The following is a 144,179-nucleotide window of genomic DNA, read 5'->3' on the forward strand; positions in this document are numbered from 1 at the left end:
TCTTTCTCTACCTTTGTTAAATACACACATATATACAACCTGACTCCCAAGTTACCTTTGAGTCTGACCTTTATCCATTAAAAGGTTTTTGGTTCAGTTTCTAAGGGAAGCCACCTTCTGTGCCAGGGTTGTGTGATTTGTGATTAGTGGGTGGATCTTAGAGCGGCGGGGCCCCAGGGCCCTCACTCTTATAATTACACTCCATCCCTGGGGAGGGACCCTAGAGTGACGGCAATGTAGCTCCCATTTTTACCAGGTCAGACTCGGCGATTGAGCTCATCCTGTACCCTGCCAATGGCCCTTTCCTTTTAAAGAGCGATTCCCTAGGACCTTGGGACACAGGGACTAGCTCCACATTACCAGCAGGCACCTGTTCTCCAACCTACTTTAAGGCTATGAGGCCATCACTATCAGGCTGCTATCCCTGCTTTTAAATAACATCAAATGTGCGAGAATCTGGAGACATTTTTGAAGCATTGTTTTTCCAATCCTAAGAATAAGACATTATCAATTCTTTCTTTACCGTTTAACAATGCAGGCAATATGTTTTGTGTTTTACAAGCCAAATGTTTGCTGTTCTGGTGATATGTATAAACCTGAAACATTCTGTGGAAGCAGGAAGAAGAAAATGTTGAGCTCAATAAATCTTGCAGTTAGGAAGGAATGTTAAACAGATGTGTTAAGATTATTTCAGCACTTGAGGTTTTGGTAATCCAAAAACTACTGTCTCACTTTGGAGGATGTGTAAACACTGATTACAACAGGGGATATTATTATTTAAATGATAAGATAATACTAAAGCAACTAAAATAAAAAAAGATCCTTCAGAACAGCAATAAATGTTTTGTATTAATAATTCCAGCAATGCAAACTTGATCCTGAGGTTAAGTTACACTTCATCTTCTTCAAGATCTACTTCCTTTTTTCTTCATATTGTTATTCATTTAAATCATACACACATACTGTAATGTATATATGCCATTTCATTAAGAGCATTACTAATAAAAGAGTACTGTAGCTCCCAGAGTGTATAAAACCTACAAATTACGTAAGTCTCCCTTGGCTTCTATTTACATTGAAAGGATTGGTTTTAATTGCAATTGATGTTATATTACACAGCATGTCAGCAGGGGTTTAAACTGCATTTTCATTGAAAAATCATTACATTTGGCCCATCTAAGGGGGCGCGCGGTAATTGCAGAAACTGTTCTCAAGTGGAGGTCCTTGGGAGAGGGGCTCTCTTTGTAAACTGCATGTTTTTCATGTCAGTTTAATTAATCACACACATATTCAGTTCGTAATTCCTTTCATGTAACAACATGGGGAAAGATACGGTATATACGAGTCTGATTGGAAGGATTCTAGCAATTGTTTGGTGAATTAGGTTAATCAAGACCCAGTTTTATAGGAAATGGACGCTCAGAGTTTAAAGATGAATTTTGGAAAATGCACTCACTTTAGATTTAACTGGTCAAACTAAATCTAATTTGAGAAATTGTCAATTTACCTGAAGGAAAGCACCCACCGCTAGCCTTGCTTAGCACAGATGCTGGAGGTAACCGGCTCCAACTAGCCTACTGCTCCCAATAAGTGACAAAATAACGCCAACATTTTCCTATTTACATGTTGTGATTTGTATAGTCACAGTGTGTACAAATAACAAGGTCGCATGAGACACAGCCATCTTCTAACCATATACATACTGGGAACTATATTCTCAGAAGGCGAAGCACTGCTACTTCTGCTACTTGGGCGGAGTGATTTGCTCGCAGCACCTGAGCGAACTCCAGGCGACTCTCTGCTCCTCACCTCAGGTGTTGCGAGCAAATCACTCCGCCCAAGTAGAAGTGGGGGCGTCAGACAGAGTTACGACGCACACGGAGATGAGAAGCGTATGTATGGACTTATCTAACTCTGGGGGATACGGTGAATAAGACAAAGTCCCAATAAGTCGGCGTGTTCCTTTAATCTTCATAATATGTCTCTCACATTTCCCCGTAAGCTTATTAAAAGTTAGATAAAAACCTTTTTCCCCACATTGTTTGACAGTGTAACAGACATTCTTTATCTGCATTTTACAGTAATAATTTAAAGCAATATCATGGGTATGAGTGAAATATTCAGGTCATATTGTATGACCGCACCATTACATCAGATGGAAAATTATAGATGTTTTATGCATAATTTAATTTCCTGTGATTCCGCATGAAACATTTCTTTTATGTTTGGAAACTTAATGATGTGAGCTAGAAGTTAAAATTAAGTTATGTGGGCCTGAAGAAAACTTGGCAATGCTACTCAACAAGTCTTTGTAGTAATCACCCGAAACAGTTGTATTAGTACTTCAACTGTGCAATGACAATACACTAAATCTGAATGAGACAAATATGGCCACCCAGAGGTATATTTTTAGGCATATAATAGCCAAGAAAAATGCAAAAAAGTGGGTTCTTTATTTATCCCATATTTTATTGTGTAATATTGTATCTGACATATTTGCCATTGGATAAATCACTAAGATTTAATCAATATTTCTTAAAAATCACCAAGAGAATTTGCATTTTCACACAGATGCTGGCAAAGTTAAGAAACCCTTTGAAAGACTAAGAACCATTTTTAATCAGCTTTTCAAAGGACAACTTTTCTCCTTCTGTCCAACACTGACAGCCACTGTGTACACAAGTTTGAATTGCTGGCACTTGTATCTCACAAGAAAACTTGAGTGCGATCAAAGGAACATGAATTGAATTTCAAGTCTTGTTAGTTGGATGTTTGGAACAAGGGCAAGATCAAGATGTCCTTAACCACTGCATCACACTGCTCTTTTCCTCAATTAAAATATCTTCTCCCTTTTCCTTTTTATTCCTTATCAAGATCACATGTGAGAATTAAAAGTAGAAAAATGTGTAATTCATACAGATTGCCTTTTCTTTCATTTTTAAAACTGTCTGTGGTACATCTGACACTCTTTTTCTTTAAACATTAAACACAAGCTTAAGGCTCCCCTATACTCCGCTAGTCACAGAAGAGGCTTTACAAAGTTTGACTGTGTCTGCTGGCTGGAAGACAATGTGTGGCTTCTTTGGCGTCATTTGTCTCCTGGATGCCCAAGCATGTCGACAACATAGACTTAACCTCAGGAGCTGGTGTCAAGCTGATGCTATTCATTTGTGTCCAAGAGGAAGCTTCTTTGTCACTGATAGCAGCAGCTATCCATCTTCCGTTGATACTCAGAGACAGGAGCTGCTGATTTGGTCAAAGCAGTTCCGGACAACACTTCTTTTATATAGATTGTCCATGCTACAGATTGTTTAATGGCATTATACAGACTCCACATGAATAAAAATAAGTTTGTCTGCATGTTTTTTATATTTGTAAAGGAAATGGACCCTTAGAAAATATGTCCCACATGTAATATAAGTTTAAAACACCCCGACTCAAAATTGCCTTGTAGTGTATAGAAAAATAATACATTTACATCCTAGTTTTAGGAAATGTTTTAAATTACAGCCACAGACATCTCAATTTTCAGACATATTTTTACATGGGTTTTTAATGTTGTTGCAGGATGTTTAGCCAACTTTAATTCAACATGAATATGTTAGCTGGGAAGAAAGCAGAACAGAAGGATCCACATATTCAGTTGATGCAGTTAGTATGCTAAGATGTAAGATGCTTTAAATATTCAAAGGCAGATGCTTGCATTTTAGCCCTTAAGAGCAGATTGACTCACAAATCTCCCTGCCTCTCCCTTGGCAGATGTTTAGAGCGCTTGATGTTTCGTGGCTCTACTGTGCAGCAATTGACTGCAGCACATAACCTTATTTTATCCTTACTATTTACAGGCCATTTGAAAGGTAACAAAGTAAAGCAGAAATTGAGTTGGGGTATAAATCACTGCATGGGTGCACACACTTTGAAAATACACATTTCAACAACAGAGAAAGCATATTCTATAAAGTCTTTTAGCGTATTGGCCACCCATAAAATCTTATACACATTTGTATTATTTTTATAATACTTATTAATATTAATATAATAATTATTTTACTTTTAATCATTTCTTTCGTTTTTGGGTGCGATGTCTCCATTTGTTTCAGTCTATTCTTCACCAAAACCACAAATCAAAATTCATATATTAAGATAAAACATGCTGATTTACATTCATCCAGTTTGGAATGGGCACCATGGGATATGGATGCCTTGCTCAAGAGCACCCTGAGCAACTATATTCTCAGAGTGGGAGGATTCATTCATGTCTGTCAACCAGATGTCACATTATAATATGCACTGGCAATCCTTTTGTCACAGGCCTACTTCTCCAACTTTTAGAACGTCTCCTCCATTGCTGAATTTGTCTGCAGTCTCCACTTTAAAACAGCGCACTAGGCCCAAAATAGTCTTTTTCTCACCAGAGGATTCAAATCTCATCATTAAACTTACATTTATCCTTCACTAAGCTTCTATATACCATAGTCTTTCATATTATATGAGTTCCCATAGGGTACTAGCAACATCTGTTATCTCTCTTTACCACTGTGTCCCACCAGACACTCACTGAAGTAGAAGTACCCACCACCTAGAACACATCTCAAAAACACTTCTCCTTACACGCAGTGAGCCGTTAATCTTGGTGCCCATATACTATCACAAATTTAAACTCACTTTCTAGCTATAGCGACTGCAGTATGAGCGCCTGAAAGAAATCCAGCATCTCTGCCCCATCTGTACTGTCTCTCATACGCTAAATTGCAGACTCCCGCTGCATGTCGACATGTCTTCCTGGCAGAGAATGTGCCTTATTTTTCTCTAACTAGAGAAAAAAAAAAGAAAAAAAAACCTGGGAGTGAAGGAGAGCAGAAACACACAGTAGTAGGTCAGAGGTTGTCTAGGAGTGATGAATGAGCAAATAAATATGTGTCCAGGATCTGCGCCTCATAGAACAGCATTCCGTTCCACATTCCACCATTGGAGATCATGCTCGCGACAGGGTTCCTAGGAACATCGCACAAGACTTTGGCAAAGGTTTTCGCCCCCGAACTTGGAGCATTTCCATAAAATATAGGTGGAGAAAAAACATGACATACTCTGCTGTAATTTCACGCTATGTGTCTCACACTGTCAAAAAAGCTGTTTCTCTGCACTGTGAGTGAGTTCACTCTTGTCCTACACAAACCAGAACTAGCTCAGCGCCTCTTTGTGCTCATCTCATGTGTCTCACAGGATTCAGGTTTGACATCTTGAACGCAGTCTGAGTTTCAGTGTACACTTACAGTAGCTACTGGTTATTTGTGGCCTGTTTCAGCATGGACACAGTTTACAGCAGCTCATCTGTCATGATATGTTTCTGCTCTGTTCAACCTCTCAAATTCCACCTGTTGTCGGATCAAATCTGCGCTCCGGAAACCTTTGAGAGAGGGCGCCCTCTGTTGAAAACACTATCAAAAATGTTTACTCCATATTCTTGCCACATATTTTACAGTGTAGGTCAACAATACCAATGCTATAATTTCCTTATAAATTATCCCAAGTAATAACTTTTTTATTTCATAAAATGTTCATGGTACAATATACAACAAGCAGGACAACGAGACGGAGTAACCACTGTACTTTAAGAAAAAGTAAAAGTTGTTGCTTGCTGCTGATGTGCAGGGAAAATGTCCAACTGAAACAACAACAGCAATATGTTAAAGATTAGAGGTTGTTGCTATTGTCAACTTGGTCAACACTTTATAATAACGGAGCATGCGGGGAAGGGGTAACTGCTGCATTTTTGTTTACTTCACTAAAATCCACTATACCTCCATCTTCTATCACTGCAAATCTCTCACACACACACACACACACACACACACACACATACACGCCTCACATGAGTTATAGCAGGATGGTATACCAAGTAGGAGACCGTCTTTAAACATAAGGCCCGGATTGAAGCTGTCATGATGACAAACACCTACTGAGGTGGCCTTCAACACATTACTGAGTCCCTATAAGCTCCAAGGAGGCTGTTCAGTGGTTAGCCTTGACCTCGGACCTCCCTGCAGAGGGGGTCATCCAGTAAGGTAACTTCACTATAGATCAATATGATACTGCAGATAACAGTAAGACATAGAAGTCTATTTCCATATCTTGTTGCATCACTTATGACATTGGTTTCAAATGTAGCATCTTTGCCAAGACAGAGAGCTGGCAAATCCTGTAAATTACCAGCATGGAGTCTCCGTACCATTAACCATGCCTGGATGGACTAAGCTCTTACTCTTGTGCCAGATAACACATACAGACTTTAAGACCTTTGATGGCTTTATCACCATACTGCATTAAATAAGGGGAGGGGGTATAAGTTCTTCAAGTGGCCACAGCCAGCTTGTTTGCTAATTTTATGTTAAGTTTTTTCATTTATCACTTGTTGAAAAAAATAAAAATAAAAAATAAGCTAAAGGAAGATTTCCTCCTGCCTGCTAAGTGTCCAGTCAATCCTAACCTGGCACTTGTGGGTGTTTAGTAAAAGCCTGCCAGAGTACCCATGAGTGCTAATGTAGGTGAGGAGGTGCCTAAGGAGGACTGGGCATAAGAACCTGCCAAGAGATTATCAGTTCATCTGAAGCGCTTTGCAGATTCATAGAGAGGTGAGAAAAGTGGGTGGCATCTATCCATGTGGAGAGAAATGGAGATTGTAGAACCTGCCTGTACAGGCTGTTGCAGCGGTCTGGCTACCTCTGAATAAAAAAACTCAGACATCAATAAAGTCTTATATAAGAATATATATTAGCATGCTGTGTCTCAAGTTCTGACAATTGGACAATTTTGCAAGAACCTTCCTAAGATGTCATTTCCTTTGTATTTTGGGCCAAAAATAAGGAGGCACTGGCTACAACCCATGTCAAGTAGCCACTTTCTTGAAGCTGCCGAAAATGTGATCTCGACACAAAAATGAAAAACTTGAATAAATAAACGAGTAAAAGCTCTGAGCAGTTAACTTACTGGAAGAGAACGCAAGAAATTGAGGAGGATATCCATAACATAGGTCCCTTGGTTGAAATAAGAACCTATATTTTATTAAAACATACTGTATTTCTTTTACATATTCAGCTACGATTACCCCACCAGGAGAAATGTACATTTAAATGTTCTTAAAAAGTGCAGCCCATAATGTCTTACTCTCTGAAGGAAAAGTTTTTCTTAATTATATAAAGTGCTACCTAAGATTTAATTTCCATTTTATAAAATCACTGCTTTCATCATTCAAAGTTTCAGTGTCCGTACAGTATGCTTAGCCAAGGGTGTTTATTACAAACAGTCCTTTAAAACATGACCCTAAGTTCTTCTTTTTGGGGGCTTTCATTCATTCATCCATTCATTTCAACACTCCCCTAAAATTTTTGCTCTGAAATGTTAATGTCCATGGCACAGTCATGGTCATGGTACATTTGTAAGTAACGCTCAACAAATGTTCATGATAAATTATTCAGAATCACTTACCAGGAATTTCTTTGTCAGTGTACGTCATATATTTCCCTCAGTGCATATCTCATCTCTGACTAAAACTGTCTTCAAAAGAAATTGTACAGCACTTTGCAAACTTCTGCAATGTCAAATGCAGCTCAAATTGAACTTTACAGATGAAGATTATTGATAGATATCATTATTTAAACATGGTGCATAACAAAAGTGCAGAGTCAAACATTTCCACATCAGCAGATTACTCTGATAATGTCAGAGAAAGTTTTCCTATGTTGAGAAAGCAGAGCATCCTGAACGAGGAGAAAAGCAAACTGGAAGGACATGAAAGAAACCCATTGACTTTCAAATAACTGAGATATATCAAATATGTAGTATTTATATGTAGTTTTTATTTAAGACAGTGCCAGCGCAATGCTAAATAGTCCCCTTGCTATCCAGTAAAGCCCTGGCCAGAAATATGATTTGCTCAAACCCCTTTTCTTTACCCATTCTCTTCAAAAAATGTATTCCTGAATACTTAAATATGCTATCAATTTGTTGCGGGTTAGTTCCACAGTGTGTTTTTGGCAAGGGTTTTTGTGGGCGGCAGATGGACAAGTTAGAGAAAAAAGAGAGAAAAAACGAGTATTTTGGTCTTGGACAGCAGAGCAGTAGTTAGGAAGCAGCTACAAGAAGCCGACTCTCCCTCAAGTAATGAACTGGGACTTTTTTTTCTTTTGCTGGGGAGCTTTTGTTGCCAATTTGGTGGTGCCCGTGGGAGGCAGTTTTTTCCCTCTTCTATTTTTCTTCTCTCCATCTCAAAGTAAAATCACCTGGGATGTAATTAATTAATTAGAATCAGTGTGCCGAGCTGGGGGGTGGGGGTGCTGGGCACATGTGTTTTCGTGGAGCGCTGTGGTCGATGTGTTCCGGGTGATTGGGATTAATAACAGGGGGCCAATTTGAACTGGGAATCAGTGTGCTTAATAGACATCAGGGGGATGTATGTGGGAAGTGGAGGAGGAAGGAGGGGGGTTCAGGGGTGCACAGACCCCCCAGCCGCTGGAACAAAGGGACCTTTGTAAAGGGGGGCATATTACAGTATGCATTTTACTTTAGGACATGAGATCCCAACCGTGGCTGCAGTAATCATACAACTTAATCTATGGCAGCAGTTTTTATTTTGAATAAGTAAATATGTTATCACTAGTACTCAGATGGTGCACTGTATGGGGAGTCCACTATTTCCATCGTGGAAATATGGGATGTTTCCATTTATTTGACTGTAAAAAGCCACCTGAGACTACTGAATACTCCATCATCCCCCTTGTGTGTTAAGTCACCCTGCAAAACCAAAGTGAGAAGAGGTGGAGACTGCTCTGGGCTACAGCACGTTATCAAAATGCTAATACACTTTATCACAGCCCTATTGTAACATGACCTACAAGTTTGGATTTTCAAATATTTTCATAAGGGAAGCTTCCCTTCAGGAAGTGAGGTGACACACAAACATCTGGTTTAAGACCACTCAATCAATTGCTCTGAAATCCTGAAATTGCTACTCTTGGCTATGCAATCAGAGCTGTGGTCAATGTTGGTTGATGGTACGACGATGTCATAAGCTTTAGCTAAGATCGGGCTTGACGAAGTTACTTGTGTGGATACAAAGAGAGGGAGAAAAGGTGTTTTCACACTTGGGCCAAGAGCTTTTTCTGGATCTAAGGACACCATTCCTTAGAGTTTGGAATATGATTATGAAAGCTGTTACCAAACTTCGGTGTGGTCCAGAAAAGAGTTTGGTACATATAGTACAAATACTGTGTTTGTGGTGTGAATGTACAGTACACTAAATGCACAGGCAGCACTTGAAAGCCTGGATATGATTTTTTGTTTAATAAGAAATGCAAAATACATCTGGGGTTCTCTCTGTTTACTGTCTCTTACTGTTAACAGTATTTCGCAGATGTCATGTAGAGTACAGAGCTTTGGTTAACAAAAAAGATTCTCCTGTGCACAAACTAAGCCATGGTGATGAGTATTTCTCCCAAACAACTGAGGAAATGAACCCGCCTCTTAACTCAAGTATTTGGGCCAGAGAGACAAATTAATTTACCTTTGTAACACTATAAAAGATGGACTTTTTCATTGGAAAGACACAGCAAAGCATAGCATACTTTGCTCTGTTCATTCTCATTCAATCTTCAGGTGCCCTTCCAAATTAACTTGTGTTACCCTTATCTCTCTAAATATGTGAAAACAGCCAGTCTTGCTGAATGGTTGAGACAGGAAGTGGCAAATTTTTTCTATGCTAGAAAAAGAAAACAGTCCAAAGGAAAAAAGGAAAAAGAATAACACAGTAACAAGAATGAAAGTGTTCACCACTTTATGATGGCATAGCCCAAATCAGGCACAGTGACAACCTATATATAAACTTAATGGAAATGAAAACACTAAACCAAAGGAAACGTACTTGTAAATTCCTTCCACCTGGCATTCCATAACAAATGCAACACAGCCCTTGTCCTGATCCAGAGCCTCTACATAAAATATAGGAGCTTTAAGCTTTGCTGTGGTAAAACTTAACCCAGTTAAAATGAATGAGAGGGGATCTACACAACAGTGACTGCGTCCAATAATGACTACATATCCTGATTCAGATAAAATGTTGGGATTACTTTTCCATAAATTTAAAAAAACAAAACCCAAGATTCAGGCTCTTAGTGCTGATTGAATCTTCCCAAGCACGCTGTTCCACATTTTAACTGCAATACAAATGTAGCAGGACTACAACATAAATGTATAGCTCTAAGTAGACTACAACATCATCATGATTAGAGATAATTTCAAAAATAGAAACAGGAAATGGTCCAGCCTTTATCATCCTTTAATTGTGTAAAAAAAAAATTTTTTCAAGACAGAACACGAGAAAAGGGAGCCAATCGGTGCCCATTTCAGAAATAGTGAGCAGCTTTTAGACCATACTGTTACCAGTGCCATGCTGCTTAGAACCAACAAGTATTTACAGAGTAGTCGCTGTAACATGTAAAAGTGAAAAGTGCAATACTGCTTCAGCCTCCTCCTGCTCGCATTCAGCTCCCACACATCAACCTTGCTGCCTTAGTAGGAAAGTGAATTTGAAGGGCTCTTTATCTTTACTCTGTGTTGGTATATGCATATATGAGAGTCCTGCATGATTCACTGTGGATGGCACTTCCTCCCTCTGCTGACATTACTAAGATTTTAATGTGGTGTGTGTGAGATTGCTTTAAGGTTGTAAAAGAGATCAAAGCCCAGAGGAGGATGTGAACCTGTAGTGCTGTGCATTGTTACCGGTCGAGTGTGGGAAGCATAGAGACCAGGATAATAGATCCCCTCCAGACATGCAATGTGATGAATGCACTATAAAAAAAAGTCCACGCAACCTCCAATAGCTTTTAAAAGTTCAAACTATTAGCAATTTAGAGCAAATTCCTATTTTTGTTCCTCGACATAATGTTGTTGACACTGCTGTACATTTCATCGGAGTGAAAATGCAGTTTACTGTCTTGGGACATTTGCATTGCACCCTAATACAGTCACAACAGTAATAATAAAATGAGTGCAAACTCTGAAACATGGATTTTGTAGAATGATGCGAAAATGAATATGAATCTGTTCCTTTACCACAATGGGACAATGTAACAGGTAGATTTAATTTCCACTTTGACTTTATTTAAAGCTTTGTTAAAAAAAGTTTTGTTAGGGTCAAGGGGTCTTGTTCTAGTGTTGTAGTCCAATACAATCAAAACTTCATCATTCATCAGAGTTGAAGAAATATATATATATATATATAAATAAAATAAACTATATAATATACTATATTCATGATAGCATTAACTTCCACTTCACTATTTCAACATCAAACCCAAGCTTGTTTGCATCTATATGGCATGCAGTTGTTTCTCCTTCATGCAATCCTTTGTGGGTGGTGAAATTCCTCACATTTGATAGGATATTTTTTGTATTTTAAGACAACTTGCTCTTAATGAAATTGCATGGCATGAGGCTAACACCCAATAGGGTGTGGCACATGTCATGCAATTACATACTACTGTAAAATTAGTGGTACTAATACTTGATTATAACATAAATATGAAAATAGCTTTGCTATAAATACTATAGTCACATACATTTATATGATGTCAAGTCATCCTGATGTTGGTTCACATAGTTCTAGGTGCAGTATATTTCCAAGCATAATAACTGCACCTCTGCAGTGGAACAGTTATTGTTTCCTTGCAAACAGAATCTCAAAGGAGATGCTTTGTTTGTAGAAGCTGTACCACTTGACAGACACAACTGTGAAGAGAAGCAGATTAACCTTCCCAGACCCCCCCCAATGCAACACTCTCTGTCTGTCTCTTCTTCAACTCACTTCCCTTTCCTGTATCCTTCTTCCGTGCTTTGAAGTCCACCGTTTAATTTCCTCCTCTCATTTTGTTTTTCATTTCTACTCCTGTTCTCATCCCAACGTACATACTTCTCACTCATCGTGTGCATGATCTCGTCGACTCCTCGGGTCTCACTCTGTCATACCTCACCACAAATGAACAGTCTGGATGTGCACACAGCCAACGAATCAGGAACCCACATGGGAATCCCTTCACACTGCACCACAACACAGTCCTAATTAGCCTAGAAACTTCCAGCTTCAGTTGAGCGACTGCACAGCTCACCTACTCAATCCCCTGCCCAACACGGTTTGTCTGGATGAGTATAGGTTAATTACATTCAGTCCACCCATTGTTCTCTTACCTCCCCTTGGTTTTTCCAACATTTTCCAAAAGTTTTGTTTTTGTCTGCTTTTCTCATACTATTTGTGTGTTTCTGCTGCAAAGTGTCTCTCCTGTGCATTCACATTCTGATGGGCACAAACCCTGTGTCACATACGCTTCATGTCTCACATAGGAAGACAAACTGAAATTTGAAGTCATATTTTTATGATCCAGCACTGCTTTGCATGTGATATTAAAATTATTTAGTAGTGACTCAGTAGTTAGAAGGCATACTTTTCAATTAAATTTTATTTATAGTATCAAATCATGAGTTATCTCAAGACACTACAGATAGAGTAGGTCTAGACCACACTCTATAATTTACAAAGACCCAACAATTCCAATAATTCTCCCAAGAGCAAGCATTTACTGTAGTGCGACAGTGGCGAGGAAAACTCCCTTTTAGGCAGAAACCTTGAGTGGTAAGGAAACTTTCTTTTAGGGAGAAACCTCGGACAGACCCAGGCTCTTGGTGGGCGGGTGTCTGACGGTGCCGGTTGGGGTTTGATGAACAGTGGCAATTACAGTCACAATAAAGATAATGGAATTATGACTAGAAATAGTAGTTTTAGCATTTCATGGCGTAGCAGGGCACTGTAGGATGTAGCAGGGGGTAGCAGGGCATAGCAGGTCATAGCAGGGCACTGCAGGGCATAGCAGGACGTAGCAGGGCGTAGCATGGCACTGCAGGGTGTAGCAGGGTGTATAAATCATGAAAGCTAAAGCCAGAGAAATTAAAGTACTATTGGAGCAAGCGGTGGAAGCAGGATCTTGAATGCACTAGCTTTGTGGTTGGACACACTTTCAAGAATAAAATCTCAGGATAGAACAATACCAAGGGTGTGTCCCTTAAAGGTGCACTATGAGTTCCTGCATGACGTCACTTCTGTTGACATTCCAAGTAAATACCAAACAAAACAAAGCAAGATACAACTCACGCTACTCAATCAACTCTGCTCAGTCAAATGTCAGTCAACTGCTGCAATCAGTGTTGCCAACTCTAGCACTAGCTCCAAAAGCCGCTAAAAGTTGCTAGATCAAGTCATACACTCAGTTGCATATTGGTGACGTCATTACGTATCAATTGCATAAAGCTTAGTGGTTGTGTTGGCTAACTGCCTGCTGCACAGCACAAGAGGAGAGGGAGAGAGAGACACTGTGCTGCTGGCAGGAGAGCCATGGACTGTGATAATTCTGAGCAGCATGCATGGAAATCAATTACAATATAATATATATCTCGCTTTTCCCCTAATGGTCTAAAGTCGCTAAATTTGTCGCTACTCGCCTTTTAGAAATAAAGTTGCTAAGAGGGTCTTAAAAGTTGCTAAACCTAGCAAGAAAGTTAACAAGTTGGCAACACTGGGAAACTGCAATGGGAAACACCAACCCAGAGGCCTGAAGCTGAGATGCTGTTTCCACAAATAAGCCCATAAACAGTTTAATTCTCTTTTGAAAATATGCACAATAACAGCACTATCAATATACAAAGTTTTGTATGTCCTTACACAGAAGGTGAGGCAAATTTAAGTATCAGATCTACTTTAAACGCTTTATTTACCCTGCATTGTCAAGCCTGTATATGTTCTTTGCAAGAGAAGGCGTAGAGCCTATGAAGTCCAGCATACAAAGGCTATTCTCCCTTCCTTTCAGGAGGTGCCTATTTGTGCATTTCTTTACAGCAGTTTCTTTTCTTATCGTATTTGACACGATATGGTAACAATACACTAAAGCAGCACGTCTGCATTTCATGGAAGATGGGCAAATTTGACATTTAAGAGAAAAACAGTATTCTTTCTCTCAATTTGATGAAGCTTTAAACTATTAACTATTCCTCTGTTCTTTTTCAATGGTTAGCAAACATTGAATGAATGATACAACATTTTCATTCCTAATTCAAACTACTATGGCGGAGTGTCTGTTAATTATCTATGTATGCAGTCAGGCCACATGGGAGGACCGCTATTGAGTTGAAAGCTTTTTAAATGAGGCATTTAGGATATGCCATAAAGAAGCTATTAACTGATTTGTTCTCTATAATAAGGTTTTATATCCGTCCCAGGAAAACATACATACTTACAGCATGGAAGGTACAGCATATTATTAGCCACAAAGGTTGGCCTCTCCCTAGTTTGAATGGAAGTGGCTTTGACAGATATACTTTTTGGTCAACCTTTTCAAAATTCATTTTAAATATCATGTGCAATTAAGGGAATCTTTAGTGCACATATTGGAAAAGTACTTGACAAGTGGTTTCATCAAGGGGGTGAGAGATGGTAGCTTTGATAGAATTCTCAAGTCTGTGGGCACATAGACAGAAACACACAAAAGTCCATCATCTTGTCTAACGTGAAATACTAATACTATTACATTTTAATTTAATAGTATTTTTCAACACAGCAAAGCTTAACATTTACATTACTAATACAATTGCATGCCTCATTAATGCAAAACTAGCATACACGTCTTAGTGTGTGCACACGAATGCACATAAAGACAAATTATTTTAAATCTAACAAGATTAGGTGACAAATATTTAAAGTGCTTAATGGAGGGATGTCGCCCAATAAAGCAGGGGGATGCATGTAGAAAACACAGACAGTGCTAATTTGTCTCACAGAATCCCACTTTCAGATGGAGCTTCTGCCATAACACATTTGGTGAGAGTTATGAAGGTCAGCACATTCAAGGTCACTTTTCATTCACCAGTCTGTGGCTTTCATCGTGTTTGATTCAGCAGGGAATTTTGAAATTGTGAAACTCAATATTTTGCAATGTTACAAGAGAAGACCTCTTGACATGCTTGAAATTTACCAGAAAATGTTATTAAAATTAAATGTGGAGAGTTATGGGTCCCCCACCAACATGGCTCAACAAGGCATCTTTTTAGTTTCCGAGTAGCCAGTCCCTCCATTAACAAGTTATGAGGGTATGGAATTAAGAAGGGGGGGAGGAGTGGGCTAACACTCTGGCAGTGTTGGCTATGAGAAAGGCCAGATCACCTGCCTGATCATGCATGCATGTTTATGTGTACGCATGTTCACAGACATGCATGAAAGAAAGAAAAATCTTTTTGTCCATGTGAGCCTGCACCTCACCTGCTTTGTGTGTGTGTATTTTAAAACATAAGTTATAGATATCATTAAACTGTGAAAGGCTGAACGGTTTTATGGAACAACAGGCCTTCAGCTGTCATTGCTGCCTGACCACCGACACAGCTGTTTAAATGTTGGGAACACCGAACAAACGACACACTGAAGCCCTCTGTGCTATGTGTGGACAAAATATGTTTGTGAGTCAAATTAATAGTCTGTGTACTTATGTACATGCAAGTGTGTATGTGAGAAGTCCTGATATATCATTTTGGGTGGGAGTGTTAGCAGCCCTGGTGGTAAGGTTGACGAGGGTTAAACCTAGCTCGTTTAAAAGAGGATTAACCCCCCAGCTCTCATGTGGACTCTGTGTGTGAGGGCGGCTTACATTTTGGCCTTCCCCTCACGTTCGCACCACAGAGCTGCTGAGGGCTGCCGGTGGACAGCTGAAACCTGAGAGAGTTTCCTTGCTCCTCCAAATATGCTTGGCCAGAGCCGGTCTTTGCTTTTATTCTGTGAAACATCCATCCAGACATGAGCTGATTTCAGTTTCTAATGCGTCAAGCTTTTCAGCCGCTTCGCCCTCTGGTGTGTAAAAAGTCTGCAGGATCGTGTGTTGGAAGCCGCCACTGCTTTCCCGCCAGGACAAAACCCAAGGCCTCATCCGGTCTGTGAATGGTATCAAGCTAACAAGGAGCCACACCAGATTTTCAGACTTCTCCATGAGGACGTTTTGCTGCCAAGCAAGCTGATGGACGAGGCCTGTGTGACGTCTGCAAGGTGTGTTAGGGCAACGTTACGGTATACTTTTGCAAGTTCTTTTGGGTCACAGTGTGCATGTGGGATATTTCCATTCATTGCTGCAGAGGGCGTCTAGTCTAGCAGGTGTTGTTTGAGACGACCAGGGAGTAATCCAGGCTATGACAGGCTCTGAATTATAGAGATTGGCAGCAGGCTGTGCTGAGAGAAATGAGATACGGTGCTCTTGAATACAAAGATTGAGTATAGTAGCACTTTGACTTGAGCACTGACTAGTCCATTAGCTTTCTAATAGTTCCTAAATTATCACATTTGGTAAAATGGTTAGACGCATTCAACATTCAAATTCACAATTCATGGGCAAACTTGGGGATGATGGTAAAATGGTGTTTGGTGTTTTAAGCCCCCATTGTCGTCTTCCAGGCAGCACTGCCTGGAAGGCACTATTAGGCAATGGTTAGGGTTAGGTGCCTTGAGGTCGACGGTCGCAGCGTTGCCTTGAAGTCGACGTTGGGGGCTTAAAACACCATTGAGCTGGTAAAATTGTTAATAGTACTTTATCACGTACATTTTAAATAGCATCAGTTATCTAGTAACTTGTCACAAAAAAGTACAGTAAGACTTTCAAAAATGGATACGTTTATTACAATTGCTTTTTAGGCATAACTGTGTTATCCGAAGGATGTCATATTCCAGCTTAGTATACTTCAGTGGATTGAAATATACAGTAAGCTAAGACTGATTTGCAATGCTGCAGGTTTGCCGAATAGCAGGCAGAAAGCCTGTACAGCATCCCGAAACTGCAGTTTTTCTTTGCATGACACATAAACATGCTAATCTCTGTTTGTTCCCTTGTCTTTTCTCATTTCCTCTTGGGTTTGCCTGATACTATAATTTTCCATGTGGTGTTGACACAGAGAAATCCTGCTTTGACCACATCCAAACAATAGTGTATTATTTTCTAAAAAAGGACTGTTAACAACTTTTCATGCTTTCTACTGTTTTTGTTTATGTTATTGTTTTTCCTTCATTCTGATCATAATTGCTGTCCGTTTCATTGGTTTCTCTCTCCCTCTCTCTTGCTCTCTCGCTCTCTCGCTCTCTCCAATTTTGTTCCCTCCCTGCTTCTGCTTGATGTGGCTGAAAAAGGGGGTTCAAATGGAGTAGAAAAAAACAAATAAAGCAAGAAAAAGAGTAATAATTGAGAGCAAAGTGACCCCAAAAGGAAATAATGTGTTTACGTCCGTGCACAGGCCCATGTATGTTGATGTGCCTACCTGTGATGTGTTTCTCTGTCTGCAATGAAAAATTAAGATGTAAATGTCCTCAAAAGCCTACATATGTTTGACAGTGCTAATGGGAGAGAGATGTCAATGAGATGTTGACTGTGGATTCCGGATGCTGTCTGAGTAAACGTCCTCTCGATGCCTCCTGTCAAGTGAGCCTGGAAAAGGAACAAAGCAAACAGACAGGCGCTTTGCCTCTTCTTTCGTCTGGATTCTTTACACATCTTACACATGAGTATATAATTCTGCCTTCTTGGTATACAAATGAATAGATTTTGTGAGTTCATTTACACCTCCCCTTAGCGTTCTGTGTATGAGCGTTCTGACCCATCGGTCAGGCCAGCCTATTAAACATACAGTATATCTTTCACAGTTAGTAACATTTATGTAATGGAAAACACTGTTTTTGATTTTCTTAAAATATTCATACATTTTCTTCACACATTACATATTCACCTAACAGAAATGCCTGACATTGACACTGACTACGACCATCGAAGCAACATTCCCTTCACGGGCTGTAAAATCACTCAGCCCCTGAATCATCTCCACCATGTTGCTCTAGCTGGACTTGTCATCATATTGTAGCAACTCTGATTGATATTCTTGTGGAAAAGCTGCCAGACAGCTCGGCTGCATTCGACAGAAGCTTAGTGGTATAATGTGCATAATTCACCGTGCTCACTGTAAGCCATCCACTGCACTTCAAAATGATTAGCCATGAAAATGTGGTGCGCGCATTCTCCAGAGTATTGGACGTTATGCATCCCGCAGATTTTCTTGTCGGTTTTCATGAATTTTCCAGGGCATTTCCTAGGGCTTCAATATGATTTTGGTGTCCTCCACTCAAGGGGAGACAAATAGACACAGCTGGAATGTGAAAGATGCTGTATGTGAGGAGAGTAAAATGAGCCTCGAAACATTATTGACCTGCTCCTGGGAACATATAATGTCACGGTACTGTAACACAGTCAAGATAATCAAACAACGCGATGAAGCCTGTTGTGATAAGACTCAAAACGTGAGAGTAACACTGACCTAGAGCTGTCAGGACTAAAATAATCAAAGGGAAAATCATTACATTTGTTACTGGTAACAAATGTACTTGGATTGTTTACATGAAAGGCAGCAAGAACAAGATCTCCCACACCTGCTGCATATTGCTATCATACAGCTCTTATAAACACTCACTGGATATGATTAAGGCCTTACAGTCTGAAAGCTGTAGCTGAAAGGAGAAGAAGCCAAAGGGATAAAGTACAAGGATTTGTACTATATTATCTGTCAACTTCTGCCACATTATTGGCAATGTTACACAGCAAGCATGCCAACACTAAGTTGTACTGCCAGGGAGCCTTTATTAGCTTCACTGAATTGACTTGAATCAATATTACAAGGTCCAAAGGCCAAATAATGGGCTTGGCTAAAACAGACAAAAGACAGCATCTCACCCAACAATTCAAGCTAGCACTCAGATATCAGGTATGCTCTATGTTTTATTAAAACCAGAGGAAGCTGCTTAGTGCGGTCAGTCACAGGTGCAAGGAAATGGCAGCATGGTGCTGGGCCGTGACAACTGTCAAAAGGCGAAATGAAGGTTCAGGCAGCATGAGCTGTCGAGTCAGGCAGGAAATGTACCTTTTTTTCTCTCCTCTTTCAGATGAAGGATGCACAATGGTGATGGCAACAGGGGCAGCGCCTAGTCAACCTCACATCTCCAGCCAGTCACACTTGGTGGACCGTGGCTCTCTCACCCAATCCCTCAGAGTCCCAGAGGAGCCAGTTGACAGCTTCTCCACCAGGCCTTGTTGCTATAGAGAGTCAGTAACAGGTGCCACAGGCTTTCTTTGAGTGTGGTTGTTATGCATCACACAAGGAACTTCAGCCCGGCTTGTTTCTTTATCCTCTTGAAGAAACATAAATGTTTGGAAGGAGTCGAAAAGAGGAGATGTGAAATGGTTGCTGACAAGAAACTATGTCCGGGACATGGTTGTGTTTGGATCCTTGAGATGCCACAGAGCACATTAACAGTGACAGAATGACCTGAGACAATAAATACATGTTCATATAAGTGCATTTTACTATAAATGGTTATTTTTGTTTATTTAGTTTGTCTAATCTGGTTCAGGGCTGAACATAAAAAACAACCAACATTGCTTTGTGGCAATTCAATAAACCTGCACTTTGATGTCGGAGTGGTTCCCTTGTTATCATTCCTGCATGTGGATGCGTGTCCTGTCTGATCTGGCTGATCCTCCATGAGTAACACCACACATAAAGATGAAAAAGGCAAAGTTACTACCACCACATGTTTCTTGACAACCCCACTTCTAAAAAAAAATCTTTTCTGTCTCAGATAACCCCTAAAATGCATGATGGATCTGGACTAAGTCAGTGCAAGCGGCTATATAAAGTCCATTTTAGAAGGTCCGAGTTGGATTTCAGATGACGCTGGGAAGATTGTTTAACTTTTTTTTCTCTGTTACTTTTGTAGTTAATGATTTTATTTTAAATTTTTAAAATAAAGTAAAATCTTTTGTAAACCACGTTATTATGCAGTGTCGCATATATATATATTTGAATTACACTTACCCTTTTGGTAATTAACAATGTTTTTTTGTATTTCTGAAACCATTTTGTTTGTAGTTTTGTTATTTTCTAGACCTGACGCAGGACCATCAAAAGGTCCTGTATGGTGGAATTAAAGGAATGAACCACCCATTTGAAAATTTTAAGTGCTAATAATATTGTTTGTCGGATTAAAGTTAAAAGTAACATCCTGGAGGAAACCTAACATCTGCGTCAAGAATTTGTACCATAACAAAAACTGGATTTACAGTAACACCAATGCAAGGTGGGAACAGTCTAGGCTCTTCTTTTCTATTCTACAGCAGTAATGTAGAAGTAGTACAATGGAAGAGGTGGAAAGGGAGCATTGTAACTGGGTATACAGTAGAGAAACTTACTTTCACCAACTGGAAGCCAAATGATGAATAAGACAAATGCAGATCACATGCCAGTGTTGCTCGGAAACTTGATGTAGCTTTTCGAAAAAACCAACAGCTTCTTGATTGAGCTACCAGTCATGTAGCTATCAACATGTGCTCTGCTGTTACTGTGGGAAGGTGCCTTGGTGGCTGCAGACCCTGGCTATTGTGTGTGTGTGTGTGTGTGTGTGTGTGTGTGTGTGTGTGTGTGTGTGTGTGTGTGTGTGTGTGTGTGTGTGTGTGTGTGTGTGTGTGTGTGTGTGTGTATAGCTAAGCTGTGGCCATGGCCCACACACGCTGCTGACTTTGTAAACGCCTGTGTCAGGATCAAAAGCCTGGCTATTCACAGACATACTTGATTAGTGAAGGGCAGCTCACAATAGCTCCTCCATCGAAGACTGCCGGACAGATGGACTTCTTTTTCTGTCTTAATGCTGTAAATACTGAGGGGGCTCAATGTGTTTTACTTGGCATTGTGTCAGCAGTCATGTGAAAGGAGCTAAAGAACCGGTTTTGGTAATGAGCAGGTTTTTCTTTTCTAAGTCCGTGATTTCTTTTATCAGCAGTATCAGTATAGTGTAGCGTATTTGATTATTAGAGTTTTCATTTTCATTACAAAGTATCTTTCCAATGTGGCAATTTTCTTTCAATCGTGTCTTTTTTAATCACTTCTCCACCCCTGCACCCTTCAGCACTCAGAGTGACTGGACACACTTTCTTTTGTTATCGTAAGTCCTTGGTTTTGTTTCTTAATGCTTCATTTGAAAACCAATTAGCTTCTCTCTTGGATTCAATTACCAAAGTGAAAGGCAAGTGCTATCTTGCCTCCGCAATAATAACAAAATAATTGTATTCACACACAGTCCCACCCCGAGCCCGCCTTTGGCACACTGTTCTTTCAACCAGTGCCTGATCCCCTATTTTGGCCTTTCACTGCATGCTATGCGAGTTGATTCAAAGTTGGATTGGTGGTATCACTCACCGACAAAACACAACTTTTGGCTTGGTTCGTCTTTCAAAATCAATGAGGTCGGGAACATTTGAAGTGGATTTCTCCACGAGGACACGGTGAGCACCTTGAAAATGTGCTCCATATTTCCACTTCCGTTGGCACAGTTTGACATGGGTGTTTGGGAGTGTGCCTGTGTGGGCTGGAGAATGTGTGTAAAAAATTAATGTACACGTGTGACAGAAAAAGGGTCTGAGTTTGTGGTTGTGTGATTATGTGCGAGTGTCTGCGTGCGTTAGCAGTCAGTCATAATCTGGAAAGCATCACTACTCACCACCACCATTGACGACGTGTGCATACAGCACCGGCTCTGCCCTGAAATCGTCTTAGACAGCAGTGAATATGCTAGTAATGAGGTCGAAACTGTGGGAAAATTATATTTTCAGACATAACTGCGTGCGCCTTGATTGCTTCACCACATTAACTCCATCATATATTCAACTTGGCCAACATTTGCTACAATATTATTTTTCTAGGAAAGGTGAGAGCTTATTTTTTTAAATAGAGTATAATCAGTATAATGTCACTCCGTCATTTGTTACATTGAAATTATTAAATACATATTAAAACATTTCATTTCTTCTCTCACAGTACAATTTAGGAAGTAGAGTCACGTTTCTCAGACACTAGGATGGCAATTCAGAAGGTTTGAGTCTGCATATGTTTTAAAACCGCCTTCTTTTAAAATATCCCACATATATTCCTTCATAGGTGATGAAAAAGCACAGTATTTCATGTGCTCACTTGCAAGGCCGAGGACCACCAGCTAAGCTCTGTGAAGTGTATCAGTGCTCACACCGTCGTTAACTGCTGCTATTGTGAGTGTTGTGATTACATTTAATTGGCCCTCCCTCAGAAACATTCACACACACACACACACACACGCACACACACACACACACACACACACACACACACACACACACACACACCAGCCACTCACATGGATTTCATAAGGTAAGTCTAGTAGGTGCCTCGTGGCTTGCTGACCTCGAAACAGTATTCACTTCCTGTATGTGTTGAAGTTGTCTTGACCAGCGTAAATCACCCTTTCTCTGCACTTCGATTACACACTCTGCTTCTGTCACCAGCCCCTACCCCCCCCAAACAATTTCAAAGCTAATTGCTTCCGACATAAACATGCAGTTAACGTATGATATGTGGTTTGGGGAGTTAAATTATGCACAAGCATCACTTAAAGCTGCAGTTGAACCTGAGAAGAGGAGCTTTAACCGGTGGGACTGAGAAGGGGAAATACCTTAAATGCTTTTGAATGTGTGGAAGAACACAGAACATTAGCCCACATCTGCTTCAGCATAATTATTATGTTATCTGTGATCCATAAGAATTAGGTCAACACCGCGGTGGAAATTTAGCAGCTCTGGTTTTATGAATATGCAGATTTTCATTTTACATTTGCATAACTGAACAGCAGTCAGAAAAGTACATGCAAGCAACATCTGTTTACCATTGTGCAAGACACACCTCGAGTTTATTTGGAATTTATAACGTCAACTTTAACCTTAGGGAAATTGGTGGCTACATTCAGTAGATACTGATTACATTTTAGATACAAAATGAATGAGAATTGCAAATGGAGCCAATGGTGAATAATGCATATTGTCTGGAGTAAAATCCCTGTAGACCACTACAATGTGGAGAAGGGACTGAAAATACAGAAGCTACTGTAAGATTACTACTGTAAATGAATGGAACCTCTCTCTTATGTATCCAGCTATCATGACCGTGAAATAATAGTCCAACTCAGTCCTAGCAGCACACACTTTGCATGCCACATCAGCAAGGGTGATGATTGAGTTATGTAAACAGTTTGGAGTGGGTCAGTGATTCCACTTTGTTGTGTTGCAAGTGTTCGTCTCAAAGATGTGCTGAAATATACGCTGCATGTATTCCCAAGGGACGGGCAAAAATCAGCAACAAAAAAACCATCAGCGTTATAAAGCATTCATCTTTATTAAAACCCCTGAGGATCTCAATCCTCCTCGGTTTGTATACTGGTACTGAAAATAAACAGCTGTTGGAAAGGAATAAAAAGAAAGTCTTAAATTAGGGGGAACTTAGAAGGGAACTTCCATATCTCTTTCACACACAGGGCATGCAATAAATGCATGGAATAATCTATGTTTACAGAAACACATAATGTATGTTGAGAAAAGGTTTTCCTTTGTTAAATACAGTTTAACAGCTAAATATTATGACAAATGTATTGTGTACATCTTGAAGCGCTGAATATATTACCATTTATTATTGGCAGTCTTGCTTTATGATGGAAGTCAGTTAGTGTAGCCACCATTTTATTTGGAACTTCAGCACATGGTGCACTTAAACTCAGAAAAATGACAACAACACACACACACTCATGCCACACACCACACACATGTGCAGGCACTCTATAAGTGTTTGATCCTTTGATAAAGAGAGTGAAAAAGATCCTGAAGCCTGTCGTCATTAAATCTGTGTTGGTTTATTTGTGTAAGACACTGGGGCTCGTGAGGAGAGCTGAGGAGTATAGGGGTGGTCCACAGTCCATTTGTTCACTGTTCGCTAGCGGCTGATCTCTGGAATTCACTCTCTGCACAGCGTCGGAACGGTTGGCAGTTGCATAAAGGGGATACAGAAAGTCTATGAGTCTATGAGTATACTTTGTGAGGATAGTGTTGAGATTGTGGTGTGTTTGTGTGCCAAAAAGGTGCGGTGTGTCAAGGAGTCTGCTGATGCTATGTTTTAGCAGAAATCAGCTTCTCTAAACTATATAAACTAGTGGGGCAACTAGTTTCTGCATGTGTGTGTGTGTGTGTGTGTGTGTGTGTGTGTGTGTGTGTGTGTGTGTGTGTGTGTGTGTGTGGGGGGGGGGCAGGGCTTGTCGGGGGAACATGGGGCATTGTCTCCAGGGCTTACTGTGGGGGAACATTTAGAAGCAGCTGTTTTTTTTGGCTGCACTAAATGGAGACGTTGTCCTGTGCCGCGCTGCACTGTGGATTCTTAACCCCCCTTTCCTTCCCCAGCCCTTACCAATACTTTCCCAAATCCGCATCGCTTTCCCTCCCCATGCACGGCAAAGAAGAGGATGGGGGGGTAGCCGTCTCAACTGAAGCCATCATCAGCCACTCTCCCTCGCCCCCACATACCGACCTCCCCGCTCCCCTTTCCTGCCTGATGTGGCCCTAGACAGGATCTCATCTCACACAACTGGCCTGGCCTCCCTCTAAAGTGTCAAAGCGGGTCTTAATTTAAAAGCCCCTGGGCCCATTGCAAACTATTCAGCTATGCTTACCACTCAATTATCTTCCTGTCCCTTTTTTCCGCCACTAAAGCCCCCTCTGAAAACATTTAAGATCGCTTTGTGGTGGGTCAGCCACGGCTTCAGTTTCCCAGTGCCCTTGTCCTTCAAAACCAAATTCAAACATGCCAAACTCTTGTGACAAAAGACTTATTTTACAGAGGCAATTGTCTTTGCAACTGCAATGCTCCTGCTTCCTGGGATGCTAAAGTGATGTCAGTGCTCTTTGACTTTGTGTTTCTCACAGTATTTGACAGCCCCTCTGGTAGCTATTAGTTTGGTTAAGGATCGCCCCTTTTCTCTTTTAGTGGTCAGTCAGAAACAAATAATGTGCTTGCCCTCCAGTGTTTGCCGAAAAAGCCCCGCGAGACCTTGAGGCTTGGAAACGTTTACGAACACTCCGAACCACAGGAAACATCCAGAGGAAAACGTTCCCTCTCTCTCCAACCCTACCCCCACCCGCCCCTCCCCAGCTCCTCACCGGCAATGGATTTTGGACCAGAGAGCTTGAGAAAGGTCAAAGGTGAGTGAGAGAAAAGCACAGATGACTCAGATGGATTAGCACTAAGTGATCCAGACTCTCCCACACAATCACAACACCTAAGAGGTCATTTTCACGAGGCATCTAATATCAGTCTGTTTCAGCAATTTCAACCACCAGCTAGAAAGAGGGTACAGGGGACTTTTATCTTAGTCTGAACCAATATACTGTATGAGAAAGAAAAGCTCTGATATTTTGTACCGCCAGCGAAGTTGTGTTATTTCGGAAGTCACTCTATAAATAAAGTTCTCATTATTATTACTATTATAAGAAGAAGCAGGGATAGCACAGCAAGTTGGACTATGAATGTTGGATTGCATGCAGTTGATTATTCAAACTGCCCTGGAAAACATTATCAGTAAATTAGTGTAGCATAAACTCTTTGACAAATTATGAATGCTCACACAGAGGTGGGCAAGCTTTCATTAATCCTGATGTCCTCTTAAACTTAAATTAACTGCGATCCATCATCTCCAGTATATCTCACTCGTCCAGGAAAAAGGACATGATAAGAGAGAGAGACTGCTTATCAAAAACCAAACACTGTACTCATTTGTATCTTTCAAAATATGACCAAGCAAAGGCTAAACTTCCAGATGCACTCTCACGGTGGATAAAACTCCCTCGCTGTGGCCTGCTGTAATAGATGAGACTGATATCTACTATCTACCAGCATGAGGAATTATTACTGTGGATACTTTGTGATATTAGAAGATTGCTTGTAGGAGCCTTAAAAAGCCAGACCCTTTTTCAAATTGAAGTAGAGCCTGGTGAACAAGGCTCTTAGACTCATTTTACTGTTCCTACCATCTACTGTACATTCTTAGTACATCATCATCATCATCATACAGCCAAGACACAGTCTCCGTTCACACCACACAGGTCTTAAAATTCAGTTCTGAATTGTTGATAATGTATTACCTTTGTTTATATCTAATTCAAGCTATAAAACATTACAGTATAGGACGAAGTGATGATTATCAATTGTACATGCATGTAGAGTAAGAATACGTAATAGATGTCACATCTGTATGACCCCATTGCCACCTGGTATGAAAAAGTCTAAGCGCATGTGTTCACACCTGGCAGTAGTCTCCAAATGCCTCTTGAGTAAAAAGAAATGGTATGTAATGTTAGGACCGATTAGTGCTTACATCTCACTAATAAAATTGAATGAGTTTTATGGAGACACTGGAGCACTTTACAGTTACATGGAACTTTGAAAGAAAAACAAGTTATCACCAGTCTAAGGGAAGGTCTGTAGTGAAGAAAAGCTAATTGAAACCACTCATCTCAGCTACATTTCACAACCTTTATACAGTGCACACAACCCTTCAGTCACTGCTCTTGCTATGCTCAGTCTTAATACCTGGAGACTTTCCAAGCACCCAAAGCGCATTTTTGTTTCAGTCGTTCACAACCTGTGCATTCAAGATGTAATTGACACAGTTAAATGGCCTTTTACAGAATTATAATCTGTACTAATTGGCGGTAGTAAGTTGTGCGTTCTTCTCAGAGAGGTAGTTATAAACGGCTCTGCATGGAAAACAGGATGCATTCTCTAAATTCTGTAACCAACAAATTCAAGCCAAATATGTCACTGAGTTTTAATTATTGACTATTACTGATACAGTATCCCTACATGATGATGCACTCATTTTCTCTGTCAAGAGCTGCATCTAACATTTATTTTCATTGCCCATTAAAGTGCTGATTTTTTTCTTGATTGTTTAGTCTATGAATAAGAATAATTGTCAAAATGCTCACAATTTCTTATACCCAAGATGACTCCTTCAATTGCATGTTAACCAAAGATATTCAATTTGTGATCATATTTGATGAAGAAAAGCCGCAAATTCAAGCATTTGAGAATATGGTACCAGTAAATGTGTTAGCTTGAAAAGAAAAACAAAAAAAAGGGTTATCACCCTCTGTACATGGGGCGTATAGAACATGTACGTCTGTTGAGCTGTACAGTATCAAATGTTGATTTTTTTTTTTTGTTGGTATTCGCTTTTCTTTGCCAGGCTTTACCTTAGCTATAGTGGACTTCCTGCAGCTTATTCTCCATTGCTGTATGAGTAGTGACTCGTGACTCATTGCTGTGTGTGCATAAAGACTGAAGTGTCCCACAGCTTTCTAATTCTAATCTTTGTGCATTGGGCTGGTTTTTCTCCCTCACAACTATAAAAGAAAACATCAGATTGGTTTTCTTTCAGACGTAAAAGAAGAGAGATCAGAACTAGGACACTTTGAGCTGCAGTGTGAATATTGCCTCAGCTATAGTCCTCCAGCTCCCCCTCTCTCCTGTCAAGCACTTTCCCTATTTTCAACACTCATTCCTCTCAGACTTCCCCTGTTACACACCCACTTTTCTCCCTCTTGCCGCCCATACTTTTCTTCCTCCTCTTCCAAATCTTCCCCTGTATCGCACTCCACCCGCTCCTCTAATGAGACACACTCATACACCAGTATCTCTCTAAAACCAATCTCCCTTTATCTCTTTATCAGGTACTCTTCCCTTTCCTCATTGTTCTCCATCCTGTGTTTTTCTCCCAGTATATCCTCTCTTAACGTCTTCCAAAGCTCTCACATGTGGATTTCATCATTGAAGCTAACACAGCACATACAGCTTAAGGCTGGAGGGTAGGGTGTGGGGGCATGTTTGATATAAATCCTTTGAGCTCTCATTTCTATCTCATTTTGCATTTCTTAACATTTGGTAAACAAGACCAACTCTGCTTCCATCTCCGTTTTCCTCATACAAGACTCGTTCGTAATTTTTGTCTTCATTAAGGATATAATATAATAAATTAGTTGAATTAGTTTGGTCAGAATTGGGCTTAAACGAAACATCCGGAGGTTGAGTTCATCAGTGTGTGCTTTCGTTTTTAACTTTGCCATCTAACAGTGAAATGAACACCTGCCAAGAAAGTGTGAGACAAACTATTAAAATATTCAATTAACTTGTTTTTGGATTTCAGCGCATGAATAAATGACATAACATTAGGGACGTTTATGTGAATGCAAGTTAGGTCAAGTCAGGCTAAAAAAACGTGATGTAACGTGATTTGTTTCCTACAGCAGTCCAGATGTGGAAGAAGTACTCGGATCCTTTACTTACTAAGTAGCAATAGCATAATGTGAAAATACTCCATTACAAGTAAAAGTCCTGTATTCAAAAAATTACTTAAGAAAAGGTACAGAAGTATTACCAGTAAAATGCACTTAAAGTATCAAAGTAAAAGAACTCAATATGCAGAATGGCCCCTTTCAGAGCATTTCAATAACATACAATGTATTACCTATGCATTAACATTTAAGAAGTATTTTACTGTTAATGCTGGTCAAGTGTACCTGGTTTTTATATGATATACGTAATTATTACAACTTTATTAAGTGCTAAAAGTCTTCTTTTCTTACAATAGTTGAAAAAAATTCACTTGTCTAGTTCAGTTTCGGACAGAAATCAGCTTGTTTTGACTTTTTAGAAATGAGTGTGAGAATCTTGAAAGACAGAATAAGAGATTGCTGCTCTAGAATTTAATAAAATAAATAAATTAAAGATTTTTTTTAAAATGTACCTCAAAATTGTAATTAGTTACAGCACTTGAGTTCAACTACCACAGTTGTCTCCTCTGGAGGGCTGCGAACATAGATGTCTTATTAACATTTTCATTTACTTAACTTGTATGTATACTTTGCCTTTGTAAGACAATAATACAGTGACTTGTTTTATTTGAAACATCCACTGTGTCCAGAGATGTCAAAATATGAATGCATAGAGAAAAGGAAAACTTGTTATTTTATTATTTTCTGATGTATTTATTTTTTATTATAAAACTCAAGCTCAGCTTGCATGCATCCACAGACGTGATTATGCAGCATATAGCTATGAGGCTACAAAACTGTATTGGTCTTTAAATAAGTAAACCATTTGGGGAGGGGGGGGGCGATAATAATTATGAGACAATAATTTGCTCTGGTAACCGCAAGAGAAGGATCCTTGTGGTATATCTAAAGGGAGAAGGATGCGCAACCAAGTGTGTTTTAAGAACACTCAAGACTTAGTTCAATTAAAGTTAGAAGTGATATAATGTCTACTATACTGTAATTACACCAAATTATTTATACAGCACACATCATCTCATGAACCAATTAAAACATGCTTTCAGCTATTTTAACAGGCAGAGGAATTCTGAAATATCTTTCACAGACAGCAGTTTTCGCAGGTTGGAATGAAAATGAAATGACATTTCAGAGTTGATCAGAGGTGAAGCATTTGCTGCAGCAGATAAATGAGAGGAAGCAAATTGAGTGTGCACCATAGGAGCGCTTCTCTTTTCTCCCTTACTTTGCTTTTGTTCTTCAGTGGAATTTTTCTAAAGAGGAGAAAAGCTAATCATTCAGCTTAGGTCATGAGCAGAATTGTTTGCAAGGAGTTTTCCTACACCACAAAATACTCCAAGATGTTTTACATTGTCATCACCTTAGGGCGGCACTTCCAAACCCCCAATGACTGAATTTCCCTTCCATGTGATATTAATTAACACTGGTACTTGTGCTAATCTCACTTCAAGTAACTGGGATGAGTTAAGCTGAAGATGTTGCCCGCTTTGACCAAATTCCCCAGAAGTCATGCCAGGAAAGACTGGCTCATATCTAAAAGCTATGTCACACTGTCAACCATATCTGTCAAACCCCAGCTGAGTGAACTCGCTCATGTAAAAGGTGTTTCTCTTTTCTTCTCTCCATTTCTGCCAACTTAGCAAAGAAAGTTATTTTCATAACGTAAACATTTCAATTTGCCTTAAGACATTCTTTTCTTCACTGAAAGGCCCGTTTAAGACACGGGATTGATGGGGAACCTTTGGGTGTTCTCAGCAGGATGTGGTTTGCTGTTAGCTGGCTCAGGTAAGCCATTTATTCCCATTAGTGCTGATGGTGGAATAGTGCTTTATTCTCCTTTTACCTGTCATGGCTGCCAGATGTAGGACTGCAGCACTATGCAACTACAACTCTGACAGAGTCAAAGGCATAGCTCTGAGTCTGGTAAACAGACGCTAATTGGCTGAGCTATACTAGCATGTTTTCCAAGTTCGTTTCTCACGTCTTTAGGAAGGCAGAAGCGACTCGTCTTGCGAAAAGCATGAATTTGTCAGCCTTTGTGTATTTCAAATGCTGACAGGGGGGATTTTCTGGATGAGGATAACAATCCCTAGAGCTTTTGCTTATGCAGTGCAGAGCCTTACATCACCAGTGATGTAAGGCTGAACATAGTGAACATACTCGGGTTTCAATTTGTGAATCGTGAAAACAACATAGATACAAATGTACATACAAATCACATAAAGATTTATCAGGGAATGAGTTCTCAGAGGCAGTTTGGTGTTGTTGTTTGTTTCTCTAGAAACTTGTGAAGTGACAGAGAAGTTTTAAGACCAGATACTTAAGCTCTCAGATTTTAATAAATTTTGGGTTTATCTGGGTGTTTACGCCCACGTTGTGATTGCAGCCACGCTGAATCTTGTGGATGCATTCATGTAGGTGGCTGGGGCTGTTTTCCAGTCTTGTCTGGCTCCAAAAAATTATCTCAACATGTGCCTCACACATTTCACTTTTTAAATCCAAATGCTGTTGTCCTGCACACTATAACTGTACCAATAGCAATTAGCTCATCTCCATGAGGGAAATAGCAGAACTGGCAAGACTTTAAAGCGCTCTGGTGATATGTGAAGCCCTAAAATGTATCACGTGTATCAAATGTATCAAAAAAGGAGAAAATAATCACCTAAAGATGTGTGACGAACCAGCGAAACTTTAAAGACTGTCTTCTATTACTGCATTGAGTTAAGATTAAGATGAAAAGAAGGAATATAATGGCTCTGCTCTATGATTGCACAGTCCTCTAGTTTAGCGTGTGTGCCTGGACGGCATTGGGGGCCGGACATTCAGAGATAGCAGATCCAACCGTCAAGTGGGGGACAGAGAGGGGATGAGTGGGATTGATTACACCATAACATCAGATATAACAAACCACTAATCTGATGGTCCATCTGCAGTCGTACATCTTCATCTATCATCCACCGTCCTGTCCGTCACCACCGGGGCTCAGGGGCAGCCCAGGAGCCAGACAGGGTAAACTCCTTTCTGCACGTGCATGTCTTAGTGCCTGTGCATCAATCAACCTGTCTATCTCTGTTCACTGCCATACAAACTAACTTTCTGCTCTCTGAAGAAGTAAGTTCTGCTGATGAACACTGGATGTCTGGGATGATGCATTTTCTTTCACCTTCAAAACAGGAGATAAAGCAGAAGGAAGTGTTTCAAGCTGGATCAAATCCCAGTCCCTGCAAACATGTGTTCCCTTCTTTGTGGAGATGTTTTGGCTTTCTGCTACTCTGCCAGCTTATGCTTTGTATCAGAATGTATGTGACCCAATTCATAAACCTGTATTTTGTCCCATTATCTGGTTTGCTAATTACCTAATTATTGTCACTTAAATGGAATTATGGACATCACGTTATGTTTTCGATGGAAGTACATTTGGTACTGCACAGAAGGCTGGAAGGAATCCTTGGGCTTGGCAAAGCTTCCATCGGTGGAAAACAAAAACAGGCACTAAAAATGGATTGCATAGTTTCTTATGTTTTTGATCACAACAAGAAGGACATGTATTTAGACATCTGTATTAAGCAGAAATATGCACATGACAGGCCACATACAGTAACTATGCACCATAAGTGCTGCTAAAAGGTGCATGATGGAAAGCCTGAAGTTATTCCCCCAAGTGGAAATGAAAACCAGAGTTTTGTGGGGCTGAGTAACGGAGACTATATTTCCTTAGCAGATGGCTACTTCCTTTACCACCAACGTTAACATGTTCTTGAAAAGGGTTTTGTGGTGGTCAGGGAGGAGGACTTCTAGCTGTTATCACAAGCTGCAGTGAGACATCATCTGCTTTAGAGACACTGGTCCATCAAACTCTGAGGCAATTACGCTGAAGCGCAAAGGTCAGAGAGTAGGGGAGGCAGGAATGAGCCTGCCGGATCAGCTTATCGGATGGCTAGAAACCCAGGAACAGCTGAGGAAACTGGTGGCACTTTTCTCAGAAGTCAAGAGAGTTCAGTGCGTAGAGGGAGAGCAAAGGTTACGAATTGGAGTTTTATTTCACAGATCTCTTCATCAGGGATCTTTTAAATTTTGTATCCCAACCCAGAGAACTCAGGAGGGTGTCAGTGGATGGGAATAATTTTAAGACAAAGTGATGTACTGCGAAATCATGCTCTACCTGCTGCATTGAGCATTATTATTAATCAGCAGAAGCTTTTCCAAGGACGCCTTTTGTAATATGTATGATTTTATTTAATCTATACTTTGATAGATAATCTAGTACTTTGGAAAACATTACAAAAGAGCATGTTTGGTGGCATTGCACTACTGTTGAAATGTGGGTAAGCAAACACTGAGACAGAATATCAAGTCACAGCTTGCTGACAAATGTCTTCACCCAGTTCAATAATACATGAGTAATGGCTTATAGCAAGAGCAACCCCTCTAAAAATGCAGTACAATAAAGTAAATATTTTATGAATGTCAAAGCTCAACTCTGCTTTTGTAGTTATTCACATGCATGCAGACCTCATATTCTGAATAATGCATATTAAAAATAACTCGAAGCTTAGAACATACACTCCTGGTCACGGGAAGCTTTGATCCCCAGGTTTATCATTGTTGCCACATGGTCTGTGCTCGAGATCAGCAAATTTGGGTTCATTGTCAACTGCAGATTTTAGCTGGAGCAGGCATGGGGCTACAAGAAAGGTTCAGGAGTTTAACGAGAACGGTCGACAGATTGCCCTGGCTAATAAACCACCAGCTGGTCACCTTACGATGGCTGACACAGACAAAGTCCAAATGGCCTAACGGGGTCCTGGTTTTCATTGGGACAGTGTACGGCACGGTGGAAATGCAACTAGTGAAACGCTCAAAACCGTCACACCACCTGAGCAGCAAGACCCATGAAATGTTTCTCTAAAGCATGCTTCATATCTCCTTCATTCATCTCCTGTCAATTTTTTTTATGTCTATTTTTACAGCGCTAGATTCTTTTGCTCTTCTTACGTGAAAGATGATTTAAAACATGCCATTCTCGTAAAAGTGCACTGCACCAAACCAAACTTTATTTCTGTCCCTTTGAAGATATGAGCCTCTCCATCTGTAACCAAGTCATTCTGAAAGTCTGTCTTTTACCCATTCACTTTGTCTGCAGTTGATAATGCCAGAAGAGAGCTTAAGACTCAGAGTCTAAACAAGCTTTGTACATATCTTTCCAGCAAGTAATGCATGACATGATCTCGATCTACTAAATGTGCACATTTATCCTGCTAAAATGCCCAAAAATGCAGCGGCCTGTACTCATTAACAGCAATGTGTGCAAATGCTAAAGGGAAGGAGACTGTGTTTATTTTGACTCAAGCAAAACAATCTCCATCTCCATTCCATTCTCCCGCCAGATTAATTGGGGTAATTGACTCATGTTTGCAAAACGAGGTAGAGGGCAGACTCCTTGACACCGCCAACCTGGCAGCCAGGAGCAATTGGAGCGCCACATAGCAGTTGCTGTGACGAGACAACGAGGCGAGCACTCTGCGTAATTTAATACAGCTTAGAAGGTCCACGTGTCTGATGAAATCAGTCATAGCAGGGTAAGATTTTAAATTGTTGTACATAACTGAGAATCACCAGAGATTGCAACAAGAACGTCTTACATAGTTGCCTTCGTTGCTCAGCTGCGGACGCTTTCGTTGAGAAGATATGTCAGCTATGTGGCAGGGTCTCCGTCAACGACTCAGCACTTCCTTTAAAACAATTTCTCTGCAAGAGTGGCGATCTATCAGCAACGTGTTGGGTTTACAGGACCCCTGATGACATATATGGGACACCCAAGAGATCCTCTAGCCATTTCTGACTTATGACCTCATCCCTCCGAGTCCTGTCATTGGCTCACGCAGGCCCTGACCCCAGCTGCCCCGACACACTGGCATACACTCCCGAGGAAGTGGAAATTACCGCTTTATACTGTCAATGCTTCAACACTTTCACAAAGCGCTGTGATGAAAAACACCCTCACCTCCATTACTCTGCATATTAAGAAGACAAAGAAGTTATGATGGAGGTTGAGAAGGTTTTACCTCACCCAATGGGGCACTTTAGAACTGAAATTATGCAATGTATTAAAATATTAGCATGTTCACTCACTGATGGATACGTTATTATTCAAAGCACATTATTGCTCCGATTTTAAGACTACAAGCTTGCGTGTGCCATATTCCGTTATTTCTTTCAATAAATCATATGCTCATATGAAGTAGCTGATGGCACTCTTTACTGCTTCTAAACTCTCACTTTAGAATATGTTGTAAAGGAATAGAGCATTTGTGGTATTAAGTACATCACAGCTTCAGTGCAATTAAGAGAAAACGCTTAGAGGTAATCAAGTTCCCTCACTATATTTTCCCTCAGCCATCTGGTAGCTATTGAATGCTGTTTTTGATACTTTGAAAAAGAGTCTCTCTCTCTCTCTCTCTCTCTCACTCTCACTCTCTCTCTCAGACACATTACTTAACGAGGTAATTGGTCTAATGTCTCTGGGGTACAATGAAAAATGCCATACTACTGCATGCTATTGTGGTTAGGTTTCAACCCAAAGTCACATTATGCTACAAGGCATTGTTGATTGTTGAATTTAGGGTTTGTCATATACACTGTTCTTTAAGCTTCCTGGCTTTTTGTACTTTTCTCCAAATTAAAAAACTAAAACGTAGAAATGTCTTGCAAAGGTGACCTTATGGCACAGTGAATGTGGAGGGTGGCATTTGCTAGTGGGAGCCACTGAACACTGACAGGACTAAAACGTGCTGCCGTCTAAAGAAAACACTCGGTCCAGTGAGGGGGATCCTGATTTCTGGTATGCGACCTTGTGGTTGACATGGAACCACAAAAGTAGTGATCCCTTTCTATCCCTCTACAATTTTCCATCCAGCTCCTTTTGTTTTTCATTTGGAGAAACAAAACTGTTCACCCTTTTCCTCCTGTAAAAACATGGCATCCCATAAGGCTTTGAGGAAGTATCAATCACTGGAATGGTTGTATTGTGATTACCTCAACACGCCGTATCAGACCTGCTCTCGAAAAAGAAAACACCGGACACCAGAGTTATGGCACCAGAGATAACACGCAATGTTGCGATGCTCAAACTAAAAACCTTATCAGTGACAGGATAGAGCATACATAAGTGTATGTACAGTATATCTGACATAGCAATGTACACGGTTGTGGATAGACGAGCGAGGGTAATGCAGAGGACCATATCGGCAGATACAGTACCTCTGAATGAAACATAAGCCTTTTTGTCTGAGGAAACACAGTGGAAACATTGTCAGTATAGGAGGGTGGGAGAATGAAATCATTGGTTTGGAGAAAGGAATATTATTGTTCTAGTATGTCGCTACACTTAATGACCTATTTCTTTCTTTTTTCACATAAGCAAAGAGAAGAAAAACCATTTAAGGTTAGGAGAGACTGCAAAAACGATCATGAGAAATGTTGCTAATACTTAAGCTATTCCCTTAAAGCTATTTTAATGTTGTAAGATGTAAGAATTTGGATTGACAAAAAGGCCTTTTTGCAAATCATACCATTAATTTCATGTTACAATTTCAGTCTGCTTAAGTGCTCAATGAGAACGTTTTGATGACAGATGTTGAATAATTGAATTTCTTCCTGATTATGGCGACTCTGGTAACTCCATCGGACTGCTTCTATTAAACTGATGACAGAAAATGAACTCTCCCTACTCTCACAGACTGGTCTGCCAATGGCATGTATGTACAATGAATTAAAATAAATTTCAGAAAAGTATGTAATCATTCCAGCCATCATGGGATGCTGTGAACTCTCCATTACCGGCGGACTAAGTTGACAACATATTACTTTCTTTGGTTTCAATCGTTTAAGCAGTAGATTTATTAAGACTAAACCGAGAGGTCTTTTTCAGGTCAACCTGATTAGATTTCACGGAGAGAGGAATAAAAACACAGGTCTTTGAAAGTAATAGTGTAAAAAAAAGTTGTTATTGTGTCCACAACCCAAGTCTGACCTCTGACCCTCAGATCAAAGGATGGCAAAGTAGATGACAATCAGTTATTCTTGGGTATATTGTTGTAGTTCAATTGAAAACTATAAAATAAAATGGATTCTTGTATTCCTTGTATCTAACTAAATACCAGAATTCATGAACAAATATACACCATATAATTGTGAAGAAAATGTAGGCTTAGAAAATTACATATCCCACTGAGCAAATGCAGTAACTCACCAGTCAAGGCGCCAGTGGGAAGTAGTTAGATATGACAAATTAACTGTTCATCAAGGATTATTTTCCTCCTGTATGTTCCAATGAAGTAGAATTTCTCAAGGGCCTGCTTAACTCAATTTATTCTACAAAGTTATAATTGAAGGTGTCTCAAACCATTGTTCATTTTCTCTTTAAATGACTAGCTGACACGATGTGTTTGATAAAGCTGGAATTCCCTCAATGAAAAGCAGCAGTTTCACGTACAAAGACAATAATACAACTGCCAACTATAAAGCTATTACGCAGTTTAAATATTATCTCTCCATCTGTCTAAAACTGTCATGGAGCTAACCACAATAGCAGTCAGATAGGTGTACAAAATGCTGTTTTCTGTACAGACAGTGTAGGTTTTTATGAGAAATCTTTCCATTCAAGCCAGCTCAGACCTGGGTCAAGAAGAAATGTAATGTTTGTTTTAATTTGCTTGGAGTTTACTACCTCAGGGCTGTTTGTTGTGCTACTTGAGGCAAACATCTGGTACACTAAACTACCTGAATACAATACAAATGATTGCATGCAAGTGCTGTTTGGCTGTTTTTTAAATTTCATTTTCTTTTAGGATCAACAGGTAAACAATCATAGTGTGTGCATTGTGCATGTGTCAATAATGCACATGCATTATTAGCAGTATTACGTAACAATTTGTGCATCTCTATCCATGTGATTGTTTTTTTATTCAATTATAAGAAGAAGAAAAAAAAAAAAAAAAATATATATATATATATATATATATATAGTGCTGCGCAAAGCCCCAAAGAGTGTTCTACTACATTCAAGTAGAAGTGAATAGTTAAGAAAGAGTTGAAAAACACAAGCATAGAGATGTGCATTTATGTGTCACCAATATATAATATATAATATTCGTGTCTCTGCTGCAGCACTGTCATGCATTCCTTCCAACCCTTACACCACTTCGCTATCACCAACTTCCTTATTCTGTCAGAAGTTGTCAAGAGAGGGGAGAAAATTAACTTCAATGGTGAGAATTTCCTGTTGATGTCTCCAATATTTCCCTTTGTTTTCCCATTTGTGACATGTCTCATCCATTACTATAATAGCAGCGGACTGCCACAACAAACCAAAATGACCTGTTTCAATGTCTTATAGGGTGGAACAAGGATAAAAAGGTTAGGTTTATTTAAACTTGATGAAAATCGTGTTGCTTTACTTGCAGAGGGCAGTTCACAATCATGTCACATTGTATAACAACAAGTTAACTGCTGACTGGGTTCATTTTTCCTTCTAGGTGGAGAGCATTGTTATAGTCTTACAAGTCTCTTCCATTTTTACAGCTGTGGATTTACAAGAAATGTACAGGCTACATTAACTCTGTAATAGCTTCATGTAGCACCTTGGAATTGAATCACAATTCCCTGGTCCTCTGTAAATGTCAACTCACTAACTAATGAAACTTTAAATTTTAATGTGCCCTTTTAACTTTAAATGTATCAGAAGTGTGTATTGTCCCGTGTGGAGATATTTTGCACTTTTTAATCTGCCTGTAAGTGTGAGGTCCTGTTTGGTTTTAGATCAGAAAATCAAAAGGGTGATATTGATTTGCTTACATTTGCTTTAACTTTAAACGGCCTTCAAAGGGACTATAGACTTAATGTGCTCTGGTGAAACTTCTCTTTGTTATTTAAAAACAATTATCTATTCAAAGTATTATATCCCAGAGTTTCCCAGTGTACTGGATTAGCTACATTAAATAACTTCAAGTAATATAATTAGTTTTTGTCCGGGTTTCAGTGCAGAATCAATTCTATTTAATGCAAAATCAACTGCTTTTGTGGCTTAAATGGCATTGCAGATACAAAAATGAAGGAATATCACCTAATCGGTTATGACAATGTTTAGACTAACAGATTTTCAAGCAACGTTATCCTAAAAGTGGCATATATTAGGCTATAAAAGTCCATATTAATCAAAAACCTCTCTTATTTCCTCTTTATCATGTGCATACTAAGTAGTAAGTAAGTAAAATGTATTTATAAAGCGCTTTTCACAGATAAAAAAAAGTGCTTTACATAAAACATACAGTATGGCAATTTATAATTTTTTTTGGTACACCGATGACACCACCGGTCATAAATAATGATGGAATTTGTGAATCCTACTTTCGATGGTCAACTTTAGCAACTTGTGCATGTTCTTTACCTCGCTCTTGCCGCCTTTCTGTCTCTGCAACGCTCTGTCTATCCGTCTCTCTTACTTGCCTCCAGAGTGACACTGACTAAGGTGACGCCTGCAGTAGCTGAGATACGGCAGAGCTAATGGATTTGTCCCAGGCATCTGAGAGACAACAGAGCCCAGCCTCAGAGGGGATGAAACTCAAAGGCAAAGAGTTTAAATGCCTCTCTCTTTCATCTTCATTTGGCCTCAAATGAGACAAAAAAAGTGAGTGAACATCGTCTCACATCTCACCTCATCTACACCACCCATCCCATCCATCATCTGTGGCAGTCTAAATCCCCATTCTTTCATTCCCCTAAAGGAGGGCAGTTTGTAATGAGGAGGGGTTTGTTAAAGAAAAAAGTTATTTTCATTTCGTCTCAGAGGGAAAAGCTTTAAGGCGACTTGCTACATTCCATTCGAATTACATAATTTATCAGATTTTCTATGAAACCCCAAACAGCCTTTGTGACACATAACCATGTGTTCCATTTAACTCACATGAACTGAACTGCTGCTCCAAGTACGGATCCAGCTTAGTGTTGGGATTTATAAAAACATGGGAGCTGATGCACAAACTCAAAACTCGGATTCAAGTCAGATTTCAGAACCAGGGTCACTCACAAGTTGGAGAATAAATGTGGTGAGCTCACAGAATAATAACTTTTTCTACTTCCAAGTAATATTGCTCACATTAAACTAAATGGACTCAAGTCAATAAACACAGACACAAAGTAAACTCTTGAGCACACTCTGCTTCAATTACAGTTGTGCTTCATGATTAAAGACACAAGATCGGTACATCGGAGGAGGTGTCTCGTTGGAAACCAGATGCACAGCAAGGATTTCTACACTTTTAATATTATAGCTCATAAAAACAGGCAAGTATGAGGGTTCATAACATACCGATGACTAGACCAACGTTTCGTCCTTGAACACCATAAAAATTAACCTCTTGCCTTGACTCATTGCAGTTCTTTTGTTATTGTGCTGAGTTCAAGTGTATTTTGTAAAGTTGCCAAAACTACAACAAGGAAGACTAATGAATCCAACTGTGCCAAGGGATACAATATGCTGTAATTTGGTCTAGCTGTGAACAGTAACATTTTCGTGGTACCATGGCTCTATACTTACAAGATCATGACTGAGATTGCCACACTGGAAATCCTTGAAATGTAATTGTATCTATCTGTGGTACAATACTGAACCATATGTGACCTTTCATTTCAAAATCAAAGTGGGTCAGAGTGGTTAACTATGTTCTAACACATAAATAAATGAGATTAGGCTGCCGTTATTGCTTATTGAATAATGAGCTGCACAAGTGTAATGCATTCCTGAGCAGACATTATTGATTTACTGTTAGTCTCAAATCCATCCATAATTCATATTTAAGCTGCAGGATCTTCCTTGATAGCTGAGAAAATCCCTTTAAGGCACGAGCAGGGAGGCGTCGGGAGACTCGTGAAGCTGTAAGTGAAAACTGAAGTGACAGGAAATGAAAAGGGGAGCAAAGTAGCCAATCACCCAACATTCCTACCGAACGTGTACCAAGGGGTCGCAGGGTCAAAGGTGAGGGGTTTCTGGATGGCCAGCACAGCTGTGTGCCATGAGGAGCGCACAAAGCCGCCCCAGCGTGACCCCCAAAGTCACCACTTCCACTGGGAGTTACCCATAACACATCTGGGCCTGATTCCCCCTAGCAGGCAGGTATAATGGCAGAACAGAGGGCCTCCTTCTCTCTTGTTTGTTTGTCATTTATTAACCTCATCCCAACCTTGCCGTGCCCTTCTCATTAGAGCTGTGATTGACAACTCAAAAAGCCAAATAACTACACTGATAAAGCCTTGTTTTTAGAATGAAGAAAGGGGATTTAAAGAAGCATAATAATGATGGGATTTGGGACATATAATTAATTATACAAATCTATATTGGGAGCCTGGGTATTGTTGGTTGGACTGTTTAAGTAAAATATTATTAACCTACAGTTTTACCCGTAAGTGCTCCCTACAAAGTAAAGTCTGTGTTTGGTTTTGCATTGTCCCTTCCAATGTATTATATATGACATATTGCTGGTACTGTACCACAATGTTGGGCTGTATTATTTATTATTAGATGTGACAAATCTGCACCAACGCCACAGAGACAGAATCAGTATCGTATTTCTGATTGATTCTTAATTTGTGCTCTTAATGTGAAAGCGTTACCAATTTGATAAGCTAATCAAAGTCTGTTCTGCGAGATATGACAAAAAAGACTGATAACGTTTGACAAGAGATCAAATGCATGATGAATTGCAAGGCTCTCATTTTTCAGATGACATGCCCTCCAGCCTAATGACTTTTGACCTCGGGTCACCTCTCAGATTTTGTGTTGTGTGCATTTGAGACAAAGGTTGAAGTGTTTCGCTGTGCTGTGTGTGCTTGTGTGTTTTCTTGCATGTGTCCAAATCTGTGTGTCTGCATGCCTGCATGTGTAACAGATTTGAAGAAGTTGGTTTAATCTACCCCCCACCATCACTCCCCCTCCTTCCTCATTAAATACACATTCCTCATTTGGCTTGATGGTAGAGTGCCTGTCCAACTTCTGTCCGGGACAAGGTTTAGGATTTGAGAAAGGTAATGGGATACGCACTGAGAAGATGCAATAGTCCATCTGCCAGCACAAGTCAAACCAGTATTGGTGTATTGGCTGCCAGCCTATCAACATTTCAGTTGATTTGCATTCATATTCACAAATAAGCATGTTTGAATATGTATGCAAATTTACTTTCTGTAGGAGCATAAACATATGCACATATTTACAAGGGGGTTTGTTTCACAATATTTATGTTTTTAGTACGTGCGCATGTGCCGGTGTGTAATCTGTGTGTCTCTAACGTCCACCTCCTCGAACCCCGTCCTCTCTCTGACTGTGAATGCAGAGCAAGCCAATTTAGCAATAGTCACATATCTGCCTCATCTCAGTGGCATTACCATAATATATTTTATTTATCAAATGCCGTACATGTTCTCTCCCACCACCTGTTAGCGATGCACTCTCCATGCCACTGAATGCAAACGAGACCTTGGCCCCGCACGTAATTGAGCAACACGATGCATCTTCAAAGTACACGCAGCAGATGTCTCTCATCTCCCGAGACCCTATCTGAGAGGAATGGATAAATAAGACATAGGTGTAGAAATACAGATGGAGGTGGTGGTGGTGAGGAGAGGAGAGGAAGAAGGGGATGAGGAAGGAAGGGATGATGCTGATCCTTTCCTGTCAGGCTCGGATAAGAAAGGGCAAGAGGAAACGATGTGACTCCAGGGCAGTGTGTGAGTGTGCATCTGTGTGTGTGTGTGTGTGTGTGTGTGTGTGTGTGTGTGTGTGTGTGTGTGTGTGTGTGTGTGTGTGTGTGTGTGTGTGTGTGTATATATAAGAGTGAGATAGAGTGAGAAACAGAAAGATCATGATGGAGTGGTTGTAAGTATATCCAACACGTCCCAAATTACACTGGAATAAACTACCTATATATAGGAATTAGTTTTAAAATTAGCACCTTCAGTTTTACTCAAAACCACATTTTTCAGAACATTCTTAATGCCAAAACTATTAAGTTTGTCAGTGTAAAATCCTGATTGATAAAAAAATCTTACCAAAATCAGTTTTCTCGTGCTGTTTTGGAAGATTTTGAGCACTTGAAACCATGAGGGGTGGCTGCAGGCTACGAATACTTTAAAAGTTAATCTATGGTACGTCAGCAAGTAGAGTCTTAGGGTTGGTTATATTCAAAGAACATATGACATGTTGTCTGACCACGTTAGAGGGCAAAAGTTGTTATACCTGATCCAAATGGCAACACTCAGAGGCAGAGTGAAAAGCCGGCTGCCATAGAGAGAAGTGATATTGTTTAAATATGGTGATGAAGGTGAACATTTTACACAGTCTCTACTGGGAGGCATTCATAGTCTAACACTTGATTGTTCACTTGAAAAGTGACAGAAATAGTTGTGTATAGAATGAAGAAAGAGAGCTAGCGAGAGAAGTTCAAACCCTACTCATTTTCTCATCTCTTCACAGCTGGCCAATCACGGGAAGTGGGTGTGAATGTCAGATGGTCGGTTTCAGAAAGTTAAAGGGACACAGCTCCCATAATTTCAAATGTCAGAAAGGTAAGGAGTGTCTGAAACTATTCAATATCTGACAAGCGATGAAGCGTACTGGGAGCTTAACCGGATGATGCTTCTCTTCTAGTCTGAATCCAGTGGAGTTTGGTCTACTCTCAGCTGAAGTTTGCATGCGATGGATACAAAGAGATTGCACAGCTTTGAAGAAAATCTACTGACACAATTCCTCTTGAGTTCAAATCATTGATCACACTTGCAATATTGCCTTTCATCACTCTCAAAAATCAATCTGTTCTTTTGAATCTAACTCTGCCCTTTCTCAGATCTGATGACTATTTTATAAACATTCTATAAAATACTAAAAGAGCGTTAGAGCACCAACTTTAATAGAATCACTGCATGATTTACAGGGATAGCCAGAATCAGCTAGATTTATTTACCTTACTTTCAGACTTCTCCAACCATCATGAATAGTATTATGTACATCCACTCTTGTCACCTTATTTTTAGTATCCTAAAATATTCAATTTTAATAAATTAAATACACCAATCCATTGTCCATAAAACATTGCTCTTTTGAAAGTTTATAAACCTATTAATTCAAAAGTAAGACATCTGCTTCTAGGTTTTGCCCAATTCTACTTGTTTGCTTCAGAAAATGTGATACTTTAAAAATTTGTATTTTACAAAAAACTAAATAAACAATATGTACTTTCTGTCTGCTTTTGGTAGTCTCGGTTTTTACTTTGTTTGATCTAACTTGTGGATCTAAATTCTTTTCATGAAATAAATGTCAACTTCCTCCTCTAGGTTTCTCTTGGTTGCTTTGAAGATATATTAAGGGCATGTTTTTTCCGAGTGTTGCGTCTCGACAGCATTTTGGAAGCTTGCTGGGTGTGTGTGTGTGTGTGTGTGTGTGTGGGGGGGGGGGGGGGGGTAATTAGCAATTATAAGACTGCTTCACGTCTTCTGAGCACAGATAGAGTCAGCAAAATTCTGCCGCCTTCCGCCGTCTCATTAACGTCCAGCATGGGAGTCTGGGAGTCTCCGTGGTTAAGCTGGGTGAGAATCTAATCAATGACATGCTCTCTCTCCGGATGGTGACAAGGTATTAATGAGCTTCCAACGCCAAGGAGAGCTAATTATCAGCTTTCTGAGGAAGAGAAGGGAAAAACAAATGAAGACAGCATTGGGGGAGTTGGTGGTCTCTCTGCAAAGATATGCAAAGATCAGAAAATGTCATTGCTGCCAGATCGATATTTTCACAAGCACAAGCAGCATAGTAGAAAGAGCACAGCGCAGGAGCCAAACCGACATCAATTAACTGTCAGCAAATGTGCAGACAATCATTCAAAGTATGCTCAAATAGGCATGGGCCAACGGTATGATAACCTTCAGCAAAAATATCACGGTATTGCGGTATCGCAATTACAGCTTTAAAATGTATAATCTTTTTAAATGTCTGGGTAAAAAAAAAAACACTGAACACAATGTATTTCATTTTAAACACACTGCACACTGGCAGGGAGAGGGATTTCTAAAGTGCACTTACCTTAGGAACGGTATGACGGAAAACTTTAGTGGTTTTGAAACCGTGACTTTTTCAAACCGCGGTATACCTTGAAACTGGTAACCGAACCATGCCTACACTCAAACTCATGTACAGACGCAAGAAGCCTCATAAATGCACACTTTTCCATTTTAAATGTATTGAGAGAGGTTGACAAGTCTTCTGTCAACACCCTACCCATTCCACCTACACAACTATGCCTCTTAGTGCATGTTGATAACAAAAAAAGTAGGACATGCACCCAACTTTTTGTATCATATAAATTGTCTTTATTCTAGCTTTGAATACAGTAGATGAGTAGAAATCAGTCCATTGACAACTTTAAAATATATTCCAGTGGGAAGTTTACGCTTGCCAACATAAGGGATTTCTTTTATTAGGTACAAATAATTATGTTTTAAGTTTTGATGCTTCCATCATTAACAAAAAAAGCTTCTTGATGTGCTCCTCTCCAATAACTCTAGTGCTGTGTAACTATTAGCTTCCCATGACAAACAGGCTTTGGCCTGCAGTTAATTCACCAATCGATGATGAATGCTCTACATAAATAAACTGAGAAACCTTGCAATAAGAAACATACAGTATGGGCTATCTGTAGGATAAAAACTTAAATAAGAAATGTATATTTTAATACATTTAAAAGGGTTTCTTGCTGGGGTTGTGATTATTCTGATAGATCAATCTGTTTAAATGGTTTTGTATAGAAGAATACAGAAGAAGAAAAATCTTTTTTAAGAGCAATTAAAAAAGGTAGCTACACTTTCTAACCCACAAGCCTTTCTCCATTCCCTTTGGTCCGAAGAACAGAGCAGAGCAGCGCACAAATACATTTCCAAAGGCACACAACTGGGCCGGTGGAAATTGCTTTCAGTACTGAAATTGAAAGGAGTGGCTCGGCTTTGATAGCTGAGTTTGGGTTAAAAACATTAAAATATAAACACGAGGCAAAGTTCGGAACTGCTCTGCGAGAGGATTAAAGCAATCATTAGCCTGCAGTTTTCTTTTTCCCTAAGCTCTCAGTTAGGTTAGCTATCACACTCCACTAATAAAATAGCCAATTATACAGCAGTAAGAAGGGTGTGGGATTACTGGTCATTAGTAAGCACTGCAAGCGTTTACTGATGCTGAGACAATAGACAAGCTAAGCCCCACCCTAAAGCATGTCACTATAAACAAAGGCATATGATAATGACTTAACTGACTGATAGTAAGCCAACCTAAGGCCTTTGTGGCTTTTGACAGCATCCCTTCTCTTCATTTGATATAAAACCACAAGAGTCAATTAGAGCGAGAGAGAATGCACTTGAGGCTGGTAATGGTAATGCCTGGCCACATGATAGCATGCCAACGTGGCTGCAGCTGCAGCGCCCACACTTGTGGGTGTAGGAGGAAAAATCTAGACACAAGAGCGATGCTCTAGATGTGCCTGGAAATGTCCAACGTACCACAGTGATAATACCAAGGGCACAATCGGTCTTTGTCCTTTTATTCTTCAGCACTTGTGTCTTTAAACTATCTAATTTAGAGCCACAGAACTGGTTCCATCTGCACGCTTGCAAAGTAGAGAGTTTTTTTGGAAATCCTGTGATAAAACAGCAGAAAGCTTGGCAGCTCCACTACTTGTTTGGCAATACCGATTTAAAGCTGGTTATTTATGGAATACATTGTCAGTGGTTGTGCTTAGCCTGAGACACTGAGTCAGAAACAATGTCAGAAGTTACATCAGAGACGGTTTGTGCAAGGGGAGGATGTTTTCAAATGTATCGCAGATAATAAGAGGATTCCTCAAATCATAACAAGCATGGGGAGGGAGCTTGAGAAAGTGACAGAAAAGAAACAAACCAGTGAATGTTTGATGAGAGATGAATTAAAGTGTCAAAGTGAACTCTCGATGCCCCCTAGGTTCCCCTTTCTACTCTTTTTAGAGGCGTTGTCTATTTATGTGTGCCATTTCCGGCAATGCTCTGCTTCAAATAGACACATTCACACCTGGAGGCTGGACCAACAAAAGGTACATCAAGATCTCATTTAAAATATTCAGAGATTTTCAAAACAGGGAGACAATTATGTATTCATGAGATAATGTAAAAATCAACTTATCCAAAGTTATTTACAAAACACTTTGTCATCTCACAACAGAATCAAGTTAAAAGGAAAAAAGTGCCTGCACAGTATTCATCAATTTACAAGTCAAATGACTGAGAGTGAAACACTTAATTAGACTTGTAGATGCAGTAGCATGATAGCACCTCGTTTCTCCTTGTAGAACAAACACAAGCCATTTAGTAAGAGCTTTTATCCAAGGGGCCTTACAAGAAACATGAGTGCATACATTCTCCTGAAACTTTAGCGTTTCACTGGCTCACCTTACATAAACCACATCCCCATTGTTTTATGGGTGTATTTACCTGCATGTAAACAGGCCAACAGGCATTTACTGTCCCCTTTACAGAGCCTTATACCCAGGAAAGGGGTCTTTTCTGAAGGCAAGGGGCCTTTTCTGAAGGAAAAGAAGCTGAATGGTTGCCGTGTCTCCATTTCCCCCCATGGAGCCAACCTACTGCACTCTCGGGTGGGGTCATGTTCTTAGCAGACATTACAAGATGTTACTTAATACTGCAAGGCCACACACCATCACTGGCTCTCAGAAAAGAGAGGGTAAAGCCAGAACACCACAGAACACATAAGCAAAGGCCAAAACATGAAGATGTTAATTATCGGTGAAGGTAAAATTTCAAGCAGGGCTATTCATGGTACTTCTGCTTTATCAGGTTCAGAATGAAAATTAGATGACATGAAAAAAAGGTCATGAGCTTGATACAAACTCCATCCCTATTTAAAGCCATCGCAGAACTGAACCAGGGGATTATTTTATCTAAATCACATTATCTAATATTTTGCACATATTAACTAAAGATGATGAGCCTCTCTAATTATTATTAAGCCACATCATATTTGCCCTCTTTGTCCACACACACACACACACACACATACTGGCATGGCCATGCACACACACTCATGCACACATGCAAAGATGAAAGCACACATAAATCTTGGTTTCTGACATTTAGTGAAAGCATTTGGACGAAGTAAAGCAGCCGTGTCAGAGGTGATGAGTATGTTATGGTTCCCTGTGGACTAAAGGCCCCACGTGTCCATGTCACAGCAGACAAATAGTCCAAAACCAGACCACTTTCCTTTCTGCTTGACATTTGCTATAAGATGGTGTGTGATTTGGATATTGTTGCTTTTAGATCTTGGTTTATAGCTTTCCACAAGCAACTCACCCCAGTTCTGCTTTTATCATACTTTATTTAGCCATGATGTCAGTCTGGCATTGGTTATATACGAAACACAAGGATTCACTCAAGCTAAAATGCTGCAAAAAATATGTTGTGCCTCATACAGCAAACATGTCAGTTCTCTGGCAAGGCACAAATATCAATATCATCATTTACTCACGTATTTTACAGTATAAAGTTAAAGGTTTTACGTTTTGTGTCCATCACTTTCAAAATGTAAGAAATACACCTTTAACACAACAGACATCTCACTGGATGATTTAAAAAAAATAGACAGCAATGTTGTTGTTCTTGGATTATTACTAATGCTGTACAAACAATAATCCACCCAGAACTGTCCTAAAAAACAACAATCATTTAAACACAACTCAAACTCAAGTATATTTTCTTGAAATGTCCCCAATTTGCCTTATTTATCATGTTGGGCTGAAGGAAGACAGTAAAGCACACAATTCACTGTAACAGTGTAAGATATTCCTCATGTGAAAAGTCAGCACTCTACATCCTCAATAAATTTTGTTAGGTGCTCTGCAGAAAGGCAACTGACCATAGATGGCTAGACTAAGCAGATGTATTGTGCAGCTGCCCGGTGTGAACATACAGTAAGTGTGTGTATGCATGGGAAATAGTCTGATTCTGAGAAGGAGCATGCAATCCCTGTAAAAATAGAATAAAAAAATGTTTTTAAAGCCTATACCAGATGGTAAATATGCCGTTATATTTTGTCTGCCATACAAATTGAGAAAAAAAACAGACAGCAGTGTTTTGGTTTCTGTCATATCAAGCTAGACCACTCAACACAATATGTTAATACTGCTATTCTATGAGCATCTAGAGTCTGTTTACCAAGAAAGAATTTCTGATTAGTCCAACATCTGGGCTTTACAGTTTCATTTCAGCAAGGCTGTATCAAATATTGAAAAGCCCACATTGTCTATGCTCAAAAACCAAAATAAGGACAACAACAGAATCATTCTAACCATACCTCTCCTGTATTTTACTTTTGTCTACATAATGTGGGTGGTTTGCATGGGTACCATGCTCTGTTTAATTGTATCTTGCATGGCCTCATTCTGGACCGGTAGCTATTCCTCTGAAGTGTAATAAGATTCACTAGTTGTTGTTTTTTAAAGCACACTCAAGTTTATAAAATATAAACACTCTAGTAAGGGAAAAGTTGAGTTGCGTTAAATAAAACCACTTAAGTTGTATTTAGTGAATGAAAAGCTGCATGAAAATACTTGAAATAGGCAAAGTACTGAAATTACATCTTTTTATCAATTTTGGGGTAATGGGTAATAAAGAAATATTCTAATTTAGAAGTATTTTATTGCACCATATTACGAACAGCTACACTAAAACTGTGCTTTTGACATAGCACATAAGTACCAGAATTTATTTAAGTGTACTATGATATAGGTGGAAATATATGTGAAGATATCGTAAAATTAAACTTTCAGTCTATAAAATATATGTTTCACTTGGCAGTCTTCTAACTTCTCACTCAGTATTAATGTATGATACAGTATTATCTCTCCTGTCATGTTTCCCCTCAATGGACTCACCATTCTTTTCCTGTGAGGTTTAATAAAGTAGTGCTTTAGCCAAAAAGGTAAGCCTATCCTCTTACCTCTCAAATGGAAACCAGACAATATAAATTTGAATGTGAAAATCTATAAATCCCTTTGGATTGCGCCAATTATGAGGCCTTGTGCCTCTGGCCTAGAAGCCAGGGTCCATTCTGGAGAAAGTTTTACCCGGGCACTAATGTTAGTGCCCCCTCATTCCCTTTTTTGGCCCCGCTGAACCTATACCCACAGTGAATTATAAAGCCAGCTCTGGATGAATTGAATAAGCAGGGCCCTCCGGTTTTCCTCTTAAAAAGCCTAAAATACCTCAAACACCAAGGTTCAAAGACTTGAAATATGATCATTTGGCAACAAGCGCGTTCGCAAACTGAGGGTGGGTAGAGGGGTTGTATTGAAAAAAATATATTTCCTGCATGTTTCCACATCTGCAGTCTACTAATTACTGTATATTAACATTTGGGTTTTTTTTACACTGTATGCACAATTTGTTAATCAGTCTCTCATTGGAAACAACTAATAGAGACAGTGTCGTTGCTATCTAAAGTCCTTAAGTGCTTATTTATAATCAGTAATTGTTCAATTGTACTAATGCCCAATACGCTCAGGTTTCAGCACTGACCCATGCATGCTGTTGTCCCTTTTATTTTTTTGGAAAGAAAACATTTCCATCCTTCAGGTAAGCAGTTTTCTAAATGTGATGACTTTGGCCAATAAAGACAGGCCCAACAATCACACAGATCTCCTCCGCCCCATAATGCCTTGCTACAAAGACAGAGAATCCCAATTGGTAGTCTCATTATAAGTATTTACACTGCGACCCACATAGCAACCCATTTTGTTTAAAGTGCCCATATTATGCTCATCTTCAGGTTCATAATTGTATTTAGAGGTTATATCAGAATAGGTTTACATGGTTTAATTTTCAAAAAACACCATATTTTTGTTGTACTGCACATTGCTGCAGCTCCTCTTTTCACCCCGTGTGTTCAGTTCTCTATTTTAGCTACAGAGTGAGACATCCTACTTCTGTACCATCTTTGTTGGGATTCGCACATGCGCAGCAGCTAGGTAAGGATCACATCAGCTAGCTAGCTGTTTCTCTAACTTCAGTCTGCACGAGGCAGGATTAGCCGGGAGACTTCTTCTAAACGAGGGTACCTGCAGAACAGGGACATGTAAGTAGTTATTTTGTAGATTATGGTGAACTCGTGTGTGTTGTAGCAGTGTTTTGCCATTGAGAACGAGGGGGCTAACCGCTAGCATGCTAGCATGGTTTAGCCTAGGGGTGCACGATATATCGACTCAATATCGTTATCGCGATATCACGTTGCGCGATATTATACCGAAAGTCTCGAGATAATTACGCGATATTTTGTTTGCGTTGCATCCCGCCCGACATGTACCCAAAGAGTATAGAAGCAACAAGAGGCGAAACTCAATAGAACGTTGTGTTACATTCAGTCCAAGATGGCGGAGCTGCACTCAATAGAATGTGCCATTGCAAGCTGCAGCACAACGTTCCATTGAGTTTCGCCTCTTGTTAGTCTATACTCTTTGATGCACCTCTCGAAAAATACACATCACTTGGTAGCGTTGTATTTCCCCAGACTCATTTCCTGGTTCTCCTTCTCCATAAACAACATGAAATCAAGGAGAGGGTTAACTTTTCCTGCTACAGATTTCCCACCGTGGTCAGAAAGAACAGGGGAGACACTTTGTTTCTCTCACTAACACTCTAGAGTCACTACTCGCTCCGAAGAAAATCGCCGTCACTCTCTCACTTCTTCCTCACTCTACCACACACACCCACATGCTGGCTTGACGCACACACCAGAGCACGTATAAACATCAGCTGCGTGGAGCCTCCGCAGAATCATAAAACGAAGCGAAAGAAAAGAAAGGAGCTAAAGAGAGAGCGAAGAGTGGAGCAAAAAGAACACAAAAACAAGAAAATGAGTGTTGCTCTGGGATACGACGAAATAACAGATTGAAAGGAAACTTTAGAGGCCAAAGTAACCCTCCAGTCACATTAGCTACAAAAGAGAGCGACATGCACTCGCTTGTGGGCACTCCTGGGCATGCTTAGCCTACCCCTGGTTGCTTGGCAACAGTAAACAGAAATTCTCCGGTGCTACCTTAAACCACTTCTTAAAAGTTACTTCAGAGGTATTGTTAAGTCACAAGAACGATGTTTTTGGATTTAAAAGTATTTATTTCTCGATAAAAGTAACACAATATATGAGATTAAATGCCAAACATATCGGATATATACATAAATACGATGTCCTGAAGCGTTTTCCGCCATCTTGAATTATTTTCTTCGACTTGAGCCACTCACATACGTCACGCTGCCCTCGCGCTGCCTTCACTCTGATTGGCAGTCGCTAAATGAATGGTAGCTGTCCCTTGTAACTAATGTGACTGTAAGGTAATGCCTCCTCCTCGGCAGCTTGGAAATACTTTGGCTTTAAGCCAACAGATGTGAATTGCATTGTTTTTTATACTGTAGTGTATGTCCTGTTCTACAGACATGCTCTTTATTTATTTATTTTATACTGTCCAACCAGTAAAACATGTCCTGTTCTGTAGACAGGATATACAGGTCATATTGGACACATGTACCAGTCCAATATGACTGTCAGTGGAAATGTACCTGTACATGTACCAGTTGAAATAAACCTTGTGTTGTGAGAAAACTTGTTTTATTTGTTAGAAATCTATTTCGATGCGTTTTCCCATAACTTTGGTAATTTTAAATATGTTTAAAAATATCGAAATTAATATCGATATCGCAATATTCATTATCGATATCGCAATATCAAATTTTTTCAATATCGTGCACCCCTAGTTTAGCCCCCACATTTCGGCTAGTGACGTAGAAAACCCAGCAGATTTTGAACAGCTCACCCAGAGACTGAAGGCAGATTACATTCAGAAACCTCACTCAAAACAGCATGGATGTTTTTTTTTCCAAGTTTGTATGTGTGTGGAAGCACCAGAGACACAAAATAGCACCCCAAATCCCACAAAAAGTGATTTTTTTTTCATAATATGGGCACTTTAATGTCTTTCTGCCCCTCCCTCCTTTCTTGTCTGATGTGGCCAATGAATTACCTGTCAGCAACTGCTCCTGTTTAGGTTGCTCTGAGAAGGAAGCTAGTTATTGGCCTGACATTTGTATGTGCGTTTCTACTGGGTCAAAAGTCAGGGTCAGCACCTCTCATTGCATTTTTGTTTAACCACCTTAGTCACATAAATGCATGGGATGGGGAAAGCCGATAGGGGCATTTGACATGACAGAGTAACGAATAAAAGTCTGAATGTGACCTCTGGAACATGGGGTCATAAACACTTTATGCTTTTTGTGCATGTAAGAGAGAGCTGGGGAAAGGAGTGGTGGTAATAGTGAAGCATATGCCTTCCACATGAAAGATTTTATTTTGTGCTCTTGGGAATAAGCTCGGTCAAGGCCACCTCAAGTCTAACTTAAGTCGTGATGAAATGTGTGCTTCTTGAGTGCTTGACTGCCAAGCAGAATCAGGAGGTCTTTGTTAAGTTATCCATTTGTAGCCTTCAACAACATACAATCTTAACCTATTCTGTGTGACCTAGTGCAAAGCGCAGACTTGAAGTCCTCGAAAACCAACATGGTTTTCGAGGACCCCCTCGAAAACAAGATGCTTCATCTCAAAGGGGTTATTCTCTTAACAATAAATTTCAAATATTATAGCATCTCAGTCATGAAAAGGTAAAAATAAAAATTACAGCTTTGTTCAAGTTGATGCATTTTCTGTGCAGTTGTGTCTTTAAAACAGAGATCTCGAATTTTCCTGAAAAAGCGAAGTTGAGAAATGAGTATAACCCATACGTAATGAGAAAATTACTCAGGCATATTAGGTATGAGACACAGCCTCTGTAGCCTTGTACTGTAAGCACTGTCCATGTATAACTGTATACACGTAAGCTTAGATAACACTAAGCTCAGCACTGGAAAAGCAAGATAAGAGCAGCTATAGTCACGGCAATAAAAAATTTACAAAATTTAAGTCAAAACTTAAAAGAGAAACTAGCCAGAATGCTGCTCTGAAACTCCTGGCATTGCCAACCAAAAAGGAAACTGAAGTAATTAGTAATAAAATCAAAAATATGCCCATACAGTAAATAACTTTGGTGCAAAGGCTCAAAGATGACCAGAGGATTTTTCCATGCCAGTGTTTCTTGGCAATTTGCAAAGAAATCCCGAAAATTAATCCACCAAAGAAAGGGAGGGTGTGGAATCAAATCAGGCACTTCACAGAACAGGAGTTATTAATGAAAGTAAAGCACATCTCCAACTAAGAACAAAGCATGAACTAAAGTTGCTCTCCCATGCATTAAATTGCTAACCTCAAAAGAAAGTTGGCTTCCTCTTTTTTTGAAATAAAAGCTCCACATAACCAAAAGTAATTTAAGTCACATTTCACTTAATTAGGTATTGTTTTAGATATTGTGTTGCACACAGATGATGGATGTTGAATGGATGTTTTTTTTAAAGATACTGTACAGTCTGCAGTCTTGCATGTCATGCACTTTTCCTTTGCATCAATGTGAAAGTATTGACAAAATAATTTAAATGCATTTTGCTTGATACCTGAAGTTATTACGATTGACCCTTCGCTAAGCCCCGCCCTCCTTAGTTACTGTTGCTACGCCTGACAAGCTCTGGCACATCTATTACAGTATGTATGCACCGGTGTCAGACATTCCCAAGGAGATAATTAGTAATTTTTGGCGAACAGGTGAAATATTTGAGAGAGCAAGACAAAAGGGACTGCAGTATGCATTCAAGGGATATATCCACAACATAATATGCAACCGATTAGAGAATAATTTCATCAAAATTAAAGCTAAAGCCTATAGGTCATGCAATAATGTGAGCCGCCTCATAAGCTGATCATTCAAATGGGAAACACACAACTTGAGGAACAGCTATGTTGATGCACAGCAGGGTAAGTGACATTTGAAATAATCTAATAATTATAAATCAAACAGCTTATCCATAAATCTTGTGGAATAAACATAAGACATTAGCTTGAACACTTTGCAATGATAACATTCTCCTGCTTATATTTTTAGCGATTAACAAAATGCTGAAATATATTTTAAACTAGCTAGCTAACATTAGCGTGTTCTTGCCTTGGAGCAAACGTATGTGTTTTTGTTAATACTGTCGACATTTAGCTAGTTGTGAATGGGGCCTCCCACACTCCTTGATCCACGTCCGGCCTTTCTCCCCTTGGGTTTTAGGTTTCGGGAAGGGAAAAAATTCCACCACCCCGTCCAAACTTTTAGGATACTGGGTATCGGATTTGCACAACGCTTCGGCATACGGTGTTTCCCTCGCTCGAAAGCTTGACAGACCTCCCGCGCCTAGTTACGGTTGCTAAGCCACGATTGGCCTGTGGTGGTTTTCGGGCGTGGCTTAGCGAAGGGTCTATTCAGATTCAGGCTGCTGTGTAAAGTCAGTTGTGTCTTACAGTTTTTACAAATAGAAGATAAATGTTTTGTCCTTGAGACATTTATTAATTACTTTAAGTTTGTGGAATAAAGTAAAGTCTTGACTTTTATTCTGCCGTTAAAAAGAGAACAATAATTAGTTTGATGCCAGTGAGAAAAGATAACAACATCTTCATCATTACGTCTATATTACTAAGCTGCTTATTAATAAAAGAGTAAAAATGTCCTGCTGACTAAGCAGATCCATAATTTATTAGAACTTTATTCCAATAAGGTTCATCTACTTATTAAAGTATCTACAGCAGCATGGATACATGATGAATACATCAGGCCCAGCCCACTCATTTGTTTTTAAAATAAAGTTGACTAGTGTCTGTCCATGAATCATTCATATTAAATCTTACTGGGTGCCACAAATGAGGTATAGTGCCTGATGCAAGTTGCCTCCGGAGAAGCAGTTGGTGCTGGGATAATAACTGAGCTGACTTCCTGGGTAGACACAGAGCTGGAGGACAATATGATGAGCTGTCTTTATGTTCCTGCAAGCATATGATCAAGGCAGAAGTTGTAACTGCCAGATGACAGAGAGGTGTTAGTTAAGCGAGGTGTGTGTGTGTGTGTGTGTGTGTGTGTGTGTGTGTGTGTGTGTGTGTGTGTGTGTGTGTGTGTGTGTGTGTGTGTGTGTGTGTGTGTGTGTGTGTACGCACATGCTTGTGTGTGTAATCTGAAACATTGCAGAGTTTTGGTGCTGCTTAAGATGAAGCAGTCAGCCTCACTCATGCCCTCTCATTTTCCAAAAAACATTTTTCATGATGCACAGAAGCTCTGGGACAATGTCAGAGCCTCAGAGCTTAGAGACACCTTATCCTATTACCTGTCAATCATTCACACACACACACACACAACTCGATTACCCACTATACCTATGACTTCAATTACCTGCTTTGGGAAGGCAAGGTGTCAAAATATTGATTCCATTAATGTCACACTCAAAATAATGACACTTGGCTGAAGAGTTATGGCCCTCCAGATAAAAGACTAATAAGAGAGCAGTAATCAAAGAATGGCAGTGATGAAGTGGGTGACATGTGGGACTTGTAAAGAAGAAGGCTGCAGGTGGAAGTCTACAAGTTCGTAAGGATCCAAACAAAGGAAAGCCCTTAGTGCCTGGATCAGCAGCGTCATCCATCTCACTGTATTGATTGACTTCAGTTACAGCTGGCCTTTTAGCTGGAAGATGCCACTTGTCATTTCCTGGTTCAGGAATAATAAGTGTCATATAGACAAAAGAACAAGCCAAATAATGAGCAAAAACTCGAGAACAAATATAAAAGAAGTCATTGTCCTTTCCAAAAGGTAAGAACTACTACGATTAAAAGAGATATTTCCATTTTTCTCCTGATAATAGCTCTTCAAACGGCTCTAACCACAGAAGGTTGAACAGAGCATGAACAAAAAATACCTCTTGCTACAGTTTGTGTATCCAGCTGTGGATCCTCTTCGTCATTATCACTATCTGGGATGGCCTGGGAACAGCTGAATACCCAAGGTCAAGTGGTCAAAAAGTGGATTAAGTTATACCAAGATTAAACTATGCCCTCTCCTGTCCCCTGAATATCATGCAATTAATCATTACATCCAATGCTTTGTAGAGGATAAAAGTGGATTTCTTGGAAACTATCTTTGAGAGATTTTTAAACAAACTGGCCTTGAACTGTGCTCCTGACTGGTCTAACCACAACACTGGAACATTGCTAGTAAAAGGTGTGCTCTTATCTTGACGGCATCTGCTGACTGGCCATGTGCGGTGAAACAGTCCTTCAAACAAAACTGCAACATATTTAAACATTTACTGGCAGTGGAGGAAAGGAGGAAAGGGGAGGGGGTTGGGGCTAAACGCTGCAATGGCTGTATCATGCCAGAATAGTTTTAGGGCGCCAGCGGCTAAATTGGTTTACAAGTTGATGCATTAGAAAAACACTGATGAAAACATAATCAAAAACACAGGGCTAAATCGGCATGCCAGCGAGGAGACATAAATCAGAAAAGAGCAGATAAGACGGAAAAGGAGGCCAAGAGGGCAAGTTGCAGACAAATATTTGTCACATTTTTGAGAGACACTCAATAATTCAGGCCAGACAGTACAATTACATAGCACTTGTCATAAAAGACCCAGGACTCACAGGTCACAAGTCTATAGTGATTTTCCTGTTGTGGTGTTGGAGGAAGTGAGCCAAAGACTCGTCTGGCTCTGGACCGTCTCAATCTAAGCCTCCAGGCAGGTGTTTTATGTAGGTAGTGTGCATGTTGGTGTGTGCCTGTGTGTCCAACAGTGTGCATGCACCTCAGAGAGTTTTCTTGCCATGTGTGAGAAGACTGATACAATAAAAGATAAGTTATTCATTGTTCAGCGATTTAACATTTTGTATTTACACACACAGTCTTTGCAGAGTTTTTTTCAGCAGTGACATGCTGTGCAGTTCAAACCAGTGTTTACTCTGGCAGAACAGACATCTCAGGCCAAACAGAAGACTTCAAATTTTCAGACAATAAAGGAGTGTTATTAGTAGTCTGGTTTCAAACAGAGAACAGGCTGAACTTCTTTCAAGATAAGACATGAAAATGTGGAGCCTACAAAACAAACTTCAATTCAAATAGTCTTTCCATTACTGGAATGTGCGTTCAGCCATTTGAACTCTGCCCAAAATAACCTGCTGCATCCAAAAATTATTTACTCCTTTTAAATATAGCCGGAGACCTCAATTAGGTCTGCAGTCCACCTTTCTGTTGGGGCTAAATGGATTTACTTCCAACAAATTGCTTCTCCTGCAGTGCGCTGGAGAACAGTCATTGCGAATAGTTGTAAGCTTACCCATTTCCAGATACTTCTTTTGGTGGTTGAATAGTTGTTTTTTTTAAATACTTCATCTCAAGCGTAGCTGGGTGTGATAGTCCCTTCTTGTAAAAATGCCCCGTGAGAAAAAGCTGCCCCAGCCACCTTTTTCCTTAATTTTTAACACATTGTGTCCGACTCATCATGCCTTATTTCAGTCATTACAGGCGAATAATTACTCAACTGTTTGTCAATGCATATCCACATTTGAACTAGTTTCTCCCTATAACCAACAACATATGTAATTTATGAGGGCATGAATCCATATAATTGAGCTCACATTTCAAATTGTGTCTGTGCCAAGCCTGCGAGCCACTGCTACACTGTTGTGTTAGCGGCTGTTACAAGCAAACCCAAGAGTGCAGCAAAAGTATTCTTTTCTCCAACAAAGTATACTCTTTGCAGCACAACTTTAGATACATTATTTATGGCACTTTATAGAGAAAGCATACAACTATTACACAGTATGTGGCTTGTTTCAAAGTCTGCAGTGTCTGAAAATGAAATGTGATAGCTTGCACTCTCAGGGAATCAGCACCACAAATACACATGCTGCAAAAAATCCAGGCAATGTGGAGAAAGGAATGGTATTCCTACTTCTACGCTATTTGTGATTGCTCAAGGCAATAATGTCTGATCAAAGGCTACTTTTCAATCTAACTTGTATCATCCAAACACTCCAAGATGTTTTAGAGTAGTAGTAGTAGATGCAAAAACAACTTTGATTTTGAACACATCTATGGATTCGTCTATGGATGTTCAAAATTAAGTGGAAAAAGGAGTGGTTTGATGCAATGCCAAAAGAGATTAAAATTTCAATCTGAACCTTACTTTTAGATAATAACCAATCAATAATACTCAATTCTGACCAAAAGCTAGTTATTTATCATGCGATAGAGATATGTATGAGTTGCTCTCTATGGGCTGCACGATTTTCAAATTAGGTCCTAATGGACTGAGGATACTTTATCCACTTACAAACCCTCTAAAGCACGCCATTGTACAACATAGAGATGCTAATGGAAAAGTGGGCTTACTGATATTTTTTCCAGTCACTTTGGGATGTCATCTGACATCGCTTATTTTAGCCTCTTAGATCAAGGCAACCACATATAGAAATTGTAAGGCATAGTGACATTGGCATCAAACTAGTTACATCTTGGAAATATGGTTTAATCATTCAAATAGCCCCAAAAAATACTGTAAATATAGGCATTTCTGCAGACTAAATTCTTCGAACAAACCACTGAGTGGTCAAACGTTGGATAAATGGACTTTGGAATATCCCGGACACGATCCAGGTCAAAAATTACCAGAAGTCTGCTTTAAATGAATACATACAAAACATTTCCAGTCCAAGTGGGGAATCAAAGTCATTTACTGTCATAAGCTGTGATATTTAGAATCAGAGCTCAAAATCACATTGAAATGACAAGAGGAACTGTAGCCTAACATTATCTTTGGCCAAAACCAGAGAAATACAGACCATCTCTCTGTGGCTTTATACTGTAGGCGTTCACTTCACATTGACTTGCTTCACTCGCCTTCTCCCTCTCCTTCCCCATCTGCAATTCTGATTCCACCTCTGTGCAGCGAACTGTGTCTATTCCAATACCTGACAGGCCCACTGGACGTGCACAGGTAGCCTCTTCAAGCTGCAGAGAGTGACGGATGGCCAACATACCACAGTGGTCGCGTTGCTCATGTTTAATTCTGACTGCAACATTTTTTCCCAGACAGTCATCCAGCTGCTCAACTCAGGTCCCAGTCTGCAGCACCCAGGGGAGCTGGAGAGAGCTGTGGTTCTGAGCAGGGACCCTCACTGTCCATCACCTTCAACATTTGCCTCAGCGGAACATTCAATTTATTTTATGGCACCACTCCACTTGATAGCACTGACCTCCCAGATCCCTCGGAGAGTAATGAGATGGCTACGTTGATGTCAGTCTCAGTGTTGACTGGAAAGACTAACCACCCAGTGGGGATCTTCAGGAGAGGGGCCTTGTAATAAAAAAAACAGGGACTAGGGAGGAAAGAGGATTGATTTCAGTCGAGTCGTGTTCTGATTTCAAAGGAAGCTCTTCTCTAACCCCGCTGTGCCCGATTGTAGTACTGTCCCTTTACTGATGGGCATGTGTGATTGGTTTGTCACAGATGGGATTCATCATGAAATGTAAATAAAGGAAGGGGTTGCAAAAAGATGGTGAGGGTCTCACATGATGCTCTAGAATTGCCTCAAAATGTCACAGCAGAGAGCAGAACAGTCAGGAAAGAGGTCACATTTCAATTTGAAGAGTGCCATGCTGTGGCCAGAACCAGGAAATACATCTTGACTTTGACTAAGAAGCAGTAAGAAAGCACCCTTTGTCTGTGGGTGTTTAACAGTGATCAGCATACATTATCATCCAGTGACCCCCAACAGGCTATAGTTCCTGTGCCAAAACTGTCAAAACCACATTTGGAGCTTGGAAGCTCCATTCATATCTAAGTCATGATGGCAGTCACATCTGCAATAAAGAATAATTTCTGTCTCCCATGCTCATGTCATGGTCTTCGTAATGACTGTCCATCATGAAACTTCTACACAATTATGGAACATTTTGAGAGTTTTGATCAAAAATAAGGTTGTCACAATTTGAAAGGGCAGATATTATCTCACAGCAAATTATAGCAACTTCAGAGACAAGGTCAGAGACATTGGTGGACAAAATGATAGCAGTTTGCCATCTGCTTTTTTAGAGAAACTGAATGATAAAATTCAGGAAATTATATTAATCCAAAATGATACATAACATTTTCACTTTAAAGTCCTGGGTTCTCTTTAATTCCACCTACACGGCCCAGACAACGGATGTAAAAGTAATCATAATGAAACCCAGTCAGCTTGACACTAATTCCTATTCAATGTCTCCACTCCAGATGTGGTATAAATGAGTGAAAAGTAGTGATGTTTGAGAAGCTTTACTACCTTTTAAACTTAAAAAGTAAAGGAAAAATACTTTTTTGAAATGTTGTGATTTTTCAAGTAGCAGAAAGTAGCTTTAATCTTGATCTCAACATTAGTGTTAGTTGAATGAAAAAAATGCAGGTGTATTTGCTTCATATCTTTCGAGCCTAAGCATATGTACTGTATATCTCAAGACATGTGTCAGATATTATTAGTTTTGTGTAATAACACTTACAGATAGCTGCCCACCATCAGCTTGATAGTCATCATCCTGTCTCTTATTTGGCAGCAGGCCTCATGTGACACATCAACACTTCAGGAAACTTCGGTTAATAGGATCTCTTAACTTGACTAGGTCAGTATCAAACTCCACAGGCATGGTACACCCCAGACACAGCAACAGTCTATCACAGGGCTCAATTTCAAACAAAAGAACCATAAATAACTGTGTAGTCATGCAAAGTTAGAAAATACTGTACTAGGGCTTTTTTGACCCCCCAATCCGATTTTTTAAATATTGAATATCTGCTGACACCGAGTCCCGATCCGATTCTTGTATTTGCTCAGATAATAGAGCTGCAGTAAGCTGAGTAAACAAAGTAACTAAAATATGTCTTAAGCTTACTACATTTGACTTAGTGCAGCAAATGAGTCTTTTTTCACCAAAACAGTTCTCTTTTGGATCCCAGGAAACCCCCAACCACAAAATTAACAGTTTCAAGTTCCCCACTGGACAACAAAAACTACACTTAGTGACGCCTCTTGTGCTTAATAGTCAATCTTTGATTTTCTTCTTTACTCCGATGTCGGTCGAATCACTACAAGCTGATGTAAATGATCGGAGTGAGGCAATCGGGGTGAATGCCGATCCCCGATCAGTTAAAAAATGCCCACATCGGCTCCGATCCGATACTTGCGATCGGGACATCCCTACACTGTACACTGATGTGAATGCTTTCCTACATAAAATCACTAAAACAAAGAAAATATATAAATTACAATTGTACTGTTTGTTGCTAACACCACTTGGACAGATAACATCGCTCTCTCCTCCAAGGACACTGAGTGGGAATCAGGCCAATATAGTGACATCACCCAAAACTGTCACTGAGGTCATATATTGAAAATAAATAAAACAAAGTTCTCCAGAATTATACACAAAGACTTGTATTAGTTAAAAATGACCAACATTAAAAAGAGATTTTTGGTGAAGTACTCAAATCAATATAATTGCATGTCTTACACACAAACTCATATCACTGCAGAAAGATATAAACTTGGTCATGTAATATTCTCTCTCTCTCTCTCTCTCTCTCTCTCTCTCTCTCTCCCGAATTCCTTCCTGTCCTGCTGATTAACTCAAACATTAATCAGACCTTCAGGTGATTGCTATAAACAGTATAGGTAGTCCATGTGGCCTGGGTGTCAACGCGTTTCCCTGTTTATGTGAAAGGATGCCCATGCATCTCTCTACACCGCCTGCTAATTAGCATCTCACCAGCACACCCCAGCACAACCTAATTCCACCAGGAGGAGGGCGAGGAGGGAAAGTTTGGAGGCAGAAAGAGAAGAAGTGGTTAGTATGAGAGAAACTTGGAGCCTGAAAGAGAGGAAGTGAAAAGGAAATTGGAGAGAGGAAATTAAAGCAGTGAAAGACTTTTGCAAGAGGAAGTGACTGAGAGCGTGGAAGAAGGAGAGGAAGAGAAATTTGGCAGAGCCAGGAGTCCTTGAAGATGAGAAACAGAGTATGACAGGCGGGGAGGGCGAGGACAGCTGTGTCTTTTTGATGGCGCATGCTAACGTTTGGGTCCTGTCTATCTTGAATGAATACTGTGCATTTTCCTCCTGTGAATTTCTAAATAACACTTTCCCTCTGCGACAGCCGCTGGAGAGAAAGGTAGCCTTCCCCAGGGTTAGTATAAGAGAGTGACACTGGGGGTGTTTTTTGTAAGAAAGGGAAAAAAATTAAATGACAAACTCAGTTGGGCTGTTGAATCTCAATGATTCTTTTTGGCTCTCTCAAACGTAACTTCTTGACAGCACTGAGCCCTCAGCCCAGTCCCAGGCAGTCCTTGAGGCTTACTGCACAGGAATGCAGAGCAGAAGGACTGATGCAGTCAGAAATAGCTCATCCTCTCCTACATTTGTGGCAATTAAACACCATTTGGAGTCTTTGGAGTTGACGCACAAGAGCCAGCAGAATTACCTTCTTTTATCGCCGTGATATTGTTAAGGTTCAAAGCCCCCTGCTCAGTTTCCACAGATGTAGCCTCTGATGCGGCATTTCTCCTGATTGTGTGCAGCACGGGCCAGAGCCCGCATGATAAGGATCATGCTCATTGAGACAATATGATGCTATTTCTTGGGAATTTCTCTCCTCAGATTGATCCCTTTGAACTGGTTAAATTAGCACGGAAACACTATTTTCCACTCCATTCCCCAAAATAAATGAATAAATACATACAACTTGCCCTGTCTGGCGTTAGATAAAAGCACCATATGGAGGTCTGGAAAAAAAAAATCTTGCGGAAAGAGTGGGAGAGAAACCTCCAAATAAGGACTTGGTATAATGAAGCAAAGGGGAAAACATTTTTTTTATTATTATTATTCATGAATTGATGACTAATAAACACTAATCGCCATAATCTTCACTTGTGTCCTTTTCCTCATTACATACACTATAATCGTTTTAAACATTGTAAGGGGTGGCGCAATCTGTTCCCTATGTTTTCACACCCAGTAATTCCCTAACAGAGGTGGTCTGGGCGTCTTGACAAAATGTCTGCTGGACCGCTCCAAGGGCTCTGATTTACGAAGATGTGCTAATATTATTCCCCACCTTCCAGGCTTCTCCTGTGCTGCCCACACTTATTTGATTAGTTCCTTTCTTATCCCTAAAAACACATTGAAGACGGCATCTGGAAGCCATAGCTGTGGCTACCAAGAGGTTTAAAAAATCAGGGCTGGGAATGCAGCAGGGGTATCGTCCCGTAAGGACATTAATGTGGCTTGTAGGACAGGAAGCTGCCACTGTGGGCAAACCTGAGAAGTCTGCGTCTTTCTTGGAAAATGACTCTTTGCAGAGTTCATCTTCTTGATTAATTCTAAATCCTGAAAATCTGTTTTTGTGTGACCCTGCATTGTGCCTACTTTGTATTGATGTTATGGACGGAGAGCATATAGTTTGTAATAATAATAATTTGGCTTACATTACAGCCGATAAAGCCTTTCCGAAAACACAGTGATTCATTTTGATTAGATTTGAATAGGCAGTTAACTTTAATTTGGATGTGCTGGTTACCTAAGCTGTATCAAGGTAGAAGGCATAAAGAGACATTTTTTTTCTGTTCTATTACTCACTTCCTGTTACTGTTGATAATTCCTTAGTCAACTTGTGTGAAAAATCTTAAGGCAGATCATCAGTGCAAAATATGGAAGCTCTGTTTTCCTTTTCCTGTGGTCCAACTGTCCTTGCTAACGTTGGTTTGGAAAGCAGCCAGTGTATGAGCAGCAAGAGATAAATACTTGTCTTACACATACTTTCCCTAAACGAGCTCTTAAAGCCACAATGTAAACACTCCATGAACTCCATCCCATGAGTCATGCTAATTACAGATAAGGCTGGAGTGGCTCATAGTTAATACCAGGTGTATAAGATGGCTTTATTGGTACTTACATAATTTGAATAGCAGTTGACAAGGCGAAGATGACTAAAGAGCACTGATGTTGGCCAAAATGTATTAGGGGGAAGAGTGGAAACAAACATGTTCCCACACAGCCATTGAGTTTAATGACTAGCCTACTGCATGATATAATACTATTTAAGCTGTTTATTTGCTCAGCTTTGCTTCAATAAACTTAACTGTCATTAGTTCCTGAACATGGCAGTAATAAGGCTGAGAGGAGGAAAGCCAAAAAGTGAAGTTTTCAGCCCTTTAAAAGTTACAAAAATAACTTGAGTGCAGACTGTAAGAAATGGGCTCCACCTTGATTAAAGTGGTGAGATAAGCAGGGCAGATTAATACTGAAGGGAGCAGAGCTTAATACACTACAACCGTGAACAAGTTGATCTCCCGCACACAACAACCACTCCAGTATTTTGCTCACTAATGGAGTGTTTTCAGTGAGTGCAGAAAAAACAAAAAACAGAAAAAAGAGCTGAGTTTAGCTTAGTGTGTCAAATTACTCACACCCTTATTTTGTTTCGCCTCACAACCGACTGCATGTACGGTGGCCCTGAAGTGCAAATCACCACAGCAATTAGAGAAACACAACAACAAATCATAAAACACAACGGCAAATAGGAAAACACAACAGAAAAAATGAAAACACGACAACAAATATGAAAACAAAACGGCAAATAAGAAAACACGACAGCAAATAGGAAAACACGACGGCAAATATGAAAACACGACGGCAAATATGAAAACACGACGGCAAATAGGAAAACACGACGGCAAATAGGAAAACACGACGGCAAATAGAAAAACACGACGGCAAATATGAAAACATGACGGCAAATAGAAAAACACGACGGCAAATAGGAAAACACGACGGCAAATATGAAAACACGACGGCAAATAGGAAAACACGACAGCAAATAGGAAAACACGACGGCAAATATGAAAACACGACGGCAAATATGAAAACACAACAGCAAATAGGAAAACACGACAGCAAATATGAAAACACGACGGCAAATAGGAAAACACGACGGCAAATAGGAAAACACTTCAACAAATCACAAAACACGACGGCAAATAGGAAAACACTTCAACAAATCACAAAACACAACGGCATTAACTTCTACCGGAAAAGGTAGGGCCTACCTAGTAGAGGACGGACCCTCCTGATTGGACAGACGCACTGTCTGTCTTTTGACAGGAAGGAGAGGTGAAAAAATAAAAGTGCCTCACTGTCTATGCATTTAACAGACAGACTAGCCGTTTCTCATTTCAAAACACTGGACGAAATGGATGTGGAACTATGAACTGTGCTGTTGGTGAATCGGTGTCAGTCTGCTTGCAGGAGGAGAATATTCTGTCAGGAACTTTGCTCGCAACGTGCAAAGGTAGGTAACGTTACCGACACCGATAGGCTTTAATGTAAGCAATAGTCGTTTTGTCTTATTTATCCCATGTCAATAAATTAAAAACTCGTGGGAGTTCATGTTTGTAGTAGTCATAACACTTACTGGTAAGGAGAATTGCAGTAGCTAACCGTTTACATTAGCTTGTAGTTTACTGCATGTATGCAACATTAGCTCATTGTCCAGTAGCTTCTAGCTTTCAGACAAATGCAGTGCAAAATATGATCAGCAACTACAAGGTAAACGCTACCAGCTAATGAGCTACCACAGGCAGTATGATATGCATTAAACTGCAAGTGAGAAAGGGTAAATAGTACTGTAAACACACAAGCTACAAGGCTACAACCAACATATGAAAAGTCATAATACCTCCATTGATAAACACCCACTAATACAGTAAAGGTAGGTGTAAGTGTGTTAAATGGTCAACAGTTGTCAGTTAAGACCATGATGAAGAAACTACACCACTACACAGTTACATGAAGTACCTTCATGTTTCAGTATGCTTAAATATACTTATGATACAATTCTAATCTTACCAGGACAGGTTGGATAACTACTGGACTAACCTAATCTTTCTCCTTCTGTCTGCAGTCCGGAAGCAACACCATCATCGGGAGCTGAGTCTGATCGCCGCTTCATGTTGAATATACTTGTGTACAGTATATAGTAATGTTTGAATAAATGTTATAATAAAGATACACGTTTCATTAATGTCTTTTTAGAGCTTGTATACCTAACTAGTTATTAAAACAGGTAGCATCTGAATATAATTACTCAGTTAGAAGTTTCCTGTGTCCAGGTCATAATTTGATGGAAAAATAAACATTGAAAAACAGTTTATATTATATACACACCCAAAAACTTAAAAGACACAGACAAACTAGTTAATTTAATGCATTTATTTTTTGAATGGCAATCTCTAATATAGCAAATAATCTATTCAACATCTCTTTTTAGCCTCTGTCTCCCTGCTTGTCTTTTGCTTTCCCTCGCCTCCTCATCTCTCCCTTCTGGTGACGCTAGTGCAGCCACGACGCTGAAGTTGGCATCCGATTCGCAGCTTCTGATTTGGCAGTTAAGGGGAACTTAAAACTGTTTTTTTAACCTCTTACTGTATTGAATGAGTGTTAGTCATTAAGGTAAATTCATAATTATGTCTAAAACACACTTTTAGATTTGTGAAAGCTTTATTGTCTTTATGAGAACACAATAAGTTTTTTTTCACATATAAACCACATTAGACTAGGTCTAGATCCACCTAGACTTGTCAAATCTGGACTACATTATCCCAGAGAGGCTAAGGAGTCTTAAAAACACAGTTTGGGATTTGTGAAAGCTTTATTCTATTTGTGAAAATGCCATAAAGGGAGATTTTACTGTTTTTTGCATATGTAGACCACATTGGACCAAGTCCACATCCAAAACCACAATACCTAAACTTGTCAAAACTGGACAAGAATTAACTCACTCTCTCCATGTCATTTATTATATCCATGCAGGTCTTCCCCTGTACTTGTGTAAACACGGTAACGCAAACTTGGTAATCTACAGTGGGCAATACAGCACCGTAAAGAAAAGACCTTTATGACAGCAGGTGTGGTGAAAATACTACCACTTTTGTCCAAAGTGGCCGCTAGAATTAACACAAACTGAAAGTTACATATAGCCACTTTAAGTCATAGAAAAAAATGTCTTCATGAATATAATGTGGAACTGCTGTGGACCTATCTCTGACAGCAACACATTTAGGATGTATTTGATCCTGTCAGAAGACACCATGGTGCACACTTTATCAGAGAGTGTGTCACAGATGTCGAGGAAGTTTGACAGGTATTTCACAATCCTGTCCAGCTGGGTTTCATCATCAAAGAAGATTGGGACCCAGCGTTCCCCAGAAGTGGGGTTGCTCCTCACCTGAGACAATGGCCTATGAAGTATGAATTAAAAAAAATCTTAATAAATACTCAGTCCTGCCTCTTTTTCTGAGGAAAGGTGAGAAAACAACACTTATGTTGAAGGATAAGGATTTGAAGAGTAAATTAAACCACTGGCAAATCTATGACGATATTTGGATTGATTTCCAAAAGGTAAAAATAACTTTTTCTACTTTTCTTTTGAAGTGAGAAGGAAGACCTGCTCATGGATATAAGAAATGACATGGAGAGACGTGGACTTCTACGTTGAATGTCAATTAGCAAAGGCCATGCTGTGGCAATAAAATAAAACAGTTTATTTAGCCTCTCTGGGATAATTTAGTCCTGATTTGACAAGTCTTAAGTATTGTGGTTTTGGATCTGGACCTGGTCCAATGTAGTCTATATGTGAAAAATACAGTAAAATCTCCCTTTATTGCATTTTCACAAATAGAATAAAGCTTTCACAAATCTCAAACTGTGTTTTTAAGAATCCTTAGACTCTCTGGGATAATTTAGTCCTGATTTGACAAGTTTAGAAAAACGGTGAAATCTCCCTTTATTGTGTTCTCATAAAGACAATAAAGCTTTCACAAATCTAAAAGTGTGTTTTAGACATAATTATAAATTTACCTTAATGACTAACACTCATTCAATACAGTAAGAGGTTCAAAAAACGGAGGATCAGTCACTTAGCAATGTAAATTATGTTTCTCTGCTGAATCGGACAGTTTTAAGTTCCCCTTAAATTTTCCCTTAACTGCCGAATCGGAAGCTGCGAATCGGATGCCAACTTCAGCGTTGTAGTGCAGCCTCCATTTGTTCCTTAGTCCCTGTTAAAAGACAGCAAACACAAGAAAAAGATCTTTACCATTATAAATGCTATAACGGAATGTTATACTTGTTACATGGGAAACTACTCATACATTTTAGCTTTCATTTAACGTTGCTAGTGAAGTTAACAAGGTGCAGCTTTACCTCCAATCCTGCAGCTACAACTGATAAACAAACCAATTTCTAAATCTCTGCTAACATTACGCATATACAGTAACGGCTTACAAAAAGAGATGAAAATGCCACCGGACATTAAACTTTACGAACACAAATGGCATAAAAGACAGCAACACAGCTAGCTAACTAACAGCCATGTTAAATGATAGGTTCAGTTAGCTTAACGTTAGCTCGGGGTGTATCTACCTAATTATAATAGCAATTGGTACCAGCATTAATGCGTAACACTTGACATTGATGTAACACATTAACGGTGATAACAAATGTACGGCAAACACTAAATATACTTACATTTAAATGTTAATTGTGCCATCAGCGATGCCGCTCCAACTCCCACTTAGGTCCGCCATTGTTGTTGTTTTTTTAACGAGCCGGTAAAGCCGCGCGCATAGGATTGTGGGTGATTTGGGAGCGCGAAAGACAGACAGTGCGTCTGTCCAATCAGGAGGGTCCGTCCACTGCTAGATAGGCCCTACCTTTTCTGGTAGAAGTTAATGCCGTTGTGTTTTGTGATTTATTGAAGTGTTTTCCTATTTGCTGTCGTGTTTTCCTATTTGCTGTCGTGTTTTCCTATTTGCCGTCGTGTTTTTCTATTTGCCGTCGTGTTTTCCTATTTGCTGTCGTGTTTTCATATTTGCCGTCGTGTTTTCCTATTTGCTGTCGTGTTTTCATATTTGCCGTCGTGTTTTCATATTTGCCGTCGTGTTTTCATATTCGCCGTCGTGTTTTCATATTCGCCGTCGCGTTTTTCTTATTGCTGTTGTGATTTGCACTTCAGGGCCACCGTAGGATAGTGCTGGAAAATACCATCAATGACATCTTTTTGAAAATCCCACATAAATGCTCTATGGGATCATAGCATCTGGCTTATTTGCAACACCTCCACATATGGCTGACATCGGTTTGATCCTCACAAAGACAGAGTCATCACACATGCCGTGGGGACAGGGACATTATCATCCTGGAAGATACAGCTCATTAACAGTACATCAATGAAATTCACACACATAACACGTGCGCACAGACCTCCAACACGACATTGTGTTTTTATAGTATCACCAAAGTCCTGACGTCACCTGCAGGCTAGCCACAGTTCTATTCACTCCTGTAACGCAAAGCAATCTCTCATTGAAAATTCCTTTTATTGGTCTCTCTGAAAAAGAGACCAATACAACCAGTAAAACCCTGTAATTGAAAGCTTCGTAGGTGAAACTTTTTGGCAAGGTTGTTGTTAACAAAGCTGAACAACTGCTACTTTGTTAGCATTCAAAAATCCCATTCAAATGTATCATCTTTACATATTTATAGCCCCTGTCACACATGCACTGCAACCCTGAAACCCTTAGTATCTAGTAATTAACTGTAGGAGCTGAATGTGAGAGTGCAAATGTCTGAATCCATTGGACCAGACACTGAACAGACTTTACCCTGCCAGCTCCCTAAAGACCGTGTAATGTTCGATTGAGCCCATGTGTGAATAGAGCAGGTCATTGTCCGAGTTATTATTCACAGCAAGCGAGTGGCCTTGATGTTTTTATCATGTCTGTGCCTTGAATGTTTTTGTACTTGTATCTCTAATAACTCTGCTCCTAGTACTACATGACTACTAGTGCTACCAGTATTAGTGCTAGTTTGGGTGCTAGTCCTACCACAACCAGGCTGTGGCTCAGGAGGTAGAGCAGGTCATCCTTTAAACACAAGGATGAAGGTTCGATCCCCAGCTCATCCTATCAAAGTGTCCTCGAGCAAGCAAGACATTGAACCAGTGGCCGCCACTATCAGTGTATGAATGAATGAATGTGGATGCGAGAGGCAAATTGTAAAGCGCTTTGTCCGATAATGTAGAACGGCACTATATAAATGCAGACCATTTACCATGCACCACTACTACTATCGCATTATTTCTACTACCAATAGTATTACTGGTACTGTTACTACTACTTTTATTGTTACTACCACTTGCTACTACTGAATCTGCTACTTTAGGGCTGGGTCATTATATGTACTGCATAGCAAATTCCCTTATTCCATTTGACCTATATTATTGTTGTATTGTGTATATTCTGTTATACAGCTTATATGACAAAAGGTTTTCCAGGGAACCAGTTTCAGGAGTTTGTCATGTCAGTCATCTTTCAGCTTTTTCTTAGACAAGTACTTTCTTTCACCTCCTTCTTTCTCTGTTTTCCATTAATTCACACTGCAAGAATGGCAAATGAATGCGTAAAATGAGAAAATAAGCGTTTATTGATGTGCTGCTCCAGACAATAACTTTGAACACTTAATGGGTGAATTGGTTCTGAAGGTGCGTCATTAAATTGCTTGTTTGTTGATATTGTGTGCATTCTTGTTGGTTTTTAACAGTTTGCTGAAAAACAGACACTCAGAGAAGTCTTAATAATGAAATGAATTTGCATAAAAAAGGGGATGATGCAGTTGCATAAGAACAAACACTTCAAAAGGCCATTCTTTTTTAAAGATGTATACTGCTCTTGCCATGTATGCGAGCAATGAAGGCTTGGCATGACATTAAATAGAAACAAAAGCATGCAAGTAATAGAAAATATTCATTAAAATTTCTATCTATCCACAATTGTTCTAACATTTTTTAACAATAGCAACAAAGTAGTTGACAGGTCCAGTTTTTGGTTTCCTTAATTGATTGCAGTGTTTGAAGTCAACATTGAAAGCAGGCAACATTTAATTGCAGTTTTCAAGTTTTCATACAATGTGTTTGTGGAATTAAAAATAGCATGACAGCTAATCATTGGCTTTTCTTTGCAATTCCCTCTTGAATGGTAATTGTGTTATTAAAAAAAAAAAAAAAAAAATAGGATACTGGGTTTCCTCCAATTGCATGGTTTGCATCACCGGTGTGTGCTGAGCCAAATGGACTGTGGGATTGATGGTCAGGAAATGAACACACATGCTGAAATCAACCGGCCATTCACCGCTCTCCCACGATTAAAGCTATTCAGTTTCTCTTTTGGAGCAGCGCCGGACAACTGCCGAGGACTGTCTGCCTGTGTATGTTGAGCTACTGCAGACTGTATGTATGTTTGCGTGTAGGTGTGTGTGTAATCGCATGTGTGCACAACTGTCCAACAGAACATGAGGGGGCGTGTTAGTGCCCTACATGGCCATACCTGCCCCGTGCTGGGGAGCAGCCCTCGTACTCCACTGTGGTACCCCTGAGGGCTAATGGTCTCCTGCTGGCTGCTGGGCATCCTGTGATTAAGCTCTGCACACAGGATAATGAGGTGTGACTACTAATCCAGTAACATAGACAGCTGCAGCCCAGCTGATAGGTTGTGAGTTACCAGCCCTTTCCTTCAACATTGTTTGCGTGTGTGTACAATATTTCTGTGACGATCGGCACATATACAGTACATATATGACTGCTGCTTGTTTTGACTGTAGACTGTGTCCACAAAGTGAAAGACAATTTGCAGCTTCTCTGCTTTCAGTGCATACAGTAAAGAGACTAGCCTCCCAAAAGCATTGGGGCATCAGATCAGAAAACACTTATGTGGGTCATTTTAAGGCAATTACATTCGATGAATTGTGTCGTTTGGTTTGGAGGAGTTAGCTGATAAGACAAATCAAAAACACGTCAAGCTTCTCTGGCTGATACAGTGAAGCAGATTGGGAGACAAGATATAAGCAAGAAGCTGGTTACTATTAAGTCCTGCACCTATTCCACTGATTAAGAAATGCTGTTTAATCCTGGGTAATTATAGCATTAGTTTAATAGGTAACCATCCAGTTTCAAACTAACCTCACAAACACATGTTTACGGATCTTCCAAGACCACAAATGCCATGGTCGTGACTTATAATTTTATATTCTTACCAGTTTCAAGTTTACTAGTTGGCATTTATAAACTGTGGGTCTTCAGCTCTGCCAACTGAGGCTCAACTCAGGTCTGCTTCCAACAAATGACTCAAGTTCCATAATATGGCTAACAAAACTTTTAAATTACTCAGTTTTTTTTGGAAAGGTTTGCTTCTCCTAATCAATGCCCAAAGCTGGGCATTGATTTGGAGAAGCAAACCTTCTGTTATACAGCTTCAACAATTGCATGTATTTGTGACTTGGAACTGTTCAATACAACCATAGCCCCTTACTTGTTAAGTCGGACCAGACATTACATGTTAAGTGCCTTGCTAAAAGGAATTCTTATACTTCAGCCATAAACCCATTACTCTAATTTCAAAAAATCCCCTAAAGAACAAATTAGTCTGCAGGACTCACATCTCTCCCTCCCACAAAGTGTTTTCTCACTCGGCATTAGCATATAAAAATGTTCCATTAATAAGGGGTCTGGAGTAGATCTGAGAAGTGAATGTAACATGTACTGGAAAGCAGTGACATAGCTCTGAAGTCTTCAGTTACTCCTGGTCCAGCTGTAAGGTTTCTGCAGGCCTGGGAGGCATTGTTGTTTTATTTTAGTTGGAACAGCGGCCACGGCTGGGGCTATAATAACATTAACCACAGTCGAAGGAGCGCATCATTACAGGGGTAGAAGACTGGGAGAGGTGAGGGGGAAGAGAAAGAAAAGGAGAGATAAGGAGAGGATGTGATACATGAGGTTTATTTTTTATTGGTCTTTTTAATTTGCTGTATAAGGCCTCAAGCATGCTTCAGGAAACACACACTCAACTGAACTACAGTCTAACCTTCTGTCCAGACTTTTTAACTCGACTCCAACTGTACATTTTCTTCATCTCATCCCCTCCTTTCTTTTCCTTCCTTTACTGCATCTTCCCTCCTTCCTCTCCGTTTCCTCTTACAGTCACCCATGAGACCAAGTGGTGATTTTTTTAGACGGAGCAGCGGACTTCAGGTCTGTTTACCAGCAAGATCTCAGGAAGTCAACTTCAGATAAGCAGATTCCTTGAATACACAAGACAAGCAGATACATTTCCAGTAAGACGGCTCCACGAAGGATACGGCCTTAACGGTATTACCCAGGGAAGGATGTGAGTTGAGAGTTCAAGGGTGTGTGTGTTTGTGTGTGTGTGTGTGTGTGTGTGTGTGTGTGTGTGTGTGTGTGTGTGTGTGTGTGTGTGTGTGTGTGTGTGTGTGTGCTGTTTGAAATCCAAAACCGTTTAGAAAATTACAAAATCTTTGGAAATTGTCTTCATCACCCTTCTAGCGAGAAACCCAAAGACAAGTTGCCATTAACAAAAACTTAACCTTCTTGCCTCACTGCATTACATTGTTGCATTCTGTTCCAAATTACGTAGTTGTCCCTTTACGCTCTTGATCATGACACTAGCTTTTGGCCAGATTCTCAACTGGCTGTGGACACCAGCTCTCCTCTCCCCACCTCCTCCTTTGTTCTGCATTGCACAAACACAATAGAATGTACTCTAAATGGATAGCAGGTGTTTCCTCATAGTGAAGTTCTCATCCGTTCAAGCTTTACTGTAAAGACAGTGAGGGAAGAGCCTGGCAGAAACATGTGTACAGTGTCTTGTCACAGCCTGTGTTTACCTACCAAGATGTGTCCTCGACTTAAAAAAATAGTTTGACATTTTGGAAAATCTGTGTATTCACTTTCTGGCTGAAAGTTAGATCAGAAGTTTGATACCACTCTCATGTCTGTATGGTAAATTTGAATTTACAGCCAGCATCTGCTTAGCATAGCTTAGCATAAAGACTTCCAACTAGTGGGAAACCGCTACAAACCGCTATAAAAACTGAAGCATACAAAATAATATTTGCCATTTTACAGGGCTTATGCACAGGATTATTTATTAATAATTAATGATATTTAACCGTTGAACAGAGCCAGGGTAGCTGTTTCCCTCGGTTTCTATTATTTATGCTAAGCTAAGCTGCTGCTGGGCATAGCTGCATGTTTATCATACAGTCGTGAAAGGGGTATCAATCTTCTTATCTAAATCTCCACCACAAACTGAATATGTGGATTCCCCAAAATTTCAAACTAATCATTTTAAATTGAGAACACTCAATGCTTTTTGAGGTTGTTGTTTTTTTGCATATAGGTTTTGCAGCAAGATCAAATTGTACATTTATGGATTTCATGCTAATACCCATTTGTCTCTACACTGCTCTGGCTCTCTGGTTTTCTCCCAGTCGGCTAGCTGGCCCAACTGAGCTTATTAGACAAGCTGTCACTTACGTTAAAGCGAAATCCTGGCCAACACAGAAGATATACAGGGGCTAAACTTCAGTCCAAAAGTGAAAGTTTAGACGGGTAGAGCTCAGCAGCCCAGCCCAGCCGAGCAGCCATAACAGATGCTGTGGAACTTATAAAATGTGAAGGTTATTAAAAACAGAACAAAAGAAAGAAATGTGTTCAGATGCCTGTTGATTTTTCTGACACCATTAATACCTGCTTATTCAAGACAAAGTAGGATCAACAGCAGGAAAATCACTGGCTCAGCGCAAGTCAATAAAACAAGGCTGATTGCATTGTTTAGTCTCAGCCAAAGGGTCACATCGCACCAGCACTGGGTAATACGTACTACCGGCACATACGGGTACTTTGCTAAAAGTCAAGGCCGCGCCCCCTTTTGGGGGATAGAAAACAGACAATCCCATAGAACTCAATGCAATTTGACGTGTGTTTGGATCATAAATTTGGTATTGTAAAGTGTTACCATTGTGTGACTTTGCCTGAACCTGAGCGTTCACGATACCTCAATAAACTAAGGTTGATCGTCATCATGTCCCCTCAGTCTTCCCCCGTATCAGTAGATCAATGACCTAACACGGTGGCCGCATACTGCTTATGTAGAAATACATATCTGATTAAATCACTATTGTTAGGCTGAGTGTCATCTGTAATTAATCAACCTGTTATTAATAACCAACTGTTTGATCTATAAGCTGAGATTTAATTGGAGACGACAGTCTGATGCTGCTGAACTGTTAGCAGCCTCCCACTAAAGCTAACGTTAGCTATCCATCAGTAGTAACTGTCACCATCATCATTTACCACACTGACTGAGAAAATTCACGTTTCTTATGAGCCTCATATATCAGTGTGAAAGTCTCGATTGACCCGCTACACAACAGCTTTTTCAACATTTTCTCTCCTGATGTGACGCGATTCTTCCCTCTCATAGGGAGCCTCGGTGATGCCGGTCTGGTCTATAGCCTGGAGCCAAAGCCCATCTATCAGGATCTATTTTAGGACATGGCAAGAGGACAAATCGAAGACCAGGGTTTTTGGATGTATCGTTGGTGTAACAAACTACTCAGCAACTTTTCAGCATAGATATTAATTTAAAACGGTTTGTTTAAAGTAAAAGTTTGGAGCGAATTACATTTCCTCTGTTGTTTACGCTGTTGTCGTCTATGGTGAACGCGGGATTGTTTTCCCCCAGAAAGGGCCGTGGTGATGAGGCCTTCCCTCGGATGACATATTGCCGGTAGTACGTAGAAAGAGAGAGAGAGAGAGAAAGAAAGAGAGAGAGAGAGAGAGACCCTACTGCACATCTGTCATAATTTCCAAGTTTATAGCAAGTGGCGGAGAGCCACTGTAATGAGGTGTCTTATACCTGCCATTCCATCTCCTCCTTTTAACCATTATTCTCTGTTTCGCTCTGTCTGTCTTCCAAAGAAACACTGTATGCTTCATTTTATGAGCACTGCTTTCTTTCCATCTAATTTATGGTTTCATTTGATTCATCTCATTTTGACAACTTTAAAGTGAAAATCAGAAGCCTGGTATAGCCAGAAAAATTCACAAATGTGTATTGGTCTGGAACCTCTCATCTTATTTTTGATTTCCAAGGGACGTTATCAACGGCAAGGATTGTCTGTACAGAAATGACCACTGACACGTCTGATTGTTATTGATTCATTATTTTTTCATGAATTTCATTTTGTAATAGTTTAAATAAAAATGACTATATGAGGAAGGAACTATATTTCTGACCAGAGTACCATTTTACTTACTCTTTACTAGTAAAGTTTAACATACATGCATTTTTGCACAGTAGCCTACTACCTCACATGGATATAATGGAGCAGTCCGCACACTGCAGTGGATCATAATTACATGCTTTCACTGAGTGATCTGTAGAAGTTGGCCAGGATTGTTTCTGACTCTTTGAGCCACCAGAGTTGATTAACTGAATCATCCTGTGTTGGGACTTTTTTATTAAACCGAGAATGATTTGCATGGTGGTCTCTAGGAATTCAAACAGCTCTGGGAGATAAATCTGTGAGTTCTTGAAGAAATTACTCCTCTACTCCTCTAAGATTAATTACGTTTTAGTATGTTTGGCTCACCAAAAACAACACACTGCACTCCTCCTCCTACTCCAGTCAGTTAAAACCTGTAATTAAAAGACTTTCAACTTGAGATAAATGTCAACATGGAAGAACGGTGCATTTTGTTTTCTGACACACCACATCATATATGTATTAATTGTTCAAAATGATGGTCCTATTTTTGTACAGTCACTCACCATCCAACCCTGCATTTTGTTCCAGTCCAGCGTTCTGCTTCAACCTGAAATACGATGAAATGTTGTTACCTTGTGACCATCATTTCTCAGTCTCTGCAAAGTAAAGGAGTGATGAGCCGCTCACTAATCCTGCTCCAGAGAACCCCAGTCTCATTCAGACTAATCATCACTTTTTTTGCAACTGCATGGGGGATGTTTGTGTGCTGAGACAACCAGCCGATTCCTGCTGTGTTGTCCCTTTTCATCTTCATTTTCAACTCCTAGCAAAACTCTCCTATTTAAATGCATACTGCCTTTCCTGTACTCACTGATTTTGTATCTTGCAACTCATCAACGTTAGCCTGACGGGGTCTACATGTAATATGGGTCTTTCTCTGATTAAGCTGAACATTTTCCTCCTCAAGAGTTAAACAAAATACCGGCTTTGAAACAGAAAGAAAGAAAACTCATAGTGTACTTCCCCCAAGGGTTTTTTTCTTCCTGTAGAATTATAAAGGCTTCCAGCTAAATAAATAGAAGCTAATTAATGTGCACCTTTCCCTTCATAGGAGGGAAAAAATGGTCTGCCACATTTGATTTGTGAGCTGTTCCATTTTGGGTAATGAACAGGAAAGCTTTGCAATTGAAAGGAGGACTCCATCAAATGGTTAGCGTGCATGATTAAACTTTGAAAATAGTTAAGAACGCTCCTTTAACCTTTTAAGTCATATTCTATTATCGGACTGCACATACACACGCCCTGTGCCATGAAATCTACTGTTTGGCAAGCTCAGCGGCGTACATTTAAATTATACTATTACACGCACAGATATTAATCAAAAGCAAAAAGAAAGTCAACAGGAAACATGAGTATAATGTTAAATATGCATGTCTTATTAGCTTCCCAGAATTTTTTTTCACACAGGGAAAAGTGTCTCTCTATTCATAATGCAGTACCATTAAACATCTCAAGTGACTCATGTTGCAATCAAACAACAAGCATTGAATGGAATGTTTCCGCAGAGCAGCTACTAATCTTCATGTTTTTAATGTCAGTGATTTTCTTTACTGGTTTTCACTGCAGTAGCATTGCATTGAATGCCAGAGGAAAACATCTACACTTCCCTTAAAGTCATGCTCTCTTTCTTGGTGAGAAACCTTGTTCAAAACATTGACGTTGGAGAGCCAAGGCACACAGAAAGTGGCTGAAACCCAGGGAGTGTGAGCAGAATTAACCAATGGACAGTGTTTATCTGCAGACAGCAGAGCCAAAACCTGCAGTATGGCTATCTTTGCTAAACTCTTGCTATGTGTGTATATTTGCAAAGCTGTCTGTGTGTGTTTCTTATACAGTAAGGTTTTTGAGGTGAGATCGGAGCCCCGATAAATGACTTCTAGAAATCCAAAAGCCCAGCAGGACTCATCCATCTATCAACTATCTCAAGTGGAACTGTATATTGATTAGTATTAGGAACACAGACATTTTCTCATGTCCCGATCAAGGTTATTATAGTTTTGCATAGTTTATTTTTATTTCGTTTTGACTTTTTGTTTTCAAATTCAGTTTAGTTTTAATTAGTTTTTAAAGCGGTTTGCTAGTTAGTTTTAGTTTAGCTTTTATTAGCTTGAGTGTTGGTTTTAGTGTTAGTCTTTTTTGTAATATGGGGTATTCAAAAAGATCAGAAAAAAAGGTCAAAAAGGTCAGAAAACGTATTACAATACAATATTCATATAAAAATAAATCAATTAGTTAAATAAATATATTAAAAGGTTTTACTTTTAATTATTTCATGGTACTTTTAGTAGTCCACTTTATTTCAAGAGAATTTTATTTCATAAATCCACATTTATTTCTTTCCGTGGACTTTTATTTCCTAATGCCACATTTATTGATTTCCCTCTCTATTTATTTCCAGTTCTTATATGCAAATCAGGGGGCATGGCTATCTCTCACATTCAGAACAGAGCCGTGGGCAAAAAAAGGCTGGCGAAGTGAGAGTGCACTACGACCAGCAGCTCGCGGTGCTCTGTACCCAGCACACAGTCACCTATTCTGGGGTAACTAGACCACCAACTACCGCTGGAAATGCGTGCCAGGGATTAGGTGGACCCCTAAGTCTCTTTAGGAGGCTGAACAAGGCCCAAACCAAATAAAGACTTCAACATCAGTTATATGCTAGAGCTTCTGGTTTTCCTGCTTCAACTTCCACTGTGATAGTTAAGCTCAAGAGTTAACAAGTAGGAGTGGAGCATCTTCCTCAAGGACACTTTGACAGCTTGCTAATGGCTGCTAAACCTTTGAACTTTAAAATTATAGTACACTACAAGAATCCTGAAATACGAGCATAAATAAAATTTAAGTAAAGTAGTTATGACATAGTAATGTAGAATCGTTAATTGATCATATATGATAGGAAAAAGTGCAGGTTAAATCATAAAGATAGATATGCTGTTTTCTTAAAGTATGTAATTGATACTTTGATTCATTTTTATATGAATATTTACATTTATTTAATTATTTATGTATTTGCCTCATTTATTTATTTCAAGATGTATTTCAAAGGTATATTCATTTATTTATTCATGTTTTTATTCATTCATTCATGTATTTATTCATTTATTTAATATTGAATAAAATGGCATTCCATAGATATCGGGTCGCCGGGGAAAGCACGTCTGCAGTGTTTTCTGTCCTGCTGTTGTCTCTGTCATGCTGCCTGGCCCTGTACCCATACATCCATGCCCTGTACCGGGGTTAGCTTCTGTTTCGGGGAAAGGGGGCTTTGCGTTCTCCTTTACCTTGTTAAGGTAATCTAGGTTAGCCTCCTTGTGCGTGCTTCTCAAATGTACTTTCAAATTCTTGGGATTTTTCCCTTTGATAAATTGTCCACATACAGTATTTTACCACCTTCCACTGTAAGGCACTTGCTTTTATCTGACAGTCATAATCAAATAGGTCTCCGCCGCTTTCTTCCAACTTTCGGTACAGCCATGATGCCAGACGAGGGGCATGGACTATGTTGTGTTCAATTTGACGTGGAATGTCGGAATTTCTGGGTTCCCAATCGGAAACTATGTCTATGGCATAGACTGTATAAAATAGGTCTATGGTCGGAAATGTCAACTCTGAAAGATATAACGTTACGACATTTACTCAATAATTTTATTTTAGTTAGTTTTGCAAACAGACATTACAGTTTAAGTTGTCGTTTTTTTTGTAATACCTCGTTTTAATTTTTATTTAATGACAATGTTTTTTTCCCACCTAGTTTTCGTTATTTTGTTCATTTTCATTAACGATTATAACCTTGGTTATAATCTTAGAGATCTTTTTGAGTTGAGTATGTGTCTCTATCACACACGCAGCTCTTTTGCGGGTTAGAGCTTTGGTTACAGTATTTTTTAACTGCATGTCAAATTTCCAGGTAAATTCATAATAAATCAAACAAATAAGCTGAAAAATAAAAATTTTAACAACTTTATTTACTACAAAATAAGTAGTGATTTTAAAACACTGTACCGGTAGTATTGTATAGATTTTTTAGAATGGATGCAATTTTGCCATTGGATTCAGACAAGAGTTTTCTGACCAGCACAATGCATCATTTATTCATAATATACAATGTTCAGAAAAGCAAACGCAGGTTTGGCTGACCTTTCTATTTCACAACATTTAACATGTGTGCTTGAGACTCTCCAACCAATTTGAAACCTTCCACAGCTCAGTAAAAACTCAAAATGTGGTCCTGAGGCAGTTATCAGAGTTCCCTGAGCAGATATTCAGTTCTTGCAGAGAAACCCAAGTTAAGTTCTCCTCTCTGGGGTGCAGTGTCTCAAAACATGTATACAGACACTGTTCCCCCAATGGCCAACGTGCTAACTTTTACCCCATGCAACAGGGTCCTGGTTTCCATCAAAACTGAGCCTGTCCAGAGACTGGCTTGGATCAAGTTCTTTTTCAGAGTTTGAGGGCAGCCAAGGATAAAAAGGCCTAAGGTGGTATGGTGTGGAAATATATGGATACATGTACACAGAGCCCCTGCAGAGGGAAGGAGCTAATCGATTCCTTGCGTGTCTTGGTATGATATGCTATTAAAAAAAAAAGGTGGGCGGATAAATCTCTCCTCCACTAATGTGTGCTTCAGTGAAGACCACAGAAGGGCTGAATGTCCTGTTGGATGGGAGTTGATGGAGGTGGTGTGGGGGGATGAGTGTTTCAGAGGAAATGCGTGCCAGGGATTAGGTGGACCCCTAAGTCTCTTTAGGAGGCTGAACAAGGCCCAAACCAAATAAAGACTTCAACATCAGTTTCTCAAGCTTCTAGTTTTCCTGCTTTAACTTCCACTGTGATAGTTAAGCTCAAGAGTTAACAAGTAGGAGTGGAGCATCTTCCTCAAGGACACTTTGACAGCTTGCTAATGGCTGCTAAACCTTTGAACTTTAAAATTACAGTACACTACAAGAATCCTGAAATACGAGCATGAATAAAATTTAAGTAAAGTAGTTATGACATAGTATTGTAGAGTCGTTATTTGATCATATATGATACACAAAAGTGCAGGTTAAATCATAAAGATATGCTGTTTTTTTTATAGTATGTCAGTCAGTCTCCCTGATGCTATGCACACATAACACACAGTCCTTCAAATATGGTTTGGATTCTTCACTTGAAGGTTGGATCACTAATCAATTAAAATCAAAACTATCCCCTAGTTTCCCAGTCATGTTTGGATATATTTTCTGTATGTTTAGACAGAAACGATCTGAAGAGAAAACGCAAAAGTGGCGTTGCGTTCTCACTTTTTATTCCACGTTTAGACAAGCGTTTTGGCAGGGAAATCTGCGTGCATATGGTAACGCAAAAGTGTGTGAAATTTGATGTAGTGTGCACACCAGGTGGCTAGGTGGTAGTGTGAAGCAATGCCACACAACACCACCAAGTCCGCGCGCCTGCGTAGAACATTCCTTCTACTTCTCTCCCTAGTAGAGTGAACAAAAGCTGACAATTTTGTCTGGACAGATGAGGAGGTTGAGTTATTGCTCCAAACAATGCACACACACGGCATACACGCACATGGTGCGCACACACGCGCACACACACACACGCACGGCGCACACACACACACACACAGAGCGCTTTTACCCTTTAGACGGGAACGCGACGGTGGAGCGTTTAAGATTTCCACTCTGGAGGGTGTTTTCACTTTTTTGCGTTTTTAAGCCCCAAAAACGCCATCACCGTCTAAACGAAAGGCACATCTGATAAAATATTTTGCACATGCACAGTATTCTATTATCCGTCTTCTCGTTGTACCTGCATATTCTCTCCAAGAAACCAGAAAGACACAAGTCCACCAGGGAGAAACCCTTTGAAATGAATGCTTTGGTTCCGTCTTCCGCAAGAAAGCTTGCATAAATAACCACACACAGATCGTCATGAATGCATGAGACACCAGATACCTTGGCTGAGCCACTAATGGGCATCATAGTGTATTCTGGCCCTCCACATTTTAACTGGTTTATGTCCTGTGATTCCCTAACACCAATTGTGAAATATGTATCCTGCTGTAAAGGATGGCACCTAGCCTTTCGTTATTTTTAAAGCCTTCATTTAGATGTTCGACCATTGCTCTGGTAAGTAACCCTACTGTCATATTTAAACCATCCCTGAGTTTGTCAAGCCCTTGCGGGGGCAACATCCTGGAGGATTGCATTTAGATTTTATGAGTAAAGCTAAGGCTCATATAGTGAACCTGAGTTTACGTTCCACTCTTTGACCTACTTTGAAGAAACCTAACCTTGGACTTTTAGTAGAAAACCATGAGGTTAACTGAATGCTTTATTGTTTGTTCCTGTGGAATATCTTAATAGATATTCCTGATGCCCCTTTTCCTTAAACTATACACTATAAAAACGTGACAAAAAAACTGGTTACTGTGTATTTCATTTTGTTGTCATGAGGGATTGCATGATTTAGTTTCATTCAGTTTTTATATGATTTGCTTACCATCTACAATGTTTGTGGACAATACTGGATTTCATGGAGATTTCACAAATCCATAATTGAGGCCTGTGCCTATAGTTTTGCCTCTAGAGGATCTGTTTCTCTACATTTCTTCACTTTACTTCAAAAAAGCCATCTGGGTTAACCACTGCGTGCCACTTGGGTCATTTTACTCAGGCCCCACAACGCAATGGTGGCTTTTCATGAGTGGGCGTGATGCACGCAATGTGTGTGATGCACAGTTGCTACCAAACAAACAAATAGAGAAATGTCCTTAGGGTAGTAAAGTGTTTTCTCTCTTATTTACTGACTGACTCCTATTCTTTGCCCTCAATGCACAAATACAGCACGGTGTTATTCTCTCTAATATTAGCTTCACAGTTCTCTCCACAGCCCACAGGAAACTATGATTTTACCTATATGGTCAATTAGGGCTTGTCGATAAAACAATATTGAAACGGGATAGCGATAATATTCATGTGGATAACGATGATAGGCTTTGGACATATTTACCCCGATAACACAACTGCCAGAGTCTGTTGCCGGTGTTGTGTCGAAGTGTGTTTCCCTCCTGTTAAAATGCGTAGCGCCTGCTTCAATAGTTATGGTTAGGGATAAGAGTTGGTTCCGGTTTAAGAATAGGGAAGAAGGTTAAGTTGGAAAAGGGAGAAGAAATGAGCCAAAATGGAGCCGAGGGCAACGAAAGTGATTGAGACTGAGTCCTCAAAAAAAACATTGTGCTAAATTTTGTAAAGGCATGGTTTTTTATTTTATGTTAATAACTATATTTTTCATCAGTCACTCCGAAAGGGGAGTATCAGCAAAAATTTAAAAAACAAAATTATATTGTGATAAATATCTATCAAAATGGGAATATATCGTGATCACATTTTTTGCCATATCGCCCAGCCCTATGGTCAAATGCTTTTCTCTCCCCCGTTTGTGAAAAAACTATTGACATTGTTGCAGTTGCTAGACCCTATTTCTATTTGCCTTGCTTTCCGTTTCCTTGGAGTTTTGCAAAGTAGCTGGCACAGCGGGGAGTCTCTTTAGCATCCTCTGTGCTCATTTCCGTCAGTGAAAATAGCAGTGTTGTGTGACGTGTTAATTGGCCACTAGTCCAGGGTCACTCTGCAGGCAACGGAATGCTTGCACACTGTGGGACCTCAGTATATGGGAAAACAAATGAGGATAGAGGGGCTCTGCACAGCCTGATGACCTAAAAGAAGTTAAGGGAGATGAGGTCATCCTTGCCAGATTTCCAAATAAAACAAAAGGACAACAGCTGAGAGAGCAATGATCCATTAGGTCTCACTTAACCACCCACCAGTGTGTCTGATGCACATGGAGGACACGCATGTGCTCACACAGGCCACTATGAGCTGTGATGGTCAGTTAACTTCCTAAGGAGTGATGAAAGGGTCTAAGATTGAGAGTCTTGCTAAGTGATGAGCAAGTGACTATTGATCAGAGGAGAATTTTCATTACTCACCAGTTTTACAAATGGCAGGTTTGATCTCAAAGAACAAATAGAAAAACCTTTTTAACTCGTGAGGTTACACAGAATGCTTCTTTTCTGAAAAGTTAAACCAAAGCATACATAAGGCAGGCAATGTAGCTCACAAACCACTGACTCCAACCTGATCCAATCTCACAGACACCATAAAAATGTCGCAGTTATTGAAATTGTTTTTTTAGGAGAGAAAATGCAGGATCAAAATACACCAAGACCGAGTGGTGTTTTGTCAAAGTTCTCAATTTGTAGTAACACGTGGCAAGCACCGAACAAATCCCAGGGATACCACAAAGATGAGATGTCCCTTGAAAGTAAGGCTCCTTTTCATGTAAAACATCTCTAAATAAAAGGAGCACTGCCCCACACCTGACCATCAGAGGGAAACTACATGTGTTTCCATTACAGAAATGCTCCCCACAACTGTCATTTGTGAAGCCGCACTGCCAATACAACCCCCTGCCATATGGGAGCAGTTAGTTCCATCCCTAAGCATTGATTACTACTGTCGGAGTATCAAAAGCTGACCCCCTCTCCTGTGACCTCCAATTGTAAAGTTGTGCGCTTCAAATTTAGCCTTCTAAAAATATCCTTTAAACTTAAGTTCAACACTGTCCAACCTTCAAAACCTAAGGAAGTATATATAAAGAAGCAAAAACGTGTTCTGTTTCGTCTCTATCAGCAGGTTTCCCCTGCAATCAGAAAGAACTGGACCAGCCAGTGCTTTTCAGGAGTAGTTTCATGAGAGTACCTGCTGTTGCTGGCTGATGAGAAGAGGACAGGGGGACATAAAGTGGAAACTCCTCAGGAATGGTGATTACTGGCCACTGAATTGAAACCAGCCAAGGAGAAACCAGATCTGAGACTGCGAGAAGTATTATGGTAGTTACACTGAATAAAAGCCTTGGCTCACCCCATCACTCCTGTTTTCTCCCTGCCTCCCCAGCAACAGTACACATTAAAGAGCAGATGAATCAGAATTCTGTTAAACAGAGAAATAACCCTTTGAACCTTTAGCGGTGGACAGATTAACAGGAAGGAGTAAAGAAAGAGAAGCTCAGGTAGAAGGGAAGTGATGAAAAAATGAAACCGTAATTAAGCGGGCTGAATTACAGATGCAGGCGAATGGCAACCAAGGGCTGCTAAAGAGAAAACAGTACCCAGGACTCCCCTCTGTGACGCCCTCCCCCCTGACCAATCGCAGTCCAGGTGCCTTACCCCTTTGAGCTCGCATTATTAAATTAAAGGCCTAGATTTATACCCCAGTGCCAAAGCAACAGCTTTAGTCAGATTTGGAATCATTTATCCCATCATAGGGTCGGCCAGTGTGAGGTTTGATTGATAGAGCCAGGGCAGTGGGGGGAGTATACAGTTACACAGTGCTGCCTTGCAAGCCAGAGCTCCTGCATCTTTAATTCAGCACTGAAAAGCCCTATAGAGTCCAGACGTAGCAACACTGTGGCGCAGGTAAACATTTCCGCTGACAACATGAACAGAGATGGCAATGGGGATGCAGGCATTATATGCCAGTTAAAGACCGGATTGCAGACTATATTGTTATATTATGTACTTTAGTTTTTAGTAGACAGAATGGTAGCAGTCTGGTTACACATCCTTCAGACCTCCCTTCTGCCTCCTCTGGTGCACACATGTACAAATACTATCAACAGTAATACTGCTGCTGCTACTAATAATTAATATGTGTACATGTTATTTTACTCTGGTTATTTGACATAAAATAGAGTGGATGATCCTGCTTCTGCCACTTGACAAATATTTGGTAGTGGAAGTTGGAAGGTGGAAGGAGTTGCTGGTTCCGATAATTCTCTCCACCATTGAAGCACAGAGGTCTCCTGGATAATCAACTACATTTATAGCACAAGTGTATCCAAAGCACTTAATAATTTGCCCCATATTCACACACTTACTCAAACCCTGATGGCAGCTATATGCAAGGCACTGGCCTAACCATTGGGGTTCAGTTATTAGCGGTGTTGGTTGGTGAGAAACCAGTGAGGGGTCATGTCTTTCTCACTGCACTAGCGACAACTCCTGGATGTAAATTTATGGGATTATATGATTCTGTGTAGGTTCATTTGAATCGAAAACAGCAACCTGAAACAGGATCTTAGCACGATGGAGGCAGAAAAACAGGATGCTGCCTGTATTACAGTACCTGATGTTTCCATTTTCTGACTTCCTGTAGGGATGCTGCAATAGCTGTGGAAAATCATCAAAGGACCACAGCAACACGTGCATGCGAAGGTGGAGGTTTAAGTTTGCCCCCAGGCCCCATTTCAAAATGTTGAACACTTGAAGTCCCATTATTTTCATAAATAGAGGAAGCAAAATCCTCAATAAAAAAGGGGCAGGCACAATTAGATGATTGAAATGGAAACTGTCTCAATTCGAAACATATGATCTCAAGGAATTTAACTTAATGCTGTTAAGAAACTCTACTGGATCATATTGAGCCATGTTGACTTGCTGTAAAGTGTGCGTTGAATTACAGTGGGCCTCCCTGATGCACTCAGTGGCCTCTGCACCTGGTTTCAACACTGTGACATCACCGGTGGAAACGGGACTGTTTGGATTCTCACAACTGCATCAGAGGAGTCAATCAATCTTTATCCTCCACGGATATCTACTATCACAACAGCACCTAATCAAGAGATTAAAGGAGACTGCTAATTTGCCCAAATTTGTGGAAAGAAGGAGCACTCAGGCGGGGCTGTAACAGAAGAAAATTGTAGATAATATAAATGTGGAAAAGTTCCATCAAAAATATGAAGAAATATTTTGAGGTTTGCCGCAGCGTCCAGATGGATGTCCTGGTTTCACATGACAGATTTTCAAAGTGCTCGTGGCAATGAGATCAAACTCTTACCACAATTATATGATTGGATTTGAGAGAAAGTTGCTTTATTTTGGGGGGGTTAAACAAGAGAAAAAATAAATAAGTCTATTCCTCAGGAAGTCAAACATCATTATTATGGATAATCTATCATTTCAGATTTCCTGAAGAAATGTGTAGAAATGGTCACAAAATATGCATGACTTTATTAGCAAGATTCTCTTTGTTATAGCCATTTAATGCACCTATGCATGATATTAAATGTTTAAAAAATTCTGGACAAATAAGCCTAAATCGTTGTTATGTCTACACTATACCTTAGGTAGTATAAATGCCATGTATTTAAGGGCATAAGATTGATAGTTTAATATCTGGCCGACAGCCGATCACGTCTCCACCTGCTCTGTATCAGCCGTAAGAGGAAGCAGCTGTGGTGACAGCATGGGGTCGAGCTGACACATGATACACAGCATTTCAAGTCATCTTCATAACACACCGGTTGATAAAATGACCAGGTTAGATGTCAAAGAGCTTGTTGTTTAGTCTGATACTCTGAATCGTATGGAACACAAAAAACATCAAAGAAGAAGAAATTAAATCTTTGCAACATTAACATTATCTCTTACATGGTAATGTACTGTATGGTTAGGGTTGGGGTTACCTGCATTATTATCAAATGAATCAAATTTATAGGATATTTAAAACTGCATTATTGTTACCCCACTTTATCTAACTGATAATGTGAATTTTAGATGATAGAGTTTAAAAGATATTGTATTTAAAAAAGAAAATGTATTCAATTATTTTACAAGGTATGCAATGATTTTATTAATTGTGCTGAGTTTTTAATTCCACAGTATCAGTGAAGTTCCAGCATGTTTTCTAAAGCCCAGTTCAGACCAAAGATTTGCGATGAGACGAATTGAGCCTTGCAACTTCTTGCAACGCGCTGGTCTGCAATGTTCTGAAACCTGCCAGTTTACACCAATGCAACAAGGTGTTTCACCTCCGTAGAAACGACTCTTTCGTTCTAACTTCCAACGTTTATGCTTTTTTGTAGCTGGATATATCTTGTTGCGTCTAAATATGAATGTGGATAACATTAGTGATAGGGAGATGCTTGCTACAGTTGAATTTCTAGTGATGAACATACTCAAAAACCAAAATTGGCGGTCTCATCAATCCTGGTGAAAATTTACATATTTTAAAGGGTTTCGGGAATAGGCACACAAAAATGGCTCGCTAGCGCCCCCTACACATTTTTTTAAATTGAGCCCCTGCAGTACATTTAACGTAGACTAACGAAACGTGGTACACATATCTAGCATGTCAAGACGTACAAAAAACCTCATTGGAGCCATACCCTAAACCCAACAGGAAGTCCGCCATTTAGAATTGAAAGTTCGAAATTAGTGTGATTTTGGCCATTTCCACATGTCGTACTTTAACGAACTCCTCCTAGAGATTTCATCTGATCGACTTCAAATTTGGTCTGTGCCATCTTAAGACATTAAAGATGAAAAGTTATTAAAAGAAAAACTTTTCGTCATAAGGCCTGTTCAATTGGCTTGAAACTTTTCAAGATTCATAAGACTCTAACCCTGAGGACATCTACTGGCCAAAATTGACTCAAAGTCATAGCGCCCCTAGTGGCAACAGGAAGTAGGCCCAAAAACATCTCAAGACCTTAACGATGAAAAGTTATTAAAAGCAAAACATTTCGTCCAACTGTGTGGGCGTGGTGTGGCGGCTATTTTGAGCATTTATCGATGAACGAAGAAGTTGTTGTAACTTTAGTGTACATTGTCATATCTGCCCGAAATTTCTCACGGTTGACAAGGGTCCAGGCCTGTGTACATCCACATGCCAAAATTGACTTTTGGTCATAGCACCCCCCCCTGGCAACAGGAAATCCGCCTTATATGACAAAAATCATCCGATTTACATGAAACGTATGTGTGGTCTACATGTCATACTGAGCCGCCCCTATACTTTAACCCATGTAATCAGGCCACTCCCCCAAATGGCTTTTGAACCATTTAAGGTAGAGTTTTGTGTGAGGTATCATTGAACTCAGCAGAGTTCATTTTTGATTGGTGATGTTTTGACCCGCCCCCTTTGCTTTAGGCACACCCCCTTTCACAGCTAAAGAACTGTATGACGTAGTTTTATGTGAGATATCATTGAACTCAGCAGAGTTCCCTTTTCATTGGTGACGATTTGCAGTGTCTGAGTGTCACGCAAATGCACGGCCGCAAGGAGCGGCGTCCGCCAGTAACCCTGACGCGCAAGGAGGTGCGAGGGCCCGTCCAACGCTGCTTGCAGCTTTAATTTTAGTTGCTTTTACAATATAATTAATATTACATGTATGGGTTATTCTTTACTTACGTTTTTCATATGCTGTTTTTTGATAGCTTCCAGAAAACCAGTAAATATATCAGAGGTTCAGGAAAACATCTGGTAGACACTTGGTGTTCCAACAGTGACCACTTAAACCAGAGTAAAAGGGCTGCAGGAGGATATTTTTTCCCCCTTCAGATGTCCTGCTCTAATATTTTTTGGGTCCTGATACTGTCTTGTGCTTTCAGGGTGGTTGTAGAAGCAGCAGGTCTGTGTCGGGCGATATGTTGAGCTGACACAGTGACAAAAGAAGCTGGTTGGAACCCCTGTTGGTTTACTTATTATTTAAGTTTAATTATTTCCTGTTAAAAAGCCTGCAGGTGCATGCGATGACTGTAAACGTCACATCAGTTTTCACACGACTGTTCCAAGTGCAATAATGTAGGATGTCAGACAAAAAAATAAAATGCACATTTTTATTTCTGCCTCCTCGATGTGTCATTTACAGCTGCGACTTCAAGTTTCCCTTTGTGTATGTGTGTGTGTGTGGAGCCACATTGTTGGGTTTCACAGTCAAATGCCATGTTTGATTTCAGACCTCTGAACTAAACCGAGACAAAGATAAAAACTGAGAGCATTGAATTATATACACACCACATGTCATTTGTGTTCACAAGCTTTCATCAACCGTTTATTCATTCCATTCTTGTAAACAATATCTGGTAAAAATATCCCAGTTCTCATGTCAGTCATGGCTCAGGCATTTCTCAACAGTCACATGAGGATCTGAAGGCAGTTTTGGTTCTTTTGAATGCATTTCATCTCTGAAGGTAGTTTGTTCCAGAGCATATGTTTGGATCTGAGGGCTGTTTGAAGGCAGATGTAGTTCCTGGCTGCATCCTTTCAGCAAACTGCCTCCTGGTAATTGGCCATTATTCTAGAACTGAGAGGCGTGCTGTCCAGAGGGCAACTACACTTGTCTGGAAACAATCAGAGTTAGCAGGCTGGCAGACAGCCTTGTCACTGGAATAGGTCTCTCCTGCTGAGTGTGTCTTCTTAGGAATGAATTCTGACAAAGGAAAATGGCTGACACCCAAAATATAATTATGCAGGCTTCATCACAATCAACTCATGAATGCACATCTAAAACAAAATGAAAAAAACATCGTAGTAATTTGTTGTCACTGTCCTTAAAGCTTTAGTGCGTAACTTTTTTATATTAATGAACATCTGTTACATTCAAGCCATTGCCAAATTAGTTGAAGAGTCCATCATGTTTTTTTAATCCTCCGTGTCCTCCTTGCCTACTAGCAACTGCGTGGAGGGGGGGCGGTGCACAGTCACGGAAGGCTTGTATCATGTGGACGCGCTGACAGTTCTGTTGTCATAACTTACGGTACAGATCCATTTGACCGTGCGATGCTTCTGTGGCGCTGCACTCCACTCTATTCCTATGGGTGACGTCAAGCGACTTCAACGTGCACGCAAAGCATTCCGGGAAGGTGGCGCTGCATTTGAAAAAAATGCTGCGTGTGGCCGATGCCCATCTTTATGCAAATGAATCCGTTGAACGCGACACGACTATCCAGTAGAAGTAGACGAAAATCTTTTAAACTGACCTTTGTCGATCTGAAATAAAGACAGATTCAGCAACGGTATGGCCTATTTCTCACTTAAAATGTTTTCAGAAACACGTTTCAGTGAACTATTTTCGTAAAATACTAGATCGTATTCTCAACGAGCCGCCATGACACTCACTGTTGAAATTCTCGAGAAGCCAAACCCATGTCAGGCGTTCGTCCAATCAGCTGCCGGTCAAGGGCGTGGAGCATCAACCATGGATGTATGACGTCGCGACACCATGCTTCAGTCGTGTCGGACAAATGGATTTGTACCGTCAGAATTCCTCATGGGGGCAACAGAAACTACGCACTATAGCTTTAATGGATGTTTGTTAAAAAACAAAACTTCCCTTTCTGTGCCTAAAAATGGCATATTATTACAATTTGGATAACATAACTACAGAAAAGGACTGTGGTTGAATAAAATGAAATATAGAGATTCAAATATTGTATACACACATTATCTAACAGTTACAAAATTACAAACAAAAAAATACAAATTGCATTTGGGAAATAAAATTATTCAAAATGCAAAGTCCATTTTCTCTTGTACCTCAGCTATCACCACCACCACAACCCAAAAAAGATTTTATTTTGTGTAACATTTACCCAGCCTAGTGATGTAGTGCCCTGTGAAGCCATATTAAGTGACCTTCAACAAGTGACTTCATAATTACAGAAGAGCACGTAAGGTATGCCAAGTGACCTTCCTTCATCTGCAACCAGACCTAAACATCACAGAGGGAAAATAATAATAACTGACACGTCTACCTCTGGCGCAGACTGGCAACTGGATCCAGATGGAGGGAGCATATCATTACCGTTTTATTGGGAGATATCAAAACGGAAAGGCACATTCCAGGAACCCTTCACTCTCCTGCAGATTGTTGCTGTTGAAACAAAAAAAAAATAAGTTGATATTGTTTGTCTTGATATTGTATGCGGTTTCTCTTCGTTTTCAGTGAGTGCTCGAGATGGACGCAGTGTACTGCAGGTAATGCACTGAGGCGTTGAGACAAGCAGAAAAGAGCAAAGAGAAGGGCTAGGCAGGCTGAGATAGAAGCTTTAGGATAAAAGAAACACTCAAATTCACTCAAAGACACGCTCCCTCAACGTCTACACCTAACTGTGGCCTGCAGGAATACACGGCCATGGCAAGACCTAAATAGTGCTCGCCCAGCTTTTTTAATTAAAACACAAGATGGGAGGCAGCCCCCATCTCCCTCCCTCATGCTGACTCATTTTTTAGACTCAGGGCAGTGTGTGAATACCTGAGAACTCAGTTGACTTTCAGCTTTGACACCCTTTCATCCTTGAAAGGCAATCTCCTTCTTTTCAGGTCAAGCTCTCGCTCTGTGCAACCAGGGAGGCTTTCAGAAACCCCTCTAGACCCTCCTCCTCCCCCTTTCCTTTCACCCCCTCTGACATCCTGGAACCACTCTTTGATGGTCCTGTCTGTATTTGAATCTTGCTTATTTCTCAGTGTACATGAGGATGTTTAGTTATGTATATTTCTAAAAGACCGTCCCTTGCTGCTGCTGCCTCCACACACAGTGCAAATATGCACTCAGACACACACACTTTAATGTTCTCCCTCAAAGAGATCACCGCAGGGTGCAGACAACCCATGTCCTCTCTCACAGTGTGTCACAGCCAGTGTTGAGTTGCAGTTTTCATCAGGGAACTGGACAATGTACGTGTTGGCGGTGAAACCCACCATTGCACCCCAGAGTCAGCTTTAGCCTGATTAGATCACTGCCGGGGGGGAGTTAGGGTTAGGGTTAGGGGGGTGCGGCTCCAAAAACAAGCGTACCCAGGCTCTGGGAGAGCGAAGAAGGTTCAGTGTATCCCACTTTGATCCGATGTCAGGAAGTATTCAGAGGCAGCTCCTGAAGGAAGCTTGAATACAAGGCAAGAGCGTTGAGAGTAAAGTGACCTGACCGCCACCGAACCCCCGAGACCACAGAGGAGCCTCGGTGCCAGTCAGTTTTCTCACATACATAATATGACTGGGCAAGTATGACTGGTAAAGTTGGGGGTATAAACTTACAATGGAAGGTTATGATTTCAGTGATTTCCCTGAGAACGAGTAGGAAGTTGGCAGTTAGGTGAAGAAATAAGCTTACAGTGTACTGTAGATAGAAATCTAGGAATGCTGCAAGTCTTTTAAGTTTCAGACTACAGTTAAGTCAAAAGTCCACATGCCTTTTTTGTCCTTTGTGGCACTCATAATGTCCTTTGTGGCACATGTAAATGAAGCAACCAGATAATATATCAATGGTTAGATTGATATTGTTGGCTTTCATTAATAGTAGTATAAAGTATGCACATGAAATAAAAATCAAATACTATATATACACTGTATATATACACACACACCAATTGAAACCTAAACTGGGCAGCAATGACCAAGGCATACCAGCAGTCAGGGATTCTCAACTCCGTAAACACATTTTGGAAATTGAATAAGGTAAAAAGGATTTTAACTGGCATAATATCTCCTCATTGTGGTCTCATGATTGCTGAGATCTTATCAGTAAAGCCTTTATTAGGACACACATTCTGCACGTTTTTCTTTGTCTCTAATGCCTAATCCAGTCGCAGTTGTCATTTGCAGATGACAGCACTTCATAGTTAGCCTGACATCGTCATACTCAGATTCTAGTCAGAATGTGAACTTCCCAACCTTGAATGTTGTGGGCGGGGCTAAGTTCGGCTGGCATCCAGGCTACTTCATAGTATCACTATGGCACTCAATGCCATCACAATTTTAAAGCCATACAGAAGAAGGCATTTTGACTGTTTTGGTTTTGTGATTTGAAATGTATTCTTTATGAAAAGCGGATGACGGGGTAGGACATAACACAGGAAAGTACTAATCAAGTCTACTTGGACAACAACCCTCTCTGTTCATTGCTAAACTTAAAGTATGTGTTCTGCAGTGCAGGTGTCTATCACCAAAACAATATGGCAATACTTACTAGAATATTTACAATTTTTGAACTTGCAATAATAAACTTAGCACAAAAAGTAAGGAAATTTGTGTTTGGTAGATTATTTCTCTGTGGTAACAATGCTTTTTGGCAATAACTCTTATACCGTTGGAAAGCCTGTTTAGTTCCCTTTCAAATGATGTCCCATTTGTAAGGAACATGCATTTGTGGGATGAGCAGCAGCGCTGAGTATGTGGGTTGTGCCCATGAAAAATTTGCTTATTCTGCCATTGACTCGTTTGGTGTTTGGTGGATTGGATGATTCTGCCTACGGCAGTTGGATCGTAGGGTCAAAGTGTGGAGAAGACGCGGAGAATGCTATGCTGATTGCTGCACCGATAGAGTAACACCTTTTGGTGGAGGCAGTGTGATGGTGTGGGGCGGCATCTCCCTCACTGGAAAAACAAGGCTTGTCATCATTGGAGGCAATCTCAATGCAGAGAGATATAGAGATGAGATTCTGCAACCAGTGGCAATCCCATATCTCCACAGTCTGGGACCGAACTCTATCCTCCAAGATGACAACGCTCGCCCCAACAGGGCGGGGTTTATCAGAGACTACCTCCAGAATGTGGGAGTGGAGAGGATGGAATGGCCTGCCAGCAGTCCTGACCTCAACCCCATTGAACACTTGTGGGATCAGCTTGGGCGTGCTGTTCGTGCCAGAGTGACCAACACAACCACGTTGGCTGACTTGCGACAAATGCTGGTTGAAGAATGGGATGCCATCCCACAGCAGTGTGCGACCAGGCTGGTGACCAGTATGAGGAGGAGGTGCCAGGCTGTTGTGATGGTTCTTCCACACGCTACTGAGGCTCCTGTTTGTGAAATGAATAAATTGTTTAATTGCCAATATGTCTTGTTTCTTCAAACTTCAATCATCCAATCCACCAATCGAGTCAATGGCATAATAAGCTGTTTGGCATTGGCAGAGAAGATTTGGCAAATTGTTCATGGGCGCAACCCACATACTCAGCGCTGCTGCTCATCCCACAAATGCATGTTCCTTACAAATGGGGCACCATTTGAAAGGGAACTAAACAGACTTTCCAACGGTAAAAGATTTATTGCCAAAAAGCATTGTTACCACAGAGAAATAATCTACCAAACACAAATGTCCTTACTTTTTGTGCTAAGTTTAGATGTTTTTGGCCACTTTGAGACAACACAACAAGCAGTCAGTACAACATTGATATTAGGACCTTATAAAGTTGACATGGTGAACATGTTAGCAAACAATTCAGTTCAGATCTTAATTGTCCCACAAGAGGCAATTCTTTTTGCAGCTAGGCAACAAACACTAAAAAGCTTTGTATTGCTGAGGAAGACTACACATTAAGCCTGGTTCACACGGCAGGATAATTAGGCCGATTTTAGCCCCGATTCACCCCTTCCGACAATCTTAAGGATGCTCCGATTATCGTAAAATAATCTGATCAGATATTCCTGCTGTGTGTGGTGTGTTAAGACTGCTCTCGTCTGCTCGGAAGGACGTCGGGACCGCTCCGATCTCAAATCGGGGATATCCAACATGTTGTATTTATTTGGCCCGATTTCTCCTCGTGTGTGGTGTCCCCCAGGGACAAACGAGCACGCAGCCTGTGGACTGTGTTTCTGTTGCGTGTCAGTTGCATGGATTTTTCTGTCTTTGAAACACCAGAAACGTGTGACGTGGTGCTGCTGCTGCTAGCCTTGTCTGTACACATGTATATTTCCCATTGATTTAATGCACTCAAGCAGTAGTATACTTCATGTTAAACATAAATATATACTGATCTGATTACAGCAAAGACAACGTCGGCAGTATTGATGGCAAAATAGGCTACAGAATATTTCGTTCTGTATTGACAGGTGCAATATTTGAAAATCGATAATTATTTATTATTATTTTTTAAATTACATTTATATCTGCATTTATGTCAAAACCTAGAGACTTTCAAACATCAACATGTCATTTATTAATATGTATTTGTGTAAAAGTGACAAACATCTTTTCCTATTCTATTTTGCCTGGAAACGCTTCCAACACGCTTGCGTGTCGCGTGAAGCAAGCAAAATCTAACCTGTTAACATGGGAGCCGAAATAAAAACGGACATGCCACGCTGAAAACATCTACAAACTGCGTCTGAAAACGACCCTATGAGAGCAGTGAGAGTGAACCAAAACAGAAACTAAAAAGCTCCATAGAGACTGCAGATATGGATGATAATTATTTGTGAGTTTGTCACCATGAGAACTCACTTTCACAATATACATGGCCATTTAGTCCATTGTTAATATAAGATTATTGACTAGAGCAGCTTTGAAACATGCTCAAGCAATTATGCAACATTGTCGCACCTGTTTATCTGAACCTGGGGCACCCTTCAAGAATCACTGAGGATTCCCCACTGCGCTTCATTGACAGCAGTTCTCTCCCCTTGATGTCTGCAGGTTCATCTAGTTTGCCAAAAGAAATGGCACACTTCAGCCCCCGAGGCCAGTTGAGGAAAGAGACAAGGGTGTCCTGAGGAGCAGACAGCATTCTGGCACTGGGCCTGTGTCAACATTCACACTGGGAGCCCTGGACCCAGAATGCAGTGATATCACTGGACTAAAGATTTTTACAGCCCAGCAGGCCCAAACACTATCAATCATATCCTCAGACACATGTAAGGTAATGACCAATGGATTGACCACAAATTCCAAAAAGGGAGAGTAGAAACTACAAAAAGTGTTGGAATTTCTTTTCTTTTTTTTTTTAAGATTATTTTTTCGGGCATTTTAGGACTTTATTACCATAAGACAGATGAAGACATGAAAGGGGTGAGAGGGGGAATGACATGCAGCAAAGGGCCCCAGGTTGGAGTCAAACTCGCAGCCGCTGCGTCGAGGAGTAAACCTCTATATATGTGCGCCTGCTCTACCAACTGAGCTAACCCGGCCAAGTGTTGGAATTTCTATTAGCAATTATGAAACAATTCCAAATAATATGTAGTTGTTATATTTATTTGATGATCCTGCAGCCAACACCAATCTAATCTGCATCATATGTGGCCTTGACCCAATAGCCTTTGAAATCTTATTTCTTTTCAAGCAATTTTGTTTTTGTTGAAATCTGCAAGCTTTGCGTTAGGATAAAAACTCTGTAGAACTGCAGTGTGTGTGTGCACCAAGTGAATATGGTTGACCACAATGGTTCATGTAAGCACTCAAAAGTGACAGTGCACAGACAAAGCTGAACCATGGAAATCAAGAAATTATGTGGTGGAAAGAATCCAACAGCTATAAACAGGTTAAACCACACCATACAGAGCGTGGGCTACAAGTCCATCTCCATCCTTGCATTCCTCTTCCTCTTTGGCCTGTGGAACTGTGGGGCAAAATCCTTATGCTGGTATTTTTACCTGTTTCAATAAGACCTCTGATGAGTTGCGCTCGCTGTAGAAACTGTCAAACGTTTTTCTGTCTGTTTACAAAACCCACTTTTAACTGTGGGGGAAAAAATGTGACAGTCGGTTTCACTTCCAAGAAAAATACTGAGGTTCTGGTCGTTCACATGCTTTCCATCCAAGTGAAGAGCAGTGTGTTTTCAGAGCGCTGTAGCCAACGTTGCAGTGGGCCTATTAACATTACAGTAACACACCAAGTGAGAAGAGTAAAATCTGTGAAATAGAAGTACAGGGCGGTATAAAGTGTGGAGGGACTCATGCTGTTATGAGTCCCCACTTAGGATGTGGCTTTGATTGACAACGAGGACAAAATAGAGAAGATTTATAGCTGCATGGGATTCTGTGCTGTAGCAGACATCTGGTTTGACCGATGTTTATGTGGCTTTGCGGAGCAGTGAAGAACTTTCTGTGAGGCCAGAGATGAAAGTCAGAAGAGAGAAAGAAGAGTAATGTTGTAGGTTTATCATGTCTGTGTTGGCTGTAAAACTTCTGTTGATGCAAGCTACGTTTTATGTTCATACTAGAAAGCAAGACTTCCACTCTGTCCTTTAAGTCCCCCTTCACTCAAAAATGTGTTAAACTTATTGCAACTTCACTTGATTGTTCGGCCTTCACTTCGCAGAGTGCTGCATGTTCAGAGTTTGACACTAGAAGGCTGTTTTGACATTCATCTGCTGAGGGAGGGGGAAGTTTGAGGGTGTGTACCTACAACATGATTTGTGACATCACAACTACTTTGAAAGCCAATCACGATCCAATATGCAAGTTACACTAGTGTAATGTGGAAGCTTTAAACCATGTAATATGCTAAGATAAGTGACTGCTGGATGTAGCATATGAGAGTGGTATCTATCTTTCCACATATCGCTCTGCCAGAAAGCTAATTAGAATGTTTCAGAGAATGTTGAAGTATTTCGTTTTAAGAAATAAATGTGAAAAAGCAAAAACCGGCCTTTGAAAAAGAAACTGAATTTTGTTCATAGAATGCCACAATGGTTTCTTTGAATAAAGTTATCTCTCTGAATTCTATTCATGAGAGTAGTTGGACAGCATGAAATCAGAGGTCAAAACTGATTGTTTATCACCTTCCTAGAAATAGCGAGTTACAAATGAAAAAAAATGTGGAGAGAAATCAAAAGAGATTAACATTTAATGGAAAAGCTTCAACTGTGAGTTGAAGGCTGGTGACAAGTCTGATTACTGGTGTACATCTGAAGTGATTGATATATACTGTGTGTTCCTGTCTTACAACATGCTGAGTTAAAATCATAGACTGTAGAATATTAATGGACAGAGCATGTGCAACGTCACCCATTGGTTTGTGGAGATCTGCTATGAGTCGCCGAGTTTGCCGTTTTTTAAGCATTTGTATCCTATCTGTTTCTGTGTGCTTGCATGCATTGCGTGCGTGCGTATTAGGACACTCTAGCCTGTAAATGCAGGTTCCCAAGCTACGTGTGTTCCATTTAGAGGGGAGAGAGCGGTGTTAGTCACACATGGTGTGTGACATCTGAGGTGGCCTCAGGGAGGAAAAGCCACAAGACTGTCCAATATCACAACCATAACAGAAACCAGTCCTCCCAGTGCGATGCAGTGTACACCCTAACACACATAAACAGAAAAATAAACTTGACGCTGGCTCACACGTCTATATATACACAAACATGATGCATTCACATCCCTACATGTTTACAGTGACATCTAACTTAGCAGAGCGACCTAGCAGTAACACCCCTTCAGGGGATCCACCCCTGCCTCACCCCCATGTCGCCCCACAGGCGTCTCCCGACCAAGAACTCCACTGGCCCTGTGCAATCTGTCAGGAGGCCCAGAGATGTCTCACTTATCAATAGGCGAGGCGTATTGTTTCAGCGGGCTTCCTCTTTCCTGTAGAGGACAGTCCTGATGGGGGGGCCACCATGGGGGCGTCAAACCGCCTGGGGCCACTTGGACTATGAAAGGTGTATATGGTTGAATGAAAGAGCCGGACTTTCCCTGCCTGTCATCGTGTCATTTGAAAATGTGACGGCCTCAACATGGGTGTGTTTTTCCACTTCACTGCTAAAAGCGCTGGGCTGGCGTTATCAGATTTTGATTCATTTCTTTAGTGTTTGCTTTTCTCAAAGAGAAGCTGTGCATGGTTACAGTTTGAGTTTTCCTTCTTTATCTACAGGGGAAATTAAGGTGAATGTGCGGCCAGATTGGGTTCTCCAAGGTAAGTCATTAAGCTGCTCTATTGAAACAGGCAATTTAAATCATCTTGACAATCTAAAAAGTGTCAGTTTGATCGTATTAGTAAATTATCAAGAGTCAAGATTATGATTCAAGTAATTAGGCATTAAGGTACAATGAGCAACTATATATAAATTCACTCAAACCAGTACTATGTGTAAATGTTTCAGAGAAATATAAATCCATATAGTGTCGGGAATGCTCTCAGAGCTGTGCCAGAGTTATAAAAATTGATTATTGTGGAGGAGGTACACCAACTCAAAAAATGCCCAGTTCATTCTCGTTTAATCTGTGTAGCTGAACACAGGAGGGGATATTTTTCTTTTTTTGCTGTCTGGCACAGACTTGGATTGAGACGACCACTGGGCAAGCAAGGGGTGTTTGCTCAAGTGGAGCCAATTACTCAAAATAAATTGGGTCTTCCTCTCTATTCCCTGCTTTGCTCTTCCTCCCTCTCTCCCCCCTCATCCCCTCATCTCTCTGGTATGGGTTGTCATTTGAAAACCGGGTCAGATCCACGGTGAGCCCCTCCTTCCAAATAAACAGGCTAGTAATGGCTGTTTACCTAGAGTACAAGAGCCATTATACGCAAGGAAGTTAAACATCTCTGACAGGCAAAATGGCCGCAGACAAATCACTGTTGTCCTTTCTTGAGGGATTGATTGGAAGAATGCTGATGTTTCCTTAACTGTTACCAGCAGCCGAACACGCTTGTGACGGCTTTTCAAAAAGGCATACCAACTGGATGGTGTAAGGATTCAAATCAAAAATCTTTTCTTTGTCTGCAATTACACTAAAGAGTGAGCAGATGACCTTGCCTGAGATGGATTTCATCACATTGGTTGCCTGGGAGCCGCAGACCTTACAATCGGAAAGTACCCCTGAACTTCAGGAGAACATCACAGCCCACTTTTCAGTCACCTCAAAAGGTCTGGACAGCGTAATGTGGAAATATGGAGGACATGGAAAATGAAAGTGCATTCATCATGTACTGTAAGGCTAGTTTTAATGAGCTTAACGTCATTCTGTGGAGTCATTACGAGATCAAAAATGAAGTCAGAAAATAATTTGAAGTGAAAGGCACCGTTCTGTGACTTAGTGTTTAATTGGAAATGAAAGGTTAGGGTAAACAGTACAATGCATTTGTGGTCATACATGTGTGAAGAATGGACTGCATTAAATCACAGTCTGCTAACTAGGCCATAATTGAACTTCACATAATGGGTGACGACTGAGTAATTTACCGTCAAGCTTTTGAATTTTGTCTGTGAAGGTCGGCCGCAAATTAAGCGACTTTGGGTCCAGAGTTTTACAAGTAAAAAATATACACTATATATACATACTGCACCATGCACTTCAACATGAGACTGTGTATAACATTTAAAGATCCTGCAACTAGGTCATTTATTTGTTGCAATATAGAGTCGAAACAATGAATTAATCGATTAGTCAAACGAACCATGAACCATTTTGATAATTAATAAATTACTTTAATAATATATTTTATTAGATAATATTTAGGACTGTCTGCCTTTTATTATGAAATACAGACAAAGAGACAGGAATTGAGGGAGAGAGGGGGCACGATATGCAGCACAGGGCCACGGTCGGGCTGCTGCTGACTCAGCCTTAGTACATGAAGCGCATGCTCTACAAGGTGAGCTATACTGGGCCACCCCACTTTAATAATTTTTTAAGCAAAGATGCCAAACATTAGGTCCAGCTTCTCTATTGTGAGGATTGTATGCTTTTGTTTAGTGTTATGCGGTACTAAATAAAAAAATCTTTGAGTTTTAGACCAACAAGACAAGAACATTTTGAAGATGTTGGGCTTTAGTAAAATTGTGAAGGCATGTATCGCTATTTACTAACATTTTATAACCCAATTAATTAATTAATTGATAGAGAAAATAATGAGCATAATCATGAGCATAAGAATTAATAATAAAAATCCATTAGTTGCGGCCCTTTTCACTGTTGAAACATTGTAGAGCATGAGACATCCTCCAGAATAACAAAATACTGTTACACAAATAATTTGAAATGTTCTAAACTCACACACATCCACCCTGGAGAAAGGGGACCTAAGAAGACTGGGTAAAAAAAGATTAACATGACAACATTTTGCATAAAAGGTGTAAAAGATTGATTAAAAGTAACTAAGAACTTTAATTGGTCATTATGAAAGAAAACTTCATCATTTCATAAAACTATGAAATAGGAGAGTTTGACATTCTAAAATGGCTACAACTTTACAACTGGTTGCACTTACAACTATATTCTTTACAGATGGGGCCCAGAGGCACAGTCAGCTCCGTAAGGGTTTTTCCTTACAGATTTGAGCTGTGGGAGAATGTACAATGGGCTGAGGCACGTTGTTGTAATTGGCTTACAACAGAACAGTCTGCTGTTCCCGAGATGTGAGGCTACCTTCAACTGCATGCCTGAGCTTTGATTCATCGTGGCACAAATCACAGACACAGAGGACAGTTGTACAGTGTTGAGCCATAAACCCTGGCACAACACCCAACAGGAATTTTTTTTTCTCATGTTTTTTCAAATGAATGGTTGGCAGGATAATGCAGCATGCATCCGGTGGAAGCAATATGGGACATCACCGCCTGTGTGTGAGTGTACAGGACCCTTGCATGTGCATTTTCCTGTAGGTTATGCATGTGCATGTATCCGTACAATATCTCTGTGTGAATCAAAGCGTATGCTCTCTCCTTCCCTTCAGCTGTCAGAGTGCCAGGCAGCATTCAACACCTGGATCAGCAGGTCTCCCCCTCATGCACATCTACACTTACACACACCACTGATCTCCATCCCCCTGCAGAGGGAGAGGCTACACAGCTGCTAACTTTCCCAAGACTTTGTATTCAGTCTCATACAGTGTTGAGCTACTGTAACCGAGTCCCGGCAAAGGTTTCAACACGTCCAACAATCCGCTGATTCTGTGCTTGAGTCTAGAGTTGCGTTATATCTGCCTTGTATTGTTTTACTTTATTTTTTCATGTTGTATAATGTACAGTGACAGCATAGATTTTATTCTTGAGGATTAGACTTTTCCATATAGGTTGTTGACAGATGCTTGGTGTCCTGTTGTAGCTGGGTCAGTAGTAACACAACCCCCTGAGGGCTGACTTTGTTAATTGTGCCAGTAATCCATTTAAAGTATACTGCATGGAAGATGTAGGGAATTATCATTGAGGTATTTGTATTCCTCTCCACAAGCCTTTGTTTAATAACGTATTCCTGATGTTGGCGTTACAATAAACTCTTCTACAATGCAAACTTTATTCCAAGTGTGTCCACAGGATTCAGCAAGGTGTGTGTTTTCAGTTTGGCCTCAGCGTCCCCTGGAGAGCCACACATAAATAAGTCATAACATTGCACTATTTTTACTTGTTTGGCAAGTTTGGTTTTGTTCAACTTGCGCCCCAGTGGACATTCACCAGGACTCCCACAAAACCTTCCCAGGTGGCCTTTTACAATTCTGTATTCAAACATGCAATCCTGTTGGCAGCCAATCAAAAGGCTGCTTTCCACACACATCCCTCAACACATACCCTCTGGGTCCATTTTCAGGAGTCTCCTACCACAAACCGGCTGTCGTGAAAAAAGAGACACATGCAAAACAATCTGTCCCCTTGGGAGAAAATGGCAAACTCGCTGTGCTTTGGAAGGACGGGCATTGCCCAGCGCTTATGTCACACTGCCCTGCTTCCTGACTACTGGGTGGTGAGTTCATCATGAATGCCAGGTGCCATGAAATGCTGAAGGCCAAGTGGATGGCTGAGATATCAAATATTTCCTGAAGAGCCCCATGAGAGAGCATAGATGACTGGTATATTACCTACAGCTCCATGCCGAATCTTATACCCAGAGAGACAGAAAATATTTCTCAGGAAATCTTTAGCACTAATAAATTGTTAAGTTGTAATGAATGTGGTTATCACTCTGCAGCTGAAACTCCCTTGGTGTGCTCCGATCACGTCATACTCACCAACAGAGAGAGACACCAGTCTTGCTGTACTGAGGGCAAGGAAAGGCAGGTGAATTCTTACAACTTACAGAGAAAGGACTTAAAAACAATGCAACAGTTGTGTGCTGATAGGATCTCATCAAACTGAAACTTAGATCAACTGTTCTCTCTAAACAAGGAGTTCTCCATTATTTATTCTAACATCTCCTTCAAAAAATGCAGTGCTGGCCTATAAAGTGAATTATTATGGCATACATGAAATGGGGATATGTGTAAAATCATATTAAACTAAATCAGAATAGAGTAATGTGATTATGTGATAAAAACAGAATGAAAAGTCAGATAGGCCTTATAAAAAATACAAAAGTTGGCATGCATATTTCCTTATGAAAGTTCTCTATAGTCTGTTGAATCAGGCAGCAACTAGCTTTCTCAAAGTAACACATTTCTCTTCTAAGCCTGCACTCATACTGGAACGTATGTTCATTAGGGAGCATAAGGTTTGCACTAGCATATCAAGCGAGCCCCTAAAAATATCCTCTATGCCATCCTCCAGCCCTTTGAGGATCAGAGTTGAGCGAGGCAGCTGAACGGTGCCGGAGTAAAGCCTCTGCCCCTGGACAGATGTTTCTGAGAACAGGTGGCTGGGGTTGTCCCCTGGATTTGCATGGCTATGACAGACACAGCAGACCTCACAGACTTCAAAGGGCAGGAGCATGACTGCTAATGATCTGTGGAGAGAAGAAAGGGGAGTGGCTAGCTAGCGATCTAGCTTTATAGGCGCCATGCAGACAAGGACATCCAGCACAAAGTCCACGGAAAACTTTTCTCTGCTACGGAATGTTTGCTATAACGAGGTCATGGTTTCTGCTACTGTTGGAGGGTCATTTGATACTTTAAGCCATATCATCAAGTGGTGCTGCAATGGATGCAAAACGTTTGATTTGATGGTAAACAAACTGATGTAAAATAGTTGGACTATTACAGGCCCACATCACAAACTATCCATAATATATATATATATATATATATATATATATATATATATATATATATATATATATATATATATATATATATATATATAAATAAATAAAAAAATTATTGGTTTGATAGGATTTTTTTAATCAATACCAATAAGTCAATAGTTACAGTATATGACCCCAATTCAATTATTTTGTTATCAAGGTAAACATGTTTATTAATGTATTATGATTTTTTGTCATATTGGCCTACCAAATGAAAGTTGATCAATGTAATAATTTATGTAATAATCCTTTAGGCAATTTGTTCTAAGATATTTAAAAATGCTCTGCCAGAGTTTGAAACCAAGCATGAACTCTTCAAAATCTGACTTGATGAGATTTCTTCTTGCACGGCAGCAATTAAGTCAGACAAGCTGAATCTCTTCGTCTATCCCCTCCCCTTCATCTGTCATATTTTCAGCTTTGATCTCCTCTAACCCCATTCATTAAGCAAATACAACACACTGCCACTTAAAGTTCGCAATGGAGCCCTTAACATCTAATAAATAATGCATTCACCCTGGGATTAAAACATGAGATGAGCACCAGGCAAAAAGGGTGAACGCGTGGTTGGCTCAGACAGAGCTAAATGTATGCTGAATGGAATCGGAAACGTGGTAGTACACAAATGAAGCGCAAAGTCTCAGCAGTCTAGCATTGAATTAATAGGCGTGATTATGGATGCAGTTGTTTTCACCTATCAATCTGAGGCATAAGTGGTGAGGGTGAAACGTAACACTGGATAGCAATATTACTACTGCATTTTAAGTAGTATGCTGTCCTGAGAGAGAAGAATGAAAAATCAGAGAAGAATACACTTGATTGGAAATGGTTAGAATGAGACTATTATAACAAGGTCCCTTTGACACATCATCAATCATAGTACTGGTCTGTATTAAGAGATTATTTCCAAAATTATCTATTTTAGAGGATCTAGTATTTAAGATGGTCACTATTATTCTGCAGAGTCTACAGTTTAAGCACAGTAAGGCTGTACTAGGCACAGCAGCCATTTGAGCTAAATGCTAAAATCACATGCTAGCATAATGACACAGGTATAATGAGTGTTAGCATGCTAACATTTGCTAATAAGCATGAAACACAAAGTACAGCTGAGATAATTAGTTTTGCAGGTATTTGGTCATAAACCAAAGTATTGGACAAATTGAAATTTTGACCAGATGACAGCACAAGATAAGATAAAAAGTCCCCAGTAACTTTGGGTCACCAAAACAATTAGTCATGAGGAGGACATAAATGTCTGTATCAAATGTTGTGGCAATTCATTTACTAGTCGTTTAGATATTTTACTCACAACTAGGTTGCCAATATGGCACCGGTTCCTAAACCGCCGGCATCTTCCGGGGCAAATAGCAACGCAGATTTTGGTGCCTCATTTCGGTGCCACTTTAATGCGGACATTAGAGGCACCAAAAGCATCTCTGTATGTGACGTTAGTTAACATTACACTTCAAAGCTAAGTAAGCTAGTAGCTGGCTTAAATACGGTTAAAATGCTGAAAGCTAGTCTGGCTGTATTCCACTGGAAATTTGTAATATATTTTTACAATAATTTTGAAAGACATGCTTGCATTTTGTTAGTATTTAGTTTTTGTTGGTTTTCTTGCTTGTACTGAAATGTACATATTCTTATTCATCTTTTCATTTTAACATTTTCAAAATAAACTTCAAATAAACAGTCTGCAGCTAATGACAGAGTAGCTGCACTTTGAGACACTGGTGGTGCTCTCAGAGTTGTTGGGAGAACAACACAGACGTCTGGGAGCCATGAATGAATGACTACAAAAAAAACTGTGATAATTCATGTTGAGATGTTGAAATATTTCATTGGATAAATTGGCAAAATGTCCTGCCCTGCATTTTCACTGGGACCTAGATTAAAAATGCCTGTTAAAAAAAAAAAAAAAAATGTTTATACATACATACATACATACATACATACATACATACTCATTTAAAACAGGAGTATTTCCTGACAAGATGAAAGTAGCCATGACATTCAAGTCATCCCATTGTATAAATCTGGTGATTCACATACTTTCAATAACCATAGACCGATATCCTTGTTTTCTCAGTTCTCAAAAATACTCGAAAAACTATTTTAAAGTTAAAAGACTAGATAATTTCATGGATAAAAACAATTTACTAATGGACATTCAGTTTGGATTCAGATCCAGTAGATCAACGTCTATGGCACTAATTGAGTTAGTAGAAAGATTAACAAATTCTATTGAAAATAAAAACTACGCAGTGGGGATTTCCATTGATCTAAAAAAAGCTTTTGATACTGTTGATCATGAAATCCTGTTAAAAAAAATGGAAAGGTATGGCATCAGAGGTGTGGCCTATAACTGGATAAAAAACTATACTGAAAATATGAGTCAGTTTGTTCAAATGGGTAATCACCGGTCAGTAAGCCTTAGTATTTCCTGTGGCGTTCCACAGGGGTCAGTTTTAGGCCCGAAACTGTTTATCCTTTACCTAAAATAAATGACATTTACAAATGATCAGATGTACTAAAATTTACTGTTTTTGCAGATGACAAATATTTTTTGTTGCAGGGATAACTTGCAGCAGATGCTGGAAATGGTCACAAATAAAATGAATAAATTAAAACTTTAATTTGATTCAAATAAGTTATCTTTAAACTTGAACACATTAAATATCTGTGCATGAAGATGGCCAGGAGTATTGGCATATTGAGCAAACTGCACAATTTATGTTTAAAGTTAAAGCTTAACTCTCGCCAAAATGCAACCTAGGGTCTTTTTGTGAATGTACCCGAGTCAAACTTTCGTTTAAAAGCATATTTAGGACGGAATTGCCCCTTAAGATGTACCGTATTTTCGTTTTTCGGTCAAATGGCCTTTTGAATGGGAGTGCTAGGGGCACTTTTATGCTGGCCTCAAAATAGCCATTTTTAAAACACTAAGAACGATCGACACAACATGAAACTTTGCTTGAAGTATGCCCAGGGTCTCTACACCTTAACGAAAGCATTGACAACATTGTTTGTTTACACAGAGTTTACTAAAAAGAAAGGTTTTGAGCAACTCACTGTAGCTGTTGTTCTTCCGGTCGCCGTCTATCGAGCCAGTCAAAAATAGTCGAGGGAGGAGAGTAAAGATGGAAAGCTCCAAAAGCTTAGTTCCATATAAATGCACGGATAATTCGTTGTTTTGTCGTTAGTGAAACACAATATTGACCTTGTAGTTGAAAAAGGAGCCTCATATAGGAATGACATTTCATCCTATGGAGTCAGTTCATTCGCATTCGGAGATCGCCTATTTTTGACTGGGAAAATGGCATATAGTGTAAACAACAACTGCTAACGTGAGTTGCTCAAAACCTTCTTTAGTAAACTCTGGGTACACAAACAATGTTGTCAATGCTTTCGTTAAGGTGTAGAGCCCCTGGCGATACTTCAAGCAAAGTTTCATGTTGTGTCGAGCCTTCTTAGCGTTTTGAAAATAGCTATTTTGAGGCTAGCATAAAAGTGCCCCTAGGACTCCCATTCAAAAGGCCATTTGACCGAAAAACGAAAATACGGTAAATCTTAAAAGTGGCGATTCCTTCCTAAATGTGCTTTTAAACTAAAGTTTGACTCGGGTACATTCACAAAAAGACCCTAGGTTGCATTTTGGCGAGAGTTACGCTTTAAAGAAAATAATTTACCATGTAACATACGCGCAATGTTGAATTAAAGACGGGGGATATCATCTAAGAGGACATTGTATGCTCAAACAACCTCTTGTGCGAACTGCTGTTGAAAGCATGTGTGTTTCAGTTTGTGGGGTGACCTTATGGAATGGACTGAACAATGACATCAAACAGAGCCATAATATAATTTAGTTCAAAAATTGATTAAAGAAATCATTACTACAGAAAAGAATAGACCGAAACACAGGAATGGAATTGTAATGTAAAAGGTACTGTTGTAAAAGGTATTGTTGTATATTGTTCTAAGTTATTGTAAGACCTGAAAATTTGTATGCTGTAATCTATTTACTTTGTAATAATATGATTTTGTGAAATAGGGGCAGGACCAAATAAGCTATTTGCTTCCGCCTGCTCCTTCTCGAACTAATCCTTTATTTTTTTGTTTTTTGTTAAATTATGATTGTTTGTGTTTTATTTTGTGGTTTTAATTTTTTTTGTTTGGTTTTCTTTTGCAACATTGTTGATTGTTCGAGATAAATAAAAATGAAATGAAAAATGAAAAGTCAGGAATCTTTACAAAATTTCATGACAATCCCTCCAATGGGTGTGGAGATATTTCAGTCGGGGCCTAAGTCATGGACCGACTGACAGACCAACAATCTATATAGCGTTGCTGCTAGCATGGCTAAAAAATTCCATGATTGGTTTATGTTTTTTGTGATCAATTACTCTGCTAGAGTAGCTATTTAAACTAAATCCCTAGTATACAACCAACCTCTGTGTGAATTGCTATTAATACAATAATGTATCCCCATCAATTAAACTACATACTACACAAACCCCACTACAGGATAATGTATTGTGACAGGCCAGCTTCCTCCCATGTGTGTGAATAGACAAATAGTGTCCTCCTATTTCAGTTCTGGGGGCCTTACTGAGGTAAAGCGACCTGAATCAGCAGGGGGGGGGCTTCGACTACATCTTGACTTTATTACTCCCCACCCTTAAATCCCACAGTGACCTCCTTCTTTTCTGTGCCATGTTCAAATAAACATCCAGAAAAAACTATTATTCCTGCCTCTGTCCACTAATGTTCTCTGGGTTCCCTCCTCATCTTTCTCTCTGTTTGTTTTCCCTTTCTTTGTCCTCTGATGGGAGACACGCCATGACCTGATGGGAGCCATGCCACGACCTTTGCCAACCAAAGACACACACCCACACCCACCCACCCACACCCACACACACACACACCAACCCTGGTTCGGTTTGGCATTGGGATTAAGGTCTGTGTTGACTTTCTGTCCACTGGGATGTGACCACGCTGCTGTATATTCATGATCTCCTAAAGCCTTTGAATGGGGGTTTAAAAGCTGATTTTGTTAATACTGCTCCCTAAAAGAAGAATTCCTGGACTTATTCCTTGTTCACATAAAATAAAGAATAACTTTCCATGAAGCAGAAAATGGCTATATCAAATGGCCATACACACTAACATCTATAGTAACACCTCTGCAGGGTTTCAATCTCAAGGAGACACCGCGCTGGGTCGGCAACACAAAATGTGCCTCTCTACAGGCCTTTGAAAACCCTGTAAATGTTATACTATCTGTACCGCCCTACCACTCACACACGACCTATGAGGATTCACATTTAGTCACAAGGTGGCCTTAATAATGTAGGCCTTTGTAAATAGTCATATTTTTGTCCCAGCTCCCTTTCCTCCTGTGTGTTTTCCATAATTGGAATATTGTCTCTAGGCCTTCAGTTAAAAAGAGCCCTCCGAGGTAATCTCCACCATCTTGGCGAAATGCAAACCTAGCCAAGTCTCTCCAGAGAAGACGCCAACTTAGAGATGTTCTTCCCCTTTAATAACATCTTTTATTAAAGCAGGGTGAAAACAATTTGGGGTGTGCAAGTTCTGCATCTTTAATACAGGCTTTATTGAATAAGCACCGTCCAATCCGCTGAGGGCGGGCCTCCGACTGTGGCACAAGTAGTATTGCCTGATGTTTAAATGGGAGGGCGCCTAAAGGGATTGGAGGAGTAATTCAATTAGAAGTAATATGTGCCAAACCTCCCCAAAAATTGCTGTCTAATTCCCTTTTACTGATAGGAAGAATAACAAATGCTCCCGAAGTCCATCCAGAAAAATGGATCCATGATGATAAAATGAATGCATGATATAATATATGAAAAAGTTCAACATCTTTACATGTTGCATGAGAATTTGTTTACCAGTCAAGTCCCAATAAAAGCCTTAACAAAGTCTCAAAGACTGAGAGGAGAATAAGAAGAGTTAAAAAAAGACAATGTTGTGCACATCCATGTAATTGCAGGACAAAAAAGTAAATGTTCAAAGAAGTTAAAGTCCGCACAAAAGCTTAATGCTCCGGAAAAATGCATTAGTAGTGCAAATAAGGCACACAACATTGCTCAGTGGCCTCCAGGAAGGCCAAATTGTGGGCCGAAACGTTACAGTTACAACTAGTACAGTGCCCGTTGAAAATGTTTGGAACGGGCCGATTGCTTGACCTGTGGTATTGCTGGTTGTAGAATTCTCCAAAATTGTACCACAAAATTACTTACAGAAGGACCCCAAACCACTTAATATGTAACTCTACTGTATAGCCTACTACTGATTTACAGTGTAGGCTACTTATACATCAGAGGTAAACAGACAGTTGCCTCATGGACTCATGGCAGTGCGCTACCCACCCGGCCTGTTATGAGAGCTAATAGGCACATATTTGTGTTAATCAACCACCAGAAACGGAGCAAGTAGCCTACAGAGACAATCTCACATTTAGCTCCGGACTGTTTGCGTTTGTGCAGAGAAAGAGAGAAAACATTGTAGTGCTGTCTTTTTCGTCAACGATATTGCATGTTCATATCATCACAGTTTAATGACAGCGGTGTTGTCTCGTCTCTCGTGCAATGTCCACGTAAGGAATCAGCTGTTGCTCGTAAGCAATCAGCTGTTGCTCGGGAAAGCAAAGAAAAGTTTGGCTGTTAACGTTATATCCAGTAATCATGTAACGCAAAACAGTCAAAGTCGTTGAACCTCCCCCCGATGCTGTACAGAGCGTCGTCATTATTTTTTTTTTTCAATTGCTGCAGTCAACCTAGGGGAAAGACTGTTAAATACATTAAAGTAGTCGGTGTTGTGTCGAAGTTTGTTCCCCCGTCAAGTAATTTATTGTTATTGTAGTTGTATCTATGGGCTGTAATAAATATATTGGCCAGGTTTTCATTTTTTGTGAGGGAGATATACATTATAGGCATAACGTTACAGGTACCCTGGTCAAGGAAGGAAAATCATGTAACGTTGGAAGCAGGAAATGTTTAGCGCTGCAAAGATTAATCAACTAATCGCAATAATAATAATAATAAACTATTAGATTAATCACCAACTATTTAAATAATCAATTAATCGGTTTGAGTCATTTAAAAAAAGTCACCATTTGCCGATTCCAGCTTCTTAAATGTGATCTTTTCTGGTTTCTTTACTCCTCTATGACAGTAAACTGAATATCTTTGAGTTGTGGACAAAACAAGACATTTGAGGATGACATATTAGACTTTGGGTAATATTGACCGACAACTTTTGCCATTTTCTGACATTTTAGAGACCAAACAAGTAAATCAAGAAAATAATCGACAGATTTGTTGACAATGAAAACAATTGTTTCTTCATAGTTTTTTTAAAATGCAGAAATTGCCATGAATTATTGTAAGTCTAATCACACACTATGTATTCAGCAATTCTGTATTCTAACCCTTTTTCTCATTGAGTGGAACTTTACAGTTTGTTATGGGAGGATTGTCTGACTTTTATCCTGTAGAAAGCATTTAAATTACCACTGGATCACTACAGCCAAATTAACTGGTAGTAAGATACAGTTCCAGCCAGTCAGGAATGCACTCACTTAATGTTCATTGCAGTCCAAGGTCTTCCATTTCAAAAACAATTAAACTGTGTTCATCATTTTCCCTTCACTTCCATCCTTTGTGTGGCACTGTGTGTTCCCTCTCAGTGGGTTTCTGAGCAGATTCTCTGTAGCTTCACCACCACACCATGGGGTGCAGCTGCACCAAGACATCAAAAAGCATCTCAGTCTGCTTAAGAAAATCCCAAGACCAGACTCGCAGCCAAATAGAATTCATCCACTCCTACTTCAAGTAGTTCCACCACAGAGTTGCACTACAGTAGCAACTTCATCGGTGTGAGGCTGCTGCAGCCACTGGCTTTGATAGAAAAACTTTGTGAGACTCGTCAGATATTCTGTTTGTTTTGCTGGAAGGGATTTAAACCTCTCCTGGAACCATCACCTTATCGTGGTGGAGAGGTTTGTGTGTCCCTATGAACCTGAGGGCTGTGTTGTCTGGAGCTTTGTGCTCCTGGTAGGGTCTCCCAAGGCAAAGTGGTCTCAGGTGAGGGGCCAGACAAAGAATGGTTCAAAAACCCTATGAGTGACCGAGGAAGAGATGGAGTGACCCTGCCCGGAGGAAGCCCGGGGCCCCCGTCTGGAGCCAGGCCCAGATGGAGGACTCGTCAGCGAGCGTCTGGTGGCCGGGTTTGCCACGGAGCCCGGCCGGGCACAGCCCAAAAAAAGCTACGTGGCATCCATCTCTCCATCCCATGGGCCCACCACCTGTGGGAGGAACCGCTGGGGTCGGGTGCGCTGCCACATGGGTGGCAGTGAAGGTCAGGGGCCTCGACAGACCAGACCCAGGCAGCAGACGCTGGCTCTGGGGACGTGGAATGTCACCTCTCTGTGGGGGAAGGAGCCGGAACTGGTGCGGGAGGTGGAGCGCTACCGGTTAAATCTGGTGGGGCTTACCTCTACGCACAGTCTCGGTTCTGGAACCATACTCCTGGATAGGGGTTGGACTCTTTTCTTCTCCGGAGTTGCCCAGGGTGTGAGGCGCCGGGCGGGTGTGGGGATACTCACAAGCCCCCGGTTGAGCGCCGCTACGTTGGAGTTTACCCCGGTGGACGAGAGGGTCGCCTCCCTACGCCTGCGGGTTGTGGGGGGGAAAACTCTGACTGTTGTTTGTGCATATGCACCAAACAAGAGTTCGGAGTATTCGGCATTCTTGGAGACCTTGAGTGGAGTCCTATATGGGGCTCCAGTGGGGGACTCCATAGTTCTGCTGGGGGACTTCAACGCGCACGTGGGTAATGATGGAGACACATGGAGAGGCGTGATTGGGAGGAACGGCCTCCCTGATCTAAACCAGAGTGGTCGTTTGTTGTTGGACTTCTGTGCTAGTCATGGATTGTCTATAACGAACACCATGTTCGAACATAGGGATGCTCATAAGTGTACTTGGTACCAGAGCACCCTAGGCCAAAGGTCAATGATCGATTTTATAATCGTTTCATCTGATCTGAGGCCGTATGTTTTGGACACTCGGGTGAAGAGAGGGGCAGAGCTGTCAACCGATCACCATCTGGTGGTGAGTTGGGTCAGGGGGTGGGGGAAGATTCTGGACAGACCTGGTAAGCCCAAACGGGTAGTGCGGGTAAATTGGGAACGTCTGGAGGAGGCCCCTGTCCGACAGACTTTCAACTCACACCTCCGGTGGAGCTTTTCGTGCATCCCTGTGGAGGCTGGGGGCATTGAACCCGAGTGGACAATGTTCAAAGTTTCCATTGCTGAAGCTGCGGCGAGGAGCTGTGGTCTTAGGGTCTTAGGTGCCTCAAGCGGCGGTAACCCACGAACACCGTGGTGGACACCGGTGGTCAGGGAAGCCGTCCGACTGAAGAAGGAGTCTTTCCGGGATATGTTATCCCAGAGGACTCCGGAGGCAGTGGCAAGGTACCGAAGGGCCCGAAGGGCTGCAGCCTCTGCCGTGAAAGAGGCAAAGCAGCGGGTGTGGGAGAAGTTCGGAGAAGACATGGAGAAGGACTTTCGGTCGGCACCAAGGTGCTTCTGGAAAACCGTTCGCCACCTCAGGAGGGGGAAGCGGGGAACCATCCAAGCTGTGTACAGTAAGGATGGGACGCTGTTGACCTCAACTGAGGAGGTAATAGGGCGGTGGAAGGAGCACTTTGAGGAACTCCTAAATCCGACTAATACGCCCTCTATGGTAGAGGCAGAGCTGGAGGATGATGGGGGATTGTCGTCAATTTCCCGGGTGGAAGTTGCTGAGGTAGTTAAACAACTCCACAGTGGCAAAGCCCCAGGGATTGATGAGATCCGTCCAGAAATGCTTAAAGCTCTGGGTGTGGAGGGGTTGTCTTGGTTGACACGCCTCTTCAACACTGCGTGGAAGTCTGGGACGGTGCCTAAGGAGTGGCAGACCGGGGTGGTGGTTCCCCTTTTCAAAAAGGGGGACCAGAGGGTGTGTGCCAATTATAGGGGTATCACACTTCTCAGCCTCCCTGGTAAAGTCTTCTCCAAGGTGCTGGAAAGGAGGGTTCGGTCGATAGTCGAACCTCAGGTTGAAGAGGAACAATGCGGATTCCGTCCTGGTCGTGGAACAACGGACCAGATCTTTACTCTCGCAAGGATCCTGGAGGGAGCCTGGGAGTATGCCCAACCGGTCTACATGTGCTTTGTGGATCTGGAGAAGGCCTATGACCGGGTCCCCCGGGAGATACTGTGGGAGGTGCTGCGGGAGTATGGGGTGAGGGGGTCCCTTCTCAGGGCCATCCAATCTCTGTACAACCAAAGCGAGAGCTGTGTCCGGGTTCTCGGCAGTAAGTCGGACTCGTTTCAGGTGAGAGTTGGCCTCCGCCAGGGCTGCGCTTTGTCACCAATCCTGTTTGTAGTATTTATGGCCAGGATATCGAGGCGTAGTCGGGGTGGAGAGGGGTTGCAGTTCGGTGGGCTGGGGATCTCATCGCTGCTCTTTGCAGATGATGTGGTCCTGATGGCATCATCGGTCTGTGACCTTCAGCACTCACTGGATCGGTTCGCAGCCGAGTGTGAAGTGGCTGGGATGAGGATCAGCACCTCTAAATCGGAGGCCATGGTTCTCAGCAGGAAACCGATGGAGTGCCTTCTCCAGGTAGGGAATGAGTCCTTACCCCAAGTGAAGGAGTTCAAGTACCTTGGAGTCTTGTTCGCGAGTGAGGGAACAATGGAGCGGGAGATTGGTCGGAGAATCGGCGCAGCGGGTGCGGTATTACATTCAATTTATCGCACCGTTGTGACGAAAAGAGAGCTGAGCCAGAAGGCAAAGCTCTCGATCTACCGGTCAGTTTTCGTTCCTACCCTCACCTATGGTCATGAAGGTTGGGTCATGACCGAAAGAACGAGATCCAGGGTACAAGCGGCCGAAATGGGTTTCCTCAGGAGGGTGGCTGGTGTCTCCCTTAGAGATAGGGTGAGAAGCTCAGTCATCCGTGAGGAGCTCGGAGTAGAGCCGCTGCTCCTTTGCGTCGAAAGGAGCCAGTTGAGGTGGTTCGGGCATCTGGTAAGGATGCCCCCTGGGCGCCTCCCTAGGGAGGTGTTCCAGGCACGTCCAGCTGGGAGGAGGCCTCGGGGAAGACCCAGGACTAGGTGGAGGGATTATATCTCCAACCTGGCCTGGGAACGCCTCGGGATCCCCCAGTCGGAGCTGGTTAATGTGGCTCGGGAAAGGGAAGTTTGGGGTCCCCTGCTGGAGCTGCTACCCCCGCGACCCGAGACCGGATAAGCGGACGAAGATGGATGGATGGATTTAAATGAGATTTCTGGAATTATTTTAAAACAGATGTAATGCCTTTAAACTGAAGCACATGCATATTAGATGCCTTACTAAAAGCACATGTAGGCATGAAGATAAAATCATAATTTGTTGCAACATACAATTTATTTACCATTCAGTTCTCTGCATAAATCGGCAAAACTGGAGATAAAACAAATACAATTTCGGCTCAGGGAAATGTTTTTCTATCAACTGACTCATTTGCATTCTGCAAGCTCATGCATTTCACAAACTTGATTCCATCTTCATTTTACACCAGACTTGGAATGTTTTTCCAGGCACTGTGCGATTTGAATAACTATTAACACACTAAAAAATATCTACTTTTTGCACTAAAGCCAAATGTGGGGGTTTTAAATGCATGAAGAATAGGTGGGAACAATAGGAAAGAGATGGGAAAGTATTTGCATGCAAATAAATCTCTCTACTATGGACAAAACTATCCTCAGGGTTATAGTTATTGACTGGGAGGCACTCAGACTTTCCAAACACTATAGCTATTGATCAACCAGTTTAATGCAGAAAAAGAAATGAAATTAAAAAAAACTGTTGTTTTTTTTGCATGTTAACTTCAGCTACATGTCCTATTTTCCATTAAATCTCATCTACAACAAAAACAAGATAATTTCTTCTCATAGGCACAAGAATACAAGTATCAGACACAATATGTTCAATTGAAAATGTTATAATAAAGAAGATCCCAGTTTCACATTGATGTTGCAGCAGTGCTCTGAGGTAAGGTGAACGACTGCATCCTTTAACACAACGGAGTTCTGCAGCTCGTTGCTATGAGCGTGATCAGACAATGGAGAACTGAATGAAACAACCAGTAAGAATTAAAAGGATACATCAGAAGTGCAAGGCCTATAACAACACATCTGAGCATGGAAACGTTATTAAATTTGTCAAACCTTGAGATGATTAGGGCTTGTCTAATTCAAATGGAAGGACAGATGGTCGGGTGCAGCGGCTTGTGAAATCCAAGCTCTTTTTAAAAGCGGGCTGGTTTTGAGCAAGTAGGAATAAATATGTAAACCCAAACTTCTCTGTAAAACAAACATGCCTCCTCTCATTCCCAGTCCTGCACCGTCCCACATGTCAAGCTTTTGGGGTCCATTAGTTACAATGAAGTGTAAAATAACCTTCAATCCGTCGTCTGGGAAGCTATGGAAGTACCAGACTGAAAAAAAGAGCGCAGTAATTCCTGCTATGGAGATGATTTCAGGATGGAGGTTTACAAAAAGGGAACATACGAGTGAGAAAGAGAGAGACCCTGCTTCATCTCTGGTTTGAATCAAAGGCTTACGGAAATATGTCTCGATGGAAATAAACTGTTCTCAATGGGAAACATGTGACCTTCGAAGTGGCAAGGTGCTTTGAGGAATCGAGAGCCACCCTCTTTACTCGCGAGAGGTACGGTGTGAAGCGCCACAAAATCTGCATGGTACCTCCTTTTGTTTTTATTACAAATGGCCCTGCGTAGGGTGAAAGGTCAAAGCGATAATCACATATGTAAACACACCTCTCCTCCTGAGCAGTATTTTTGGAGAACCTCCCCTGCTTGACCCTTCTGTTTCTGGCAGGTAAATGTTTGCAATGCATTGACATACAGGAGTAGATGCGTGAGTAGAGCTCTGGACAGAGCAATGTTTGTATGGTCCAGTCTTTCTAACAAAGAAAAGCTGAGGCAAAAATAATGGTACATTCTCACAGGCCCACATGTGCAAACACACACACACACACACACACACACCTCTAATTAATAGCTCCTCTGCCTCCTAAGTCTGTGAGGCAAGTCCACCCTAATCCCCTGGCACTTAGTTCAGAGTAATCAGCGCACAGCAAAGTCTGCCTTTGGAACACTAATTAGCATCATTGATTTTTCTCCTCAGACTCTGACATGCAAATAGCCCAAAAACATGTCACTTTTTTTTTTTTTTTTTTTTTTTAAGAGGCCCTACCAGTCAAATAAGGACTGTATGTCATTGTTTTAGCTGCGCTAGCTCTAGATGGAGACAGGCTTGAAATGTGGGTTAACAACAGAGAAGGAGAATGTTTCATTGAGTGTGACAGGATATAATTAGAGCTTGTGTTTACTGAGAAATTAGCATATGGTGTTGATTGATAAAGTCTTACCAAAAAATTCCAAGGCATTTTGAACATGTGGCATTTTCAAAGACCATCATTTGCAGTTTAGGGTTGGGGGGGGAGGGGGTGGTTATTGGCTAATGTAGCGAAAAATAATCTCAAAGCATAACTGGCCTAAAGTATGTTTACACTGATACACTAATTGAGGTATCTCTCTGGTGATTACTTAGCCAGTCAGTTTAACAACTTCTCTTTCTGGTAAACTACAAAGCCTGCAGCCTGAGACGAGCAAGCGTGTGAGGTAACTTCAATAAGAATTGCCAGTGTCCACATGCCAGGGGAAGAAGTAAATTGCAAGTAATGGACTCCGAGAACGCCGAGATGTTTATCAGACTAAATGTACAGAATCACACTGGAGGGATGCAGGCCGCTGCATGTGTAACAACATGCCAGAAAGAGTCCCGATACAGAATGATGGCTGCCATGAATTTATGTTATAAAAGTTAAAGTGAAACTATGGCTGATCATTTGAAGCAATCATTTTCATTACACTCCCAAATGTATGTCAGTCGAGCATGCTTCTCTAATTCTTCGCTGCACACACACACACACACACAGTTTCCTATTATTCAAAACAAGGATAGCATTGTGCTATTTTTGTTCTAAGTAGCTACTGGCTATGCCCAAAAAGTGGAATCAAAGTGACCGCAATCATCCCTCGCCTTCTTAACAAGAGCGGGTGAGGAAACCACCAGCTTGACTTAACCAAAACCCTCCACTGGCAAATCCATAAAGGGAAGGAAGAACAAGGAATTAGGGAGATTTTCTGTCTTCCAAATACACAAGCCAGACGCCAATGTATCGCTCTTCTCTCATTCTCCTACTATTTCTTTCCTCTTCTTATAATTTCCCTCTTTCCCTCTCTCACTCTCTCACTCCCTCACTCTCTCACTCTGCGTGATTGCATCCATATGCTCTCCAGGGATAGATGGGGTCAACACCCTACTTACTCACACCACAGTGAGGCACTGACACTTGTGAGAAAACCCTTGCTCAGACTCACACACATAAATGCACACATGCATTACCAGTGTGATTGTCTGCAGCACGCCCAGACTGTGTAGCTTTGGTACTTTGCAGAGAGGGCTCTGAGATTTTTTATGCCAACGCTTAATTCCGTATCATGAACGTATGGAGTATGTTACTCTGCAGAGATCCACCTCCTTCTCTTGATACATTTAGGATTGGCCTCTGAGAAGATCTGGCATCAATTAAGTGGCTTTCAGAGGAACTGGGCTTGACGGGGCCCGATGGATCCTTCTGCCTTCAATCCCCTCTTTTGTTAAGCAAAGCCAGGAGAGGTCGTAAATTTGAACATGAAGACAGCGCGCAAATTGTAGTCACACTTGCGAGCGAAGTGAATCAAGGCCAGGAGAGGGAGAAGGAATTAGGCTGCCCTCCACCAGTGGTCCAAATCCTTTCCTCTTTCCATCTCAGGAAAACACAGCACAGACACACAGATATGTGCAACCAGCACATGTTGTTAACCACACAGTTGTGGCCGTCTGCCCTGTACGCAGAGCAAAGAAGCAGATGAACACCTACAACCAAACACGCAAAGGCACACAGACAAGCACGTATATTTTAAGCCACCAAGGAAACGTAACAGTTGCTGTAAACACAAGCAGTTCATACAGTTCAGTATCCAAATACTGTGGTGTTTCTCTTCGTCTTTATTCCAGTGTCCCTCCATACACAAACATGATTGAAGGACATCGATAAAAATCTGCTATAATGAACCCCTCCCCTAGACCTTGCCAGTGACCTTTGGGAATCGGATTTACTCTGCCACATCTCTTATCATATCTCTGCTGTCACTCATAAATTATGGCAATATGACAATGGATGATGCATCTACCCAGACCTCCTGTGGCAATGACTGTGGTTATTCAGCCACCTAATCCACATCTGTTTGTCTGCATGTGGGAGAAAGATGAGAATGTGTATGAATACAGCATGGCACTGACACACTGCTAAGCGCAATACCTTTAAAGCTAAATGGGTAGTGTGTTTTAAGCCCATGTTTGACCATTTATAGAAGACTACAGCCTTTCGTCACAACAGATATTATTCAAATTCATAATGGCTGCTTTCCACTTACAGTAGATGTAAGCTTGGCTCACTGGCACACCTAAATGGAGCAAAGCCACCACTGAGGGGTGCACAGGTGGCTTACAGGTTGAATTATCTCCGACTAGTAGAGGACAAGGTTCAATTCCCATTACCTTTTGCTTGGTCATGCATGTCCGCAGGCTCCAAGGGATCGCTACTCTAGTGACTCCTACTGATTAACTTGGGGATTTTCAGGGTTAGGATCTGGGGGGAGCAGAGCGAGCCTCCAGCATGTTACACCCTCCTAGTGAAGTGCCTTGCTGGCAGGGGAAAGGAAGCGGCTGGCAACACCATGTGTTATGGAGGTAGCACATGTCTGTCTACACCCGCCGCAGGCCAACTGTGGAGTTAGCAGTGACATGAACCACAGTGCAGGGAAAGTAGTCATCTTGAATTAGGAGAACATGGGGAAAAAAAACAAATGCACAAAAAGAGTCTTTAGGAGAGTTATTGGTTGCAGGTGCTTTTTCTGCTTTCACAAGTTAAAATGTCTTATTGATCACAGGTAATAGGCTTTTTATTGACATTTCAACATAGGAGGGACAATCTATTTTTATCATGTTATGGAAGCTTACATTCTATAACCATTTTCCTTTTAGTAATTGAGTATTAAAGGGTTAGACTACTATGGTTAAAGCTGCCATTATCTACCAATAGATTTATAGTAACTTTAAGTTTAGAATATAGTAATCCCATAAATTAAAACAATTCAGCACTACAATACATAAAATCAGGCAAATAGAAGTACAGAGAAATAGAATAGAATAGAAGAATAGAACAAAAAGAGTGTCCACAACTCAACAAAGGTTTCATACACACACATTAGGAATGAACTTGAGTAAATATTTTCTGAAAAAGTACAAAGTTGTGTATCAATTATCAACAGCTTTTATGATTTGTCAGTTTTGGGTTACTTGCAATGAAAACTATGTTTGATTTCGCAATGTGCTCTCTCTCTCTCTCTTATGTAAAGGTTTCAGAGAAATAAATAAAATGAATAGTAAATACTCCAATATTAGACAATGTATCATATTCACTTAACCAAGAAGTTATTTTGCCTCATTGTATCACAATGGATTCCCTTGAATATGGCGAAATGATTGCAATATTAGTGTTGACAAACAGTAGATATAGCCTAGATGACGATATATGGGTACTATTCCAGTACTTCTGAAGAGCAGGTGATTTGTACACAACCGAGCCTCTGGGGAGGTAGTGGTTTGCACAAGGGATTATGGGGTTAAACTTATTTTTACCAGGAGTGATTCAGTGGCCCGCTACCTCGACCCCAAAACTGTGGTCACAAGATCACAGAGGGAGCTCTCAGATTAGCACGCCATCCGTTTAGAAAAATAAGGAGGTTGTTCTGCTGTCTTAATCCTATGAGAGAAAGACCTCAATCTAGACCATGACCTTGCAAACCGCAGACTTAACAGAGAACTTTGATTTGTCAACTATGACCACAACAAAGCTGGCCACACTGGCTGTCAAGGCCGAGGCCGTCTTACACATGTCATATGACACTGAGGTCACAGGGGATTTAAGATGTTTTCATGTGCTACATGTGTTATAGTAATAACAGAAACCCATTACTAGCCTAGTAGCTTAATAATAACAATGATAATATTGCTGAAGGAAATACACATTTCAGACGTTGAGGGGGGTTCAACAAGCATGTTGCAATTTCCCTTAAATGCTAGCAAAGCCCTTCTGTTCTGAGATAACACTCATACAACATCCTGGCTGCCCTCAGATGAACATGCAACAGTATCCCGATTCAAGGAAAATATCAGGCCACCTCTGCTCTCTTAAAGCTAACGTGCTTACTATAGATTGCATTATCATATACAACCATAAAATAAGTTTGAGTAGAGCATTCCCTAGTGATCAGCTAGATGCATGAACTCAACACACACACACACACACACACACACACACACTTGTTTTGGGCATTTGCAACAAGGCAAGCACATGCCAGACACAAACAAGAACTGATCTCAACTGTTAGATGAACTTATTTTTTGGAATAATATCAATGCAAATGAACACAAACAAACCTACATTGCAAATGAAAACAAAAAGATTCAGCAGCATAGCAAACTGAGCAGCCAGCAGCAGAACATCACAATCATCATAATCATAATCAACATCAGCAGCAAGCATAGAGCAATCAAGCAATTGCGTCATGCTCATCATCACCATTTGAATCTGAACAGCATCAGTAGAGCAGCAAAGCTAAACCAAGACAAAGCTAGCAGCAATATAGCCAGCATGCAGCTAGCTTATCGATGCACTAGCCAAAACATGCAATGTCAACTAGCAATGAATGAATAAAAGCACAATCAGCGCAGCAGCAGGTACTTAGCTTTGACCCCGGTATGATGGCGAGTCGAAATCCAGTGAATAGGTCCAGCAAAGTAGCTGTGGTCCAACAGCAAACGCAGTTAAACTCGGCTTCTGTCCTGGCTCGTCTAAAGTGATTGATGTCTGACAGCCAGCTGATCACCGGAAAGCTGGCAGCAGCGGCCCAAGGCGATTGTACTCCTGTCAAGCTGCGACCACAAACGGCGCTAGCATGAGCATCATCATCACAGTAACCAGTGATAATGTCGATTTAAAATGTCCGCGCTGTACACCTGCATGCATTTGATTGGACGTTAGTAGCCACAATGAGCCAACCATTGGAAAGCATACTGATAACATGCCAATCAACCAATACAAGCGCGACTTCTATGCTCTGCCTGAACTAACTATGCTTTACGTATATAAATGTAATCTATTATTATTATTATTAGTAGTAGTAGTAGTATTAGTAGTAGTAGTAGTAGTAGTATTTTAATAAACCCTCACGTGTTTTTTTATTATTTGCTTCTTTTTTTTTAAACTTAGGCTATGCTGCTCAGCCAGCTGCCCAAGATGATCAGGATTGCTATAAATTACCTAAAACATCTTAAAAGGATTGTGTCCACTCCTCAGTCACATCCATAACGTTTAAATACAATGTTGAATGTTTGTGACCTGAAAATATATACATAAACAGCATACATTTCTATATGTAACCCAGTCTACATTCTTTAATCTCTCTATCTGAAACTGTTTGTTTTCAAAACTGTATAGGATGTTCTGGAGCATAAACCATTAGTCAGTGATCATCTGTTGTGGCTATTCAATGCAACAACAGTAGATCTAAAGTACGAGGAAGCTTAGAAACCTGTGGATAATTGCCATTTTATTGCTGATTTCCTGCATTTACTGTCTGCTTCTTCAGTGCCTGTGGTGGCTTTGGAGATGTGTATGTGCCTTAGCCTCAGGCTATATGCTGTTTAAATGTAGTTGGTTCATCAATATGAGTGGCAGGTGATGGGGAGGGAACTTGACCAACTGGAGTAGAACAGTAAGCACATGTTGCCTCTTCAAAGGAAAAGAAAACCTTGCATGTTTTACCTGTGACCTCATTGGAGAGCTTGTGCCTAAAAATGTTAAATAGAGATTACATTTTTTACATTTGCTATCTTTATAGAAAGATATAGAGGGTTGGCCAGAAAGTGAAAATGGAGGCACCCTCTGTGGTCCCCCTGCTCTTTTAAAACTCCACGATAAACTAAGAGAGAAGTAGTCGTTTTCCCACGTGTGAGGCCCACCACACCTTTCGTCCTGCAGCATGTTGAAAGCACAGGCCAAAGTGCAGTTTTGTTTGTTGTTTCATCACCTACTCATGCTTTATTGGTGTTGACTTAAAAGCTCCAACATCCACTATATGACACTGATGGTCAGAGGTTGAGATCAACGGTGAACAGCATTCCTTTTATAATGTACCATCGACCTTGTGAAATTTAAGGCGGCAGACTGTACAGCATGCTTCGCACACACTTTCATTTAACAAAATCCAGAGACATTATTACTGTATATACAATGTATAAAAAGGTCGAGGGAAAATGTTAGAGGTCAGAAATAAGTGTAGGAGAATAAGAAATGAAAGAGGTCATATGTTGATGTTAAGTATTACGGATATAAACCATACCAGTGTTTAAATCAGGCTGCTGACTTGCAGCATTTGTCATGCACATCCTTCGTCTCAGACTATTACAGTAAAACAACTGAATCATCGTGGTTAATAAATAACGGGCAACCCTTTGCTAGGATGAACTTGAATAGGATGCACACACACACGCACACACACGCGCACACACACACGCGCACACACATGCGCACACACACACACACACACACACACACACACACACCTTATTTCCAGCTCTGCACAAGACTGATGGAAACCATAACATGGAGCTGAGATACTCTGGGGGATTGAGGAACGCCACACACTAACACAGCTCCAGTTACCCTGTAACCCAAGACACAAAACTGGGAAGACAGAGAGACTCACACAGAGCGAGAGAGAGAGAGAGAGAGAGAGAGAGAGAGAGAGAGAGAGAGCGTGTGTCCGGAGGTAGTGAGAGTCATGAGAGTCACACCACACACCAGCATGCAAAGCTGGATCAAATACTTTATTTGCAAATAACTGTCAACGTTTATTTCAACAGCCTTGTGGCACCAGATGGACGGGATTTAGACCATCATGACATGTCCCACAGTATCATATGAAAACAGTGAAGTATATGAAATGTATTTATAAGTAATTTATCACCATTATTGACATCTACAGGCCTAAGTGGGAATTAAGTTATATCATTATTCAAAATAAGTCTTCCCACTCCATTAACCCTTAGGTGCAACACACAGCTTTGATCTTAATGTGCCTGTCAGGGGAGCAAATGTATAAAAGGGCTGCTATTCTGAAGAGTTGTTTCACGTTTAACACTGAGATCCATCCCAGGTTGTGGCACTTCAACACACGTGGACTTACACAGGAAGAAATGTGATTTGACGTGCATCATACATTGCCAGCATGTGTTGCCCTTTACAGCAGCATGATTAGTAGGCAACATGTTAGGGATGACTAAATGTTTGAGTGCAGCGGAGCTGCTCAGTGGCCACGCAGATCAGACTGTGGCTGTACTGGGCAGCTTCCAGGTATGAATGTGTAACTGTGTGAATGTGATCAGGGTGTCCCTGCAAAAGAGAGGTTTCCTCATAGTGAACCTTCCCTGAATAAATAAAAAAGTTAAATACTGTATTCAGAGCACAGATTGAGACTGCAGTTTTGAAGTGGTTTTGAGTTGTAGTTGAGCAGGAAAAGAGAGTTTTGAAAGCACTAAATCTCAGAGCCTGAATAACTTATCTTAGAGTCAATGGCATTAATCAATAACCTTTTTATTACCCTTCAATATATAGTTTTCCATTGTGTGTACCATACTGTTAGCAACAATAAATATTATGCTCTTACAAACTTTATCGTTGATTGTTGCTTACTTAGTCATGAATTATTAAAGAAAATTAAGATTTGAAACCAAGTTTAGCAATATTTTACCAATCATTTCATGGTGTTTCCTCAACTTTCTGACTGACACTGTGTTGGGTTGCATGAAAATGTATTTCTTCTGCTTACAAAAGATCTGACAATTATTTGTAAGTAACTTGATCCAAGTCTGTGTGCCAGGAAATGTGAATTGCACTGAGACAAACACAGTGGGACTTTAATAGGAAAAATGAGCATCTTGGAGATTGGGTTTATTTAAGAAACATGCATCATCACGGGGGCTATTTGGAGAGAGAAGAAAAGACAGGGCTGAAAATAAAATTTGAGGCACGTCCTCATTAGGTGAGGTAGGACTCTGGGAATGTGTGAGAGGAAGATGAAGTGGGAGCAAAAGAGTCAAGGAGTGAGAGAAGTTAATAAAGTAGATACAATCTGCTTCACCCATTAATCAGCATGCAAGCCAAGAGCAAGAGGAAGCATCTTCCTGATTCTCTCCAAGTGTTGGATAAATCCCTTTTATTATTACAATGTGTATTTAGTTACATTATCTCACTGTTTGTTAATAGGTGGTCAAAAAGGAGGGAGGACAAACACCAGTGGGAGAAGCAAAGAACAAATGAGGCCGACACAGGGATTGGCTAAGCCTGTGGAGCACAAACAACACAGCAAAATAGAACACTCTGCCCTTGAACCTAGAGCATTTATCTTTCTAATGAAGTGACCCCTTTTAAACTCCTCATAACATTTGAAAAGGTTGGGTAAAAGGTAGCTAATGAGAAGCACGTAATACTTACACCCAAGGACAAAACAATCTACACTCTCAGTTAGAAAACAATGTGCCACTGCTCTAACAATACATGCTGCACTGTTCCTTTCCACTGCGGTCAACCAAATTCCTGCAACAGTTAATGTGGTCATTAACATCCACACATTTTATCCCAGTATCCTTGAGCAAGACACCAAGGCCCTAATTCACTGTGGATTATTATGGACCAGATAAATGCCTAAAATGTGAATGCTTGTATGATAGATGGCCTCCGTGTTCTTTCTTTCCGTATCATAAACATGTAAACAACTCACACTCACAGAACAAAACTGTGAGTTTCCCAGACTTCCCACCTCCGACCCCTTCGTCTTTACACCAGGGACCACTGCTCCCTAGTGACGACGCCATGCTCCTGCTTCTGCTCGCCTCTGAGTCACCTTCATTGATGTGACATGCTCCTGACTGGGTCCAATACTGTCAAGGAAGCTGAGGAAATGCAGAGCCAATGAGTCCCAAGTTTCCTTGAGGGAGATGGCTTGGGGTCTGGGGCCTGGGGCCTGTTTGAACTTCATGGCCCTGGCTTTTGGAGCCCTCCAAAATGTTAGCTTACAGGGTAAAGGGCTAATCCCCACAGGGATTCACAGACTGGGAGGTAAGGGTTAATAGGGAACTTTGCATGATGCACTTAAAAAAGTAAACCTCCGAATCTCAGAAATTTACAAAAGATAATTTCATCTATTTTGAATACGGTTTTTACAGGAATTGGAAAGAAAAAGAAAAACAGTTATATAAATTACTTGTTAACAAATGTATTTTGGCAACTGTATGCTACACATTTGCACATTGATGTTTTATATTACAATCAACACTGTGATTATAAATTGAATGTATGGCTTCATCTCTGCGTATAGCCTTTGCAGTAATGCCAGAAGCAGACAAGCTTTGGCACTGGTAGTATATTTCAGGATTAACTTTTCAGACTTCCATCTATATGAACGGAAGAATCAATTTGAACCATCTGCCTGGCTCCTTCACCTATTTTCCAACAGCCTATCGAAATGCAAATTGTGCAGGCGGATTAAAGTAAAAGCACATTCCCAACTAATATGCCAGTATGAGCCCCTTTGACTAGAGGTTTTTATTATTGGTATGGGTTGCTAAGAGATAGTTGCTCTCTCATTTTAGGGGTCACAAATGTAATGCTCCTAATTTGGGTGGAAGAGCGCATGCATGTAATTACAATAATCTTGTGCTTTCCAGAGTTGAATGGAGATGATGCATCATGAACTTGTCATGCAGAATAGTAGAGAGAGTAGTGGGGGTATGTGCATATCCAAGCATTTAGAATAAAACCTAGTTGGTGGGCTTACTAACCAAGTAATTGTGTTACACATGTGTATTGCTGCTGTGTATTATAACAAATTTCAGCTAAGTAGTGTAATTGTTATCAGCTGTGCATTATTGCATATGTGCATCCACATGTGCATCATTTATCTTTCAGCACCAAGTGTTTACGGTATGGCAAAAACCATTCACAAGCACAACTGCAGGCCTCATCAAGCTGATTGCCAGACTACATTCCATAGGCCGACAGAGACCTGCTCATCTTCCTCAAACATTCTCCACTCAACGTCACATCCCTGACATATTTTCACAGTTCCAAACCAAATACAAAAACAGCTGAGGCACACTCTACCCTGGGCCATTGTGAATATCATTTGCATTTTAAGCATCGGCTGTTATCCATCGCTATCAGTAAGAGGGCAAGCAAGGGTTCACAGGATGCTTCAACATGTAGTATGGTCTACCAGAACTTTGTAACGTCAGCATGCTCTTAAAATGCAAATCATGCTCTGTGAATGAAAAGTGAAAGATCTACAGTGCGTATGTTCTATATCTGTATCCACAAAGAAGGGTAATGTTAAGACATTTTCTCTTGAGATTTTTTTTTCCAGTCAAATTTTTTATCAAGATCCTGTTGTATTTTTAAAGGAAACATGTAGGTGAATCAAACTTTACAGGTAACATCCCAGTGCATTCTGTGCCTTCGGAGTATATACTACTATACTCCAGATTCTAAAAGCAATGACTATTACTAAGCAAATTAACTAAATTTTTTTTTTTGCATGCACACAGGGTCTTACGGTGCCCACACTAATTGAAAACTTTGGACCCTTAATGAGGATGAGGAAAAGCTCCCAAAAAAGCCTAAAAAGTTTAAAAGGGAAAAAGGAAGAAATGTGTTTTGTTTCTATGCTGTTTTGCTGCACCTTTTTGTTATTGTTGTTGTTTATGCTGATCTTGTTATTGTTTTTCTTAGTTCTTTCCTTATGAAGTACATTGAGTACCTTTAAAAGCACTATATAAAATAAATGTATTATTATTATTATTATTATTATTATTATTATTTATTAGAAACCTGGCAGGGCCTGCCATAAAAAGAATGGCCAATATTCTTGCTCGTTGTGCTACTAAGTGATGGGGAATCAAAATGCAATAACAGATAGTTAAAAGCCTTTCTGTTGTGTAAGAGCCTTCTATTTAAATATGCTCCTGAGAAAAATAGAATTTACTGATGCATAATATGACAGAGCTGGAGTTCAAGACTATATAAGGAGCCAATGCAGATAGCAGACTTGAAATAATTGCATTTCTGTTCTGAACTACACAGCTGAGCACAGTCAAGTAGAAATACTTTGGGTTAAATAGGTTATGCTGAAGAGCGGAGACCTTGTTAAGCATCTCGTTACTCAATTTTAATGGGCCCACTTCCGAAAGAGGGCAATTTAAGAGAGGAGGTGTCACAATCAAATAGCTGAGAAATCTTTTCACCATCTTCTTTGCTCACTTGCAGTAGACGATAACAACCAAAAGATGACAGTGTTATAAATAATTATTTTTAGAATCAGTACTCAACAATTGAACAGGATACTCTTGGTGTTTGTGCAGTTTGTCAAAAATTGTATACAGTATCTCCAGTATTTAATGTTAGCCACTTAAAGCAACCCCAGCAAATTATCTTTTATTTCAGTGCTGGCAATTGCGTCAAATGCTCTCTTGTTGTTTCTGAACCATCTGAATTCTCTTTAAGCCAGCAGTCAGAGGCACATTTAGCCTGAATGGTAAAAACTGACCTGACAGGCAGCATCTCTTACTGGAACAATATTTTTTTAGCCACTGAGAATCAATAGCAGTAGCCAACCATACCAAATCACTTGTACAGTGAAGTACACTAAGGACATTTAGTATTTGTCAGACTGTGTTAGTGACAGCAGTGGGGGTGTTGGTGTAGGAGTTAAAGGAAACACTTTTTCATATAAAAAAAAATAGTGTTAAGAAAAATGTCGAGCAATAAAATAGAATTTGCTAGTGTATAGGCAAAATGTTGACTTTTGTTGTTGTTTGCCAGTTAGCAGAACTAGTATGGCCATTGTTTCAAATGCCCCTTCCCAACTGTACACTAAGGAAATAGTTTGACATTTTTAGAAATATGTATCCTTTTTTCCTTTCTTGCCAAAAGTTTGATGAGAAGATTGATACCACTTTCATGTCTGTGCGTTAAGTATGGAGCTCGAGCCAGGAGGTCATTAGCTTAACTTAGCATAAAGACTGGCAGCAGGGGGAAACAGCTAGCCTGGCTCTGTCCAAAGGTAGAGGAATATGCATACCAACACATTGTATCTAATTTGTCTATTACATGCACAAACACATATAAAATATCTTCATATAATACCGACAATATGCTCTCATAGTTTGCATATAGTGCATACTATGTGTGCTTATTTCATGAATTTTATTTTGGACTTTTGATGGAGACTTCATAAGGGGGTCACAGTGACTTTCTTTGTATTCAGTAGGTTAATACTACACAATGTCCCCCCTAAAATGTGAAATAGGACAGTGATAAATGTTTCTACATGTATTTCTGGCTGCCGTTGAAGCACCATGTGTACATTAATGACCACTGATGTCACAGCAGGTTGCCACAGGACCCATAGATCTGGCCAGAGCGTTGCCTGTGAGTAATTACTCTCCTCCATCTAGGGAACCTTAGAGCAGACATGCATCACTCATTTACTAAAGAAGAAAAAAAAATCTAAATGGCTCACAATGGCACCCAGGAGCAGTGTGCAATTAATTGATAAACGCCAGGACGTGATGTCCCGTCAGATAGAATGGAAGTGCTGCAAAAGAGTGCACTGGGGCGTGAATCAAAGACTGAAAAATGCATTAAGAGAAAGTTAGTAAAATGCCATTAACCTACTAAAGCCCTCAACTGATAGTGAAGGGCAATAACGTGAGTTTTAAATTGCACCAAGCCCTCGAGATTATGGCAAAGTCTGTAAGTCTTCCATGAAAGGCTACAAACCCATTTTGATTGCTTCTGACACAGGCACATGAAGTTCCATCAGCAAGACTTTGAATCTGAAAACCATCATTAGAGATGCGGTAAATGTGTTTTGACCGAGTGATTATTGTATATACACGTGCTGATTTATAATCAGATTGAAATTTTAGGGGAAAAATATCATACTTTGCTTTGGTTGGTCGTATTGTAAATACTGTGTGCAAGCCAGCATGACAGCATGTTTCCCATAATAACACTAGTATTAGTCTCTTCCCAAAGGGCACCATCAATAAAGCTAAGGGTTGAATTCCTTTTCTAGGCAGTGGACAACAAATCAACAGACTTGGCAAAGAGTAGAAGCTCCCTTTATACAGGAATTTGGTAGTCGCACACACACAAAAACATAAAAGAGTACTCATCCTCCCACAAATAAACACACACAAAGAGACACACACATCCTCCCTCTTGGTCTTGCTGTAGAGACTCCCCTGGTTTTGATTAATCTCCGCCGTCAGGGAGAAGTTCTTGTGTTTGGGTCTCGACAGGCAGGTTGCCCACTCCACATCTGGAAGCTCTAGCACTACCAGACACACGCACACACACAGACACACACTCACTAAAAGGCGTCTGCCGCCAACACACAAATCACCCTAAAACTCTCTCCCACCATACCTTCCCCACATTATCTACCTTTGTTTTCTCCTCTGTAACCTATTATTCCTGGGATTCAAACTGTATTTAGATGTTGATTCAAGTCTCTTTTCTTTTTCCACTATCCACTGGAATTCTTCAGAGACAACGTCCGTCTATTCCGTCTATTGTATTGCTGAATCTTGTATTTAAAGATGGTATGGACAATTCCTTTGTTAAGAATAAGTCAAAGGCTAAATGTGTCTAAAAAAGTTGGTTGCAATGGAAATTAATTTAGATAATCTTTTGAAAAAAAATGTTATCCTGAAACATTAATAGGGAAACCAGACAGTTCTTGGTCAGGCCATCTTAGATACTTCTTGTTGTTGTTTGGTGTATTTCTGTTTCCAGTGAATAAGTGACCACATTAGGTCAATGTGATGTTACAGTGAAGTATTTTGAATTACTAATGGCACTATGGCAGAAAAGTGTCATCTATCTGGAACATCAACATGAAATGGCAGGTTTTGGTATCAGAAAACAGAGCTTCTTTGTTGAGCTGTCACTCACAACAACAACAATCATACAGGAAGGATCCATAGAAAAAGATAACAAACTGACAGACTATAGTGATACAGCCATTAGTACGTGACATGTCAGTGTTCACTAACCAAATACCCACATTTGACTGTATCGGTTTTCCAGGTGTTGGAATATTTATAGATGTAGATGTAATAATGACAAACAAAGGTTTGGAACATATGAGCTTCCTCCATCCATTATGTTTGGGTATAAATACATTAACAATTAAGAAAACCAAACACTACGCAAACATCTTTGTAATAGTTTTGTTTATATATTTTGTATCTGTGAATTGATATTGTGCAGTTAACATCTACATACATATCACTAGATCTTATATCTACAGTAACAATGCAAAATAGAATATGCATTTCCCCGCAAATACAGCTCTGCTTTACTGCTGTACTATACTGTACAAGCCTTATACCGGCTCTAAACACATGCAAAATTCATGTTTATCCGTCAAACCCTGTAAGTCCTTGTATCCAAAGCTTAGACAATAAATTTCACTGAAAGCAATGTCCTCAAAGCATCAAAATACTGTGTAAACTCAGCCAGTAGTCTCGTAGAATATCAACACAACACTGTATTTACGGATTGGACCTTTAAGGAGTTAACAGGATTCTGTCTGAACTGAATGTATACAGTATGTGGTGTGTTGCTGTGCCAGGAACAGGCTTACTCCATTCTTCATAATGAAAGCCAAGTGAACTCAGATACAGTATACTGTCGGAGATGCGTGTGTGATGAATGAATTCAGAGCATGCAGTGAAATAAAGCAAGAGTGGACATTCTTACACTGGAGCACTTGCTTTTAAAACACGTTCAAAACCACACATACTGCCATTGTTTACTTTCAGAGTGAGAGACTCTTTCCACCATGTGAAATTAAATCAATTGCCATAGCCTTTGATGTGAGGACTGGCAGTATATGTGAGACTTTTATGGGTATTGTGAAGGTTCCAGTGGGTTGTCTCACATCTACTGTAGTGAACATTTAGTGAACACTTTTAAAACAAATTTTTATGATTTGTTGTTAAAACACAGAATGAGCCTGATACATTCATAAAAGTCATAAGGGGGCAGATAAATTATTAAATAAAACAAGACACATTGTAATGTGCACACAGCTTTAACATCTAAAAACGTGCTTTAAAATAGGTTTTATTACGTGCTGGCCATTCATTATTTTGAACAAGTACATGTCTTTTGTTTAAATAGTCTGCCTCGGTTTGAATTGGCACTCCTTGAATGTTCATATGACATCCCAGAGTCAGAGAGCGAATGTGTGACACAGTGGTGACTGGCCTGTTCTGGCTGCTCCACTTTGACCTTTTTTGTGAGCGAGTGAGACAGGCCACCTTTCATTCCCAGACACTTCGTTAAGTCAACTTCCTCTCTCCCCTCAGACCAGAGTGTTATTGTAAAGTGTCACTCGTTGCTGTCAGAGACAGAAGACATTGTTCTGTAACTGCATGTGTGTGTATATGTGCATGCCTGCTTTTTGTGTGTGTGTCCCACATTCTGTCCATATATCTTTCCAACTGGTTTGTAAGAAGTTCTGTGTGAAGGTATGTATGAGTGGGTTTGTGTGTCCGCAGAGGGCGCCTGTCTGAATGTTAACTGACGTGACAGTGCCACTCAGTGGAGTGATGCCAGAATGCAACATGAATAGATGGAAGAGTGAGGCTTTCTCCACTGAGACTCTATTACACACTTGGAAACAGCTGTTATAAATATGTACTGCATTTTAAATTGTATCAAATAATCTAAATGGCAAAGGAACAGCAAGAACACTGAGAGGTAACTGGCACAGCTCACAGTGGCCTGCAATTGATTGATACATTTAAAAAATATGCTAATGCAACAGTCAAATCTCACAATGGAAAAAAACAACATTTAACTCAAGTTTTAGCTTGTTTTGACTGAAAATGGTAGTAAACCCTTTTACACAAACTCTTTTTGAAAAACTTTTAAAGAATTGGCGTAGTATTCATTAATTCAACTTGCCTTTTCTCAGTTTAGTTAGATTATTTTAGAAGAGAAGAGCAATAGCACTCTTAAGTTTGTACGGTGAATATGAAGCTATAGCCAGCAGCCAGTTAGCTTAGCACAAAGACTGGAAACAGGGGAAAACAGCTATCCTGGCTCTGCCAAATGGTCCAAGATAAAATGATTAACACGTTTATCTGTTTTGTATAAACCGTATAAAAACTGAAGGGCAAAAACGACATGTAGTTTTAGGGGTGTGTGGGACAATTTCTTGGCTGGGGCACAGTGACTTGGACTCATGACTTGGAACCCAGGAAGAATAGCTGCTGCAATGCAGGAGCTAATGAGGATCTTAAACAAACAAACAAAAAAACAGACAAACAAACACATGTCTTCTCCTTGAGGTTGCCAGGAAACCAGGGCATACTTCAGGTGCTAGTGGGAAAATATTACATTTGGAAAGAGCCTAGGCTAGCTGCTTCCCCTGTTTCCAGTCTTTATGCTAAGCTAGGATAACAAGTAAATGTTATTGATCTTCTCATCTAACTCTCATCAAGGAAACAAATATGCGTATTTCCCAAAATGTGAAACTATTCCTTTGGTTTAATTATCACTTTAATTTTCTATTAAAAAAAAATTTGCTCCGATACCTATACATTAAACCTTCTATCACTAAGATAATTATTTTTGATGCTTGCGTTAACAGGACACTTTTAAGACACATCGTTGTCGTTACAACAGTGGAATTATGATAACACCCCAATTATCACAAAGTGCTGCAGCTATTATCAGAGCATGACACCACTGAGGCAAATTTTAGAAGATAATAGTTGTCTTGACTTAAATTGCCACTGCCGCGCAAACTTTGCTTTGAACTTTCAACATGCTTTTCACCATGAAGTCACCCCAGATTTGTCCCCTGGCTGCTTTGGGCAGGAGAAGATTATGAGAGCGGATGGATTTGTGGACAAATGAAGGTGATGACACAGAGGGACTGAGCGAGCGTGAGAGACAGCGGGAGCGAGGTGAAACAATGTAGTAAAAGAGATGACAATGTCGATAAAATGAAATTGGAGATCAAGCTAACAGATGGAGGAGCAAAGAATGTGACCTGCCAAGTTGCTTGTGGCACTCCAGGCACAGAGAGACAGATACGTACAGTCGGGAGATAAAAAGGGAGTGAGAGTGGGAATGACAGATGCACAGTGGGGAAGAGCCAGGGAGGGTGGGGGAGAGACAGTAAGATGAGAGGGAGGAAGTGTGCCAGCACAAAAGGGGAACGAGCAGGAGATGAGTGGGCAAGCAAAAGGGGGGAGATCTCTGAAATCCAAATATTAAAGCACATGGAGAAAGAAGAAGATGGTAAAAAAACAAGTGAGGATTTAAGAGAGGGAGTCCAGGAGAACCAGGCGGTGAAGTGAAAGAGGGAAGCAAGAGAGCAGAGGAAAGGCCACAGCTTGCCTTCCTCCGATTCAGATGTGGAACAATAGCTGACTATCAGTCTGTCAGCACCTAAAGGCGCAGAGGGAGTGAGAAGGTAGGAGTGACACGGCACTAGCATCAATGCGCTATTGTCTGTGCATGAGTCTCCACCGAGCCAAATCTCACTTGGTTTCTTATTAAAAAGTTCTGACACTATGAGTAATGGTTGGAACTCGGGGACACTGTTCTCTCTTAAAGCCAGTAAACAGAGAGATTGTGCAGATGCATGTAAACTGTGCATGTGTCTCAACGTGACTGAGGCCCACACATGCATCACAGTCAAGTATTAGACTATAAGTATAAGAGTTAAAACAGATGCACACACAGACACACATATACGCACACACAAAAACAGACACACATACACACACACACACACACACACACACACACACACACACACACACACACACACACACACACACACATAAATATTGAACAATGATGTCCTCTATTGATTTCCATTACCTTCCTCCAAGCGCAAGCTCTGTTTCGATTTAAACTTTTATTGTTTCTTGACAACATGCATTAAAACAACTGAAAGCGGTGAAGGATTAGAATAAACATTCAGGGATTCAAAATATGTGCTATATGCGTGTGTGTGTGTGTATGTTTTTTCCCAAGAGGACAACAACCATCAAACTACCATTGCACTGTTAACATACACAATTGCTGGTGCAGTCTTGTCGGTAACCAACCGCTCCCTGCACTAGTCATTACATGCCCACTGCGTGTTGGCTGTCGTTGGTCAACTTTTGACCTCTATGAGGAAGGAAACAGCGCTGTAGTAGACTACACGATAAAATCTAAATCCTAAAGGGAACATTTAATGGTCACAGCGACTGACCCTCGAACAAAAAGGCCCCAGGTCTGAGCAGCCAATCCAGCTATGAGTCTCCAGGATCCTGACCTATTCACTTCTTTTAATATGGTAAAGAAAAAATTGTGAGCCAAATCTACTTACTGTTCATCTACTTAAATACCCTACAAATGGACTGTACGGTCAGATGACTGCTGTCTGTTAGTATAGCATGCCTCATTGAATCAAGTGTTTGGTGAGCATGTATGTAGTTTGCTTTCTCTTTTATGGACAAAACAACTTAATTAATGCCCTCTATGGCATACTATTAATCTACTAATCTCTCTTTACAAGTGGTACAAATTTGACATTGACAAACACATTTGAACAAATGTACACCAAAACTGTAAAAGCAATTTACAGTAGGAGCTAATTTGTTGTGTTTTAACTTAATATAGTCCGATGATAAATCTGCTTCTTTTTGTGTCTTGTGATGCCAGTCACAGAGTTCTTGAACAATTGTAAATGCCGGTCAGTGGGGGCTTATCAACAATTCTGACCTGCCGTTCCTAGAGAGAAAGAGAGAGACCTTCTCCACATTAATTCAGTTTTTAAAACTGCTGTATTAACTATATCTGCTTACAACAGTAAAACTGGGAAAAAAATGCATTTTTGCATAGTCAACAACGTATGTCTTTCTGCTTATGTTATTAGGTCAGTAATGGCTGAAAATAAACTTGCATAATGCAAAAATGAAATGATGAATAATAAATAATTTTTATTTTTGTATTGTTTAATTCTTTATAGCTTTAAAGCACATTTAGCAGCAAAAAAACAAGATGGCTGGATTCTTGAGCTTATAGACCTCTACCCTATATACTCAGTGTAAACATAATTGTTTTCCTCATGCAGCACAGTGTACAGTAGAGGATCTAAAGTAAGCTTTGACAGCTACAAAGTCTCAGGTGAGCTAATGGTTAAATCAGTGGTATTGATCAACAACCCAATCAAACCCCCCACAGATATCATCATTTGGTTCTATGGGGGATGTATAAATCTTCCTTATTACTGCTTTAAGCTGTTCTTGTTGCACTATCCTGTTTCAGACATTTCCCTTTTTTTTTAGCACATGAGACTGGTGGATGGTAGCTGTGTGAAATGCATATATTTGCATTAGAAACATTTCTGCTCTATCAAATTAACCAGAAACATTCAAGTGATTGCAGTTGCAATTGCACTTACAACATGCTAAGAATGAGGGTGCAAACCTCAATGCAAACCCCTCTTATAGCTTCATCAGCGACTGGATGAATACATTCCCCAAGTCATTTTGACAAGGTAATCATTCAGAGCACCAGGCAAAGCTTATGGCAAACCATTAGTTTATTTGACTTCAGCCCACTACATGTAAAAACATGGCTTTTCTGTGACCTGTTAATATGGTACAGTTATTAGTCTGGCTTTAGCCCAGCTATGCATGCACCCACTCAGTCTATTTCTACACGTAGATCTGCTCTCGGTGTGCTGTGTTCAAAGGCAGGGTCAATGTGGTTCTGGTTAGGAAGGGAAACTGGGAGACAAAGAAGCAAAAGGAAAGAGAGCGGCCTATGTAAATGTTCTCTTGAATCAACATGTTGGAGCACACTCTCCCCAATGATTTTGACATAGAGAACTATAAACAATGTAAAATAAATATCTGCAAATCATAAAGGAGCACTTTGGGGTTTATCAGTCCCGTGTGTGAGTGTGAAGAGTTGAGTGAGGAGAGTGGTTGCTGAGTATGTTTATGTGTATGTTAATGTATATATGCGTGGCGTAAAGGGAATTTAAAGGTGGAAGACTAAAGAATATAGGCATATGTTTGTCTGCCATGCAACCATGCGTCCGCTCGGGGCGTGGTGTTGGGGGTGGGGAGGTAAGTGATGGCGGTTTCTTGGGCGTCTTTTTAGGACTAGTACGTATAAATATCCATGAAAAGCCATATTTAGAGAGCCAGCCAACCAGCTAACCAACCAGTCACACACATTGCCAGACATTCCACAACCCTCATTTCCCCCCACATTTCCTCTATTTTCTCCCTCAAGTAACAGCAACTTGCTTTGATTCCATATCAACTTGTTATCTGCCCCGTTTTACAAGCAAATGGGAAATATTACAAGCTTTAGTTGCTGGCTCTCCATTACTTACGCTCTTTGAAGTGCATGTTTTCTAAAAAAAAAAAACACACACATCCTAATTAAATTATTTAATTTAATAGCAGTCATAAAATCATCTTTTTACTTGAACAAAATAATTTCAATGTAGATCAACACATGTATTTCAAATAATATTGTAAAGTCAAAAACATAATCCAAAGGCATTACATGAAAGTTGGGCAACTTTACACTATGTCAACAAAGTCATGGAACAGGTAAACATGCAGTAAAAAGAATATGTGAGCGGAGCGCAAACAAGCGGGGAGCGTGACGCTGGGTTTCCACTGGCAGCTGAAATAACGGCAGAGCGAAGCGATTCAATTCATTTCTTATGAGAACAGCATTATGAGCGAAGTCTGTTGACGGCGGCAAAAGTGCCCGAATGTTCACCGCTCTACCCGCTCTCCCAAAGTTGACTCTAAGTCAAACTGGAAAAATATAAAATTATGTGGAAAATGTCACAAGATAATATTCTTGCTGGCATGACACTAGAACCCGTCACTATTATGATATGAGTTACTGTCAGTTTTGAGAATTATGTAGCCTATGTGCCAGGTTAAATCTATACCTACATAGAGTGGTGGAAGAAGTATTCAGAGCCTTAAGTAAAAGTACTAATACCACACTGTAAAAATACTCTGTTACAAGTAAAAGTCCTGCGTTGAAAATGTTACATAAGTAAAAGTATGCAAGTATCATCAGGAAAATGTACTTAAAGTATTAAAAGTAAAAGTACTTAATGTAGAAAAATCCTCACATTTTAGAAATTGTAACAGTTCTGTCACTCGACTAAGTGTTCAATTGGATAATATTTAAAGGTGCAATATGTAATACTGACAGCTAGTGTTTAAAATAGTTACTGCAGTACAAATTCAAAATACTGGAGAGAGTCGTCTCCCCCACCCCCTCCTCCCCAGACTTGAAGTTCACGTTGGTTGCCAGGATGATACCAGAGCATCCACAACAATGTTGCTAGACGCTTGTCTCACATAGCCAGACATTACTCCACAGCACAGCGGAGTAGCTAACGTTAGATGCTGACTATATTGACAGTCATAAAAGCCCTTGCTCACGTGGAGCTCTGTACACAACTGACAGACACACTTTTTCGGCTTAGAATTACCGTAGGAATTGCTTAAAATCCCACAACCTCGCCATCCTTTCCACACGACAGACAGAAACGCTTCCTCGGCTTAGAATTACGATAGGAACCGCTAAAAATACCACTACCTTGCCGTCCTTTTCCACCCGACTGAACACACTTTATTATTGGCTTAGAATTACGGCAACAATCGCTAAACACACTGCAAACTCAATGACCTCTCTTTCCGATTTACAGCCCCCCTCTCTTGGCTTCAAATAACTCACCGTTGTTGGCTATAGCCGCTTACACGTTGTAAACAGCCATGGCTGCTTGCCTTGTCCTGGTAACGTTAGCAGTTAGCAGGGTTAGCATGGCGGCGTTAGCCAGGACCAGTCGGGATCACTTCACTGGCTGTGTCTCAATTGTTTTTGCAAGTAACCAACTTGGGTACTCTAGCTATATAATTCAATGTGAATAGCTACACAAATGTTGAAATGCCCGTCCCTAGTAGCTGTGATAAATTAGCCTGAAGCTAATGCTTAGCGGTTCAGGAGGAAATTAGCCAACTCTGCGTTCTTTTGGGCTCTAAGCTGTCTCCATCTTTCAAATACATCTTCAATATTTTCCCAGACGGGTTTGTTACGTCTCTGGTCACGCAACTATTAGAAACATGCCGGGTTTTTTTGTCGGGTAAAATCAATCTCCATTGATCCTGTTTGTTTGTTTGCTGCTTTTATGGCTGTACTAACCTCACAGCTATAGCGCTCTGGGTTTATGTTTTTACAGGTATATCTGGCAACCCGGCCTGGCTTACAAACTGGGCAGTTGATAACAACAAACAGGCCAAAACACAAACAGACATTCCGTCACGGAATGGAAATTTCAAAAGGAGAAAATACTGGCATTAGCATTGTTGTCAGAAAAGATAGTATTTCCACTTAGCATGTTTCCTTAATATCTGATGATGCATTGGGGTCATTTTTGGATTTATTACGGACTTGTAGGCCAATATATTGTTGGGTAGTTTAAAAATTTTTTTTTAACATATTTTATAAACTAGGCCTACATGTGTTTTGTGTGCAAAAAATCTTAATCTGTAAAATAACTAATAACTAAAGCTGTCAGATGAATGTAGTGGAGTGAAAAAGTACAATATTTCTGTCGGAAATGTAGCGGAGTAGAAGCAGAAAGTGGCATGAAAAGAAAAGACTCAAGTAAAGTACAAGTACCTCAAATTTGTACTTAAGTACAGTACTTGAGTAAATGTACTTAGTTACATTCCACCGCAGTGGTCCGACCTGATAGGTCCGTGTAGGTCCGTGTACTTGGTGGCCAACGGATTTTCGTTTTGAAAGGAAAAAAACAAAAACGAAAAACGGCCAGTTTCCCAATTACCATTAGTAAATAGGAAAACAAAAAACGGAAAACAACCCATTATTCGTTTTTTGTTTTGATATTAAAAAACGGAAAACGAAAAACAATCTCGTTATCCGATTTTCTTTGATGTATTTGTAGATGGAACTCGGAAATTAAAATACGTGTGTATAAGTCGTATTCCTTAATTTTGCATTGGTATTTTTTCGTGACCCGGAAGTTACTCCCACCACGCCAAGACCCGCCCTTCAATAGCATTTATTGGCCAGTACCGCCTGTAAGATCTGTTCTGTGCATGCGCATAATTACGTAGTAGAAAACTAACAATGTCCCTGTCATTGACTGTATGGTTGTTGTCAGTGTGCGATTTACCATGTGTCAACACTTTACGACCAAACATTACAACTTTTTTATTAAATCTTTTTTTATTAAATCTTTATTATACAATAGTCATAGCTACAAACATTCGAAACTTGTCACTGATCGAAAACAGTGTAGCGTCATCGTTGTTGTGTTGTTTACGTTAATGTTTTTACCTTTAATACTTCGTCTATTATTAATGCGATGAAGTGTAAACGTACATAAGTGTCCTTTTGACGATGGGATGACAGCTCTCCCAGCCACCACTGTATACCACTATTGTAGCTACATGCCAACGGCAGTAAACACTATAGTAGCTACATGCCAACGGCAGTAAACACTATAGTAGCTACATGCTAACGGTCATCTTAGCTGGCAATGTTGTTAAATTCTCCCCAATTCCGGGTCACATTCCTGCTGAAACATGTCCGATTGTGTAGTGTTTGGTTCAGAAGCCTTTATCTGTGATTTTTGACGTTAGAAAGTGCTGCTTCGTTCCACTACTATCTAACGTTAGCATACTCATAGCTAACTATTGTAGCTGCATGCTAACGCGACATAGCGGAGCATATAGCTAGCTATTTACGTATGTAGCAGGACTTTGTACCGTAAAAATCACCAATAAAGGCTTCTAAACCAAATACAAATACAGTAAAGTGACCGGAATTAGGGGTGAAATGTCCAGCATTGAGCTACATAATAGTTTGCTAGGAGTTAGCTGGTCTCTCACAGAGGTCTCATTTGTAGCCCTGTTTTTACCTGATACTTTCATAAAAGTACAAACACATGAAGTGAGAGGTATACACATGCTTAAACTTTATTTAAAACATGGTTAACCTGAAGCAGGACGGAGTCATGACTTAAAACACCAAATCAAGGCTTCTAGCTCAGGCTAGCTAGCGTTAGCAAATTACCTTCAAAGTTCCAAGGAAATGACGAAACGTAAAATTTGAAGCCTTTATTTAATTTGCTACATGGTGTTGTACTGGATGGCCAGACGACGCTCCGTATATCATTAACAGATACTTTAGGCAACTCCAGCAAACACCTTGTAAACTTCATCTCTGCCATCATAACGGTCTACTGTCACTGTCTAATGTTTTCTTCCGGTAACCGGGAATGTCCAAACATCCTTACGCCAATGCGTGCATAGAGCTGTGAAGTTTGCCGGTGTTCGCGCAAGCGTAGAACTGATCAGGCAGTGCACAGAACGGATTTTACAGGCGGTACGGAAAAAGGAATAAGATTTATACACACATTTTAATTTCCGAGTTCCATCTACAAATACATCAAAGACAATCGGATAACGAGATTGTTTTTTTCGTTTTCCGATTTTTAATATCAAAACAAAAAACGAATAATGGGTTGTTTTCCGTTTTTTTGTTTTCCCATTTATAATGGTAATTGGGAAACTGGCCGTTTTTCGTTTTTGTTTTTTTCCTTTCAAAACGAAAATCCGTTGGCCACCAAGTACACGGACCCTGATATCACAGGATACTTCCTCATGCTGTGGCCGGCGACTCGCCGGCCGAAAAGTTGTAAGGGTGGTTTTTTTCGCTCACAGGCGCTAGGGGGAAGTGAGACGACCACCATTCAACCTAAAAAAGGCATATAACCATTCCAAGGACTCCGAAGCTGTTCAGTTAAGGTAAATTAAGCTAAAAAAACCTGCATAGTTCCCCTTTAAGCAAATATACACTTTTATTTAATTGTATTACTAATATTATTTATATACTATATATTATTTGTAGCAGGGTCTTCTAATAGTAAATACATCATACTTTGTGAGGGGAGTCTATAAATATGTTGAACAGAATAGAAAAGAATAGACGATAGCATAGAAGAGCATGAAAGAAGTAGAAAGATGTAGGTCATTTCTGTAGGTTGCTGGTGTAAAATCCGCTCATAGCCCTCATTTCCATATTATGAGTTATAGCAGACCAAGCACACAAGTCAGTTTACCACTCTGCTCTGCCCTGCAGACTTTCCATCCCCACATTCTCCACCATCTGACTGACATGCTATGGAGCAGGAAGGGTAGGATGTGCGTTCAAGAGCAGCGATGGTTTTCACGGTCACAGACCACTGCACAGGACCCTATAAATGTCATTCTGCCTGGTGGGAGGAGGGGACGAAGATGGGAAGCTAAAAGCAGGATCACCCGGCGATAATGTGTTCCACAGCCGCTGCACTGTAACCACCTGCAGGTTTAAATCAAATCCCACCATCCCTTACCCCAGCACGGGTGTCAGAGACAGAGGTTCAACTGCGAATGTCTGGCGCTCAAACCCAACATGCCCTCACACTCACACACTCACAGGAGTGTTCCTGTAATTTGGGGATGTATGGAAGTGGGGAGAGGAAGGACTTGTGGT

Source organism: Sander lucioperca, chromosome 11 (genome assembly GCF_008315115.2).
Source record: "Sander lucioperca isolate FBNREF2018 chromosome 11, SLUC_FBN_1.2, whole genome shotgun sequence".
NCBI lineage: Eukaryota > Metazoa > Chordata > Actinopteri > Perciformes > Percidae > Sander > Sander lucioperca.